Below are 142559 nucleotides of genomic sequence, written 5' to 3' on the forward strand. Positions count from 1 at the left end.
GTGTGCCCTGGATGGATGCTGGACGCATAGGTAAGCACGGCGGTCTGTGGGTTTCCAGTATAGGGTGGTGTTTATGTGACCATTAGCACTGTAGTGTCCAGGAAGTGGATCTCTTGTGTGGACTGGTCCAGGATTAAAGTTGACCGTGTATCCCGTTTTTCCAGGGATGGTCCCTTACTTAAGCTGTCTCACTGGTGTCCTGACTTTTTTAAGAAAATGCCCCATATTTTGTGTGGCTCCTGTTCCCCAGCACCTGGTGTCTCAAGGCAGCAGCCCCCACTGCTGGTGAGCTCTGCCATGGGGCAGCCTCTTCAGTCCCTGATGCCCCCCTGCTGGGAGGTTGCGGAGCCCCCATCCTCCACGCCCCCTCAGCAGGGTGCTGTGGAACCCCCATCCCTAAAGCCTCGTTGAGGACCCCTGACATGTAACAGCAGCCCTGCCCCCATCCCTGCAGTCTGGTGTCCCATATTTGCCATAAGGCAATGTGGTCACCCTATCCAGGCTGAGGTTGATGGTGGGGTGGAAACTGCTGAAATCATGGTGGAACTCTTCAAGAGCCTCCTTCCCATGGGTCCAGGAGATGAAGACATCATCAGTGTTCTGTGATGGAGCATGAGTAGAGGAGGGGCCGAGAGCTGATTAAGCATTGTCCCAGGTCATCCATAAAAACGTTGGCAAACTGTGCGGCCATGCGGGTGCCCGGAGCAGTGCCACTGGTTCGAAAGTATAAATTGTCCTCAAATCTGAAATAGTTGTGAGTGAGGACAAAGTCACAAAGCTCTGCCACCTGTTGTACCTTGGCTTCATCAGGGATACTGTTCCTAACAGCTGGAAATCCGTCTTCATGTGGGTATTGATGTAAAGAGCCTCTACATCCATGGTGGCCAGGATGGTGTTTTCAGGAAGGTCATCAATGTATGGAAGTTGGTGGTGTCTTGACGACAGCTGTGAGTGCTGGCGGCATAGGGTCTGATTAGAGTCTCCACATATCCAGACAATCCTGTGGTGATGGTGCCCGAGATGATGGGGCGTCTGGGATTCCCAGGTTTATGGATCTTGGGTAGTAGATAGAACAAACCTGGTTTGGGTTTGAGGGGTGTGTCTGGGTAGACTTTTTTCCTTTGTTTTTATAGGGAGGGTCTTGAGCAGAGGCTGCAGTTTCTTTGTGCACTCCTCAGTGGGCTCCTGGGACAGAGGCCTGTAGAATGTGGTACTGGAGCGTTGCCTGGCAGCCTCCTTTCGGCAGTCTGTCCTATTCATGATGACAACAGCTCCTCCTTTGCCAGCCTCTTGGAAGACAATGTCAGAGTTGTCTCTGATGGTGTTGCGTTCTGCACGGGTGAGGTTGTGGGGCAGTTTCTGCCCGTGCACATCAGCAGAAGCACTCGCTGTGTAGGTCCAGTCTGTCATTTCGACCGGCAGGGGGAGTCCACGCAGAATTTGTCTTGTTCCGTAGGTGGGAGGCTGACTGTGGGCCAGTGCGCTGTTCAGTGCTGTGTTGGAAGTATTCCTTGAGCTGGGAATGGCAAACGTAGGCGTCCAGATCTCTGCAGAACTGTATCCAGTTGGTGGGGGCAGCGGGGCAAGAAGAGAGTCCTGGGACAGGACTGAATGTGTAGTTGGCTAGATTGACAGTATTGCTGAGGGATTTAAGGGTACCACGACTGTGGCCCCAGTTGACAAGAAGGGGTTTAGATAGTCTCTCTCTGAGCAAGTGGGCTACGTGCCACTACGTGGGACAGTGAACCACACCAAGGGGTGTGGGTTACACTTGCACCACCGCAGCTTGTACAAGACTTTCCTTCATCTTTGGGTCCCACCCTCACGTTGGAAAGTCAGCCCTGTAACGAGCAGCATTCAGAGCATGGCCTCTGGCAAAAGACCTCCCGGACGCCCCCAGCTGCACTACAAAGATGTTTGCAAGAGGGACCTCAGGGAGGCAGACATCGAGCCGGACAGCTGGGAGGAGCTGGCAGATGGAGGCAGGAGCTGTACAAGGGCCTTCAGAAGGGCGAGATGAGGATCAGACAGCTAGCAGAGGAGAAGCGAGCGCACAGAAAGCACAGCAAGGACCTGCCAGACACCCATTACATATGTAACAGATGCAGCAAGGACTGTCACTCTCGTGTGGGTCTTCACAGTCACAGCCGACACTGCAAATGAGGACACCAAATGGAACTACATAGGGCGCGATCCATAGTCTACATAGACTGAAGGATGCTACTACTAGACTGGAGGTGGGAGGGGACATCAGGACTCCTGGGTTCTGTTCCCATCTTAAGGGAAGTGGGCAGTGAGGGGTTCCAGTGGATGGCATTGGAAGGTAGGATTCCTGGGTTCTGTTCCCAGCTCTGGCAGAGGAGTGGGCACAGGTGCAAACTCTGTGGGTGCTCTAGGGCTGGCACCCAATGGCAGCCACCTCCCCACCCAGCAGTGCTTCCACCTCCCTCCCACGGCAGTCAGGAGTTCCCCACAATGGGGTGGGGGGCTTGACAGGAAAGTGGCATTTTCTGGAAGGTGCCAATTCCCAGGTCAGGTGCTAATGGCACAAGGACGGGTCTGATGCTGCCCCCAGAGGGGACACCAGGGACTGAACTGGGGACCTCCAGTTCCAGAAGCGAATGCTGCAGGGGGATGAACTAACGAGCAAAGCCACAGCACCTGCCTGCTGCCAGGGGCTCTGTGAGCTCCTGGCTAATGTCCACGTTCTTCGCCAGCAGGTACCAATGCGCTGGGGAGATGCCATGAACTCAGAGAAGATGAGGGTCGGAAGAGACCTCAGGAGATCATCGAGTCCAACCCCTTCTCCCCCACCTGCATCATCCCCGCCAGGGCTATGTCAAGCCGGCACTTAGAGACCTCCAGGGACGTAAACTCCTCTCCCCCAAGTGCTTCGGAATGGATTCCTTGAGAACCTGCACCATGATTTTCCCAGAGAGTGAGGTGAAGCTGACAGGTCTGTAGTGCCCCGGATCCTCCTGCCTTCTAAAGATGGGCACCACATTTGTTTTTTAATAATTGTCTGGGACCTTCCCCGATCACCAGGAGTTTTCACAGATAATGACCAATGGCTCTGCAATCACATAACCCTTGGCAACCTTGGCCACATTAGATCTAGCCCCTTGGACAGTGCATGTCTAGCTTGTGTAGTCCTTTACCTGTTCTTTCCCCCAGGGGCTGCTCAGCTCACTCCTGGCCATTCATCCTCTAGCATGCTGCTTGCTGGCCATTGAATGGGCCTCTTCTATCTCCAGCTGCCTGGGTCTGTGACTGAACTGGAGATGTGGGGTGGAAAGGCATTCCAAACAGCACAGAGGTGCTTGTTGGAGCACAGCTCTTCCACTGTTGCATACTTGGTTCAGCTTCTAATTAAAGATAAGGGAAGGGGTAGTGATTGCAGAAATATCTGTAATTATTCCTGTTTCACACGGAGAGATAGTCCAGCTTCAGCTAATAGGAACACGAAATCTGAGCTAGATAGCTGTGAAATACGAGCGGGCTCGAGAGGAAGCAGGAGCCAGCTGCTGAGAATGCAATATAGCCACAGCTGTTTACCCAGGCGCAAGGTGAATTGCCTTAATGCTATTAAAAGAGGATCAGAGCAAGCAGTTTACATAACAGAAAATTAAATAAGGCTGCTGTGGCCATAAAGGAATAGGATTAATTTAGTCGGTGTTATGCTAATGAAAGCAACAAATTTAAACCGTATGTAATAAAAACATTGGGTTTACTTTTTAATTAATCAATAAATCTCCCAAAAAAAACCCTCTTCCAAAAAAGCAACATGTGAAGCTCCAGAGTCAGGGGAGATGATGAGCTCCAGCTGACAAGTGCCGGCGTTTGGAAGTGGGACAGGTGGTCTCTGGGCAGGCCTGGAGCTGGGCGGGCTGGTTAGTAGCATCACAGAGTTTAAGTGCAGGAAGGGCTATGAGGTTAATGAGCCTGAGTTCCTGTGTAGCACAGGCCCTGTGTCGCGTGACTGGGGTTTTATACTGGGTTTGGAAGCCATTTTTTGTGTGTCCATTGTATCTCTTGGCTCCAAATATCGGTCTCGGGGTGACTGTGTGAGGTGTCTAGTGAAAGCTGAAGTCGCTCTGAATCTATGTAGCAGAGAGTTTGTCTGTATCTTCAGAAACAACGAGAAGTCCTATGGCACCTTTAGGCTAACAGACGTTTTGGAGCATGAGCTTTCGTGGGCGAAGACCCACTTCATCAGCTGCATGAGTGGGGGGTTCAAAGGAGGATTTGAAGAGGGAGTCTCAGTCAAGGGGAGGGCCAGAGCTGACCAGGTCTATTCAGTCAGGGTCGATGTGGCCCATTATCAAAAGTCCATGTGGAGTTGTGCACATGGAGAGGAGAAATCAGATCTATGTTTGCTACTTACACGCCTGTGCCATGTCTGCAGGCAAAGTTATAGACTGTAGCTCTGCAGCTGTGTTAGAAAATGTCTGTGTGCTGAGCTTCGCAACAGGAGGTGTGAGCTCAGCCCCAGCCAGGATGAATGGACTATACACAAGTGCTCAGACCGGGTGTGAAGTCAGCAGACAAACGAGGTAAAACTACCAGAAGCGCTTAGGAATTCTGTTACAAACAGAGCACACGCAGAGAACCGCTGTGTCCAGAACCTGGCGACGGCCGCAGAAGAGCGGGCAGGGAGAAGAGATGGACCGTTGCAGCTGTCATAAGGAAAAGGAACTGGGTGCGCAGCTGCGAGGTGATCGGGGCCGAAAATGGAGAGTTTAGCAGATGCCGTCAACATCCCCAGCTGGCTCCTCAGAAAGGAAAATCAGCCCCGGCAGCGCGATCCATCGCGGGCGCAGAACGAGAGGAGGTGACGCAAGTGCTCTAGGCCGCCTGGCGCCAGGCGCTGCAGCTCCGGGACGGGCAGACGAGCACGTTGCGAGGCACGAGGGCCGTGTGATCGGGCGACCAGTCTGAGGCAGAGACAGCTAAGAGGCGTTCCCCGGCACTCGGAAAGCACATCCCCTATGGGCTCTGGGGGGGGGGGGGAACAGCCACAGAGCCCAGCCACGCCCTGATCCACCCCCTATGGGCTCTGGGGGGCCAGGAATAGCCACAGAGCCCAGCCACGCCCTGATCCACCCCCTATGGGCTCTGGGGGACCAGGAATAGCCACAGAGCCCTGTGCCCTGATCCAGCCTCAGTTCTTGGGGCTGCGAGCAGGGGGATGCCGAACCCCGACACGGGCTGGGGAGCTCTCCTGGGTTATTCCCAGCCCCTTTGCTCTCTGGAGGCCAGAGGTAAGCGTGGCCCATGTGGAAGTTACGTCCCGAGCACTGCACAGGAACCTGCCTAGTGGCTGTGTTGACTGGTGAGGGGCGGCGAAGCCACCCCCTGTCTCCCAGCAGCGAGGGCGGGTGCTGCGGAGCCCATGTGGTCCGTGCCGGGCTCAGGAGGGAATTGGTCCCAGCCATGTCCGGAAATAAAAAAAAAAAAGAAAAAGCGAAATAAGTAAGTAAAGGAAATTGAAATTCCATTTACAACGGCCCTGGGAAGTGACCCTGCAGTGTTGGGTGGGGGAGAGCCCTTGAACGACTGGAGACACCCAGCCAGCGAGGCCCCCAGCCCAGGCACCAGGCAATGGCAGATGCATGAAGGGGTACTGCAGGAAGATTTCCCTGGCCAGCAAGTGCCAATGCAGGGCCTCCACCTGGGGCTGGACCCTTCACACATGGGGGCTGGGGGGAGCTTTCAGCACATGCACAGAGCTGGCTGGCTGGCAGGGCAGGGCAGGGCTCAGCCAGGCCTTAGAGCCATAGATTTGTACTGTGCCCAGCGAATGGGCAGCTGAGCTGGGCTGGAGTGGCACCACGGCTATAGAAACCCGTCCCCTTCATGCGTTCACTGTGGGAAATTCAGGTCTCAGGACCTAAGCTGGGCCCTCCAGCAGCCACAAAGCACCTGCTCTGAAGGCTTGCGCTGGAGTCCTCTTCCCAGAAGAAAAAAAATCCCCCAGCCCCGGAAACAATTTGTCTGCCTGGATTTGTGCATTTTACCAGATGCCACAGGCGGGGCGGGGCGGGACGTGGGCGGGGCAGGGTGCTTGGCGCTGCTTTCCCTCTGCCCCGCCCTTTCTCATGGCTGGCAGCGCCAGTTCTGCTGATCTGCAGCTGGGCCTCCCCCACCCCCGTTTAAGGAAAATAAATTCTCTTTTAAAACAAAAAAGCAATCAAGTAGCACTTTAAAGACTAACAAAATAATTTATTAGGTGAGCTTTCGTGTCCCACGAAAGCTCACCTAATAAATTATTTTGTTAGTCTTTAAAGTGCTACTTGACAGCTTTTTTGTTTTGATAGTATATAGACTAGCATGGCTCCCTCTGTTACAAATCCTCTTTTGTTTTAAGACTTGTGGCCTGTTTAAAAGCACAAACCCCAACCCCAAAGAAAGGAGCCCCCAAGTACCAGGCAAAAATGCCTCTCCCCTGGCAAAGTCGAATGGACTCTGGAAGAATGAAAGGGCTGGGTCAGGGGTGTGGGCCTACGAAAGGGCAAGGAACAGGGAAGCCGAGCAGAAAGGAGGTGGGAAGCAGCCTGGAAAGGAAGGAGGCTTCTGTGCTGGGTGGAGGAGGGGTGTCAAACTAGGGAGAAGACAAAGAAACAGCAAAAAAGATGAACATAATAACACCCAAGGTCCATCTAGCCCAGTATCCGGTCTCCTTACAGTGACCAGTGCCAGGTGCCGCAGAGGGAATGAACACCATAAGGCAATTACCAGGTGATCCACCCCGTCACCCAGTTTCTAACAAACACAGGCCAGGGACACCATTCCTGCCCAGCCTGGCTCAGAGCCATTGGTAGATCTATACTCCATGATTTTATCCAGCTCTTTTTAGAACCCTTTTAAAATCTTGGCTTTCACAACATCCCCCGGCAGAGAGTTCCACAGGTTGACTGTGCATTGTGTGAAGAAATAAATCCTTTTGTTTGTCTTAAACCTTCTGTCTATTGGTTTCATTTGGTCGCCCCTAGTTCTTGTGTTATGGAAATGTGCAGACAACATTTCCTTATTGCCTTTCTCCACATCAGGCATGATTTTATAGACCCCTGCCCCACGTCGTCTCTTCTTCAAGAGGAAGAGTCCCAGGCTTATTAATTTCTCCTCCTATGGCAGCAGCTCCAGCCCCCGGAATAATTTCTGTTGCTGTTTTCTGAACCTTTTCTAATCCCACTGCATCCCTTTCGAGATGAGCGACCACACCTGCGCGCAGCGTTCCAGCCGTGTGTGGACCAGGGAGTTATAAATAGGAAATACGATTCGTCTGCCTTATTATGTAATCCGTCCGTAATGATTCCCAGCAGCCTGTTCCCTTCTGACTGATGCTGCACATTGCGTGAGTGTTTTCAGAGAACTCTCCACAAAGACTCCAAGATCTCTCCCTCTTGAGTGGCAACAGCCAGTTCAGCCCCCATCAGTGACTACCTATCGCTGGGAGGATGTTTTCCCATGGGCATTACTTTGCATTTAGCAACACTGAATTTCATCTGCTGGTTTGTTGCTCAGTTACCCAGTTTTGTGAGCTCCTTTGGAAGTTCTCCACCGGCTGCTGCGGACGGAAGCCTCATCTTGAGCAATTTTGTGTCATCATCTGCAAGTTTTGCCACCTCACGGATTCCCCTTTTCTCCAGATCATTTGTCAATAGCGTGACAAATCCCTCGTCAGTTCCTTAGGGGTTCTGCACTTCTGGGTGGCCCCTTGTGTGCCTCAGAGACTCATGGAGGCCCCTTTGTTGCCCTGGGTCTTCCAGAAGACAAGGGTCTCCCTTTACCGAGTCATTTTCATCAGAGGCCACTCCTGACTGGAGGATTAGTTTGCCCCTCTCCACCAGACTTGAGTTGCTCTGGTTTTGCCCCAGTTGAGTAGCACTCAGGGGAACAAAAAAGCAGTCAAGCAGCACTTTAAAGACTAACAAAATAATTTATTAGGTGAGCTTTTGTGACACAGCCCCACTTCTTCAGACCATCGCCAGACCAGAACAGACTCAATATTTAAAGCACAGGGAACCAAAAACAGTAATCAAAGCTGACAAATCAGAAAAAAATTACCAAGGTGAGCAAATCAGAGAGCAGAGGGGCGGGGGTGGGAGGAGTCAAGAATTAGATTAAGCCAAGTATGCTAAAGAGCCCCTATAATGTCCCAGAAAATTTGTATCCCGGTTCAAACCACGTGTTAATGTGTCAAATTTGAATATGAATTCGACCTGGTTGAGGGACTGGGTTGCACCTTCAGCAAGTTTGCGGATGACACAAAACTAGGGGGAGAGGTAGATACGTTGGCGGGCAGAGAGAGAATCCAGAGGGACCTGGATAAATTGGAGGACTGGGCCGAAAGAAATCTGATGCAGTTCAATGAGGAGAAGTGTAGAGTCCTGCACCTGGGGCGGAAGAATCCCAAACATTGTTACAGGCTGGAGACCGACTGGCTCAGCAGCAGTACGATGGAAAGGGACCTAGGGGTTATGGTGGATGAAAGGCTGGATGTAAGTAAACAGTGTGCCCTTGTAGCCAAGATAGCTAACGGCATAGTGGGGTGCATTAGGAGGAGCATTTCGAGCAGATCTAGAGAAGTAGTTATTCCTCTTTATTTGGCACTGGTGAGGCCACATCTGGAATATTGTGTCCAGTTTTGGGCCCCCCAGGATAAAAAGGATGTGGATTTGCTGGAGCAGGTTCAGCAAAGGGCAACAAAAATGATGAAGGGTCTGGAGCACAAGACCTATGAGGATAGGCTGAGGGATTTGGGCTTGTTTAGTTTACAGAAGAGAAGACTGAGGGGTGATTTAATAGCAGCCTTCAACTTCCTGAAGGGGAGCTCTAAAAAGGAGGGTGAGAAACTGTTCTCAGTGGTGTCAGGTAGCAGAACAAGGAGCAATGGTCAGAAGTTGAAGAGGGAGAGGTGTAGGTTAGATATTAGGAAAAACTACTTTCCCAGGCGGGTGGTGAAGCACTGGAATCGTTGCCTAGAGAGGTGGTGGATTCTCCATCCCTTGAGGTTTTTAAGTCCTCACTGGACAAGGTCCTGTCTGGGATGACTTAGTAGGGGTTGATCCTACTTGAAGCAGGGGGCTGGACTAGATGACCTCCTGAGGTCCCTTCCAGCCCTGTGATTCTGTGACCCCCCCCCAGTCCCTCTGCTCTCTGATTTGCTCAACTTGATCATTTTTTTCTGATTTGTGAACTTTGATTTCCATTTTTGGTTCTCTGTGCCTTAAATATTGAGTCTGTTCTGGTCTGGCGATGATCTGAAGAAGTGGGTCTGTCCCACGAAAGCTCATCACCTAATAAATGATTATGTTAGTCTTTAAAGTGCTACTTGACTGCTTTTTTGTTTTGATAGTACATAGACTAGCACAGCTCCCTCTCTGTTACTACTCCAGGGGAAGGGTGGGTGGGAGGAGGAGTCCAGTCCCACCTACTGCCCTGGACTCTGGCCCAGGGGCCCTAGGGAAGGAGGGAGCTGGTGGGGCTTTTGTTCCTGCCCCACGGTAAGGACCTTTTCCTGGGCCTCTTCACCCACCACTTCCCTCTGGTATCTCCCCCCCCCACCCCATACCTTGTTGCTGGTGTCACTCAGCTCCACTCTGTTGTGTCCCATTCTGCTTTTCTCTACAGCCTCCAGTCTCCTTCTCTCTGGGCATCACTGCCTGCTCCTGCTGCCCGGGGGAGCCTTTTATAGGGAGCCTGGAGGCCTTAACTGGTCGCAGGTGCTTGATTGCACCCTGGTGCTGGCTGACTCCTGACAAGCCCCAACTGCCTATCCAGCCTGCAGGACTGGACCTCTGTGAACTAAGGGGGAACACAAAGGAGGTTCATCCAACACCCAAAATGTTCCCCCTCCATCAGGCCCTTGCCAGCTGCAGTCTGTGATCTGGCACAGTAGGTTGAATAGGATTGGGCCCAGCAGAGACCCTTGGGGGACACCACTAGTTTCCTCTCTCCATTCAGAAAACTGACCATTTATTCCTACCCTCTGTTTCCTGTCTTTTAGCCAATTACCAAATCCATGAGAGGAGCTGCCCACTTATCCCAGAACAGCTCACTTAGGAGCCTTTGGTGAGGGACCTCGTCAAAGACTTCCTGGAACTCTAAGTGCACTATGGCCACTGGATCCCCCGCATCCACAGGCCCTGCGGAGAGCTCAAGTAGAGCGAGCCGACACAATTTCTCTTTTCAAAAACCCTGTTGACTCTTCCCTGTTAAATTATATTCCATGTGTCTGACAGTTCTGTTCTGTACAATTTTTTCAGTATTGAAAATTGCCAGGATCACCTTTGAAACCCTTTTAAAAGACTTGGCATTGCATTAGCTACCCTCCAGTCACTGGGTACAGAACTGATTTAAAGGCTAGGTTACAAACCACTGTTAACTATTCCTCAATTTCAAAGCTGAGTTCCTTCAGAACTCTTGGCTGAATGCCACCTGGTCCTGGTGGCATAGTACTGTGTAGCTTATTAACCTGCTCAAAACCTCCCCTAACAACACCTCAGTCTCAGACACCTTAACAGAATGGCTCGGGATTGGGGATCTCCCTCACGCCTTCAGCCATGAAGACTGATGCAAAGAGTTCATTTAGTTTATCCACAAAGGCCTGATTGTCCTTGAGTGCTCTGTTAGCAATCTTGCTTGCCCAGCGCTCCACTGGCTGTTTAGCAGGCTTCCTGCTTCTGACGCATTTAAAAAGTGGCTATTACATTAGGCCTTTGGCTAGCTATGCTTCAAATCCTTTTTTTTTTACACTTCATTTGCAGGAGTTTATGCTCCTTTCTATTTTCCTCAGTAGGATTTAAGTCCACTTTTTAAATGATGCCTTTTTGCCTCTCACTGCTTCTTTTACTTTGTTGCTTAGCCTTGGGGGCACTTTTTTGGTTCTCGTACTATGTTTCTAATTTGGGAAGCGCGCTTAAGCTGAGCCTCTGTTACGGTGTCTTTGAAAAGTTTCCATGCAGCTTGCAGAGATTTCACTTTTTGGAAATGTGCCTTTTAATTTTTTTAACTAACCTCCTCGTTTTTGTGTCACTCCTCTTTCTGAAATTAAATGCCACGGTGTTGGGCTACCGTCTTTTCCCCACCACAGGGATGTTAAATCTAATTATATTATGGTCATTATTACCAGGAGGTCCAGCTATATTCATCTCTTTGACCAGATCCTGTGCACCATTAAGGATTAAATCAAGAATTGCCTCTCGTCTCATGAGTCCCACAACCAGCTGCTCCAAGAAGCAGCTGTTTAAAATGTCTGCATCCTGTCCTGAGGTGACATGTATCCACACAAGGTGGGGATAGTTGAAATTCCCCATTGTTATTAATGTTTTAATTTTATAGCCTCTCTAATCTCCCTGAGAATTTCAGTCACTATCACTAGTCTGGACTGCAGGTTGGTAATATATCCCCACTGCTAAATTTTTATTATTAGAACTTGGAATTGCTACCCCCAGAGAGTCTATGGTACTATTTGGTTCATTTTTTACTTCATTTGATTCTAAGCTTTTACAACGGAGGGGTTGTACCTGGGATACGTACTGTGCACGTAACTTATTTACACCTGTGTATAAAGGTTCACGTCACCAAGCTTGCATCGGTCAGCCTGGGGAACACAGTGGGGCACTCCCACCCTCTGGAAGCGTGTTGCAGCCGTCGTCAGCCCACACACACGTGTTAGTGTAAAACTGCTGGCGTCCAAGTGGGGACACCCAAGCCGCGTCTACACGTGCACGCTACTTCGAAGTAGCGGCACTAACTTTGAAATAGCGCCCGTCACGGCTACACGCGTCGGGCGCTATTTCGAAGTTGAAATCGACGTTAGGCGGTGAGATGTCGAAGCCGCTAACCCCATGAGGGGATGGGCATAGCGCCCTACTTCGACGTTCAACGTCGAAGTAGGGCACGTGTAGCCAATCCGCGTCCCGCAACATCGAAAGAGCGGGGTCCGCCATGGTGGCCATCAGCTGAGGGGTTGAGAGATGCTCTCTCTCCAGCCCGTGCGGGGCTCTATGGTCACCGTGGGCAGCAGCCCTTAGCCCAGGGCTTCTGGCTGCTGCTGCGGCAGCTGGGCTGCGTCTACACGTGCACGCTACTTCGAAGTAGCGGCAGTAACTTCGAAATAGCGCCCGTCACGTCTACACGTGTTGGGCGCTATTTCGAAGTTGAAATCGACGTTAGGCGGCGAGACGTCGAAGTCGCTAACCCCATGAGTGGATGGGAATAGCGCCCTACTTCGACGTTCAACATCGAAGTAGGGACGTGTAGACGATCCGCGTCCCGCAACATCAAGGCTACGTCTACACGTGCACCCAACTTCGAAATAGCTTATTTCGATGTTGCGACATCGAAATAGGCCATTTCGATGAATAACGTCTACACGTCCTCCAGGGCCGGCAACGTCGATGTTCAACTTCGACGTTGCTTAGCCCAACATCGAAATAGGCGCAGCGAGGGAACGTCTACACGCCAAAGTAGCACACATCGAAATAAGGGAGCCAGGCACAGCTGCAGACAGGGTCACGGGGCGGACTCAACAGCAAGTCGCTCCCTTAAAGGGCCCCTCCCAGACACACTTTCATTAAACAGTGCAAGATACACAGAGCCAACAACTAGTTGCAGACCCTGTATATGCAGCACGGACCCCCAGCTGCAGCAGCAGCAGCCAGAAGCCCTGGGCTAGTGGCTGCTGCCCACGGTGACCACAGAGCCCCGCAAGGGCTGGAGAGAGAGTATCTCTCAACCCCCCAGCTGATGGCCGCCATGGAGGACCCTGCTATTTCGATGTTGCGGGACGCGGATCGTCTACACGTCCCTACTTCGATGTTGAACGTCGAAGTAGGGCGCTATTCCCATCCGCTCATGGGGTTAGCGACTTCGACGTCTCGCCGCCTAACGTCGAAGTTAACTTCGAAATAGCGCCCGACGCGTGTAGACGCGACGGGCGCTATTTCGAAGTTGGTGCCGCTACTTCGAAGTAGCGTGCACGTGTAGACGCAGCTCAAAATAGCGGGGTCCTCCATGGCGGCCATCAGCTGGGGGGTTGAGAGATACTCTCTCTCCAGCCCTTGTGGGGCTCTGTGGTCACCGTGGGCAGCAGCCCTTAGCCCAGGGCTTCTGGCTGCTGCTGCTGCAGCTGGGGGTCCGTGCTGCATATACAGGGTCTGCAACTAGTTGTTGGCTCTGTGTATCTTGCACTGTTTAATGAAAGTGTGTCTGGGAGGGGCCCTTTAAGGGAGCGGCTTGCTGTTGAGTCCGCCCCGTGACCCTGTCTGCAGCTGTGCCTGGCTCCCTTATTTCGATGTGTGCTACTTTGGCGTGTAGACGTTCCCTCGCTGTGCCTATTTCGATGTTGGGCTGAGCAACGTCGAAGTTGAACATCGACGTTGCCAGCCCTGGAGGACGTGTAGACGTTATTCATCGAAATAAGCTATTTCGATGTCGCTATATCGAAATAAGCTATTTCGATGTCGCGTGCACGTGTAGACGCAGCCCCAGAGGCCTACAGCCCACGTGTCAACGGCAATGACCCTGGCTCCTGTTCCTTTGTACCTTGCTTGATTTGTGGTGCTTGGGGGTTCCCGGACGGGTGCTGCATTGGCTAACTGCTGAAGCCGACGCAGCAGCCCGCAGGGAGCACACGCCGTCGGAAGTTACTGACGCAGCCTGGAGCAGACAAGACGTCCGAACACCCTGGCAATGACATCCCGCCTACAGTGGCCAGTGTGTTGGTCACCACGGCTCCAGGCAGCCGGGACTGAAGCACTCACCCCCAGTGCTGGAGGCCCTGCCTCTGCCCTGCTCCACCCTCTGCCCCGCTCCCCTCCCAGCCTGGCTGGGGATTACCTGGGGCAGGGTGTGGTGCCAGACGTCTCTCCTCGGCCTCCCCCCCCCCGCATTCACCACACGGAACAAGCATCAGGCTGCCTCATTCCTCTGCGCCTCCCGGCCTGCAGAGCCCCACTTCTCCACAGGTGTCTAGGGGCAGAAGCCACACCTTGAGGGGCTCAGCAGGTTGGGGGGGCTGTGATGGGGCAGAGCAGGCTGCTGCTCATCCTACTGGTGTGGAGAGGGTGGGGCAGAGGAGGGGAGGGGAGGGGACCCCCTGTTGCTGCTGCCACCACCTGCCCTCTATGCCACACCCTGCCCCAGGTAATCCTCTTCCCTCCCGTCCATAGGAGAGCTGGGGTGGCCTCTGCAGGGCCCCCAAAAGTGGGGAACCTGGGGCAGCTGCCCCACCTCAGCCTATGGATGGGATGGTTCTGGCTCCAGGGGCTTTCCCTTTTATTCTCTCAATTCACACTCATTTGATTTAAATGCTGCCCGTACTATGCCTCATGTCCCCAGCAAGCTTTACCCCTCACGTGCATCCTCCCGCCTCAGCCCTGACCCCATTCTCCGGGGGACCCCTGGAGCACGCCCCCAGCCTGTGAAATGGGGCTTTGCTCTCCTCGTCTCTTTAACCTGCAAGCTCTTTGCAGTGAGCACAGCCTCTCCCTCTGTGCTCATGCACGTGCCCAGCACCACGGGGCCCTGGACTCTGCAGCTGAGCGCTGGCTCCACTCCAACCGCAGCCAGCGCCCCTCGCTCTGGGGCAATGCGCAAGCAGCTGCCCTGCAGCAGGAAATGTGGCACGACTGGTTCACTTCACTGAAGTGCGAGGTTTCAACCCCCAGCACTCGTTAATGTAATTAGTGAGAACACTGGGTCCCACTGTTGTCCATAGAAGCGTTCAGACCCTCGCTGAGACCTACAGCTTGGCAAGATTCAGGGCCTGGCTGGACAACGAGGAAGATCGACCGTGGCTGGCAGAGACGTGAGAAATTGAACTATCTGGGATCGACAGGCGACCCCGGTACTCAGCATTGCCAGGAGTGAGGGAGCTGGGTGGGAGAGTTCTCTGCTCAACCTCCCTCTGTGCAGACGGCCAGATGAGTTGATTGTAGATAAGTTGATTCTAGCTACGCAATCCCTGGAGCTAGACCTGTGTATCTACGGTTGACTTACCTGCCTAGTGTAGACCTGCCCAGAACCATCTGGTGACACCGAGTTTCCCAAGGCAGTTACACCTTGTGTGGAGCCAAAGCATTTCCTTTAATCTGGTTTGGATTGGCCACCTTCCGGCTTCAGAGACCGTCCCCTGACGCCAGTGTGAGGAGAAACGCTCCTGCTGCCCTTTCTCCAGACCCCTCCGTACTTCACATGGACAGTTGTACACCCATTCCTGTACATGCCTGTCCCTCAATCTAGATATCTGCCAGCCTGTGCAGAGACCCACCAGTCTCCCGAGGCACCATCCCCAGACAGGCACAGGCATGTGCACCAGGGACTGCTGTATGCAGAAAGGCCCACAAGGGTCACTTCCCACCTGTATCTCTAGCTGCGGTGGGGCCCGGGGCTGTGTGTGATGCTGAGACGCAGGGCAGCAAACCCCTCTTTGTGGCTGTGTGTGCGGAGGATTCTGGCACTGCTGGGCTGGAGATAACCATTATCGCAGTGCTGCAGGTGCACACAGGAGCGTTATCACCGCGCCGAGGAGGCTCCAGGTTGTCTTTAATTTATGTTTCAAGCACCTTCTGCTTGCCTGAGCCTGGGCGCCTCTCCCCGAGGTGAAACACGCACGGGGACTACATTGACTGGGGCTGTAATGGGTTTTGCATTAGCAGCTGAATGCTGGCGCTGCAAAGGGCAGACAAAGCCACTTAAAGGCTCCGTATAAACCATTCTGGGAGGGGTCTTTCGCCCCCTGCCCCTGCAGCCTCCCGTCCACTGGCCTGTGCGTGCTGCAGAAACGCCGTCTCTCTGTAGCTGGGAAGGGGCCTCTGCCACTGAGGTCTCAGACACCCACCTCCCACAGTTAGGGACCAACGCTCACAGACCTGCAGATCAGCTGCTGCGTAGCCCGGGGGGAACTGTGCATCCGCTGGAGCGTGTAAAGAGCTGGTCTCACCTGCGCTGCTGCTTGGAGCCCTGTTCAGGTCAGAGACACAGCACCTTGCGCAAGAGGCCCTCCTCCGTGGGGCCCACACCAGTGGGCATGGTCTGCGCACGACGCTGCTGTGGGGGAAAGCTGGGCCAAGGGGTCCAGGCGGCGGCAGGGGCTTCGCTCCCTTCTGGGGCATCTGAAGCTGTATATGTTAATTTTGCATGTGTGAAAGAGGTTGATTGATGACCATGCTGTGTGCCTGGCCCCAGCCTGTCTCTGCCCACTCACTCCCCCAGCACCGCCCCCGCAGCCAGCTGCTTCGTGTCCCAGGGCCCTACTGCACGACCAGCGTGATGGGAAGTGGCCTCAGTGCAAACGAGAAGGAAGGGCCTAGAAAGGGCATTTCTGAGCCCCAAAGGTGGAGGCGGGAGGAACCTACAGCGGCAGGAGGAGGCCTGAGCAGCTGCCGCAAAACAACACTTCCAGAAAGAAGTTACAGGACTTAAAGGCAGCGATGACGGGCAGCTACACGACCCCATCTGCACTGTACGGGGCTGAGCAGAGCCACGGCGAGAAGACTGGCTAGTGGGTGGCAGCTCGGGCTATAAAAGACACACGGGTGACTCCTGCCTGCTCTCTTTAATCCCCGTCAGCGCCCTGGATGTGGCAGAGGTGAGTCTCGTGCGAACATGGCTCTGCTCAGCCCAGCACAAGGCAGATGCAGGAGCTTCCAGAGAGGGAGGAATGAAGCCCAAAGGCGCATGCAGCAGGAGAGGCGGCGGACAGGAACTCTCAATTCCCGCCAGGGCTGAGGGGGCTGGAGGCGTTTGCTGAAGGCTCTGTGCTCCCTTTGCCTCTGCGGCGGGTGGTGCTGGCACTCCTCTGCCCAGCCCTGTGGCGTGGCACGACAGACGGCACGGCTTGTTCTGCAGCCGCCCTGCCGGAGTGCAGAGCCATGGAGACGGGCTTTGTTAATGGCTGGCCCCTACCTCCGGGTGCTCAGAAGTAATTCTCCAGCTGGGAGCCGCGAGCTCACTGAGTGCTGTCTGCAGACACCGGGGCAATGGGAGGGTAAAAGGAGGGGTATTGTCAGGCACCTGAAGCAAGATGCCGTAGGGAGGAGCTGCTGGAGGGGGAGCCATACAACGCGCTCGGGGAGGGGGTGCCGGGGTCTGCATCTTCTTCCAAAGTCAGACGAGCTTTGCCGCACTCCAGAAAGACACGCACAGGGGTGACTGGTGCCTGCAAGGGATGGGCTGCAGGAAGGACCACCCAGGCGACGTCTGCACTGGACATAGAAGTCAACCACTAATACACAAGTTTAGCTACGCCGATTGTGTAGCAAAAATTGATTTATCCGCTGTCGACTTCCCCGTCTGTCCACACGGTGCAAGGTCAGTGGGAGCGTTTCTCCTATCAGCCTTCCTTATTCCTCCCCTCTCATGAGGAGTACGGGGGTTGACGTCGACCCCTGGGAGTGTCATTTAGTGCGTGTGCGAAATGAAACCCCGGAAGAACAACCCTCGGGGGGTCGATCTTCCACAGTAGAGTGGCCCTGGGGCCAGATGGACAAGGGAGCCTAAAGGGACAGAGGGGGATGGTGTCAGGTGCTGCACATGTAACACACACCTTTGTGTGGTTCTCTGTCCCATCCAGTGGTACCTAGACCATGTCACAGAGAAAGAATAAGTGTCCTCTGTGCCTAAGTTGAGAGCCACCTGGCCTTCAGCTCAAGCTGTAGAGGTACTTGCACTAAGCACCAGAGGTCCCAGGTTCAATTCTGCCCACATACACAGTGGCTATCGCTACACACCGAAAATGGGCTGAGTCTAGCCTGTCTGAGCTGTCTTGAAGGCATCTAGCAATGGCAGCAATAGCAGCTGGAGGTAGCACAAGTTAGCTAGCAGAGTTCATAGCTAAGGTCCGTGCTGAAGTTGCACAATCCATGCTGTGGCCCAGGTTGCTTGTTACCTGTGCTAGTTTAGCGCCTGCTGGGTCATCAACCCAGTGTGACAAGGTCTGCCTTGGCAGGTGCACTAAATACACCAAGGAAGGGTCCTCATTTCCATTTTACTGCTGGGAAATGGAGGTCCTGAGGGAAGCAGTGACTTACCCAAGACCATTCAGAACATCAGTGGCACAGACAGGAACTGAGCTCTGCTCTGCTGGGTCCCAGCCCAGTTCTGTCACCTGTTTAACCTTGACAGCAACATGGACTGACACATTCTAGAAATACAGGATGATTCCTAACACTCTGGAGATTGTTCTGGCACTGCGAGGCACCATTAGCATAACCGTCACTTTAATTATGTATCAATTATTTACAAAACTTCCTCTTTGTTCCCTTGTGAGAGCTCAGCTCGTTGTCCTCGTTTTGTTGGTGAACGTGCTTAAAACCAATCTGACCAAGCAAGGGCTGATCAGCTGAGTGTTAGAGCCACCTGCTGCCACCTGGAGCGAGGTGCCAACATCCCTGAGCTGCAGTGGCCCCTGAGCTGCCTCCACCAAAGGAGCAGAGCAGGCAGAAAAACACATTAAAAATAAAATGAACCAAGCGAATCAAGCAAGTTTGCCCTCAGGGAGACGAAGGGAATGCTCCTGCAAATGGCAGTAAACCAGTATTTGGTTATTTTTGTTGCTGGGTGTGTTGCTTGGTGCGAGGCGCTGGGCAAACACAGGACAAAAAGATGCTCCCCTATTCTCAAAACCCTAACATTGGTTGCCAACTTTCCGGTTGTGCAAAGAAGAGCCAGATGTCACAATGAGCCAAAAATCGAGCTGATCCCATTTGGAAGCAAAGCCAGAACACACTAGTCCCTCAAAGAACTCGAATGCTCGGTCAGTGTTTCTCAACCTAGTTTATAGAGTACCCTTTTCAAAAAAATTACAAATCCCCCCGGACTGCTTTCCTGTTCCCTGTGGGCGTGGACACCTCCAGTTGAGAAACATGTCCTAAGGCAGGCGCTGGCAACCAAAATAGCAAGAAAAGCCTGTTCTCCACTTCAGGAAAACTTCAATAATTCAAGAGCCACACTTCATGTGAACACGAGATGGCCCTTAATAAATAATGCCAGACCAGACTTTTGTAACTCCAGTTTTAAGAACAGTGCAGAGCAGGGCACCCGGATCTGTGGCCCAGGCCAGTGCTCAGGGCGGATGGGTACGGAGATTGCCGGGACCCGCTCAGGGCCGGGTGCACAGGTCTGTAGCCCAGGCTGTGTTCGGGATGGAGCCACCAGAGGGTAAGGCCCCATGGCTCCAGTGGATGGCTGATGTGCTGGTTCCTGGGCTTTAAGGAGGGCAACTCCCACCCCACAGTTCATCGCAGGAGGCACAGGCCCATCTACTCCTGTGTCTGACCCTCAGAGCAGCAGCAGGATGTGCTATGGGTCAGCTGGGATCCTGGCCACAACACACTGGGCTGTGCTCAGGCATTGCTGTGGCCAGACCAGGGCAGTGTCACGTCCGCGCTCCCCTCAGGCTGTGCCTGCTTCTGCGCAGAGTTGTTCCTGTCATCTGTGTAGGTGGCCTGGGGCAGCGTTGCCAACTCCTCCAGCTTCTGTCTGGCATCTGCCTTGGATGGCTTTGCCCAGTCCTCAGCTCCCCAGGGGCTGGGCTGGCCGCAGTCTCCCAGCCACGGGGGGGCGTGTCTGGCCACCATGAAGTCTCAAGACCTCCTTGTCCACCTCCTCCTGGCTCTCGCCAAAGCCGCGATCTATCACACCTGGAGCAGGATGGTGGACGAGGGCCACGCTGCCATGTGGGGCCTCCTTCTGTTCCTCCCTTATCTCAGAGTTCTCCCGGGCAGCATGCGCTGCCTCCTGAGCCAGCTTCGAGGAGCAGCGGGCGCTGTCTGGGGTTCGCTGCTGGGTGTCCCCATCTGGTTCCCGCATTTTACACCTGTGACCCTCACCGCCCGGCCCTCGTTTTTTTTTTATTTGTCCCAAGTGTTCAATTGAGTCTGGGTCCAGTAGCCCCTCCCACTAGGCTGGGGGAGGGGCCTTGGTGGCTAGGGTTAGCCTCACCACCACCACCACTCAAACAGTGCCCCACCACAGACACTGGTGCGACTTAAAAAGAAAAACAAATCTGATAAAAATTGCACACGGAAACACACACCAAAAAAAACCCCAAAACCAACCACCTACAGCCAAGCTGAGCGTCAGACCTGTCTGTCCCACCCACTGACTGCCGGTGGGAGGTGTGAGTGCGGCCTAGCTCCACCTACCAGGGCTCAGTGACTCCACCCCCTTCTGGGTCCACGGTTGGTTAGCCCACTTCTTTATGCAGACCAAGATTTCCTCACTGGTGGCTTGTGCTCTGCTCGTACTCTCGTTGTCTCTGCCTCGCACGTACATTGCATGGCAGGGGACTGCGCTCCAGTCCCATCCCCCATCCCAGGTAAGGAGCAGACTGAATGTGCTCATGAGTCGTGAAGCCTTCCCTGCTTGTCCACTCAGCGTACGTCTGTGCCACAGACAGGACTTGTGCCAGCACAGCTCCTTAGTGCAGACACAGGTCACTCTGGGGTAAGGGCACCACCTCCCTGCACAGAAGCACTGGCCAACAAGGGGAGCTGTTGACATACCAGTCGAGACCCAGCTTTTTACACGGTGACAGATGCAGCAATGCAGAGCTATTAGGAGGAGCATTTCCAGCAGATCTAGAAAAGTTGTTATTCCCGTCTGTTCAGCACTGGTGAGGCCACATCTGGAGCACTGCGTCCAGTTCCGGGCCTCTACCCCCAGTATAGAAAGGGCATGGACACATTGGAGCGGGTTCAGCAGAGGGCAATGAAAACGATTAAGGGGCTGGAGCACATGACCTATGAGAAGAGGCTGAGGAATTTGGGCTTATTTAGTTTGCAGAAGAGAAGACTGAGGGGCGATTTGACAGCAGCCTCCAACTTCCTGAAGGGGTCCTCTATGGAGAGTGGAGAGAGGCTGTTCTCAGTGGCGACAGAAGGCAGAACAAGGAGCAATGGTCTGAAGTTACAGAGCAGGAGCTATAGGTTGGATATTAGGAACAATTATTCCCCAGGAGGGCGGTGAAGCACTGGAACGCATTACTGAGAGAGATGGTGGAATCTCCTTCCCTAGAGGTTTGTAATTCCTGGCTTGATATAGTCGTGCCTGTGATGATTTAGTTGGGGTTGATCCTGCTTGAAGCAGGGAGCTAGACTAGATGACCTCCTGAGGTCTCTTCCAGCCCTAGGATTCTATGATTATTTGATTCTGTGGCTATGTCTACACTAGCACAGTACGTCGAAGTAGCCTATTTTGAAGTAAGGACATCGAAATAGGCTACTTCGACATGTATCGTCTACATGTCCTCCACGGCTGGTGCTGTCCATGTTCCATGTCGAAGTAGCGATGGGGAACATCGAAAGGACCGCCCCGGAAGGAAATGTGGAGCGTCCACACACACAAGTGCTCCCCATCGAAATAAGGGGCCAGCAAAGCCCCAAGCCGCTCCCTTAAAGGGCCCCTTCCAGACACACTCAGCCTGCACAGCACGAGATCCACAGAGCCGACAAATAGTTGCAGACCCTGTGCATGCAGCATGGACCCCCAGCTGCAGCAGCAGCATCCAGAAGCCCTGGGCTAAGGGCTGCTGCATGCAGTGATCACAGAGCCCCACAGGGGCTGGACAGAGCGTCTCTCAACCCCTCAGCTGATGGCCACCATGGAGGACCCCGCTATTTCGATGTTGCAGGACGCGGATTGTCTACACACGCCCTACTTCGACGTTGAATAGCATTGGATGGGAATAGCGATTTCGATGTCTCACTGCCTAACGTTGATTTCAACGTCGAAATAGCACATGGCGCATGTAGATGCGATGCGTGCTATTTCGACGTTGTGCTGGCTACTTCGAAGTAGCTGGCTAGTGTAGACACACCTTGGCTACGTCTACACGTGCAGCCAACATCGAAATAGTCTATTTCGATGAATAACGTCTACACGTCCTCCAGGGCCGGCAACGTCGATGTTCAACTTCGACGTTGCTCAGCCCAACATCGAAATAGGCGCAGCGAGGGAACGTCTACACGTCAAAGTAGCACACATCGAAATAGGGATGCCAGGCACAGCTGCAGACAGGGTCACAGGGCGGACTCAACAGCCAGCCGCTCCCTTAAAGGGCCCCCTCCCAGACACAGTTGCACTAAACAACACAAGATACACAGAGCTGACAACTGGTTGCAGACCCTGTGCCTGCAGCATAGATCCCCAGCTGCCGCAGAAGCAGCCAGAAGCCCTGGGCTAAGGGCTGCTGCCCACGGTGACCATAGAGCCCCGCAGGGGCTGGAGAGAGAGCATCTCTCAACCCCCCAGCTGATGGCCGCCATGGAGGACCCAGCAATTTCAACGTTGCGGGACGTGGATCGTCTACACGGTCCCTACTTCGACGTTGAACGTCGAAGTAGGGCGCTATTCCGATCCCCTCATGAGGTTAGTGACTTCGACGTCTCGCCGCCTAACGTCGAAGTTAACTTCGAAATAGCGCCCGACTCGTGTAGCCGCGACGGGCGCTATTTCGAAGTTGGTGCCGCTACTTCGAAGTAGCGTGCACGTGTAGACGCAGCTCTTATGTGTGATTTCATGAATCACTTCTTTAGCAAGCTGCAGATGGGATCAAGGGACCTGGAACACTCCACATCCTCTTGCAGTCTCTGCAATGACACATCTTCCAAGCGAGCTATTCATGAACATGGCTAGGTCATATGGTTTGGGAAATGAGAATTTCTAAAGAAAAAATACCTGCAAAGTTCTTTTCCCAATTTTCCTTTGCACCAGTGAATTGCCCTGACTGTGATCCCTGGGGTTGAGAGAGCTGGACTGAATTTCCTCCTCTGTGATCACAGACCTCTTATTTCCCAAAGTGCCCTAGGCTGAACTATGCTAGGAAGTTATAGCCATGCAGGGATGTCCAGCAGTACCAGTGTAATAATAGGGTCATTGCAAGAAACTGGCATATGCTAGACAAAGCTTTATGGACTTTACAGCCTTAAGTTGCAGTTTCAAAAGTTACAAAAACTCCTGTGGCACCTTATAGACTAACAGGTATTTTGGAGCATTAGCTTTCATGGGCAAAGACCTGCTTCATTAGAGGCATAAGCAGGGGGTTCCAGAGGAACCCGCCCTGCATACATCTGACGAAGCGGATCTTTGCCCACAAAAGCTTATGCTCCAAAATATCTGTTAGTCTGTAAGTTGCCACAGGACTTCTTGTTGTTTTTGAAGATACAGACTAACTCAGCTACCCCTCAGACAGTGACTCCTAAGTCCCATTGACCCATTTAGACCCCTATGTGCCCAATGTAACATTTCAAAATCGACTCCTTAGGTCCTTTCAGAAATTGTTGTGTTCTTCAGTCTCCTCCTAGCAACCCGGGACAAAGCACTGACATGTGCATTGATGATGGGGAGGTGTTCTCATATGACAGTAAAAAGGGTCACGGAAAGTCCCTGAGGCCAAATCTTCTCTACAGACTTTTGCTGACCAAGCTACATTGGTCAGGATCTGGTGAGTGAGTTGAGTTTTGCTTTTTTTTGTAAATTTTTTTTTTTTGGTTTGAAACAGGACCAATTTTTTCCCCAGTAAATAAAGATAAAAATCCAGTTTATCTTGAACCAAAATCTATTTTGGTTGACAATGATCATTAAATAAAAAATAATTCTAAGCATGTTTTTCCATCCAATTTTTTTCATTTTGATTTGTCTGGTTTTGGGTAGTTCTCATCCTTTTGTGCGTGTGGATTTTAAAATTGGGCAAATCTGAAAGCAAAAGGCCATTTCAAAGAGAAAAATCATAATGAAATGGTTTGACTTTTTCCAAATTCATTTCTTCAGGCTCCTTTTAGCTGAAACAATTTATCAGATTTGACCTAAGTTCACAGTTTCAGAGTCCCTGAAAACCAAATTTTTCAGAAAAATATCTCCTTGCTGAAAAACGTTTTGTCCAGCTTGGGTGAGGAGGTGGGATTTGTGACCAATCAGAGCTGTGCCAGTAACACCCCCAAATAGATGCTGTGACAGAGTCAGTTCAGAGGGATGCAGGACAGTAGTGGAAGGGAAATATATCAGCCCCAGATTAAATAGGTCCCTGTTCCTAGGGTGAACTGAGGGTGAAGTAATGGGAACCTGCCAAAATCAATCAGAGTAACCAAGCTAATTAAAGCACCTGGAGCCAATTAGCAGATTTCCAGACGCAAGTGAGTCAGGCTAATCAGAACACCTGGGACCAGTTAAGAACCAGCTGAAACTGGTTAAAAAGGGCTCCTCTTCTGTTGGCTCAGGGTGCGCAAGTAGCTGAGGAGGGAAGGAGCTGTGGAGGATCTGGGAGAAGTAAGCAGGTGCCAGAGAAAAGAACCTGTGGGTAAGGAAGCTGCTGGGAGGGGCCGTGGGGAAGTGGCCCAGGGAAAAGTAGCTATCATGCAATTGTTGTTGGAGACGTTTGCAGGCTGCTGCTTACACAGGAGCCCTGGGCTGGAACCCGGAGAAGAGGGTTGCACCCACCACCCTCTCCCCATTACAACCTGGGAACAGGACTAGTTTTGGCAAAGGGTTTGTTCTGCTCTTTACCACTTGGAGTTTGGTCCCCTCTTCCTGCCAGGCTGGCCAATGATAAGAGCAGCTCAACAAACAATGAACTGGTGCCCTAGAGAAAGTGCTCCAGCTGAGGGCTGCTGTGAGCCTCTCAGGCAAACCATCCACCTGAAAGTTCGGGACCCCCCAAGACTGAGGAGGAGCTTGACACTGGCTACCATGTGCATGAGCTAATCTCGGTGGCAGTAGTCCCTCACTCGGGGGGCAGTGAGGCTTTGCCAGGATGTGCTGTGTCCATAGGAGCCGTGCTTTGCCATTACAGCACCCTGCTGTAGCTGCAACAGCAGAGCCCATTGGACAGACTCCCGGGGGCAAGGTGGGAGCAGTGCATGCTGCTATCTCTGCACGACAGACTGCTTCACAGCTGCTCCACAGCAGCTCTGAGAGGCGTGAGCTTGTCAAGAAAAGCAGCTCAGGCTTTGCTCTGAAACAAATCACGAGGAATATTATTCAACTTATCTTTAATAACTCATCAAGTCCAATGTTCCCAGTTAAATTGCTCTACACCTCATCAGCCCGGCTCCCGAGGAAATGACAAAGTGCGTGGTATTAAACAAGCACAAACCCAATTGCTGGGGCAGACAGTGATCCTGCCAGCGTGGCGGCAGGGAGAGCAGAGTAAACATTGATTTTTGTGTATGAATGAAAGGGATCTGAAAAGAATCAGTCAGCTGTACAAGCCCCAGCCCCAGTAGAGGTAATGTTCCTCCAAACCAAAACATTCCCCACGCACAATAAATAGCTTTCTGCAGCTACCATAACCACATGTGCCTTGCTGTTCACAGGCCTAATATTTCAACTTACTGCTGTGGCTGCATGCAGCTGCTCTCCATCGAACAGGGAACCACATGGGGCTCGGGAAGGGAAATGCTACATAACGATGGGGCAGGATGGGGAACAGCCTCTTCACCTGCCCTCTGGTGAAAACCTGACACCAGGCGGCAAGGCTAAGGAGACATTTAGAAACATCCACGCAAGAGCTGCATTCGGACCACAGGAATTCGGGCAGCAGAAACCCTGGTCTTTAAAGAAAGATGGAGGCAGACAGAAGGGTTTTAAACTAGAGAACTTTACTGGGGAAGAGAAGGGAAAAAGAAAGAGAGACTTTACACTGACCTTATAACAATCTCTACCACCGCTGCTCAGACACAGAGCAACAGAGCTCAGGGCCCCGTTGTGCCAGGCGCTGCTCAGACACAGGGCAACTGACATCGGGGCCCTGTTGGGTCGAATGCTGCCCAGACACGGAACAATGGAGATCAGGCCCCCATCACACCAGATGCTACCCTGGCACAGGAGAATCGAGATCAGGGCCCCGTTATGCCAGGTGCCGCCCCAACATATAGCAACTGAGATCAGGGCCCTGTCGCGCCAAGTGCTTCCCAGACACAGAGCAGCAGAGATCTGGGCCCAGTCGCTTCAGGCACAGACAGACACAGGACAGCCAAGATCAGGGCCCCATTGCACCAGGCATAGCTCAGACGTGGGAAACCGGAAATCAGGATCCTGTCGCGCAGACGCTGTCCAGACACAGGTCAGCGGAGATCAGGGCTCCATCACGTCAGGTGCTGCCCTGACATTGGATGTCCCAGATCAGGGCCCCATTGTGCCAGGCGCTTCCCTGACGCAGGAGAATTGAGACCAAGGCTGCCCTGCAACACGGCCGCTCTATGCACGCTGATCATTCTGTGCATTACAAGGGTGTCAAGGGTCCCACCTCAGGACTGAAGCCTCACTGGCTCGGGCGCTGGATATACACACAACGAAAGGGACGTGTTCGCCCTCAAAGGCGTACGATGGACGTGAGTGAGGAAGGACAGCAGGGAGAGGAGGACACAGGAGGGGTGAGGATTAACTGGGACAGGAAGGGCTGGGGGGGGCAGGCAGTGGCAGCAGTGGGGGGTCGTCTCCCCGCCCCTCGCCATCCCTGCACGCACCATATGCTGCAAGCGGCCCCTGCTCTGCGCTGCTGCAGCCTCCCGACCCACTGAGTCCCACTTCTCCGAGGCAGCGGGTGCCAGGCTGTGCTCCCAGATGGGGCTCTGCAGGCTGGGAGTGGAGCTGAGCAGGGGCCGCTTACCCCATGTGGTGAGTGTGGGGGTGGGGGGGTCTGACGGGAGGCAACCCCCTGCTATGCCCTGCCCCAGGTAATCCCCAGCCAGACTGGTCAGGGCGGGAGGCGGGGTTAGGGTAGGGGTGGATTGGGGAGGGGGGTTCGTCCTGTGGCGTGGGGAGCTGCTGGGAGCCTCGTACCTGGGCATGGGCAGGGACAGCCCTGGTTCTTCCCCCGGGTGGCCTTTGGGGAGACTGTGCCAGTGCCCCCACGTACCGAGGGTGGGGCCCTGCTAACAGCCACTGGTGGACCTGTCCTCCCTGAATTTCATCAGCTGCAGCCAGTCACCAGGCTCTGCACCAGCCTGATTATTTTGGTGCTTCAATAGGGTCTTGGCTGCTGAGCCCAAAGCCTCACAGAGCTGCCAAAGAAGAGAACTCACTGACTGGGGCATCTGCCTGGAAAACAAACAGGCCAGAATTTCAGCCTGAGGGGATGCGGTTAAGGGAGGGATTAAGCCAATCCCGGGGGCAGCCTAGGTGCTGGAGATGGGGTGCAGAAGGGGGCTGCTGTCCCCTGTGCTGTGAAGTGGTTCCCATCCTGCCTTGGCTCTCAGCACCTCCGGGGGGCTTAGCACCTCTGCCTGTTGTGGGGTGTCCAGAGCCATCCCCAGCAGCAGCTGCTGACTGCCTTTGGCTGTGGCCCAGCAGGGCGGCCGATGTCCTGCCTTGCTCCTTCATGGTCAGGTAGGCAGCTCCTGGCTCTAAAGAGGCTGGAGAGAGGCTGTTCTCAGTGGTGACGGATGGCAGAACAAGGAGCAATGGTCTGGAGTTACAGAGGGGGAGGAGTAGGTTGGATATTAGGACAAACTATTTCCCCAGGCGGGTGGTGAAGCACTGGGATGTGTTGCCTAGAGAGGTGATGAAATCTCCATCCCTAGAGGTTTTTAAGTCCTGGCTTGACAAAGCCCTGCCTGGAAGGATTTAGTGGGGGTTGATCCTGCTTTAGGCAGGGGGCTGGACTAGATGACCCCCTGAGGTCCCTTCCAGCCTGAGGTCCCTACGATTCTATGACCGGGGAAGGACTGGGCCCCAGCTGGGAGGGGTTGCAGTCAGTGAAAGGAGCTCAGCTGAGCACGGGGGTGGGTGTAAGTCGGTGCATTACACTCAGGTTGTGAGTTCTGTTCCAGCTGGTGCCAGAATCTGCCTTGCTCTAGGTGATCTCTGAGGCTCACTGCTATCCTACCTTGTGTCCTTCATGACATTACTTCTGTCCCTTAGTGTAAGGAAGCACTGCCCGTGTGTGTGTGTGTCTGCGAGTCTCTCTGGCCACACACAGGAAGAGGGCCAATTTCAGAAGCTTGTATGGCACAGATCTCTGTACGGCACTGAAGGGATTTATTGGGATGTTGGGCTGGGCAGCTGAGTGCTGGGGACAGGTCTCTCCTGCGACTGGTTTCAGGTAGGGGCACAGCTTTGAGGCCTGTCCTGACCCCAGTGTGGTGCTGCAGCTGGTGAGTGCATCCAGCTCAACAAGACAGGGCTGCAGGGCGCTGGGCTGTCAGGGGTCAGGCTTGCGGGGGGTCTTGGCACATTGGGGTACAGTCCCTCGGTGGCCTTGACCTGGCACACTTCGTATGCAGCATCTGTCAGGGTGCCACTTGCTGGAGATCTCCTTTTTAAATAAACGAGCAAATATCTACCTTGATCACTATGTTTGGTTCTCTGTGCTTCATATATTGAGTCTGTTCTGGTCTGGCTGTGACCTGAAGAAGTGGCTCTGTCCCACGAAAGCTCATCACCTAATAAATTATTTTGTTAGCCTTTAAAGTGCTACTGGACTGCTCTTCTGTTCCGAAAGCAAGTATCTGGCAATGCCCAATTCTGCCAGGTCGTAGGTCCCCCATCCGGGAACCCTGAAACCCCTTGTCTTGTCTATTTAGATTGGAAGCTCTTTGGGGTGGACACAGCCTGTTTCTTTCTGTCCAGGCAGCAGCTGGCACACTGGGGACCCATGCGAGACCATATTGTAATTCTGCTGCGTATTACAGAAGCTTTGTGTGTCTGTCTGTCCATCTACCTGTAAGTCTGTCTGTTCAAGAACTGCTCCTAAATGATACGCACTAAGACCACCACACTCGGTATGCAGCTTCCTCTGATCATAACGTAAAGAAAGGTCAGGGTGTGGCTGTGCCAGGAAAATCAGGTGTGCCTGGAATTCGATGGTTTTTCATCAAATGGAAAGGGAGGAGTCAGTTACATTGCAGAATGACCACAGGAGGGCAGCAAGGAAACAGAGATGGGGACTGGGCTAGCTATAACGCCACTAGGCCAGCAAGGGCGGTGCTGGAGAAAGGGACAGCTGTCTACTGTATATTTCAGAGAGTTTGTCTGTCTGTCCCCCAGCTGCAGGACATGCACCCCTCCCCCAGCTGTGCCTGCTTCAGCTGTAGTGTCCATAGAGAGGTACTTCTCACCTGCCCCCAGGCTGCTGAGGAGAGATGGGCTGGGGTTGTCCTCTCTCCCTGGGGCAGCAGCACACTGAACCCTCATCCCCAGCCCAATTCCAGAAAATTATTTACATGAAAAAAAAAAAGCTATTGGAATTAAGAGTTAAGGACCCTGCAACGCTGGGTGAATCTTCTAGTGTATTAATAACAGTGGTTAAAGCAAGCTCCCGAACACACTGCACCAGGCTCTGTGGTGCTTCAGCTGCTGTGTTGGTCAGAGCAGCTCAGGGCAGTGGAATTCTCTGTGTGAGAAACTGTTTTTTTTTCCTTCACAAATTGCTCTGAGACTAGACAGTAGGATCATCCCCGCAAAGGGCGTCTGAGGAATTACATGCTGTGATCAGTATTTCAAACCAAAGGCCTGGAACTGCTTAACTCTTATCAACAGCTAATCACCTTCTGGGGGATTGTTTTTATTTTAATTTTATTTTAAATCAACCAAATTAAATTCGACGATTGAATGGGGCTATTGCGCTGTGCACGGTGGTTATCCTCTTAAAGGCTTAGTGTAGGGATGCGTGGGCCAATTAAGTCGAGCGGCATGTGGCACAGACATAAGAATGTAAGTTCTGATCCAGCCTGACAGCCCTTATGGTCTGTCTAGCCCAGGATCAGAGCTTCAGGGGAAATGTACAAAGCAGGCCCACCTTGTCTTCCCCTCCTGCCTTCTGGCAGTTAGATGCTTAGGGTTGCTTCCAGAATGGGGTTATGTCCCTGAGCTTCTTGGCTTACAGACATTGGTAGCCCCACCCTCCTCAAACTTATCTAGTTCTGTTTTTGCATCCAGCACCAACATGGACCATCTAGACCAGCTGTGATGTGCTTCAGCTGTTCCTAGACAGTGTGTACAAGATGTGGGGCTTCTTATGGACTTCATTACAGAAGTTACCTAAAGTTCGAAAACTTGCACACAAGAGTTTTAAAAGAGCTGGCTGAGTACCTACTTCATAATTAATGTTGCTTTTCAGTAAATCGTAGAGCACTGGGGAAGTTCCTGAACACTGGAAAAAAGCTAATGTTGTACCAATTTCTTGAGAGGGTAAAGGTGATGACTTAGATAATTATGGGCCTGCTAGTCTGACATGGATCTCCAGCAAGAAAAGGGGCACATATGACACAGGAACAACACCCATGCTATTTTAAGACCAACACACCCAGGTCATTAACAGGGGGATTGAACTTGCGACCTCAGGGGCTAAAGCCCTGTGCTCCACCCCATGAGCTAAACGTCCACTTGTGCCTGGCTAAGGGTCTAGAGTACAGCCTACCCTCTCCCTAGTCAGTGCACTCACTGCCTCTGGGTTACACTATTAAGTACGGGGCTGTAACGTGGGTTAATGCAAACCAATGAGGGTTCATGGAAAATAGATCCTGTCAAGCTAACTTTTTAAAAATGAAATGACAAGTTTTGCTGACAAAGGTAATGGCTTTGCTACAGCATCTTTAGCTTTGTGTAAGGTGTTGACTGGATACTGTAAGACATTTTGATTTAAAACCAAACCCTAGAATGGCATAAAGCTAACACAAGACACATTGCATGCGTGGTCTCAGACAGCAAGCGTAAAGCGAGATGCCTCCTCAGCCAGGGTTGTTTCCAGTGGGACCTTGCAGAGAGTCATTCTTGGCCTCATGCTAGTTAAAGGTTTTATCAATGATTTGGAAAAAAAGCCCCATAAAATGATCATGGATAAAGTTTGCAGATGACCCACAAACTGGGGGTATGGGAAATAATGCAGGGTCACTGCTTCTGAGCAGTCTGGAGCGCTTGCTACACGAGGCACAAGAAAACAAGACATGATTTATTATGGTGGACCATAAAGGACCAGGTGAAGAGAAAGTCTGACTCAGTTACAGACTGTTCTGGGAAGCAGAGACTCTGACAAAGATTCAGGTATGGTGATGGCTAATCAGCTGTGCTCCCCGCATGACACTGGGGCCAAGGCATTAATGCCATCCTGGGTGCACAAATGGTGGCAGACCTGTCCCAGGCGATGGACCCCAGGTTCTATCTTTCATTTTATCGAACAGAAGATCAAAGAACAACTTGATTATAGACAAGCTAATCATCTGCCCGGGACCAAATCACTCCCAAAGGGCTGGTCAGCCCAGCCGAGGCAGACGGCTGGCTGTGGAAGGTCGTGATTCAGGTGGTAAACATGACACACACTTCCAATGGAGAGAGTCATTAACCCCTGAAGCAATTTCATCCCTGCTATGGCTGAAGGAAGCTCTTGTGAGCAGCTGGTCTAACCTCCCATTGGCCCAGGCCAGAGCCCTGCCCCATATCCTCCCCAGGGTCATTCGGAGTCTCTGCCATGGACCATTTGGACATCAGGGTTGGATTCTTTTGGAGCTTTGCTTGAGGAGATGTCTAGGGACAGAACCGCCTCTGTTGTACAGCAGGTCAGACAGCTCATGGCCTGCGAAGCTATTAATCTGAAGTGCTTTGCATGGCTATGTCCAGGCTTGTTCTGTTAGCATCTTGATGCTGGTATGAGTGCATCATTAACCACCAGGCTGTTGCAGAAATTCAGCCACCACGTTGAGGTGCAGACACAGGGCTCCTGCAGCAGTCACATCAGAGTCAAATGCAGCGGTAAAATAAGCTCCCTATTCCAACTGCAGGCAGGAGCTACTAACCCTCTCGGGGTCACCTGACCTGGGTTGCCCTGGAGTGACGGCTCTGGATTCACAGAATGGGGGTTTTCATGGGCTTTTTGGTGAGGCCAGATGGTTAGTGACCAGTGCTGGCTAGGTCCCCTCCCAGCCGTAACAGGGATGACTTGGTGCCAGCTGACTGAGACAGGCCTGGGCTTCGGGAACCTGAGCGCAGTTCAACTGCTCCATCCCTCGCTGCGCCTGGCCTGTGTTGGCACCCACCTCGGAGGATGGCCAGTTACTCCCACTGGAGCTGTCGCTGTGGCAGGGGGAAGGGACGCCAGGGGGCCACCCTGCCTTCATGCACACTCAGTGCGCTACGCACCATGGCAGCTACTGGTGAATGTTTGCAGGGTATGGACAGACCAGAGCTGGGGCTGTGTGATGGGGGACGGGTGAGTCAGGCTGCTTGTGTATGAGACAGGCAGAGCAGCTCCCAGCGGCTGGAGATGACAACGGGGGCTGTAACCGCAGCTGGCAGGTGACACCTCTGCCCTGAACACAGAGCAGGGAGGAGCCCAGCTGGGTTTGAATCGGAGGCGGCAGAGAGCTGGAAGGCAGCCAGCCTGGCTGGGGGGAAGCTACACCCCAGAGGGGCCCCCCTCAGGCTCCTCTCCCCAGGACGGGTTGGAGTGACTGTCTCTGCCGGCTGCACTGACACCTCTGTGCTGAGCTGGGCCTCTGTCGCCTGATAAACTTCCTGTTCTACCTGCTGAGTGAGAGTCACTCCTGCCTGCGGCCGGGGTGTAGAGCTTGGGGACCCGAGAACCCCATGACAGACTGGCAATTATCTTCCAGGGCAGACCTGTCCACATGCAGTGCCCTGCTCAGAGCGCGTGTTACTGAATGACTGTCCATGGGTGAGACAGGGGCTGGAAGGCTTTTGTCACAATCCCTGCAGACTGGGGCAGGGGTGGGCTGTCCTTCCAGAGGCCTGGCTGGGACTGAGGGACCAGCCAAGCTCGGAAGACATCTCCTTACCAGGAAGAGTCTTTGCTCTGGTCACTCTTCCCATGGAGGCTCTGAAATACCTTGTCGGCCCGGAGACAGTCAGGTGCATAATTCATCGTGGGGCCCTGGCAGCCGCTCGGTGCATGGTTCCCTCCCAAGGCTGCCTTGTTAGCACATGTCTAACGAGGAGGAGGCAACACAAATGGGCAAATCAGTCTCATTTGTAACGGCTCAGTGAGGAGCCGCAGATGGGAGGAGAGAGATGACACACGGTATCTGTGAAAATCAGGCTGACCTTTACCCACGCCACTGCTGCCTGCGTCTGTCTCGCTCCCCCTTTGGTTTTGTTCTGTTTCATTTAAATTCATGTTCTCGGGGATTTTGACACATAAAAAAGAACAGAAATGTCTGAGCAGCTGCCTAGACATGCAAGGCTTTTAAAAGTCTCTGGCACCTTTGTGTTTAGCTTCCGAAGGATGAAATTCACCCCTGTGCAAAGGCTGCTCACAAGATGAGCTGCAGGGTGGAGGGTGAGATTTGGCTGAACAAACAAGTTGCACAAGCTGAATTTAGCTTGATTTTTTGTTCTTTAAAATGATTTAAACAGATGCAACTCCCCCTATGGGCACTTAGGATTGAAACATGGGATTATATCAGTTTAACTGGAACCTGTACAGAAGCCAAATTCAAAGTGGTGAAAACCAAATCAAAGCTGCATCAGTGTAAAATAAAGCTTTAGTTAGCCTACCCACCTTCCAGTGCAGGCCCTGTCTGGGTCATTCCGTGTCCCCAGCCCCCTGTGCCTGACAGCCTGGCCTGGCAATCTGTCTCTGAAGGGGTGATGGAGAGGGGCAGACCGAAGTCCGGGCAGGTGTCCCGATGCCTGTTGCAGTGAAAGAGGAAACAGGAACTGGGCAGGCAAAACACCTCTGGAAATCTGAGTGTAACGTGGTCTTCACCTTAACCTCTGGCCATCCCCAAAACCATTCAGACCCAAGTGTGGAATGCTGGAGCCTGATGGAGCTGCGCCCCGACTTTCCAGCATGCCTGGCAACTGCAGCTACCCTTTGCATCCATGTGATTCCCCACTGCTGCCAGCTCCTGTGAGAGCTGAAGCTGTTCTGTGAAGCTGCAGCTGCTACCACCCCCTGGCGAGGGGAGACTGACTTTGGGGGTGCTTGAAGACGAAGACGCGCATTTCTAACACGTGTGACTTCCAGCGGCTGCTGCTGCAGAAGGGGAGAGAGGACCCGCTGGACAAATAAAAACCCAACTTACTCTCATCATTCTCCTGCTTGAAGCCTGTCTTGTGTCTCGGCTGGGGCCTGACCCAAGGGCTTCGCGCATGTGAGGTTGGCAAGCCTGAGTTCTGTGGGCACTTCCCATTGTGGGAGCATCAGCCCAGCTCTGTCTGAAGTCTGAAGTGTGGCTTTAGGAAGGGCTTCCCTGAGCAGGTGCCCAGGATTGAAAAAGTTTGCCTTGATGAATCTGCACATGGTGTGGGCAGGTGCAGAAGCAGCGGGGTTGGTGTGACTGAGGCATTTCTCTTTCTCCCTCTCTTTGGCTTCATGGTTTGACGTAAGAGAAGGGCAATTGGAGAGGTGGTCATCAAGTCCAGCCCCTTGCCCACAGCAGGACCTTCTCCAACTACATCACCCCAGCCAGGGCTTTGTCAAGCTGGGACTCAAAAACTTCTAGGGATGGAGATTCCGCCACCTCTCTAGGTAACACATTCCAGTGCTTCACCGTTCTCCTGGGGAAATAGTTTTTCCTAATATCCAACCTACTCCTCTCCCTCTGTAACTTCAGACCATTGCTCCTTGTTCTGCCATCCATCACCACTGAGAACAGTCTGTCTCCATCCTTTCTAGAGCCCCCTTCAGGAAGTTGACGGCTGCTGTCAAATCGCCCCTCAGTCTTCTCTTCTGCAAATTAAATAAGCCCAAATCCCTCAGCCTCGCCTCCTAGGTCACGTGCTCCAGCCCCCTAATCATTTTCAGTGCCCTCTGCTGGATTCTCTCCATTGGCTATGCTTCCTGCCCTTGATGCTAGCCCCGCAACTAAAGGCACTAAGAAGTTCTGTCTGCTGATACAAGTGGCGAGAGCTTAACCCTCGGGGCTCAGAACAGTTTTACATTTGGTTCCAGGGCTGTGGGGGGTGAGTGGGAGTTTATCATCAATGCTGGGAGTCCATCTCAGCATTTCAAATGTCTGATGAGGCACTTGGGTGAGCCTCCAGGCTAGACCACCCTGTTTCAGGTAAGCTTAAACGTGGGGTGCAGTGTGTGGGTGGGTGTGAGAGGTTCATCCAGAAAAGCTGGCAGCTAGCCCTCGCCAGATCCCTTGTTTATATTGTGGTGGGAGCTGACAATGCAAACTTCTCATCTTTTCTCCCCAAACACTGATCTGTGCACAGTGCCTAAGGTTTCCTGGCAGTACTTTTGATTCAGGGAGCGAGGAAAAAACCTCTACATTTGTAGAGTATCTCGCTCAGACCTAAATAGGCATGCATGACTTGGTTAGAAATTTCGAATTCAGAGAGTTATGCCCACGTACAGAGCCCACTCACCTCTGCCAAAAAGGCATTGTTAACTGAGCCTTTCTATTTCTTGCAGCTGGGCCAGCAGACAGGACTGAGGCGACTCCACTGAAATGTTAATTTCACAGCATGGCATCTGCACCGTTTATGACACTTAACACTAATAACCGTGGGGAAACCTGAGCTGAAATGCTGAGCCATGGAAGTCATGCCAATGCGCCAGAGGCTGAGGCCCAAAGCTCCTTTTCTTCTTCTTCTTCTTCTTCTTTTTATGTCTCAAAAGTATTTCTCCTGGGTAGATAATTGCATTCTGCTGGCCTCAGTTCCTCCCAAGCTTCAACAGAACAATCTGAGTCCTACGCTCTTCCTGCACCCCAGAAATGCACCTCCTCTGAGATTTGCCACAGGTCAACGCCTTCATTCCAAGGTGGGAAGGGACCTGCGGTATAAGCCAGGCTAGAGAATTTCATCCCATGATTGCTGCAGCCAGCCCAGGAGCTTAGACTTGAACTACAAGCTTTTCTTGATGCCTGTCTTTCTTTCGCTGAGCACAGCTGGAGCAGTGCCCTGGTCCCTTGCCACTGTCCTCCCTGCACCTTCCTCCATCTCTAGCCTCCCACTGCCAAAGGTCAACTCATATTGAGACACTCCTGCAAGCTACTGAGCACCCTCGAGCCCTGATCCAGAAAAGCACATCTGCACACGTTGTATTTACAGCACATGTCCACGTGCTTTGCAAGACCCAGCCCTGGGTGCTAAAGGGCTGTTACGGGGTGGACTAAGCCCCGATACCCCCTACCAGAGAGCAGAGTCCTTGTCCCACCCCATCCCAGTGAGAGGAGCAGAAAAGGGGGCCTCCAGGAAGGATAGAGTGGCTGTCTCTGAGGCAGCCAATCAGGACCCTGCAGGGCCAGTACAAAAGAAGCTGCTGGGCTAAGTCCTGGCAGTTCCTCTCAGGAGCTTGATCCTGGCAGGCACCAGTGTTTCCCAAATGGTGTTCTGTGGTACCCTGGGGTCCCGAGAAGCGAAAATAAGGATTCCAGGAGAAAATTCCTCTGCAGCTCCCTGGCGTGCAGCCACTGAAACAGTGGAATAAATTTAACTGGTTTAACAGCCAGCAGGGTGGTGGGAGGGATCGGGCATTAAACCAACTGAATTTAGTTCCATTATTTCAGCAGTGACAGGGCCACAGAGGTCCCCTCACTCACCCTGCTACCTGAGCAGCCACACCCCTCCAGTGGGCATGGCTCAGCTCACTCCCACCGGGGAACACCTCCACGCCAGCCTTCCTTCCGATCCAGCCAGCGCCACGGATGGGTTAGTCCTGGTGACCAGTTTGGGGCTGAGGCAGGTTAGTCCTGAGGACTCGGGGGCGGTTTGGGGCTGAGAGAGGTTAACCCTGGGGATTATTCCTCTTTATACGGATTTGGGGAGGCCCCATCTGGAGGACTGTGTCCAGTTCTGGGCCCCCATTTATAGGAAGGATGTGGACACACTGGAGAGGGTCCAGTGGAGGGCGACCAAAATAATTAGGGGGCTGCAGCATATGACGTATGAAGAAAGGTTGGGGGAATTGGGACTGTTTAGTCTGCAAAAGAGGAGACTGAGGGGGGAGTTTCTAACAGCCTTCAACTTACTGAAGGGAGGTTACAAAGAGGCTGGAGAGAGGCTGTTCACAGCGGTCACGGAGGGCAGAACATGGAACAATGGTCTCAAGTTGCGGTTGGGAAGGTCCAGGTTGAACATTAGGAAAAACTTTTTCACTCGGAGGGGGGTGAAGCATTGGAATGGTCTCCCCAGGGAAGTGGTGGAGTCTCCATCCCTGGGGGTGTTTACGTCTCGGCTTGACAAAGCCCTGGCGGGGCTGATCTGATGGGTTTGGTCCTGCCTAGGGCAGGGGGCTGGACTCCATGGCTTTTTTAGGTCTCTTCCAGCTCTATTGTTCTATGATTCTACGGTGGCCGAGTTTGGGGGCTGAGGGCTGCAGTGGGAGAAGCCTGGGGATGGGGGGTGGATTTGGGGGCTGATGGGGGCTCTGGGAATGGGGCTCTGTGAAATTGTTTCCAGTTTGAAAGGGTTCTGTAGCCAATGAAAATCGGGAAGCTCCTCCCTGTACGCTCTGGGAGACCATCAGCGTTTTGGACAGCTCCGAGCGCGAGCTGAACTTAGACTTGGAAGACTGCCAGAAGCTGAAGGCAAGAACTGACAGCACTGTGGACAGGGCTCGACAGATCTTAGCCTCAGAGCCTTGGAGCTGCTCAGGCAAAGACATTGCATGGTACCCCTTGCTCACAGGTGGGGGGCCCCATTACAGGGTCACAGGGCTTACACCTTCAGCGCTTCTGCTACAGCACAGCGACTGGTCCTGAAGTCAAATCCTAGTTTAAACAGCCTGTGCCTTTCCCTGAGGCCCTCTGAAGAGAGGGAAAGGCTCTTGCTGGTGTTGGTGGGATGAGTGATCGGTGGGGGGAATAATGGGATAATGGGTATTGGCTCACTGGCCGCCCTGAACAATGGGAAAGGTTTTGCTGAGACCTGACCACGTGTCAATTTTCAGATTTTTAAAACCAAACAGTAAATCCCCAAATTAGAGGTTGTTTCAAATCCCAGCACTTTAGAAGTGTCGGTCTGAAGGGCTGGGGCTTTTTGTGCTGTGGCTGAAGCAGAGCAGAGATGTGTCCAGGAATTAGCACACTGAGGTCTTTGCTGGGGACATCAACTCATCCAGAGATTTGCCTAGTTTTACAACAGGCTACATAAAACAACTAGTAAACTCAGTGCAAGCTAAAAGTTCATTCAGACAACGACTTGTTTCTGCTGCTTCCTGTGCCTTACACTGAAATGTCAGTACAATAGTGCTATTCCAGTTCATCTATTTGCGAATAAGAGAGTTTTTAGTAGTCGTCTGCTGTGATACTTGCGCATGTTTTTTGAAGTGAGTTGTTTTTAAGTGAGTTGTAACTAGCTGGGATGCAAAATAAATTTGACTCCTGAAAATGGTACAGTAACCTGGAAAGGTTGAATGGAGCTTGTTCCAATGCTGCAGATGACCTTAGGACCATGTTTCTCACCTGGTGACACACATACCCTTAGGGGACACGGGAGAAACCTGGGGATACCTATAATTGTTTTTGAAAAAGGGGTACATTTTAAAAACAGGTTGAGAAACACTGCTGTAGTGCCGCTGCGAGGGGAAAAAAGTTTCAGTTAAAAAAACAGAGCCTGCTGTGTTTGCTAGCATGCCAGGCATGACCCTGGGCATGCTGTGTTCAGCTGCACCTCAAAGGGCTGGTTCCGTGTGCCTGTTTGCCAGCCACACCCAGGAGTGGGTGAAGTTGGCAGGGGTACATCACAGCTGCAACCAGAGGGTGTGTGTCTGGGCCAGGTCAGTTGGGGTTTGTCTGAATGACCTCCAGGTGCACCAGGAGTCGGCCAGGACTGACAGCTCCTGCTTTGCTTCCTCTGTTCTCCTTGGGCGTCCCCTCAGGAGAGTCCAGAGCTCAGTGCCACGTGACTCATTTCAGGGCCTGAGGAATCACAAGCATGGACAGGGCCTTGGCCTGGGGCGGGAAAAGCAGCAGACATGGCTGCATGTGGGGGTGCAGGTGAGAGGTAATGGTCACATTGCTTACTGTGCTACTGGAGGGCGCAGTCTACCCCTAGGGTGTGGAGGGGAGGGACAGCCTGGAGGGGGGTCTCCTGTCTGGCCTCTGGCTGCATTCTGAGGGGTGTGGCTCTTGTGTAAAGACGTGGCTGCGCTGTGGAGAGTGCAGCTGTGCTTGGGGGTGCCTTGCGAGGTGCATGGCTTCTGGCCACTGCCTCATTCACATGCCACCTCCATGGCTCTTCACTAGAGCCCAGAAGGAAGGTTAGTCAGAGCCCCTGAGAGGCCAGGAGAGGAGAGCTGGCAGTGCTTGGTGGGGTCACTCCCTGGAGCTGTCCCAGCATGGCAGCATCATGGAAAACCTGCCTCCACAGGCCCCTACTTGTGCTCCGGGGAGGGCGTGGGAACTGGATGAGAAGGCGACTTGCGGCCATTTGGAAGCAGCTGCGCATTCAGGCTGCAATGGACTTGCCTGGGGCACTGGTGCTCGGCTTACGCCTGAATAAACAAGCCTGGAAGCTGAAAGCTCAGGCTGATCCCGAGCTCCCAGATCCCCAGAGGAATGGGCTGAACTTTAGAAATAAAATCTTCCAGCCGGGGGGGGGTGGGGGGTGAGAGGAAGGAACTTCGCTGGATCCCTGGTTCTCGGGCTGGCGAGAGAATCTACCGCACGGGAGCCACGTATTAAATCGGTTAATCCATTTTTATTCCGCCCTCTCTTGGTCCCCTCCGGCACACACCACAATACCACTATAAAGGGGATTATCCATTCCACCATGTGTTCCAATTATCTGCTGGCTTGTTACAGCCGACTCAGAGGAAGAGGAAATAATGCAAAAGACGGGGTGGGAGGCCGAATCTGAATTGTCTCCAAACCAGAGCGCCAGTGTCCCACATCCGTCCCCCCGGGCTTGGGCCAGATGCGACCTGGTGTGACATTACTGGATTTTAAAATGACCATGAGAAACATCATTGTAACCACTGTCGTAGGTTTGCACCAAATCTTGAGCCAAGTGAAGTGGCCAATGAATCTGTTTATGCCACCTATACGTTGTATCGTTTTTATATGTGGCATTATCAGATTGGCCTTGAAATGTTAGTTTCTGGGAGGTCCCAATAGCACGGTGGCAGCCTAGTGTAAAAGGGTTCCCATCCAGGTAAAGCAGTAATTGATTTCAATCCATATCTCAGGAACTCAGCTGTGGATGTGCAGTCTGGGAGACTGCGTGACGAGGTGACTGGCCCATGTGATTCTCCATTCCAAACGTGCTCCCAGACGGGGAGGAACAATGGATTTTCCTCCGCATGGGCAAGTGTATAAAGAAGATCCTCAGATTCCTCCATTTTGCCTTCAGTTGACCATCTTCAGCCCAGCTCATCACTTCAGGAACATCTATGACATGAACTGAGCCTGGAAGGATTGCTGACCCATCCTAACAAAGAATAAATTCCAGAGACTTTTAAGGTAGCAGCCGAGTCCATCTGCTGCAGCCTGCACCAAGTACTTTGTGATTGGTGTACGTGCAAGATGGTTTTAACAATATTATTCTCAGCCTATTCTTTCCTTTTTCTTTTCACTAAACCTTTAGACTTTAGATTTGAAAGGGTTGGCCCAGTGTGCTGGTTTGGATACGATCTAAGTATATATTGATCTGGGAATGTGGCTGTTCTTTTGGGACTGGAAGAACCTCTGTGCATTTGCTGAGCTTGGCTTACATAACCTCACAACTGTGTGAGGAGGGGACTGGTTGTGGCACAAGGGAAGCTGGAGTCTCTAAGGGAATTGCTTGTGTGACGTCTTGCTGGCCAGAGTGGCAACAGAAGTGTTCTTTGTGGTTGATTTGGTGCCTTATATAGGTGGATCCAGAGCCTAGGGCTGCACGTGGCCCTGTTTTAAGCAATTTGACCAGATTTGGTTCTCTCAGCTGTACCCAGAGATATTACACCTGGTAACAGCCACTAAAGGGCTGGTGGTAGCCACCTGCCTCAGCCTCTGCATTCTCCTCGTGGGCAGGCCCCGGGGCAGTGTGCACCCCAGCTTGTGCTATCTGGCCCACACATTTCACTAGTTCATGTGCTCTTCCAATTAACAGATGTTCCCTGTAGGCTTTTCTCCATCCCCCTTGCACACCCATTTAGACACAGACTCCTTCAGGACCGGGGGCCCTCCTTGCACCTGGCGTAGCTCCACAGTCGAATGGCCTGACCAAGCGCTAGGGCTTCTGTGGTGGCAATGCCTGCCATGAGCTCAGAGCCTTGTGAACACCTGAGAAGGGGGCTACCAGCCTCACACCACTGGCAGGTTAAGGAGAGAAATCCACAGAACTTGGGACACTGGAGTTACTGGAGCCAGCCTGACTTATTCTGGCCGGTGCTCTGGGAGAGGGGCTGACTGGGGCTGGAGGATGAAATGGGCAGCTTTTCAGTGCTTCATTTGTAATGAGAGGTGCTGGGGTTTAAGCAAGTTGTACTGTTGTACCTGACCTGCCAGGCCCTGAGGCGGTGCGGCCCTGACTTCACCCACCAGGCCCGGGGCCAGGGGGGGTCCTGACCTGACCTGCAAGGCCCAGAGGTGCCAGGACTCTGCTCTGGGCCTGGAAAGCCCTAGCACAAATCAAACACTGCATCGGTTCCTACTGCTGGGAGGGATGTGTTCCCTTGGGATCTGCTCGGTGACGGCAGACAGGGTAACCAGGCCCTGGGGTTGGGCAGATGTTTTGATGGACTGTGTGGGTGAGACTTGGCTTGGACACAAGGTGTTGGGCTCAGTGCAGAATGATTGCATGGAACAACCCGTGTGACAGAGACCTGGGCTGGGTCTACTCTTACCTTAAATATCAACAGCTGCTATGCAATTTTCGGTAGGCCAGTTGTGTACCAAAAGTCGATTTTGCAGCCATCAATGTTCGTCCCTGGCCTCCCTGCAGAATGCTGATGGGAGCATACCTCCTGTCACCAGTCCTTAATCCTTGCGGCTTGCAAGGGGTTCTGGGGTCGACACTGATGCACATGCAAATGTAAGTGTTGACCTTCCATGGCAAGTCTGAGCTAAGAGCAGGTCCACACCAGCAGGCAGTAATGGGAGAGAGATAGCTCGGTTGTTTGAGCATTGGCCTGCCAAACCCACTGTTGTGCGCTCAGTCCTTGAGGGCCCTTTTAGGGATCTGGGGCAAATGAGAGGAAGGAGAAAAAGCTGGTGCTTGGTCCTGCCAAGAGGGCAGGGGACTGGACTCAATGACCTGCTGAGGTCTCTTCTAGCTCTATGGGATGCATATCTCAATATATAAAATAAAAACTCACTGGTACTGTTCCCTTAGAGAGGGGTGTGCTGCATTCTCACGCTAGCAGAAACTCTAGTGCAAACCGTTATACCACCAGGACAGTGCTTTTGCCAGGATAACTAATTTTTTCCAGGGAACAGTTATAAACAATCCTGGCAAAAGTGTTTCCACTTGGAGGTTTTGCTGGTATCAGCCCAGCTGCACTGGGAAGCCTTTTCTATCAATGACTTGGTCTCAGATGACCTTTGTTTTCTTTTCTTGTCTTGAAAGGCACGAACTTCTGCCCTTTTCTTGTTCCAAGTCTCCTAGTGAAGAGTTTCAGTGGCGGGTGTTTGCTTCTGGGAGGGGTTGAATCAGTAGCCAAAACACTTTGCCATAGTTCTGAACAGAAACGCTCTTATTTCCAATGCAGGTGCATGCAGAATTCAAACGGAGGGTGTTGGAGCAGGAGGGGACAAAGTCAGGCTGAGTTCTGACGTTGCAGTGTGATCTGCCCTGTGCCCCACACACCTCTCCGCCCCACAGCGATGCCCCTGGCTGCGCACGAATGAATAAGTGAATGCATCAATCTGGTTTTCTCCAAAGGTTGATAGGGGGTATTCCAAGCCAGGCAGTCAGTACAGAGCAGCAATCATCCCACTGTGTGCTCAGAGGTCGTAGGTCCAGGGAGTTGCTTTGCTCTGGCCGGAGCGGGACAGTCAAGGGAAAGTGGCAGGGGAGAGGAATGCTGCTAATTAGCGGATGGAAAGCTGTCATCCTGGCGATCAGCTGCTGCATCCAAGGTTATTTGGGAGCACTGGGAGTGATTAAAGTGGGAGAAAATCAAATGTGTGTAAAAATCAGGTCAGCCTTCACGGGCGGGTAAACAAGGGAGGCTGCTTTTATTCCTCTGGTGTTTGCAGGCTGGAGAGGGAGGTGGCACGTTACTTACTGCAATAATGAGCAAAAGGCATCATCATACCCTGTTCCCAGTTTGGATTTAGGGACTGCTCTAAGACAGGTGGTGGATTCTCCATCCCTGGAGGTTTTTAAGTCTTGGCTTGACAAGGTCCTGGCTGGGATGACTTAGTTGGGGTTGATCCTCCTTGAAGCAGGGGGCTGGACTAGGTGACCTCCTGAGATCCCTTCCAGCCTGTGATTCTGTGATTCTGTCTGGAAAGCCTCCACTAGTGTCTGCCTGGGGAGCCCAGCCCAGTTAGCCCCACGTGGAACTAAAGAGCAGAGCAGAAGACAGGTTTGATGCATGTTCCCACTACAAAGTTGGTGACAGGGTCCCTGTGGGATGCTCTGGCCCCCGCCTCGGCCATGCCTGTGGCTCTTGGTGCAGTGGCCATGCCCGCATGTTCTCCCTCTCTTCTGGTGGCCAAGAGCAAGGTGAGCAAAGGGTCTTCCCGCTGATGCTGGGCTTCTCAGGACAAATGTTTTGGTGGCACTGGAGTGTGGCCACCAACCCTTACTGGTGAGGACTCTCTCACTTTTTCCTCAAATACTTAATTAGGCAGAGGAAGACACATATACACGGCCAATCACTGCAATGTGTTTATCGCTTGCTAGTTAGTCTGCAGTGGAAAGTGATGTTAGCAAAGAGGCAAATATCGCTTACTCAGCCCCAGCAAGCCTGGTGAAATAATTAGGCTCTGGATGGGCTGGAGGGTCGGGGTGGAAGCAGGGGCTAGAGGCAATACTGGGGGGGCCAGCACCTGAAGTCCTGCACCCAAAGCCCCATGGCTGTGGGATGCGGATGGAACCCAAAGCCTTGGTAGCTGGCACTCTGGGCTGGACTCTGGAACCCCCCAGCCGCGGCCTGCTTGCCTCGCCTCCACTTGATACCAGCTGCCAGCAGTGAGGTCGTGTATCCAGGAGCAGCAGGGAGGGGAGAGGTCCCTGCTTTTGCCCCCTCCCCCGCCAGCCCCATCGCCACCCCGGAGCTGTGGCCACAAGAAAAGCCCCTGGTGGCTGCGTGTGCGAGCCAGGCCCCTCGGGGAGGGCGTCATTCCTGCTGCTCACGCCGGCCAGAGCAGCACAGAGGGACCTGACTGGCAGCAAGAGGCAGGACTCAGGCCACAGTCTGTGAGCAAGGCCCCAGCAGGCTCTGAAAACAGGGCTGTCTAGCTCGGGGTCTTGTCACCACAGGCCGGGGCACTGGGCTGGCGTAAGTCGGTTTTCACATTGGCTCAGCCGCAGCCAGGCAAAGCTCCGGGGCGTGGTCTGAGCCTGGCTTAGCTGCACCATTTTCCCAGGTGACTTAATTAAGTTGAAACAAGCCACTCGTAAGCTGAAACTGGGGTGTGCACACGGGCTTTGCATTGGTTTAACTGGAGTGCTTGACACTGGCGCCTGCCGCTAAACTGGGGCCATTTCCCTGTGCAGCCGAGGGCTCGGCTTAAAGGCAGGTGCTGTGATTGTTTTGCCAGCACCTTGTCCCCGGGACGTTCCTGTCGCTGGTCAGGTGGTGAGTGCAAGCAGCCAGACCCCCTTGTGTCCTCGTCCCGACAAACCCCGGGGGGGGGGGAGCAATTTTGAACAGGAGTCGGAAGTACTTGGCAGTCCACGAGGGCTGCTTGGGGCATGGAGGCGGATGGACTCAGCCTCTGTTCGCAAAGCTCTGCATACTCAGCCCATCAAGCCTCCTTGTCCCCTAGAGTGAAGGGAGGGTTCTGCCCCATAAGTAGAGGCAGGGGGACGTTTTCTGAGCTGCTCATCGCCAACATGCCACAGTCACTTCTCTGCCTCTGCACCTCTCGCCCTTTGTTCTGCGTTTCTGTTTGTTGCGGCCTCGCTAAGCACATCAGCCTCTAATGAAAACCAGTTTCAGGTTGGTTAGGCGCAGGCCTGGGGCAGGAGGGTGATGGGGACGTGGGAGGGGGCCCTGTGTGTGGTGCAGAAGAGGGATGAGTTAGTTGCAAGGTGGAGGGCAGGCCTTTCCCAGGCAGTGGGGCTCCAGGGCGCCGTTCCGTTCTGCTTCCTGTGACAATTCTCCATTCGCCTGCATTCCTTCTTCCGAGTCTGATCAAGTCAAACATTTCTTACTCGCAATCCCCTTGCCAATTAATTCCGATCACTCTCTGTTGGTAACCTGTCCTCTCCCTTAGCTACCACTCCCCTGATCTTTCTCCCATGCACACCTGACTGCCTTCTCTAGCAGCTGCTCCCATGGCAAAGGACTGGCTCTCTGGTGTCCTGGAGTGTGTATGTGTCACACTGAGCAACACCCGCTGGCACAAAGGGGTGAACTAATTTTTAAAAGGCAGATTTCGTACAATGTTTTTTACAATGCCTCAGTTCCCTGGAAAAATGGCCCAGGTCCCGACTTCCCTGCAGCCGCCGGCATGGCGCGCCATCTGGCTGTGCACGGGGGGTGCCGTGCTGACCCTGGACAGCTGAGTCTGGCTCCCAGGGGACTAGTGGGTAGTTCTGAGGCTCTTGTGGTGCATTCTGGAGGGTCGCGGGGAGCAGCTCCCCACCTCCCACAACTGCAGAATGGCTGATTCCAGCTGGCTTGTTTTTCCAAAGCACATTACACCCCACGTGCAGGACAGAGTGTTGGAAAACCCTGCACCGTGGCAGGGCTAGAGCAGGTAATGCACATCTGGGACAGTTTGGCCCAGGTGTTCTAAAGACCCAGTCCCAACAAAATGCCCCACCTCTAGGATAGAAGTGACCCACGAGTGGCAAGAGCCGATCTTGGAGGCACGGAGGAGTTCAGTTAATTGGTTGCCATTCACATTTGTGCAGGCCCCTCCTCCCTCCCCACACCCCTTCTGAGTAGCCTCAGCAACTCATTGAATTGTAGGGCTGGAAGAGAACTCAGGTCACTGAGTTCAGCCTCCTGCCTAAAGCAGGGCCAACCCCAACCGAACCCTCACAGCCAGGGCTTTGTCAGGCTGGGACTTACAAACCTCTAGGGATGGAGATTCTACCACTTCTCTAGGCAACGCATCCCAGTGCTTCACCTCCCTCCTGAGGAAAGAGGTTTTTTTCATATCCAACCTACACCTCCCGCTCTAACTTCAGACCATTGCTTCTTGTTCTGCCAGCTGTCACCACTGAACGGCCTCTCTCCATCCGCCTAAGAGCCCCTTCAGGTAGTTGAAGGCTGCTATCAAACCCCACCTTGCTCTTCTCTTCTGTAGATTAAATAACCCCAAATCCCTCAACATCTCCTCATAAGTCACATGCTCCAGCCCTCTGATAACTTTTGGTGCCCTCAGCTGGATTCACTCCAATGCATCCACATCCTTTCTGCAACAGGGGACCCAGAATTGGACTTAGTATTCCAGATGAGGATACAGGAGAATAATCACGTCCCTAGATCTGCTGGCAATGCTCCTACTAATGCAGCCCAGTATGCCGCTAACCTTCTCGGCTACAAGGGCACACGGTTGACTCATTTCCAGCTTCAGATCCACTGTAACGACCAGGTCCTTTTCTGCAGAACTGCTGCTTAGCCGGTAAGTCCACAACATGTAGCAGTGTTTAGGATTCTTCCGTCCCGAGTTCAGGACTCTGCACTTGTCCTTTTTGACCCTCATCAGATTTCTTTTGGCCCAATCCTCCCATTTATTTAGGTCACTCTGGACCCTATCCCTACTTTCCAACATATCTAACTGTCCCCCTGGCCTTAGTGTCATCCATGAACTAGCTGACGGTACAATCCAGGCCAATAATGAAGATACTGAACAAAACCAGCCCTAGAACCAGCCCCTGGGGTCTCTGCTTGATGCCGACCACCAGGCAGCCACCGAGCCATTGATCACAATCTGAGCCCAATGATCTAACCAGCTTTCTATCCACCTCACAGTCCATTTAGCCAGTCCATACTACTTTAACTTGCTGGCAAGAATACTGTGAGAGACTGTATCAAAGGCTTTGTGAAAGTCCAGGCCGAGCACATCATTTCACATTCGCATTACGGGAGACTTAGGAGCTCACTCCATTGGCTTACAAGGGACTTCCTGGGTCACTGAGTCTAGTCCCCTGCGAGCAAGGGGTGCTGCCCCGAAGCCACGGTTAGAGAGCCTGCTCTGGGCCCTGCCTTTGCTGCCCTGCCTGAGGCTCCCCAGCCCAGCATAAGACAGCCCGAAGAAATCAAACTTTTACTCCTGTTATTCAGTTCCCACCCACTGCTCAGCTCAGCATCTCTCTCCCCTTATCTGGGCTGGGCCACAGGCATTCCCAGACCATTTCCCAGGCAGTGTTCAGTGGAGTGTATCTCATGGTCTGTACAAGAGCTATGCTTGATGGAGCTCACTACTGAGAGAGAGAGAGAGGAGTTTCGTCTGTTTCTGATCCTCTCGCAACTAAAGTACACTGCAGACCTCTCACAAGCTCTTTCCCTCCAGCGCAGCTCCTCCCTCTAGCAGTACCAGGCACGCCTTGCTCGTGCATAGCGCTGGCTTTCTGTAAGGCCCGTGACCCTGCAGACGCAGGCATCGTGCGTGCTTTCAGAGCACCCTGCCTTGATGTCTGTGTGCTCCGCAACACCATGGAGACCTCTCCCTTCCTGTTGATGTACTCAGTGGCAAGGTGGGCTGGTGCCAAAATCAGAATGTGTGCCATCGTTTGCACTCCAGCCCCACTTGGGAAATACCCTGGCCACAAACCAGCCACTAGGTCACGCATGTTGCCCAGAGGCTCGGTTCCCCATGGCACAATGTGATTTATTGCCCTGCGTGCTTGAGGCAGTGCACTCCAGCGATATGTGTAGGTGGGTACAGCCTCTGAACAGTGCCAGGCTGGTGCCCAGGGCTGCCAACAGCTGCCCCCATGACTTCCACATAGGGAGTTAGGGGGTCTATGAACTTTGGAAAATCCCAATCGGTGGCTGCCAGCCTCTTTAGGCCCCAGAATGCCTATGGCCCCCTGCGGTTAGAGAAGCAGACTTATACTCCATCAGGAACTGATGGGCAGGGTCCCCTGGGAGGCTAATATTGAGGGAACGGAGTCAGGAGAGCTGGAGCAGTTTTAAAGAAGCCTTATTGAAGTGCAGCAACACCCCCGTCCCCCATGCAGAAAGAACGGCAACGATGGCAAGTGACCAGCCTGGCTTAGCAGAGAAATCTTCGGTGAGCTGCAGCACAACAAGAAGGCTTACACAGGGCGAGAATGTGGACAGATGACTGAGGAGCACTAATAAAACATTGCTGGAGCAGGCAGGGCTGCAATCAGGAAGGCCAAAACAAAACTGGAATGGTAGCCAGCGAGGGATGTGAAGGGTAAAAAGAAGGGTTTCTACAGGTATGTTAGCAAGCAGACGTGGGGTAGGGAGGGTGTGGGACACTTACTGAATGAGGGAGGCAACCGGGTGACTGATGATGTGGGAAAAGCTGAAGTAGTCAATGCTTTTTTGTCTGGGTCTTCAAAGACAAGGATGGCTTCCGGACTGCACCGGGCAGCAGAGTACAGTGAGGAGGTGGACAGCCACTCAGTGGTGAAAGAGCAGGTTAAGGACTATTTAGAAAAGCTGGACACGTACAAGCCCAAGGGACAGATCTAATGCATCTGAGGTTGCTGTGGGAGTTGGTTGATGTTATTGCAGAGCCATTGGCCATACCTCTGAAAACTGGCGGCAATCAGCAAAGATCCTGGATGATGGGGGGAAAAGACAAATCTAGCACCCATCTTCTAAAAAGGAGAATTTGGGGAACTACAGACCGGTCAGCCTCACCTCAGTCCCTGGAAAAATCATAGAGCAAGCGCTCGAGGAATCCATTCTGAAGTATTTGGAGGCGAGGAAGATGATCGGAAACAGTCAACATGGATTCACCAAGGGCAAGTCATATCTGACTGCCAGAGCTAACTGGCTCTGCAGATCTGGGGGAAGTGGTGGATGTGATAAAACTTGATTTCAGCCATCTGCTGTGGCCTCCAAAACACGCTTGCCAGAAAGACAAGAAATATGGCTTCGACTACCAGGTGGATAGAAAGTCTGATATGTTAGGAGGTGCAACAGGTAGTGATAAATGGCTTGATGTCCCTTCCTGGACCCAGAGATTGACCCAGGCTTCCTGTGAACGTCCCCACTTCCCCCTCCAGTTGTTAGGCATTCCCTGTCTGCCAGCCTGGCCCTTTGCATCTCTCTGCCCCCTTGCAACATGAACCATGATGAGGAAGTGTAGACAGAACCCAGCCAGCGTAAAGTAACAGACCCAAAGCCCATGCAGCTCCCTGATGGAAGTGGAGATGTGTGAAGAGAAGCCAGAATCTCTGTTTTTGCTGCAGCAACAAAGGGAACAGGTGCACACAAAAGGAATTCTTTGTGCATGAAGGGGATATGTGTTCCTTCTCAGGGGACCAGGTGCTAGGGCACAGGTCCCAGCTCTGACATCAAAACTCCTGGCTGAATGGAGAACCCCGTCTGCCCCCAGTGTGCAGGGGAAGTGTCTCATGCACTGGCTTTGGGAGGAAGGAGAAGCCAGGGTAGTTGGGGGAGGTTTGTACATTGGGGTTACAGTAAGTGGCAGAGGTTGCAGTAGGATCAGAACCCACATTAACTCAGGAGATGCCCCCCACACCAAAGCAGGGGATCAAACCCAGTAATCCTGGTGCCCAGCCCCCCCCTCGCTCTAACCACTAGCCCCCACCACCCTCCCTTGTATTATTCAAGGATGGCCCTGAGCTGCAGTGCAACACTGAAGGAGACTCGTCCATTTCAGACAAGCAGTCCTGCATGCCCCCTGCAGAGGTAATGCCTCTCTGGGGAGTGCAGAGCAAGTTGCCAAATAACGCCTGCAGATCCGGGTGGGCCGGGGAGGTAATGGCCCCTCCTGGGGACATTGTTGCAGAGCGGCCTCTGGGTGCTGCTTGAGAATTCCCGCCCAGAGCCCTGGCCTACACGCCCGCCTGGCAGCCTGAGCAGCACACGAGCTTCCCGCTGCACCACTCTGCTGCGGGCACGTTTGCACTACGTGAATAACGTCTCTTCGACTGCACTAAAGTCACCGCTTGCCCAGCGATGCTCCCTGGGGGCAGCCCAGGCTCCGCTCTGCCTTCCCTTCTGGGGCGCTGCACAAATAACTCTGCCAGATCTGCAAGGCTGGGCTCCTCCAGCAGGGCCTGGCCTCCGGCTTCACGCTCGCTCTACCCTGGCAAGTGCGTCACAAAGCCTGTGTTCTTCAGCGGGGATGAAATCTCCCCCCGCTCCCCCCAAAGGCCAAGTGCCGGTGTGCATGGAGCTATGGGGCCAGGGCGGCTCCCCTGCCCGCAAAGCCTTGTAGGGGTGGAAGATTTTTGTCTGTCAAAGTGTTGGTGCCAGTGGCAAGGGGTGTGGGGATTCCAGGAGGGCACCAGTCCTGTGCTGCTACCCCCCCATCCCCCCCGTCCTGCCCATGCCGCGCCCCCGCCCCCCCCCCGGAGCAGCGCAGCTTGAGAGCAGCTCTCGGTCACTCCGCTCTTGGGGGACGGTGAGTGCGGGAGGGCGGCATGCGACCCCCCCCCCCCCTTACATTGACTCGGGCTGACATGCAGCGTTCACACGGCGCTCCTGGGATGTGTGGCTAGAAGCTGTGCAGCGGGGGCGTACTGTGGTCCGCCCTTTATTTAGTGTAGCTCACTGGGATGCCCAGCGCAAGCTCCCCGAAGACCCCGTGTCCCAGCCCTGGCGCGCAGGAGGTCGCTGGAGATGTCAGAGCAGGTTAGGTGAACCGCTGCAGGGATGGCCTGGCTGGCACTGGGCCCTTCTGGGCACCCTGGCTCAGTGGCAGCGGGTGGCCAGCGAGACACAGATCCGGCTCTCTGATTCATCCGCCTGCCACGTCTCCGCAACCTGCCTCCTCCCACTGCTCCTGCCCCATCTGCCACGCCCAGCGCAGGGCACTGAATGGGTCACGGTAGCAGTCACCTGCCTCGCTGCTGTGGCAGCCCCTCTGCCATACACTCCTCAAGTGGCGCCCTGTGGATGTGGCCTCCGAGCAGAGCAGCAGAGGCCAGGCCCCACTGCTGCAGGAGGGGGAGCAGTAGCACAGATGGAGGGGGGAGATGCCTGCGCATCACTTGGTAATTTGATTCCCATTTCGTGCATGACACGGCACCTTCCCCAGCCCGCCTGACAGCTCAGCTGTCTCCAAGATGGCTGTTTGCACAGTTGGAGGCAGGGGACTGTGGGGGGAGGCAGTCGTCACCAGCAGGGAGCCAGGAAGGCGAGACAGGAGCATCTTTAAAAAATAAACCTAATCTTCGGAGAGCAGCGCAGCGCTGCCGGGGCTAACCTCTGGCGAGCAAGCACTCAGCTGTGCGGCTGCCTGGGAAGGGGACTGCTGCTGTGTCAGTCCTCCCCCGGCCAAGCTACCCCTCTGGCGTGTGCTCAGGGCAGCAACAACCTTCTGTAACCCTTCTGTTAACGCCAGATGCCTGCCAGAAGGGCCGGGTTCAACTCTTGTGGGGTTTTCCTGTCAAGGATACAATCAACCGGCTCAAACCCCCGCCCAGTGGCCCGGGACAATTTCACCCCCATGCTGGGTGCCTGTTAGGCAGTTCCCCCCGCCCCTCGCAAGCACAGAGTCTGAGATAGAAATGGCTTGTTTAATGACCATAACCTACCCCGAGGTTACGGTGCCAGACGCAGTGTATCTAAGCAAAGAAGAGACAAACCCCCTTCACCCAGATCCCATCCCCACATGCAGTAGAACCCAGTCTCTTGCTGGGGTTCTTGGCCCTTTACCCCACTCACAGTTACAGGATGTACCTTCTGCAGTGCAGTCCCAAACCCAAAGCCTGCAGATACATCACCAGGGCAGTACTAGCTGTCCACTTGTCTGCAGCCTCCCCTTGCTGCCACCAGCCACCCACCATCATCTGCCACCGCTCCTACCAGCCACCCGCTGGTCACCATCATTCCCTGCCGCTCCTACCAGCCACCCACCGTAGTCCACCGCTGCTCTTACTGGTTGCCTGTTGGTCACCGTCGTTGCTCCCAACCCCACTGCTTGGGGTTGCCCTAAAGCAGAACCCTGTGATTTCAGCTCTGCTTGGCCACAGCTGTCACTCTGTGGCTACGTCTACACGTACAGCCAACATCGAAATAGGCTATTTCGATGAATAACGTCTACACGTCCTCCAGGGCCGGCAACGTCGATGTTCAACTTCGATGTTGCTCAGCCCAACATCGAAATAGGCGCAGCGAGGGAACGTCTACACGTCAAAGTAGCACACATCGAAATAGGGATGCCAGGCACAGCTGCAGACAGGGTCACAGGGCGGACTCAACAGCAAGCCGCTCCCTTAAAGGGCCCCTCCCAGACACAGTTGCACTAAACAACACAAGATCCACAGAGCTGACAACTGGTTGCAGACCCTGTGCCTGCAGCATAGATCCCCAGCTGCCGCAGAAGCAGCCAGAAGCCCTGGGCTAAGGGCTGCTGCCCACGGTGACCATAGAGCCCCGCAGGGGCTGGAGAGAGAGCATCTCTCAACCCCCCAGCTGATGGCCGCCATGGAGGACCCAGCAATTTCGACGTTGTGGGACGCGGATCGTCTACACAGTCCCTACTTCGACGTTGAACGTCGAAGTAGGGCGCTATTCCTATCTCCTCATGAGGTTAGCGACTTCGACGTCTCGCCGCCTAACATCGAAGTTAACTTCGAAATAGCGCCCGACGCGTGTAGACGCGACGGGCGCTATTTCGAAGTTGGTGCCGCTACTTCAAAGTAGCATGCACGTGTAGACACAGCCGTAGACGCAGCTTGTGATTGCAGCTCTTGATATTTCTCATATGGGGTTTCACAAACACCCTAGTACCCAGCTCTGACTTTCAACAGGTGGGGTGGGTTAGTCAAGCCAGACTTATAGCTAGATGGCCAAGGCATAAGCAGGGCCATGGCACGCAACAAACTGCTCAACAAATACCCCACCCCTCCTCTCTTACAATGCTTTAAACCAGAGAGCCCTGTGTAATCAATGTCTTATCAGCTACGGCGACTGCCCTGTCCCCCACAACAACCCAGAGCATTGGTGAGATCTCACAACTCCCGCATTAAGTGTCAGCTTAAATTGTGATTTTACAACTACATGTTTACAATAGACCATATCTCATGGCTTACTTGCTACCCATTAGGCTTTGACTGAGAGGTATCACACATGCACACCTTTGCATGCTCATGCAAATGATCTCTGGGAGACACATTCCTCCCAGCCTCAGTATCACACCTGCCGCCCTTTGCATTCTCATGCAGATGACCTCTGGGATACACATTCCTCCCAGCCTTCAGCAGCACTGCGTTCCTTCTGCCACATTCCCTACACTTCCACACCCCATAGCAGGAGTGAGGATCCCAGGACTTTTCCACCAAGCCACGGACCTCTGCCGGTTGAGCTACCGGGTAACCCTGGTAAGTGGCAACAGTGGTAGGTTGTTATCCTCCAGGGGCAGATTTTCAGAAGGACTCAGGGAACTGAATGCAGAACCTCTGTGCCCAGCCACTAGAGGGGAACAGCCCGTGTGGCCTCGCATCGTCAGTCCCTTTCATGACACTTTACCCCTCAGGCAAGACTTAAGAGGACCCCAGGCAGGAATCTAAGTGGCACTCAGGCCTTGTGCTGGCCCCTCTGCCGAGAGATGACTTTGTACTCTTGGCCTCATGGCCTGATCCTCCACTGCTGGGCTCCCCGGTCAGCCATCGCCACCACAGAACCAGGAGTACCAGTGTAACCAAGTCAGTTGGGTGGTGCTGGAGGCTCCCCTAGCGCTGGTGGGCAGGGCTGCACAAGCTGCAGGGCCCAGGGAACTGGGCCTCGCGTATGGCGGGTGAGGGCATCCTCTGACTGACAGACACACCAAAACACACGTTGATCCCTCCAAACTCCCGCAACAGACACACGTCAGAGCCACGCTGGTTCCTCCAGCCTGAGCTGCACAGACTCCGGGTAATGAATCTGGTGAGTCCCCTGCACTGCTGCAGGGACCCTGGCGGCTCCCTCTTTCTGGAGAGCGCAATGACAGCAGCGCTCCCCACCTCGCACCCTGCCCAGATGCTCAGAAATGCATCTCCCCACGTTGCTAACGGGTGGGGGCGGGGAAGGAGGACAAGGGAGCTTCTGGGCTTTTAAATGCACAGAGTTTTGCTCTCTGCACTTTGGGATCAGCTTGTTCTTAGGCACTGGGATAACTGTGGGCTTAGCCCCATTCCCCCTTCTCTGGGTGACACTCACCTCTCTGCAGAGGTTCTCCTGTAGAGGGCCAGGCCTGGGGTTTCCCTAAAGGAGCTGGACACCTCACTCCTGTAGGCTGCTCCGAAAATACCAGACCAGGACGTTGCAAGAAGTCAGCAAAGTTTTAATGGGAAGGAAGAAGCAGAGTTTCCCCCAGAGAGGTGCTGTCAGCTGTCGGCTGTCGTGCATGCAAATCTCTCTTCGTGCCATCGGGGTAGATTGCCCCAGGCCCCATCAGTGATGTGCCCTTCAGACACCTGAGCTCTCAGCAGATTCCTCAAGCTTGGAAAGCCAAAGCGCTAGGAAATCCTGCGAAAGTCACAGGGCAGGGCCACGCTACCCAGGTGTGTTGACAAAACTCATGTTGACACCTGAGAGTTGACCGAACAAACCTCGCCAGAAGGTTGTCACACTTGCTGCCTGTCAGCAGCTCGTGTCTACACTGGGGGCGCCATCACTGACCGCGTGAGCAGTGCATTGTGGGTATGTATCCCTCAGTGCGGCGTTTTGGGAAGGCCGAGCTGATCCCTGCGCATCTTGGGGTTCCGTCCGAGTTCTCCCACGGCCTCCTCAGCTGCAGGGAACAGCAGCACAAGTAGCTCTGGGAGCTCCCCTTGCTGAGGGGTGTCAGAGCAGCACAGCAGCCTGCCCCTTCCCCTGCAGCAGCCATCCGCCTGCGTGGTGTTTCTAGTGCCGGGCAGAGCAGGAGCACCCCAATGCTTCACTCTCTGCTTGTTCCCCACACAGAGCAGCTCACTCCGCTCACTGTCAAATACGTCCTGGTGCTTCAAAGGGGAGGGGCGCAGGCCTGCAGGGCAGCAGAGATCAAACACTGAGCAGAGCTGGCAGTGCAGGGCATTGTGGGATACTGGCGGAACCCAGGTCTGTCCACAAAACAAAGAGCAGCGTCTACGCTGGCTCGTTGTGGACAATACAGAGAGGGGAAAGGCAAAAGTCTCTGGAGCAGTGGGAGTCTGTGGTGCCAGAGCTGGGTGTTGCTCTGGACAAAAGCCCCACTGCAGAGTTTACGCTTGGACTGTTTGGTCTCCCCGGGGCAGTTTTTGGTGACAGCCTGGCAGTGGGGACTAACCCACAGCCCTCGTTAGCAGGGGCTGGGCTGGGAGAGCGAGCAGGACTTTGCCACCTCAGGTGGCTGCAGTGGAACTCCTCGGGATTGTCTGAGAGTGGGGTGGGGTTGAGCGAACAGCTGTGGATGTACCTGTGGTTGCAGGACAACCATTCGCCTTCTGGGCATTAGAGGCCTTGTCCCCATGCTCTGCTGTGTCTGGGTGCCTCTTCCTCGGGGCAGGGCCTGGCATGGACACAAGGGGTCTGAGAACAGCAGCAGGAAAGAAAAGTAGCACGGGGCTGCTGGGCCTTTCTGTGCATCTCCCCCCACTTATCGGCGCCTTGGGAGGGGAGGGCGGTGTGCAAGATTCGTGGCACGACTTGTGCACATCCAGCGTCTAGGGGTCTGTTCCTGTAGGGATAACTCCTCGGGGAGGGGGGGTGGACAGGGGGCAGCGCTGGGAGCCAGTGGTGCCACTCTGGCACTTAAGGCAGTTGAGGGTTTGGAGCTGTCAGAATCCCAGGTGCAAGATATGCAAGCGGGGGCGAAGGGGGCGTCCCTGAGAGGTAGCTGGGAAGGGTGGGGCTTTGGCTGGGGCCTGTGTAAATGCAGCTTCCACCTGCTCAGTTTACATATTCATCAGCTGGAGCCGTGTCAAAGGGATCGGCTTCTGCTGGCATCGGGCACAAACCACCATAGCACCGATGGCAGGGGCAGAGCAGTATGGTTATCAGTGCAGTAATTACTGTGGGAATACAGAGAAGCAGGAGTGTGCTTCACCTGTCCCAAACGACAAGGCCACCCTCAGCTGAAAGAGCCCCCTTTAAACCAGGTGCTGAAATGTCAGAGGCCAGAGAAAAGGAAGAGGGAGGGATAAGTGTCGTAGTTAGACTCATAAAATCCCAGGGCTGGAAGGGACCTCAGGAGATCATCAAATCCAGCCCCCTACCTAAAGCAGGATCAACCCCAACTAAATCATCCCCGCCAGGGCTTTGTCAAGCCAGGACTTAAACACCTCTAGGGATGGAGATTCCACCACCTCTCTCAGTAACACATCCCAGTGCTTCACCACCCTCCTGGGGAAACAGTTTTTCCTGATATCCAACCTACTCCTCTCCCTCTGTAACTTCAGACCATTGCTCCTTGTTCTGCCATCCGTCACCACTGAGAACAGCCTCTCTCCATCTGCTTTAGAGCCTCCCCTTCAGGAAGTTGAAGGCTGCTATCAAATTGCCCCTCAGTCTTCTCTTCTGTAGACTAAATAAGCCCAAATCCCAGTGCTCCAGCCCCCTAATAATTTTTGTCACCCTCCACTGAATTCCCTCCAATGCCTCCACATCCTTTCTGTAATGGGGAACCCAGCACTAGATGCAATACTCCAGGTCTGTCCTCACCAGTGCTGAGTAGAGGGGAATAATAACTTCTCTAGCGCTCCTGGAAGTGTTCCTCCAAGCCACCTGCTTACTAGCAGGTAGTATCCTTGAACTGGCTTAACTTGCTGCCCTTCTTCAAGAAGCAAGGTAGCGAGGTTTGATTTGGAGACTTTGCTATGTGAAAGGCATCTCTCTCTGCACGAGAACGGACGGCAACCTCTTCAAACTGTCGAGGCTTAGAGCAAAGACCAGGGTGCTTATGAAGCGTCTAAGGGAGTTCCTTTTTGCTGACGATGCAGCTATTGCTGCTCACACTCAGCAGGAACTGCAGTCACTCATAATTCGCTTTGCGGATGCATGTATGGAATTTGGCCTCACAATCAGCTTAAAGAAGACCCAGGTAATGGGCCAAAATGTGGGTAACGAGCCATCTATCAGCGTGCTAGACTACGAACTGGAAGTCGTCCATGAGTCCGTGTACCTCGGCTTGAAGATCTCGGACAACTTGTCACTTGATAGCGAGATCAACAAGCGCATTGGAAAAGCCGCCACAACGTTCTCCAGGCTGACGAAGAGAGTATGGGCTGAAAATAAGCTCACTGTACACACCAAGGTGCAGGGCTACACAGCCTGTGTTTTGAGCACACTACTGTACGCCAGTGAAACATGGACTTTACGCTCAAAACAAGAGCAGCGGCTCAACACATTCCACATGCGCTGCCTTAGCCGCACACTCGGTGTCTCGTGGCAGGACAAGGTCCCCGATAGCGCAGTGCTTGAGAGGGCACCGCCTCCATGGTCACCCCTCTCAAACAGCGGCGTATGCGCTGGCTGGGCCACGTCTCACGCATGACGGATGGGCAAATACCGAAGGGCCTCCTCTTCGGCGAACTGGCGTCCGGAAAGAGGCCGAAAGAGCGACCTAAATTGCGCTACAAGGACACATGCAAGTGTGACCTCAGCGCTCGCTCTATCAGTGTGAACACCTGGCATTCGCTCGCCTCAGACAGGCACGCCTGGAAACAGGGAGTGAGGAAGCTCTTGCTATGTATGAAACTACCTTGGTGAAGGAAGCGGAAGACAGAAGAGCCCTCAGGAAGATCCGTGCCCGTGATACCAGAGCGACATCTGCCTAGTGCTGCTCACAGTGCGGAAAGGACTGCCACGCCCGCATTGGATTGCAAAGCCACAGAAGACGCTGCTCGAATCAGTCCAACTGGGGCGCAAACCCACGATCCCTCGGGATCGAAGGATGCCTACTGCTATGTGAAAAGCTCAGTTGCAGCTGGACTCCTCCCGGAAGGACTGTGTTCTCACCCAGCTGGCAAGAAGCTGAAAGTGACTCAGTGACAGATGTGCAGAGGTTACAGCAGAGGCAGGTGGCTGCAGAAGGTGACTGACAGCCAGCTGGTGACCGAGGGGCTGGAGAGGTGCAACAGGTGGCAGTGGAGAACTGTGACGAGCAGCCAGCAGGGCAGCTGATGGGGAGGTGCGGGAGGAAGGAGCTGTGAGTAGGCAGCCAGAGGGAGCAGCGTGCAGGTGGCTAGCAGGCACCAGCAAGCAGCAGAGGGAGGCAAACTGCAGGCAGGAGGTAAACTCTGCAGCTGCCCCTCTGGACTCTGGGTCTGCACTGACCAAGGGCGGCTGCTGTGAGTGGGGCGCGGAGAAGGGCTGGGCACGGGAAGGGGACCTTCAGGTCGCTGGACTTGAGACCTGAGAGGAGAACACAGCCCAGCCTGCCCGGGGATGAACCGTGCTTGCGGTGTGTTCCCAAACCAGTGCCCAGTTACTTCCCTCCCTTTTATTAACCCTTTCTTGGCTCCACTCAGACTCCGGGCTTGCGAGGGCAGGCGTCCCGCGGTGGGTATGAATTTTCCTGGCTACTGAGTGGGCTTGAATGGCAGATCTCGATGCTGAACCCAGGCCTGGCTGCTGCTGGTTCCAGCTGGCAGAAGGGTTACAGCTGCTGGGGGTGGGGCACTCACAGCCATGGATGCTACTGACCTGGAAGGATAAAGTGAGCGGCCGCAGGAATGGCTTTGCCAATTGACTCTGGCTGCCAAGTCCCTGCTTCCGAATTGGTTTCTGATTGCTTGTTTCTTCTGTGAGAGCTGTGCTGGCCAAGGCTGGCCCCTGGCATTCAGCCAATGGGATCTCTGTGCTTTGGAGCATTGCAGCTATTCAACATTAACAACCGGCCGGAGGCTGGGTGCGCAAAGGAACCATCGGGTAGGGCAGAGCACGAGCAAAACCCTAACCCTTCCCTTGCTCAGCTGTTCCCGCGCCGTCCTCTGCCCCCGACAAGTCCAGGAGAGGGCTCTGCACCTCGGCCATGTGACCAGCCGTGTCTGTCCAGGCTGGGACGCTGCAAAAGGGAGTCAGGGACACTGCCCTTCCCACCTCCTGGCACACACATCGCAGGCAAAGAACAGTACGGGTGCTGGCGTTTCGGATTCTGCCCCTGCCAACGGGAGGCATCCTGCTCACACCTGGGCCCCAGCTGGGTACGCCAAACGCTGCCAAATGCTCCCTGCAAGTGACTCAGCGTGGCGGGGAGCCCGGCTCTGTTATCGCCCAGGCTAAGGACCCAGCTGATTTTGGTTGACATGGATCTTGAAGCATGAGAACTACCAATGGCCAGACTGGGTCAGACCAAAGGCCCAGCTAGCCCAGGGTCCTGTCTGCCAACAGTGGCCAATGCGCCAGAGGGGATGAGCAGAGCAGGCCCTCACCGAGTGACCCTGCTCCGTCCCCCACCGCCAGCCCTGCCAAACACCACCCCTGCCCAGCCTGGCTAACCGCCACGGGTGGGTCTGCCCTCACACACTCCTCTAGCTCTTGTTTGGACCTCGTTTTGGCCTTGGCCAGGTCTGCCTGCATGATGGTTGGGTGGCATCAGGACTCATCCGTACCTCGCAGCCTGCAGACAGGGAGCCGCCCGCCTGGCTTGAGCACAGCAGGGAGCCCTGGGCTTTGTGGCGGCGGTGGGCAAGCTGCAGCCCCCGGATGCCTCCCTCCCACATGTGCCTCTCACACCCTGGGGCCCTACTCCTCCCCTCCCAGCTGTTCCTGGCATTCCAGCTCCGGGCGGGGCGGGGCGGGACACTGCCCCGTCTCCAGCAGTGCCAACAGCCCTTCCTCCCAGGCCAATAACCTCCTTGCATGGCTGGAATTCCATTTGCAAGGAAGTGCAGCTCCTTGGCCGCTGCTCCTCTGGCCCTGCGCTGGGCTGGTTGCTGTGTGTCCCGGACTGCGCTTGCTGTAGGCTGGCTGCTCTGGCGGACGTCGGGCACTGCGACTTGGCCCTGGTCCCTTGTGCACCGGTGTGACTGGGAGGTGATCTCTCTGTCTGGGCTGCAAACCAAGGCAGCTGGGAGCTGCCACTTGCGGGGAACAGCTGAGAACGGGCCAGGCCGGCCCTCCGGATGCCAAACCAATGGAGCCTAAGCCAGCTGCCCCTGTTCCAGCAAGGCATCACGCTGCTGCTGCAGGAGCGAGACAGCTGCAGAGGGTGCCAAGGTACAGCTGGTGCAGGGCTCCTGTTACACGCAGGGACAATGTTCTGCTGCTCAGAGTGCAACAGGCATCTGGCTTAGTGCCTGTCTCAGGCAGTCCTTGGTGCCTGGACTATGTTCCAACTCAGGGAAGTGAATTCTCCCTCCTATGGCCCCTCCGCTGGAGCTTCAGCTATGGCGACAGGTGGATATGTGGGAGCGTTGGGATAAGATCCAGGGAGACCTAAACAAATTGGAGGACTGGGCCAAAAGAAACCTGGTTCAACAAGGACCAATAAGGAAATGAGGTTCAACAAGGAGAAGTTCAGAGTCTTGTACTTGGGACAAAAGAATCCCAAGCGCTGTTACAGGCTGGGGACCGACTGGGTATGAGTCAACCATGTGCCCTTGTAGCCAATCAGGCTAACGGTGTATTGGGGGGCATTAGGAGAAGCATTTCCAGCAGATCTAGAGAAGTTATTATTCCCCTCTACTCGGCCCTGGCGAGGCCCCATCTGGAGTGTTGCATCCAGTTCTTGGGGCCCCCCAGTATAGAAAGGACGTGGATACATTGGAGAGGGTCCAGCAGAGGGCAATGAAAATGAATAGGAGGCTGGAGAACATGACCTACGGGGAAAGGCTGAAGGATTTTGGCTACTTAGTCTGCAGAAGAGAAGAGTGAGGGGCGATTTGACAGCAGCCTTCAACTTCCTGAAGGGGGCTCTAAAGAGGCTGGAGAGAGACTGTTCTCAGTGGTGACAGATGGCAGAACAAGGTCTCTGTTGCAGAGGGGGAGGTGTGGGTGGGATACTAGAAAGAACGATTTCCCCAGGTGGGTGGTGAAGCCCTGAAACGCGTTATCTAGAGAGGTGGTGAAATCTCCATCCCTCGAGGCTTGTAAGTTCTGGCTTGACAAAGCCCTGGCTGGGATGACCTAGTTGGGTTGATCCTGCTTTAGGCAGGGGGGCTGGACTCGATGGCCTCCTGAGGTCTCTTCCGACCCTGGGATTCTGTGATCTGGAACCGGCACTGATTAGCCACCCTCAGCCCCACCAGCAATGATGCTGCATGACTGTCCTGCAGGAAACTGCCGAAAGGGGGACGAGAGCTTTAACCATTCACCCTCCCTGCCCTGTCAGCAACTGGCTTCCCTGGGCACAGGCCCAGCATGCCTGACACAGGGCGTAACTCCGTCTTGCTCTCTCTCTTCTGACCCGCTGCCAGGCAGTGACAGCTTGTTCCCGCTGAGCCAGCAGAGGCTGTGCAGGTGACCTGGGGAGGCAGAGCAGGAGCTGTCATTGCATGCTGCCTTCTCTGCTACCTGCCCGGCATCTCACACAGCTGCCTGCCCCAGGGCCTTGTGCTCGCTAGTGGAGTGCAGTTACCCGCCAGGTCAGACTCTCCGCTCAGCCCTGGTCAGCCTTCCCCAGGCTTCGGCCAGTGGGGACAGGTCAGTGCGGATGCTCAGCCGTGGGACCCGTAGCCTGTTCTCAGCTGGCCCCAGGGAAGGCTGCTGGCTGCCCTGGAGAGGTGAGTGCTCTGTGCAGCGTGCTGGAAGGAGCCAGGCAGACGCTGGCAGTGGCTGCTGCTTGCAGCTCTCTGTAGCTAGAGCTCTGAGCATGCAGGGCTGCTGTGTCCACCGCTTCACTGCTGCTGGCACCCACGTGGGCTTGTCTCTAGCTGGGTCAGCGCCAGCGAGGGCATGCCCACGCTCACACCCCTGCTGTCACACCGACGGTCCCTTTCCCACCGGGCCTGTGATACGGGGAGAGCTCACCGGCTCGCCTTTGTCCACAAAGCGGGCAGATTGTGAGCATCGGGGCAGGAATTGTCTCTCCCTCCATGTCAGATAGCACCAGCACCACAGGCTACAGCAGGACAGGCCTAGAGCAGGACAACCAATGCCAAGACCTGAGTCACTGGCGAATGTTCTGTGAAAAGGGCTGTTAGGGCCAGGGCTGCAGGGAGCGAACGAGACACTTTCTGTCCTGCTCCTGCTCTGTCCGTAAACCAAGGACAGAGGAGACATGTGAAAGCAGCACAGAGAGGCCTGCCTGAGCTTGCAGAGAGCCTGGAACAATAGCTGTGTGTGGACGGGGGAGGGGGATATACTTGGTGGTCCATCATGTCCGACGATGACGTCATGAGCTTGCACAGGCTCATCGGTTGTGCAGTCGCATGTGGCTGAGGGGTCCAAGCTTTGAACGGCCTGGGCGTTCGCAGTGGGGGCAAGGGGATTGTCCTGGCTGTGTCGGCATGGCTGCTGCTCTTGCTTTTCTCCTCTCATGAGCATCAATCAGGCACACGCGTCCCTGCTCTTAGTTGTCATACGCGTGCCAGATGAGAGCACGCCAGCCTGTTCAGTCTTCTGCTTTGGCTTTAATCCAGCATGAGCAACATTGGCCTTCATGCAGTCTTTATACCCTTGTGAGGCCAACCTTGATTCCTTTTGCCCTGGGAGAGTTCACCGTAGAGGAGTTGCTCAGGGATTCTTGACTCCTCCGTTCGTATGATGTGCCCTGTCCAGTGAAGCTGGGCTATCAGAATCATGGGTTCAGTGCTTGTGGTTCCTGCTCTGTCAAGGACTTCCAGGTTCATGACTCCGTCCTGCCATCGAATGTGCAGTATTGACCTCAGGCTGCGTGTGTGGAAGCCTCCAGCAGTTTCACATGTTTTCTGTACAAGGTCCAGGTTTCACAGCCATACAGGAGACTGGTCAGGACAACAGCCTGGTACACTTTCAGTTTAGTGGACTGTCGGATATTGTGCTGATTCAACCCTTGCGCTCTCAGATGTCCTAGTGCCCGGCTGGTCTGGCAGATCCTGGCATTGATTTCTTTGTCCAGGGAGACATCGTTGGCTACCACACTGCTGAGGTACTTGAACTCCTCTACTGTTTTTAACTCTGTTCCTTCAATAGAGATTGAAGCGGGGAGAACAGCAGATCCTGGAACAGGCTGAAAAAGCACCTTGGCCTTTCCTAGGCTGATGGTCAAACCAAAGAGGCGAGTGGCATCAGCAAACTTGTCGATGACAAGCTGGAGATCGGATTCCTTGTGTGCCATAAGTGCCCAGTCACCAGCAAAAAGGACTTCAAGCATGAGCCTCTCAAGCATCCTGGTTTTAGCAGTCAGACGACGAAGGTCGAAAAGTGACCCATCGAGCCTGTACTTTATGCAGACTCCACGGTCCAGGTCCCTAACTGTGTGGCTGAAGATGCACATGAAAACAAGGTTGAATAGTAGTGGGGCCAGCACGCACCCTTGCTTTATGCCATTGGATATCTCAAATGGAACTGAGGACTCGCCATTCGAAAAAACAAAGCCAGTCATGTCATTGTGGAACAGGCGTATGAGGTTAACAAATTTTCTTGGGCAGCTGAATTTTGACAGGATAATCCACGGGGCTTCTCTGTTGACGGTGTAAAATGTCTTGGTCAGGTCTATAGAGACGGTGTATAGTTCCAAGTTCTGCTCTGTGCACTTTTCCTGGACCTGACAAACAGCAAAGATCATGTCAATGGTGCTGCGGCCTGGGCAGAAACCATACTGTGCCTCTGGTAGGTTCTCCTCTGAGACGCTGGAGATCAGACGGTTGAGGATAACTCAAGCCAAGATCTTCACAGCAGTAGAGAGAAAGAAGATGCCCTGGTAATTTCCACAGTCAGCTTTGTTGCTCTTGTTCTTGAAGAATGAGACGATTGTGGCATCCCTAAAGGCTTTGGGCATCTCGTCTTCTTCTCAGATGCTGGTCAAAATGCTGTGAAGGGCTTCAAGTGACACTGGTCCTGCTGCTTTGAAAATTTCAGAGGGGATACCCTCCACCCCAGGGACTTTGCCAGAGCTGGTCTGGCTGATTGCCTTTTTGACCTCATCCATTGTAGGGGGCAGGTTAGGACTGTCTATCATGAGTTTCTGAGGGATCTAGTCTAGGGCCACGTGGTCGACAGTGGAGGGCCTGTTAAGAAGGTTACTGAAGAGCTCTCTCCATGTATTGTTGATGCTGTCCTTCTCCCTCAGGAGGGTCATGCCATCTGCAGACAGGAGAGATGTAGTACTTGGCTTTGAATGTCCATATGCAGCTTTGATAGCACTGAAGAACATCTTGGAGTTCTTGGTGTCAGCGTAGTGTTGGACTTCAGCAGCTTTTCCCTCCCACCACTCATCTTGCATTTTGCGAAGTGCCGTCTGTGTCTGACTCTGAAGGTGCTTGAAACAGCCATGTTTGGAGACTGACGACTGATAGTTTTGCCATACCATAAACGTGTTCCGTTTTTCCTCCAAGATCTTCATGATGGTGTCGTCATTTTCATCAAACCAATCTTGGTGAACTCTCTTTTTCAGTCCTAGTGTCGACTTGGCTGACTCCATCACCAGGGTTTTAAACTGGTCCCACTTTTGTGTTGGGTCTCCAGTCAGAGGTCCATGGGACATCAGCACATCCTCAAGGTGGGCTGCGAATTGCTCACGATGACCAATATGTTGTAACTTCCCAATGTTGAAGGCGGGTCTGACAACCTTGGGCTTCTTGTGGTGCAGTGGTGTGATGTGTAGCACAAGGACAGACCTGACGAGTTTGCGATCAGTACAGCACTCAGCTCCCTACATGACCCTGGTGATCTTAACATCATGAATGTCTCACCTGTGACTGATGACATCGTCAGTCAGGTGCCACTGTTTTGATTTTGGGTGCATCCATGTGGTCTTGTATTTATCAGCCTCCCTGAAAAGAGTGTGGGAATTGTCAGGTCATTTTTTGCACACAAACTCAGCAGAAGAAGGCCACTGGCATTCATGTTGCCAATGCCATGATGCCCCAATACCCCTTTCCAGTTCCTGCAGTCCTTGACAACTGCGGCGCTGAAGTCACCCAACAGGAGACGCTTGTCACTAGGAGGAGTTGCTTTCACAAGATGGTCAAGGTCCTCATAGCAACTCTCTTTGCTTCATCACTGCTGGTCAAAGTGGGGGCATAAGCACTGATGACTGTAAGGTGATGAGAGGGGTTGAGGGGGAAGTGGAGCTTGATCAAACACTCACTGATGCAAGTTGGTAGGTCAAGAAGCTGGCGCAGAAGTGACGTCTTGATGGCAAGTCCCACTCTGTGGATTCTCTTTGTTTTCTGCTCTGCCTTTCCAGAAGAAGATGTTACCTCCTTTCAGTGTGCAGTCTTGCTCAGGGAGGCTATGCCAATGTTGTAGCGGGTCAGTTCTCTGTCTGCGAGGGCCATGCTTGTCTCAGGACTCAGCATTCTCCCTGTCCAAGAGGGCGCGAACATTCCACACTCCAAATATCATTTCTTTTCACTGTTTTTTGACCACTGTGAGGGTAAAACTGCCAGCTGTGGCATGCTGGCCAGTTTGGTTGGGACCAGCAATTTCTGGGACACCTTTTCTAGCCCCCTCCCTTATTTGAGGGTGATCAGTGCTGCTCCTGAAAAGGCCTGCTCAGTCTCCTGGGAAGCTGCCAAACTCCTGTGTTGTCCTGGGGTCAGAGTCGAGCAACCAAAGTCCACAGGCCACCTATGTGCAGTTTTGAAACTATGATTCCCACTGGTCAGCTCCACCTGTCGCTGTGCTCGTCCCCCATTGCCTCAGGACTTGGAAGTAAACCGATGATGTAAACCAGTGGTTCCCAACCTTTTCCATGTGGGGACCCATTCTGACAATTTGCGAAGGCTCGGTGACCCACGGCAATTCAAAAATGGGGAGGGGAGCAGGGCCATAACTAGCTAATTTTGCACCTGAGTTAAGGATATAAAATCACAGCCGCTCATGGTTATATATCCATAGTAGTTATTTCACAGAAAAAGGGAAAATACATTAATAGTAATAATAATAATAATAATAATAATAATAAAATAACAATGCTGCATTTATTATAGTTAATTATTATTTTGTTATTATAGTTGATCTGAGTTGTGGTGCGGGAAAGACCCTCATCCCCAAACCGCTCCCCTCTGCTCCCCTAGCTTAAACCCCACACTCAGAGGCTGGAGGTGCTGGGGAGAGTCACACTCAGGCTGGGGGTTGGGGGTCTGGGGGGTCACATTTAGAGCCTGAGAGGAGTCATGCTCAGGCTGACGGGCTGGAAGAGTCACTCAGAGGCTGAAGGAAGTCACACTCAGGGGCTGGAGGGGCTGGGGAGTCACACTCGGGATGGGGGAGTCACACTTGGGGCTGGGGGGAGAGACAACAAAAAATGAAAACTGTCAAATCAGCTACATAGAACAGAAGGGGGTAAAATAACTTACTGCAAGAGTCTGTTAAGTGGCTGGCCTGGGATGGCTGCAGATATCGAAGGGGGAGAAGCTGTCTGTGTAATGCGTCATTGCTTCCTTATTGATGGAGAGAGCTGCTGGATGTGGCAGTGTGAAGGAGCTGCAAATGGCTCTGTTAAGAGTCACCTGCAGCTCTGAGCTGCTCGCAGCCCTTAACAAACCTACTGTTTGGGTCCCGACCCATAGGTTGGGAATCCCTGATGTAGACTAATAAAGTAGACTGATTTGAGAGAGGAGACTGTGCAAAGAACCTGTGTGGGAGAGTGTTTAAAGTGGAAAAGCCGTTGCACAGGGGCAGTTCCACTCTCTCGGCCTCAGAAGGCTGGTTCCAGCGGTACGAGAAATTGTCACGGCTGGAGACTTCCTAGGCTGCAGTGGATGGCCTTGCCATCTCCAGTGCCTTCTCATGCCCTCGCTCTCCACAGAGTGTTGCAGAGCCGCCTTCCTGGTCATTGGATCTCGCTGTTGATCTCATCTGCCCAGTTTGTTGGAGCCAACTTTGCACGCTGGGGTAGGTAAGTTCCTATCTCACAGCAGGTTTCAGACTTGTCAGGTACCCTCACCTGGTTTAGCCCACCTGTCAAAGTGGTTTATTGGGGTGTGGCCGTTGTGCATGCTACAGCTTCTTGGAGCCACAAGTGAGAGCTGAGTGCCAGGTGGGGACCAGAGGTGCATGAACTGCCCCCAAAGAGATATGACAAATCTCCCCTGCCAGAGGTGCTACCCCTCCCTGGATACCCCACACACCCCTGTTGAGGGGGGATATGCCCACAGCGTAAATGATGAAGAACATTTCTGCCAAAAGTGGAATGTAAGAGCAGGACTCACAGTCCTTCTTCAAACACCATTTTCAATCAAAATCTTTCCCAGCCGACATCCACGAGCCCTGTGGGCAGATTGCTACGGTTCTGCATGACACGCTTGCATGGAGCAGGATGGGACACTGTGAAGTCCAGCTCTACAGAAAGCTTCAGGAGTGCAAAAGGAACCCTCTGAATCCCAGGATTTCTGGGCCTTGCTGAGCTGCCAACAGCAGGCTCCAAAATCCTATCTCTTTGTACAGTTCTGTGGCTTTGGCACGACCTGTGTTAATGGAATCAAAGAGATGCATAAAACCAGCGTGTAATGTGGGTTACTGCTGGTAGCTGGGGAGCCTGGGCTGGCAAGGCACTTCAGTCATATCACTAGAACATTTAGGCCAGTTTTAGAGTGCTGAGCAAACCACAAGCGGGAACATCAGAGGGAGCTGGAGTATGGGGAGAGTAGGAGGCGGGATTAGAATGGAACTTGTGTGGCCTTAATTTGCACGAGAGACCACCCCAGGGTCACACTGATACGTATTTTATTAAACACCACTGTTGGATTAAAGGAAAAGGGGAATGTGCTTTCAAGCACACTCCCATGCACACGCATGTCCACATCCTCCTGCACTCACACACTTACACAGGTGAACTCACGCAGGTGGAGAGTTGCACAGGGACAGTGGAGGAAGCCAAGGCAGGGCAGATCTGGTGTGTCTGGCTGCAGTCATGAATGAGGGTGAATGAGCTGCTTGTATGACCCCTTTCTCAGCTTGTGCTCTCTTGTCAGTGTAGTGCCACCCATCCTGGGGAGATGGGGAGGGGCCCACGGCAGTGCCACCCATCCTGGGGAGATGGGGAGGGGTCCAGGGCAGTGCCACCCATCCTGGGGAGATGGGGAGGGGCCCAGGGCAGTGCCACCCATCCTGGGGAGATGGGGAGGGGCCCAGGGCAGTGCCACCCATCCTGGGGAGATGGGGAGGGGCCCACGGCAGTGCCATCCATCCTGGGGAGATGGGGAGGGGTCCAGGGTCAGGGCCTCCTTCTGCTTCTTCACATGGGCAAGACTAACTTATTGCCATCACGTCTCTGCAGAAGAACTCCTATAGCTTTGCACCCTTCTAGTTATGTGTTTCAGTCCATAGCTCCTGTCCCACTGCCCTGTGATGCTGTATGGCCATGAGTCATCATCACTGTCCCAGGATGTTGTACAACCATGAGTCACCAGCTAACAGCAGGTGGGACTTTGCTCTTCTCTTGATGGGGCCTTGTTCTCTTTCTTGGGTGGGTTCTTTTGCAGGGCTCAGCTCCTATTCACTGGTCATCAAGGAGCTGCTGGCAGCTGGTCATCCAGACAGGTTGGCTTCAGGGTCTGATTCAATTGAACACACATACAGTCACACATTCCTCACTCACACAAATGACAGCTCACTTTAGAGAAAGCAATTCCTTTCACAAAGGAAGACCCAGGATTTCTTACAGACTTATTGTATCTATAAACAATTCCTTACTAACGTAATACTTAATATAGACCTAGCAGCTGCTACAGAACAAAACTTATGAAACAAAATATAACTATATAGAACAAAGCTAAATTTATAAAACAAAGCCACTGTTACAAAGCTACCTGCTGAATGAGACTCAGATCTGACTACCAATGGGATGCAGGGTCTGGTGACCCCATACTCCATGACAGGGAGGATAAGGGCTAGTGCTGGGATAACGAAATAACAGAGGCCTTAATCAAACCTAATTTTTTAGGATAAGTGAAAATAAGTCTGACATCCCCACTCATGCCCACTGCAGAATAAGCACAAAACAGGCTTATTGTAGACTCAAGGCTCACGTGACAGCGAGAGCTAAGGGATATCAGCAGACCTGGGACAAGGACACTGAGGCTGGGACAGCAGTGGGGTCTGCTGTTGGTACAGTCCTGGTATTTACTTATTTGTGAGATTTATAGTTGCTATTGTTAAGTATCAACATTTTTTCTGTAGTTCTTCTTAGAAGCATCTTTCCACTGCTTCCACTTTCTGAAATACTTTGATAGTCAGTGAAATAGCATCATAGACATGTAAGCTATGTCTACACGTGAATGCTACATCGAAATAGCGACATCAAAATAAGCTATTTCGATGACTAACGTCTACACGTCCTCCAGGGCTGGTGCCGTCGACATTCAGCGTCGACATTGGGCAGCACTACATCGAAGTAGGCGCTGCAGGGGAGCGTCTACACACCAAAGTGGCCCACATCGAAATAAGGGTGCCAGGAACAGCTGCAGACAGGGTCACAGGGCGGACTCAACAGCCAGCTGCTCCCTTAAAGGGCCCCTCCCAGACACACTTGCACTAAACAGCACAAGATCCACAGAGCCGACAACTGGTTGCAGACCCTGTGCATGCAGCATGGATCCCCAGCTGCAGCAGCAGCAGCCAGAAGCCCTGGGCTAAGGGCTGCTGCATACGGTGACGATAGAGCCCCGCAGGGGCTGGAGAGAGCGTCTCTCAACCCCTCAGCTGATGGCCACCATGGCAGACCCCGCTATTTCGATGTTGCGGGACGTGGATTGGCTACACGTGCCCTACTTCGACGTTCAACGTCGAAGTAGGGCGCTCTTCCCATCTCCTCATGAGGATAGCGACTTCGATGTCTCGCCGCCTTATGTCGATTTCAACTTCGAAATAGTGCCCGCCACGTGTGGACGTGGCGGGCGCTATTTCGAAGTTGGCGCAGCTACTTTGAAGTAGCCGGCATGTGTAGACGCGGCTGTAAAGTAGCATCACTGGTAGCTAAGTGAGCACCTATTGAAAGGAATGGACAATTCACATCTCTGGGCTATTGTCTCAGGCTCTTTGCAGACTCTGGCAAGTGTTCTGCATAAGTTATTCTCAGGGCAATTTCCTCCCTCCCAGAGTTATTGTTCCAGGCTCTCTGCAAGCTTATAAGACTGGCTGGCCACACTAGGTCTGACCAATGGTCCGTTCACTCAGTGTCCTCTCTTCCGACTGTGGTCAGTGCCAGGTGCTCCAGAAGGAATAAACAGAACAGATGACCTATCCCGTCGCACAGCCCCAGCTTCTGGTAATTAGAGGCAAGGGATACGTCAGAGCATGATTGTGCATCCCTTCCCGTTCTGGTACTGAAGGCCCCGTCCTCCAGGGGTTCATCTAACTCTTTGAAAAAGCCTGTTATACTCTTGGCCTTCACAACGTTCTCCGGTAAGGAGCTCCACAGGCCGACAGTGAATTGTGGGAGGAAACGCTTCCTTTGGCTTGTTTTAAACCTCCTGCCTATTAATTTCATAAGGTGACCCCTTGTTCTTGTGTTATGAGAAGGAGTAAATAGCACTTCCTCATTTACTTTCTCCACACCAGCCAGGATACTATAGACCTCGATCACATTTCTCCCTCCTCCATTTAGTCATCTCTTTCCCAAGCAGAAAAACCCCCATCTTATTAATTTCTTCTCACACAGAAGCTGTTCCAGACCCCGAAGTCATTTTTGTTGCTTTTTTCGGAACCTTTTCCAGTTCCAATGTATCTTTTTTGAGATGCAGCAGATCTGCACTTGGTAGGCAAGAAGCGGGTGTGCCACGGATTTATGCAGAGGAATGTGGTATTTTCTGTCTTGTGTTCTGTCCCATTCTTAGTGATTCCCAACATGCTGGTCTCGTTTTTGACGGCTGCTGCACATTGAGTGGATGTTTTCAGAGGAATCACCACAGTGACTCCTAGATCTCCTTTTTGAGTGGGACCAGGTTATTCTGGTTCCGTCATTTTGAGTGTACAGCTGGGGTTGTGTTTGACAACGCGTGTTAGTTTCTATTTATCAACACTGAATTTAATCTTCCATTTGGCTGCCCAGTCACCCAGGTTCGTGAGATCCCTTCGTAACTCTTCACAGTCTGCTTTGGACTTCTTGAGTGATTTTGTACCACCAGCAAATGTGGTCATCTCACTGCTTACCCACTTTTCCAGATCATTGATGAGTATGTTGGATAGGAGTGGTCCCAGTGGAGACCCCAGGGGAACACCCCTGGTTACCTCTCCCCATTCGGAACACTGATCATTTATACCTATCCTTTGTTTCCTGTCTTTTAACCAGTTACCGACCCATGAGAGGACCTGCCCTCTTCCCCCATGGCAGCTGACTTTGCTTAAAGCAGCCTTTGGTGAGAGACTCCTCAGCAGGTGTCTCTGGGATGCCCTCACTCACATCATATTCTGACAGTTTTCTCTGCAGCTGGAACAGCCAGGGACTGGGTTTTAATGAAAGCTAATATTCTGATCAACACTCCTGAGGTCTGTCCGTCACGCCTGCCACGCCAGGGGATCGTCCGTGTGCTTTGGGAAGTACAGTCGTAGAGAAATTCCAGAGCATGTTTCTAAACTACATTCCTGACAGTGGCTGTTGCCACACAGCTGTGTTTTTACACATTTCATTATTAGCTGCCACTACGCTCTTTTTTGCATGAAATTAAAGCAGCTGCTGCTCAGTGGTGTGTGAGCAAGGCAAGCCCTCGGGTTGGTGAGTCCTCACTGGTGATCGATTTCCAGTGACTTCTCTTGTTTTGGCTCTTGCAAACATTCACAGGTTGTTTCACCTAATAAAAAATGTACTTTTTCCATCTGGGTCAGAGCACTGGTCTGAAGGGAATGTCTGATGGCTTCCTCCAGTTACCCCAGCCCTGCTGGCAGAGGGGCCCGAGCCTGTGTCCCAGCTGGGATTCAGTTAAGCTGTTCATGGTCCTTATCTGGGCCTTGTCACCATTACCGGATTTAGCCTGGCAACACTGCTGCCCCATTGAGACTGGCAATCCCTCATGTTCCGTCTGCACTACAGTGAGGCCAAGGCATTTAGGTGCCTGACTTCCACTGGTGACAAAGGGAGGTTGCGGCAGAGTTAGGAGTCAAATCCATGTGTGCTTATGTGCAGGCACACTGGACCGCTAGTCTGAACTGGGTGAGGTGGGGTGGGAGACTGGGACTCAGGAGATCTGAGCTCAGTGCCTGCCTGACTCTTTGGGGGGCCTTGGCTTCATCTCTGTGGGTTTCAGTTCCCCATCTGTAAAATGGGGTTATAACCCTTCCTTTGCCAACACAGAGTGCAGCCCCTTTGGGGCAAAGACTGTCTCTCTTGGCGTATCTGTGCAGCACCAAACACAAGGGGCTCCCATCTCAACCGGGGCCTGCTGGCTCCACTGCACTTACACAGCACACAGAGCTGCACACGAGACCAAGCAGGGCAATCCACCCTCATTACAGAGCGAGACAGCAGAGCTCCAAGCTTCAGGATCTCGAAATCAGATTAATCCACTTTCCTTCCTCTCCCGTGTTTTCCGCTTTGACCTGGCAAGACGTTATTCTTCTGTGGATTGTGCATAATGACTTACAAGACATGGCTGGAAAGCAATTTAGGGAGAAAAGCGTAATAACTGTCTGTCTGATTTTATCCCATCTTTATGAGAGCCGATAACCTTGAATAAACAATGTACTCAATTACCTCTTGGTACGTGCGTGCTCAGAAAGAAAGGAATATGTCTGCTTCGAACGGGCACGCCATGTCCTAGATGCTGGATTGTGTGGAAGTAAACAAGGCACTCAACCCAAAGCCCTCAGGAAAAAGGGGATCTTAGAGCACTGGAGAAAAAAAGAGTTGCCATAAATAAACACAGCTGTAAAATCCACCAAGTTCTGGGCTCCCGCTGGGAGCCAGGGGGCGCTGCCTGTGGGGAGGAATAATACACCCGATTGCAGAGGAGTGAGGCTCACGGGCAAGCAGAGCTGTTTTACCACGTGTGGGCGGTGGGTTTGCAGTGATTCAGGGGCTGGGGGAGCGCGAGAGTCTCGGCTGGAAGCTGCGAAGTCACCAGACAGAGTTTCCATGGGTAGCAGCTTCCCTCTGAGAGGCTCATGGGGGGCGAGTGCAGGTGCCAGGTGCTGCACGGTTGCAGAGTGCGAGACTGTCCCTGCTGCTCTGCGCTCACCCCGCACCCCAAATTCTGACTGAGGGCTAAGGGGGACGAGGCGGGAGGCCTGGCCTGGAAGATGGCTTTCAGCTGGCTTGGTGCCTGTTCCCAGGTCTGCTATGCTAGAGCCTCTCTGTGTGACCATTCCCCTGACCTCCCATTCCTCAGACAGCCCCTCTCTGGCACAGGAGGGGCAGGAAGTGTAAAGGGGTTCAGGGGTTCCCAGGCTCTGCACCCCATCCCAGGCAGGAGTGACACTCACTCAGCAGGAGAACAGCGGGTTCATTAGCCAACAGGACACAGCATCGTACAGAGGAATCAGTGCAGCCGGCAGAGACAGCCAGTCCCATCCATGCTGGGGAGAGGAGGCCCCGAGGGGCCCCCGGAGCCGAGGCCTTCCCCCTCCTTTGTCTCTCTCTCTCTCCCAGCCCAGACTACCTGCTTCCAACTCCCAGTTCCAGTTCAAACCCCTCAGGCTCCACCTCCCCCTCTGTCTGCAGCACAGAGGTGTCACCTGCTCTCCAGGTTACCCCCAGCAGGAGCCCCCCCCCCGTGAGCCCCCCCACGTATCCCCCACTCCATCACAGGTGGGCTCTCACCTGGCAGCTGTAGGGGCAGAAGCTGCCTCTCAGGGAGCGGCGCGTGGCGCAGCGGCTGGCCCAGTGGGGCGGCTGTGGGTGGGCTGCTGTGGTGTGCAGGGGTGTCGGGTGCTGGGCAGAGCTGGCAGCTCAGGGGTGGAGGATGTGGCAGTCCCGCACTCTGGGGCCAGGGCTGCGCTCAGAGGTCGGGTCCAAGCAGTGGTCTTGCTCGGGGTGAGTGTGCGCATTGACTTCCCCGTCAGCTGGGGGGGGGCTCGACACCCTGCCCCCACTGCCTGGCCTCATGCACACCTGCCTCCTCCAAGCCCTGCCCCTGCACCACTTCTGCCCTGCCCCATTCTGAAGAACCCAAGCCCCGACCTCCTGCCATGAGCGCGCCCCGGCCCCACACCAGCCTGCCCTGTGGGAGCTCCCCAGATGCTGCAGATCCGGGGGAGTTCATCGGGGGGCACCAGCAGCAGAGAGGCGCGGTGGGGGCTCCAGCCCTGCAGCAGGTGCCTTTGGCCCTGAGGGATGCAACACGCCAGCCTCACCTCCGCCGCAGCGCGTGCTGGGCTGCCCCACTTCATGCACCAGCCTCGTGCTGTGGGTTAATCGCGCCGGCGGAGAAGCCCTGTCCGGAGCACTCGGAATGCAGACAAGCCCTGTGCCCAGCGTGGCTGGGAGCAGCTGGAGACAGGAAGTTGGATCACTGCTGTACTGACCTCCAAACTGGGAGTGGGAGGATGGGGGGGCTTCATCCTGCACCAGACCCTGAAATGCCAGTGCTCATAGGACCCTTCTGGAGGCATCAGACAGACTGGGTGGGGAGAGCCCAGCAAGAGAGGTCACAGAGCTACCAAAAACTTGTCCATATCTGGGAGAAAACCCACCAGATTTCAGGGGAAAGTCCAGCCAGGGGTTTGCTCTCCTGTGCCCACTTCAGGACATGCGGGGCCAGAATTCACTATGGGGCAAACCCAGCACCCACCAGTCTCACTGACTTCTGGGTGAGCTTGGGGTCCTCAGAACCTAGGAAACCTGGGCTGTGGGATTGCCACCAGTGGCAGCCTTTGCCCATGGTCTTTACACCCCTTTGATCACAGGTGCAACAGGCTGCTCCAGAATGAATGAGCAGATGCTCCCTTTGCATTTTCACACTGCTCGCTGGTGAGGGGATTTGTACGAACAGCTGTTTGCCTGTGGCGAGCCAGCAGATACAGGAATGAAAATCAAGTATTGGAGGGGTAGCCATGTTAGTCTGGATCTGTAACAGCAACAAAGGTCCTGTGGCACCTTATAGACTAACAGAAAAGTTTTGAGCGTGAGCACAGACTCACTTCATCAGATGCTGGTCTTGGAAATCTGCAGGGCCAGGTATAAATAAGCCAGAGCAAGGGTGGGGATAACAAGGTTAGCTCAGTCAGCAAGGGTGAGGCTTACTACCAGCAGTTGATTTGGAGGTGTGAACACCAAGGGAGGGGAAGCTGCTTTTGTATTTAGCCAGCCATTCGCAGTCTTTGTTGAAGCCAGAGCTGAGGGTGTCGAATTTGCAGATGAATTGTAGCTCAGAAATGTCTCTTTGGAGTCTGGTCCTGAAATTTCTCTGCTGTAGGATAGCTACTTTTATGTCTGCTACTGTGTGGCCTGGGAGATTGAAACGCTCTCCTACGGGTTTTTGTATATTGCCATTTCTGATATCTGATTTGTGTGCGTTTATTCTTTTACGTAGAGACTGTCCAGTTTGTCCGATGTATGTAGCAGAGGGGCATTGCTGGCACATGATGGCATAAATTATATTGGTAGATGTGCAGCTGAATGAACCCACGATGGTGTGGCTGATCTGGTTAGATCCTGTAATGGTGTTGCTGGTGTAGATATGTGGGCAGAGATGGCAACGAGGTTTGTTGCATGGATGGGTCCCTGAGTTAGTGACTGTGGTGCGGTGGATAGTTGCTGGTTAGGATTTGCTTCAGGTTGGAATGAAATTTCAGGAATGAAAATGGAGCCTGGCCTTGGACAGCACCTCGTGTTGCGATGATATTGTGATGGAGTGGGGGGGGTGCATGTGTGAGACTCAGGCTGGATGTGTGAGACAAGCAGAGCAGCTCCCAGTGGCTAAGGATGAGCCTGGGGCTATAACCTAGGCTGGCAGGTAACACCTCTGCCCTGAACAAAGAGGAGGGAGGAGCCAAGCTGAGTTTGAATCGGAGGCGGCAGTTAGCAGCTGGAGGGGAGAGGGAGCTGGAAGGCAGCCAGCCGGGGAGGGGCAAGCTACACCCCAGAGGGGCACCTCTCAGCTCCTCTCCCCAGGACGGGTTGGAATGACTGTCTCTGACTGCTGCACTGACTCTTCTGTGAGAAACCGGACGTCTGTCACCTAATAAATGTCCTATTCTACCTGCTGAGTGAGAGTCACTCCTGCCTGCAGATGGGGTGCAGTGCACAGGGACCCCTGAACCCCATCACACTGGTGTCAGAAGTGGGATGCACTGCACCTACGGATGAGCTCCAGCGGTGGCTGACTTAGTGCAGGAGGAGGAAAAAGCCTCACAAGAGCTGGAGGGGCCAGAGGTGGAACAGAGAGATTCCTGCAGCTGCTACTCGTGAGTGGATACCCCGGGAGACACGGGGGAGATGGATTATACCCGACTCCTGAAGGCAGAGCTAGCGGGGCTGTGCAGAGAGAGGGGCCTGACCGTTGGGAAGGCGACCAAGGCCCAGCTGATTGCCCAGCTGGAAGAGAATGACTGATCCAGGGGGCCAGAGCCTGTCCCAGCTGGAAGTGGCCAGTCACCCCTTGGAAGCGTTTCGGATTCTCAGACAGGAGCCGGGGCTCGACGCCATCAGACAGACGCGGTGCTCGCCAGGTCGCGCTAGCTAGCGGTGGTCCATCGTGGGCGGAGTCCCCCACCGCACAGCTGCGACGGCTGAAGCTCAAGGTGCGATTAAAGGAACTGGAAGTCCAGGAATGGCAGAGAGAACATGAGCACCAGGAACGGGAAAGAGGGCGTGAGCATGAGCGCCAGCTACAAGAGAGACAGCGAGAGGAGAGAGAGCGAGAGCGGGAGCATGAGCAGGCCATGGCAGAGGCGAGACACCAAGAGGCCCCAGCTGCGGTAGGAGGGGAGAGGGCCAGGCGGCTCGGAGCGGCCAGTCACTTGGAGACGCGTGTGCTGGCCCAGTGTCAGGACCCAGGGGACATGGACGAGTTCCTTCCCGTCTTTGAGTGAGCCTGCGAGTTGCACGAGGTTTCCCCAGCTGAATGGCTCTGACACGTCACCCCCTTGCTGGGCCAGAAGGCCGCAGCGGTGCTCAGGCACCTGGAGGGGCTGCAGCCTGGGGACTATGAACAGGTCAAACAGGCCCTGCTGCATAAGTTCAGGCTGACTCCGGAGATGTACAAGAAGAAGTTCCAGGAGGCGCAGAAGAAGCCAGAGGGAACCTATGTAGATGCGGCCTCCCGCCTGAGGAAATACTACCAAAAGTGGGCGTTCGGGATGGGAGTCCAGTCTGTAAAGGACCTGGTCAAGCTGACAGTCCTGGAGCGATTCTATGAGATGTGCTCACCTGACCTGAGGGTGTGGCTCGTGGACCAGATGCCCGGGGACCCACACAGTGCAGGGAAGATGCACTGCTGTCCATTTTCAGCAGAGTAGGGTTCCCCAAGGAGGTCCTCACGGATCAGGGGTCCAGCTTCATATCGGCCGTGCTGCAAAGCTCGTGGGACAAGTGTGGGGTCTGGCACACCTGGGCCACAGCCTACCACACGCAGACCAATGGGCTGGTGGAGAGGTTCAATGGGACTCTAAAGCAGATGCTGAGAACCTTCATGAATCAATACCCCCACAACTGGGGCAAGTACTTACCCCACCTGCTGGTTGCATACAGGGAGGTGCCCCAGGTATCCACGGGTTTCTCCCCGTTTGAGCTGCTGTACGGAAGGAGGGTACGGGGACCCATGGACTTGCTCAGAGAAGAGTGGGAGGGGACGGCCTCTCCTGAAGGGGAGTCAGTGGTACAGTATGTACTGACCTTCCGGGAAAAACTCACCGAGCTCATGGGCCTGGCCAGGGAGAACCTCTCCAGGACCCAAAGGAAGCAAAAGGTCTGGGATGACCGTAACACCCAGGCCCGAGCCTATGCCACCGGGGGCCAAGTGATGGTTCTCGTACCTGTGCAGCAGAACAAGCTGCAAGCAGCCTGGGATGGGCCCCTTCAAGGTCGTCAAACAGCTAAATGAGGTGAACTATGTAGTAGGACTGTCGAACCGGGCCCACAGCCACCGGGTCTTTCATGTGAACATGATGAAACCTTACTGGGACAGGCAGAACTTGGTGCTGGCCATGTGCAGGCACTGGGAGGGGCAGGGGGAGGATCCCTTGGTGGATCTGCTCAAAGGGACTGGAGCCAGCTCCTTGCTGGAGTCTATTCCCCTCTCTGACCAGCTGACCCCTGCCCAGCAGACGGAGATCAAGGAGGTGCTGCATTCACACCAACAGCTGTTCTCTGACAGACCTGGACGCACTGACCTGGTTGTCCACCGAATAGAGACAGGCACCCACGCCCCTATCAAGTGTGTGCCATTCAGAGCCACAGGGCAGGCGGCTCAGGACATAGAGCGGGAGGTTGAAGACATGCTGGCTGTGGGGGTGATCCAACCCTCCTCCAGCCCCTGGGCCTCTCCCATGGTGTTAGTCCCTAAAAAAGATGGGTCTGTCCGGTTTTGTGTGGACTATCGCAAGCTTAACGCCATCACTGTATTGGACGCCTACCCCATGCCCAGGCCTGACGACCTCTTAGACAAGCTGGGGGAAGCCTGATACCTCACCACCATAGACCTCACCAAGGGGTACTGGCAAGTGCCATTAGACGAAGATGCCCGGCTGAAGTCGGCTTTCATCACCCCTGTGGGGCTCTACGAGTTCCTGGTCCTGCCCTTCCGCCTCAAGGGGGCACCCGCTACCTTCCAGCGTCTGGTGGACCAGCTACTGAAAGGGATGGAGAGCTTTGCCCTGGCTTACATGGACGACATTTGCATCTTCAGCCAGACGTGGGAGGACCATGTGTCCCAAGTCAAGCAGGTGCTGGACCGACTCCAGAAGGCCGGGCTGACTATCAAGGCAGGGAAGTGCAAGGTGGGGATGGCTGAGGTGACCTACCTGGGCCACAAGGGGCAGCTGCTGCTTAAAGCCAGAGCCAGCTAAAGTGGAGGCTGTCAGAGATTGGCCCACACCCCAGACTAAGAAGCAGGTCCAGGCCTTCACGGGGATGGCAGGGTACTACCGGAGGTTTGTGCCCCACTTTAGCTCCATCGCAGCCCCCCTCACGGAGCTGTGTAAGAAGGAAAAGCCTGACAAGGTGGTCTGGACCGAGCAGTGCCAAGAGGCCCTCTGCGCGCTGAAGGAGGCTCTGGTCAGGGCCCCAGTGCTGGCAAATCCAGACTTCAACAAGCCCTTCATGGTGTTCACTGATGCCTACGACGTGGGGCTGTGCACTTTGCTAATGCAGGTGAATGACAAGGGGGAGAAACATCTTGTCAGGTACCTGAGCAAGAAGCTGCTGCCCCGGGAGTAGAACTCCGCAGCCATAGAGAAGGAATGTCTGGCCATGGTGTGGGCCCTGGTGAAGCTGCAGCCGTAGGTGTTTGGATGGCGTTTCACCGTGTACACCGATCATTCACCCCTGACATGGCTGCATCACATGAAAGGGGCCAACGCCAAGCTCCTGCGGTGGAGTCTGCTCCTGCAGGACTACGACATGGAGGTGGTCCACGTCAAGGGGAACAACAACAACATAGCCGATGCCCTGTCACGCAGGGAGGGCCCCGAACTTCCCCAGGTCACTGGCTGAGTGACCCTGCTCAGTTCGGTCTGGAAGGTGGGGAGAGATGTGGTGGAGTCGGGGGAGGGCATGTGTGAGACTCAGGCTGGATGTGTGAGACAAGCAGAGCAGCTCCCAGTGGCTAAGGATGACCCTGGGGCTATAACCCAGGCTGGCAGGTAACACCTCTGCCCTGAACAAAGAGGAGGGAGGAGCCGAGCTGCGTTTGAATCAGAGGCAGCAGTTAAAAGCTGGAGGGGAGAGGGAGCTGGAAGGCAGCCAGCTGGGCGAGGGGGAAGCTACACCCCAGAGGGGCACCCCTTGGGCTCCTCTCCCCAGGACGGGTTGGAATGACTGTCTCTGATTGCTGCACTGACTCTTCTGTGAGAAACTGGACCTCTGTTGCCTAATAAACTTCCTGTTCTACCTGCTGAGTGCGAGTCACTCCTGCCTGCGGAGGGGGTGCAGTGCACGGGGATCCCTGAACACCATCACAGATATCACTGTTATATTGCTGTGGTTCTGTATCATCTTTGCAGCCTGACTTCTTCCTGGGGACTCGCCGTCCTCCAGAGCTCCCATACCCACTGGGGAAAGGGACCTGGAGTTAATTTTGCAGCATATTGTCTGGATATTTTTAAAACCGCATCAGTGGTGGGCTGGGGGGTGGGGCTGCATCTCAGTGGCCCACGTGGCGATTAATGAGCACGCCTGACCTCAGGCAGTGACATACCTGGGATAATTGCACTCCCTGCACAGTGTGGCCAGTAGAGGGCAATTCCTCGATAGAGAAACGCTGCAGAACAGACCTGGATTCTTTTTCAAGGTTGTTTTCAATGGAAATAGGTCTTAAAAAGAAACAACAAACAAATCCCCTCCTGAAAAATACGGCCGGCATTAGGGAACCATTGCATTCTTCACAGAAATTCGTTTTTTTTTTTAAATAAAAAGTAATCAAAATTGTTTTTTTTTCCCCAAATCTGCGTTTTTTACAAACCAAACCAAACATGAGAGCGAAGGAATTTGGCAACATACTGGCCTGGAAAATACCAGGTCTCTTTTTCTTGTGGAGACTTCAGTACAACTTCAAAGCTCTGACGTTTTTAGCCAAGCTTGTTTTCCCGCCAGCTCTACTGCAGAACAAGTGGAAACGCTGGGGTGATGGGGTGGGGGGGGGCCATTCTAGGCCACCCCCTGCCTGGTGCTAGGGTGACATTAGGACATTAGTTACATTTTTGATCCCTGGCGTGTGGGCCTGATGGCATCGTGCCAGGAGACATGAGCACGCAGCAGGGCAGCAGCACAAGCCAGGTTGCAGGGTCTCCTGAGCCCCAGTGTTAAGGGCAGCGGGGTGAGGTTGCCTGTGTCTGGTGCAGCGGAAGAGGAGGCATTCCCAGGCACCCCGTTCCAGGTACAGCAGGGTCAGCTCTCGGCTGCAGCGCCTCCTGCTGGCCATGCTGGGAATTAGCTGCGTTCGTCAGCATGGCGCCCTCTGTGGGTGGGGTCTTGCCCATTGTCCGCCCCCACCTCTGCTGTCCACCATCTATAGCTGGTCCTGTGCCACTCCCTGGACCACACTGTCTGCTTCAGGACACTGCCCTCCAGCAGCACCCGCCAGGCTGTCCTCCCCCTGCTGGGGGTATCAGCAGCCCCCAGCTCGTACATCTGCCGGCACAGCCCCCTTCCCCGGGGGCGGCAAGGTCACGCCTGGTGGTGGCAAGGTTCCGTGCAGGAGGGAGGAGGGACCCAGGTCCACACGCTGCCCTGAGTCCTGACCCAGAGACCCTCAGGAGGCATCTTGTCCTGCCCTCGTCTCCCTTCGACTGCTCACGCTCCCTGCACCACTTCCTCATGACCCTTGCACCCTCTCAGGCTTGTGCCAAGGCTGCAGTCTGGCTCCTCCCTGCCCTGCCACCCTGACTAGCCCTGTGTGATGGAGTCGGGGGGAGTGCATGTGTGAGACTCAGGCTGGATGTGTGAGACAAGCAGAGCAGCTCCCAGAGGCTCAGGATGACCCTGGGGCTATAACCTAGGCTGGCAGGTAACACCTCAGCCCTGAACAAAGAGGAGGGTGGAGCCGAGCGGGTTTTGAATCGAGGGCGGCAGTTAGCGGCTAGGGGGAGAGGGAGCTGGAAGGCAGCTGATGATGTGCAGACCTATTCTGGGTCCCGTGGGTGCGCGTGGGGTTTGATACAGCAGGAGGAGTCGGGTGGCCTGGGGCCGACCACCCCACCGCTATAACAGCTTTATATAGTGTAGCAGCATTATGTGATTCAGTGTATCTACTTTAAAACCTGGGTTTCCACAGTATTATGAGTACCAGGAACAATAACACTCAGATTGTGAACACCACAATGCCCTGTGGCTGTTCTAAGTCCCAATAGTTCTCTATACAGCCCCAGCTAGTCCAGCTAATGGTATTTACCAATAGTGATTGATTCATTTATTCGTAACTTTAATTACTTAACACTTGTCTTATAGATATATTTTTATTTGGCATAGGCTAAACACTAAGTTACATGTAGCTGTATATAATTACATGTGACTTACCAATAACATCCAATGCTCCCACATCTCACCAACAACTACATTACAGCGGCTCTTCAAGTCAGAGATACGGCTTGGTTGGGATCTTTCGTGGTGGTGACGTCCGGGTGATCAGGCCGGGGTCTGCTGTCTGGACTGGAAGTTGCTGGCCTCCGCCTGGTGTCCAGGAGCCCACACCCCTGTCCCTGCTAAATCACCTTTTATACTGTTTCTTACTTGGGGGTTCAATACCTGGCCAGTTAGAGCGTTTGTTACCTAATTTGGACTTTCTATCCTCCTGGCCTGTCAGAACATGTTACAAGATTTCCTGTGTCCTCGGTCATTTTCCGAACCTCCCCCCCGGAACCCTCTGATGTTGCACAACCGAGATGTTCTCTCTGGGGGGCTTCCAGCTGCTTGCCCCAGCTGTTCTCTTTGGGGACTTACTATCTGCTTGTCAGGATGTTCTCTTTGGGGACTCTCCAACTACTTGTCAACTTTCTGATTTCTTTCTCCTGGCCTGGCTTCAGACCTTCCCCCGTTGTATGATAGTGTTCCAAGATGGAGTGTATGGTCATTCTGCCTTGCGAGTGAGGCCCGGCTACCAGGTGCTCGTGCTCCCACAGCAGCCAGCTTGAGGAGGGGGAAAGCTACACCCCAGAGGGGCACCCCTTGGGCTCCTCTCCCCAGGACGGGTTGGAATGACTGTCTCTGACTGCTGTACTGATGCTTCTGTGAGAAACTGGGCATCTGTCGACTAATAAACCTCCTGTTGTACCTGCTGAGTGAGAGTCACTCCTGCCAGCGGACGGGGTACAGTGCATGGGGACCCCTGAACCTCATCACACTGGGGTTAGAAGTGGGATGCACTGCACCCACAGATGACCTCCCAGCAGTGGCTGACTGAGCGCAGGAGAAGGAAGGGGCCTCACAAGAGCCAGAGGTGGAACAGAGCAATTCCTGCAGCTGCTGCTGGTGAGTGGATACCCCAGGAGACAGTGGGGAGATGGATTATACCCGACTCCTGAAGGCAGAGCTAGTGGGGCTGTGCAGAGAGAGGGACCTGACCATGGGGAAAGCGACCAAGGCTCAGCTGATTGCCCAGCTGGAAGAGAATGACCGATCCGGGGGGCCAGAGCCTGTCCCGGCAGGAAATGGCCGGTCACCCTCGGGAAGTGTTTCGGATTCTCCGACAGGAGCGGGGACTCGACGCCGTCAGACAGACACGGTGCTCACCAGGTTGCGCTCAGCTAGCGGTGGTCCATCGCGGGCAGAGTCCCCCGCCACAGAGCTGCGACGGCTGGAGCTCGAGGTGAGATGAAAGGAACTGGAAGCCCAGGAACGGCAGAGGGAACACGAGCTCCAGGAACGGGAAAGAGAGCGTGAGCACGAGCGCCAGCTACAAGAGAGACAGCGGGAGGAGAGAGAGTGAGAGCGGGAGCATGAGCAGGCCATGGCGGAGGCGAGACGCCAAGAGGCCCCAGCTGCGGTAAGCGGGGAGAGGGCCAGACGGCTCGGGGTGGCCAGTCACTTGGAGACGCGTGTGCTGGCCCAGTGTCAGGACCCAGGGGACATGGACGAGTTCCTTACCGCCTTTGAGCGAGCCTGTGAGTTGCACGAGGTTCCCCCAGCCGAATGGCTGCGACACCTCACCCCCTTGCTGGGCCAGAAGGCCGCAGCGGTGCTCAGCCACCTGGAGGGGCTGCAGCCTGGGGACTATGAAGAGGTCAAACAGGCCCTGCTGCACAAGTTCAGGCTGACTCCGGAGATGTACAAGAAGAGGTTCCAGGAGGCGCAGAAGAGGCCAGAGGAAACCTATGTAGATGCGGCCTCCCGCCTGAGGCAATACGACCGGAAGTGGGTGTTTGGGATGGGAGTCCAGTCTGTAAAGGACCTGGTCGAGCTGGCGGTCCTGGAGCGATTCTATGAGATGTGCTCACCTGACCTGAGGGTGTGGCTCGTGGACCGGAGGCCTGGGGATTCACACAATGCAGGGAAACTGGCAGATAACTTCACAAACAGCCAGGCCATGTTTGAAAGTGAGCCCCACAAAGAGAGGGGGTCCCAGAGAGAGAGGGAGTCCTGGAAAGAGAGGGAGTCCTGGAGAGACCGAGAATCTCAGAGAGACCAGTTCCTGACTGTATGACAGAGGGGACCACCTCTTGGGTGAGCCCAAGATAGAGGGGCTGGCCACCCACCCCGCAGAGAGCCAAGCAGAGCCTGGAGAGAGCAGCCGGCCTGAGGGACACAACAAGACCCAGGCTGTTATCGCTGTGGGCGAAAGGGGCATAGAGCAGCCCAGTGCCCCAAGCTCCCAGACAGGTTGAGCAGGCCGGGGGGTCATGGAGTCAACTGGGTGGAGTCCCAGAAGCCAGAGGGGCTGGCGGCCAAGCGGGTGGTGCTCACAGTGGGTACTCGGATTGGGCCGAGTCCGCCCGACAGACCAGCTCCTCAGGGGGACCAAATGCTCAGAGGTCAGTTTACACAGGGGGGCGGCAATGCCTCTGCAGAGCGAGTGTCTCACACCCCTCGAGACAGACGGGAGAAAGGTCACGGGGCTCTGGGACACAGGCCCTGAGGTGATGCTGGCCCGACCCGGGGTGGTGGCACCAGGTCGCATGATACCCAATTCCCACCTGACTGTAACAAGAATTGACAAGACCCCTTTCAAGGTGCCCATGGTGAGGGTGCACCTGAAATGGGGGAAGAAGGAAGGCCCCAAGGAGGTGGGTGTGCACAGCCATTTGCTGGCGGATGTACTGATGGGGGGTGACCTGGAGAACTGGCCAGGTGAACGCCCTCGTGCCCTGGTCTTGACCCGTAGCCAAAGAAAACGAGGGGTGCGTTCCCCAGATTCGGGGGTACAGGCCCAGCCAAAGCCACAGAAGCCACAGGGGCCAATCCTAAGAGAAAGGGGGCCCCCAAAAACCAGATCTCACAGGCCAGTGGTGCTGGAGCCAGGCAGGGAAGAGGAAGTAGCATCCGCCCCTGCCCCGGCCAAAGAGTTCCAGGCAGAGCAGCAGAGAGACCCCTCCTTGCAGAAGCTGAGGGAACTGGCCAGTCTCAGCCCAGCCCCACAGCTGGGGGAGGGCTGCAGGGAGAGATTCCTGTGGGAAAAGGGATTCCTGTACCAGGAATGAGTTCCCAGACGCAAAGCGGAGCCATGGAAGGTCCAGAGGCAACTGGTGGTTCCCCAAAAGTACCGGCGCAGGTTGCTGTACCTAGCCCATGATATCCCGCTCGCAGGACACCAGGGGATCCACCGCAGCAGTGAAAGGTTGTTACAGAATTTTTTTTGGCCTGGGATCTTTGCAGTGGTCCGTCTGTATTGCCTGTCCTGCAATCCCTGCCAGAGGGTGGGGAAGGCCCGGGACAAGGGGAAAGCTGCCCTGAGGCCACTGCCCATCATAGAGGAGCCTTTCCAGAAAGTGGCTATGGACATAGTGGGACCCTTCAGCAAGGCAACACGTTCAGGGAAGAGATATATTTTGGTGGTGGTAGATTTTGCCACGCGATACCCAGAAGCAGTGGCCTTGACCTCTGTCGACGCTGACACCGTGGCGGATGCACTGCTGTCCATTTTCAGCAGAGTGGGGTTCCCAAAGGAGGTGATCACAGATCAGGGGTCCAATTTCATGTCGGCCCTACTGCAAAGCTTGTGGGACAAGTGTGGGGTCCCGCACACCTGGGCCACAGCTGACCACCCGCAGACCAATGGGCTGGTGGAGAGGTTCAATGGGACTCTAAAGCAGATGCTGAAAAACTGCATGAATCAATACCCCCACAACTGGGACAAGTACTTACCCCACCTGCTGTTTGCATACAGGGAGGTGCCCCAGGAATCCACGGGGTTCTCCCCGTTTGAGCTGCTGTACGGAAGGAGGGTACGGGGACCCTTGGACTTGCTCAGAGAAGAGTGGGAGGGGACGGCCTCTCCTGAAGGGGAGTCAGTGGTACAGTATGTACTGACCTTCCGGGAAAAACTCACTGAGCTCATGGGCCTGGCCAGGGAGAACCTCTCCATGGCCCAAAGGAAGCAAAAGGTCTGGTATGACCGTAACGCCCGGGCCCGAGCCTATGCCACCGGGGATCAAGTGATGGTCCTTGTACCTGTGCGGTGGAACAAGCTGCAAGCGGCCTGGGATGGGCCCTTCAAGGTCGTCAAACAGCTGAATGAGGTGAACTACGTGGTGGAACTGACGAACCGGGCCCACAGCCACCGGGTCTATCATGTGAACATGATGAAACCTTACTGGGACAGACAGAACTTGGTGCTGGCCGTGTGCAGGCACTGGGAGGGGCAGGGGGATGATCCCTTGGTGGATTTGCTCACAGGGACTGGAGCCGGCTTCTTGCTGGAGTCTATTCCCCTCTCAGACCAGCTGACCCCTGCCCAGCAGACGGAGATCAAGGAGGTGCTGCATTCGCATCAACAGCTGTTCTCGGACAGACCCGGACGCACTGACCTGGCTGTCCACCGAATAGAGACAGGCACCCACGCCCCTATCAAGTGTGTGCCATTCAGAGCCACAGGGAGGACGGCTCAGGACATAGAGCAGGAGGTTGAAGACATGCTGGCTCTGGGGGTGATCCAACCCTCCTCCAGCCCCTGGGCCTCTCCTGTGGTGTTAGTCCCTAAAAAAGATGGTTCTGTTCGGTTTTGGCAAGCTTAATGCCATCACTGTATTGGATGCCTACCCCATGCCCAGGCCTGATGACCTTTTAGACAAGCTGGGGGAAGCCCGTTACCTCACCACCATAGACCTCACCAAGGGGTACTGGCAAGTGCCATTCGACGAAGATGCCCGGCTGAAGTCGGCTTTCATCACCCCTGTGGGGCTCTGCGAGTTCCTGGTCCTGCCCTTCGGCTTCAAGGGGGCACCCGCTACCTTCCAGCGTCTGGTGGACCAGCTACTGAAAGGGATGGAGAGCTTTGCCCTGGCTTACATGGATGACATTTGCATCTTCAGCCAGACGTGGGAGGACCATGTGTCCCAGGTCAAGCAGGTGCTGGACTGACTTCAGAAGGCCGGGCTGACTATCAAGGAAGGGAAGTGCAAGGTGGGGATGGCTGAGGTGACCTAGCTGGGCCACAAGGTGGGCAGCGGCAGCTTAAAGCCAGAGCCAGCTAAAGTGGAGGCTGTCAGAGACTGACAAATACCCCAGACTAAGAAACAGGTCCAGGCCTTCATTGGGATGGCGGGGTACTACCGGAGGTTTGTGCCCCACTTTAGCTCCATCGCAGCCCCCCTCACGGAGCTGTGTAAAAAGGGAAAGCCTGACAAGGTGGTCTGGACCGAGCAGTGCCAAGAGGCCCTCTGCGCGCTGAAGGAGGCTCTGGTCAGGGCCCCAGTGCTGGCAAATCCAGACTTCAACAAGCCCTTCCTGGTGTTCACTGATGCCTCAGACGTGGGGCTGGGGGTGGTGCTAATGCAGGTGAATGACAAAGGGGAGAAACACCCCATTGTGTACCTGAGTAAGAAGCTGCTGCCCCGGGAGCAGAACTACGCAGCCATAGAGAAGGAATGTCTGGCCATGGTGTGGGCGCTGGGGAAGCTGCAGCCGTACCTGTTTGGACGGCGTTTCACCGTGTACACCGATCACTCACCCCTGACCTGGCTGCATCACATGAAAGGGGCCAACACCAAGCTCCTGCAGTGGAGCTGCTCCTGCAGGACTACGACATGGAGGTGGTCCACGTCAAGGGGAACAACAACACCATAGCCGATGCCCTGTCACGCAGGGAGGGCCCCGAACTTCCCCAGGTCACTGGCTAAGTGACCCCGCTCAGTTCGGTCTGGAAGGTGGGGAGAGATGTGGTGGAGTGGCGGGGGTGCATGTGTGAGACTCAGGCTGGATGTGTGACAGACAAGCAGAGCAGCTCCCAGTGGCTAAGGATGACCCTGGGGCTATAACCCAGGCTGGCAGGTAACACCTCTGCCCTGAACAAAGAGGAGGGAGGAGCCGAGCTGATTTTGAATCGGGGGTTGGGCGGCAGTTAGAGGCTGGAAGGTGGGGGAGAGGGAGCTGGAAGGCAGCCAGCCTGAGGAGGGGGGAAGCTACACCCCAGAGGGGCACCCCTCAGGGTCTTCCCCCCAGGACGGGTTGGAAGGACTGTCTCTGGCTGCTGTACTGTCGCTTCTGTGAGAAACCGGGCATCTGTTGCCTAATAAACCGCCTGTTGTACGTGCTGAGTGAGAGTCACTCCTGCCAGCGGACGGGGTGCAGTGCAGGGGGACCCCTGAACCCCATGACTCCCAGCTCTATCTCAGGGTCTGTCTTTCCTACGATGGGGACCCACCCGGCAGGGACTGATCCACCGGGTGTCGATCGAGTGCAATGACCTGATTTCCGAACATTCTCCCATTGATGGCAGTACATGAGTGTAACCTGGGATAAAACAGGAGTGACTCCATCCAAGCCACTCTGGTTACACGTGTATAAACAGGAAGTGACTCCAACCAAGCCCACCCAGTTACACATGTATAAATCTAGAGGGAATCCATCCGAACCCCTCTGGTTATACTTGTGTAATTTGGGAGTGACTCTATCCAAGCCCCGCCGGTTACACTCATGTACATCTGGAGTGACTCCATCCACGCCGGTCTGGTTACATGTATGTATATAGGGAGTGACTCCATCCAAGCTTCTGAAGAAGTGGGTCTGTCCCGTGAAAGCTCATCACCTAATAAATTTTGTTAGTCTTTAAAGTGCTACATGACAGCTGGTTTGTTTTGATAGAATACAGACTAACATGGCAACCTCTGTTACTACTTTACAGTTGTGTAAATCTGGAGTGATTCCATCCAAGCCCCTTCGTTACATGTGTGTAAATTGAGTGACTCTATCCAAGCACCTCTGGCTACACTTGTGCAAACACGGAATGTCTCTGTGCAACCATCTCTGGTTACACATGAGTAAATCTGGAGGGAGTCTGTCCAAGCATCTCTGGTTACATCTGGTACACTTGTGTAAATCTGAAGTGACTCCACCTAAGTCTGTCTGGTTAAATGTGTAAATGTGGAGTGGCACCATCCAAGTCCCTCTGGTTACACCTGTATAAATCGGGAGGGACTCTAGCTAAGCCCCCTCGTTGCACCTGTGTAACTCTGGAGTGACACCATCCAAGTCCCTCTGGTTAACATGTGTAACCCTGGAGTGACTCTGTTCAAGCTCATCCGGTTACACTTGTGTAAATCTGAAATGATTCCATTCAAGTCTGTCTGGTTAAATGTGTAAAAATATGGAGTGACACCACCCAAGCCCCTCTGGTTACATGTGTGTAACTCTGGAGTGACTGCACCCAAGCCCCTGGTTTGGGAGGAAACGAGGGAGACCCAGGGTGGGTGGGTGTTTGAATAAGGGCCTGAGGAGTCACCTCAGCACAGCCTCTGCATTTCCTGTTGGCAGGCAGTCGGGGCCCTGAGCCACACACTTTGTCTCAGGCTTGTTATTCAGTGACAGTGTCTCCGCCTGGGGGGAAAATATGGCCTGACAAACCACCAAGCACACCCATGTTGCTGCTGGGGAGGGAGCAGGGGCGTCTCCTGTCAGGGTTGAGGATCCTGCCTTGCACCGAGCTGGCCATTCTTGGAAGCAGAGCATCCTGCAGGACAGGGTGCATGTCCTGGCCCGGAATATCCCAGGTGGGATAATTGCCAAGAAACCAAACCCAGCCCCCCAGAGGCAGAAGCTGCTTGGCCAAGGAGCTGTGTCAGCTGGCAGGGGGAGGCACAGGGAAGAAGTCGAAAGGGGCCTGCAAATGAGACTGCTCAGGAGGGAGTTCCATGTCCCAGGAAGGGTTATTACAGGCTGGGGTCACTAGTCTGGCAAAGAGTAGCTGAAATGCCTCCCACCTGCAGAACTGTGGCAAGCACAGAAGCTGCAGAACTGGCTCAGGCAGCCACAGGCTGGTTAGTGTTAATAATATGACGGTGGAGACCAGGGCTCTTCTTGGGCCCAGGCTACGTGTACCAGTCTCTGCGGCTGATTGGGGTTCCCATTAGCTGTAGCTGTGTGTACTGTCTCTGTGCCTGAGACTGGGGATCCCATTGGCTGGAGCTGCGTGTACCAGTCTCTGTGGCTGAGATCTGTTGGGTCCAGGCTGCACGTACCAATCTCTGTGCCTGAGACTGGGGATCCCATTGGCTGGAGCTGTGTCCACCAGTCTCTGTGGCTGAGATTGTGTTGGGTCCAGGCTACGTGTACCAGTCTCTGCGCCTGAGACTGGGGATCCCATTGGCTGGAGCCGCGTGTACCAGTCTCTGTGGCTGAGCTCAGGGTTCCTACTGGCTGGAGCCGCGTGTACCAGTCTCTGCGGCGATCAGAAACACAGGATCCAGAGGTCTGCTCGCCGCAAGCCCTTGCTTCCCTGCAGCAGGCGGTGCCGTGCGTGGATCAGAGCATGACACCTGCCTACTGAGCTGTTTCATTGTCACTGACTGTTGCCTAGTTCACCCCATCAGCTCAGCAGGCTGATGAGCAACGGGGCTAGCGAACGCCTTGTGATGGCCTCCCTTCTGGCGCAGTCCCTCATCCCTTGCCATGGCGAGGGGCGCGGGGCCGCCGTGATGCACCCAGCAACATATAGGGCCTAGCACAGCAGGGCCTGTTGCACCACCCGGGGTGAGGTGCTACCGCAATACACCTAATAGCCATGGAAATGTACAGAGCCTGGCACAACCAATCCAGCTCCAGCAGAAGAGATGAGGTGCTACCGTAATACATCTAATAGCTACAGAAATGTACAATATCGGGGTCTGGCTCCATGACAAGCAAGGAGCTGGCGTAATACAGCCAACAGCCATAGCATTGCAGAGCACCTGGCACAACAGGGGCCTGCTCTGTGATGGGGGGCAAGGAGTTACCATAATGTGTCTACTAGCAAGAGAAATGTACAGCTCCTGGCACTACAGGGGCCTGCTCCACCCTGAGAATTCCCAAGTGGTACAGAAGAACAAACAATAACAGTCCCTCCAGTTTAACTAATTTGGGGTCAGTCCCAGTTCAGGGTAGTTCACTCTTTTGCAAATCACTTTAAATCACATTCATAATTATCAGATTAAATGAAACATCTGTAAGAGTTAAATGAGGTCGTGTGTGTTGCATTGGGGGCATCACTAAAGTACTTTCAGCCCAGCTTAGTTAACCTGGCATGACTTTTCCCACAAAGACCAGGCCTTTGGGGACCCAGCTTGCAGAGAGGGGGTCCTTTGTAGGCGGGTGAAATGCAAATGAGCTGAGTGAGGGGTGACCGTCCGTCCCTGGCACAGGCTCACCTAGGGCGGGAAAGGGCAGCAGTTCTGGTCCGTAACCAGCGAGCCCTTGGTCACACCCTGCAGGCTGGCACTCGTGGGCGGCCGGTGAAGGCACAGCTGAGGAAGGCAAACCCCAGCCCCGCCCCTTCCGCCCTGAGGCTCTGCCCCTGCAGTAACTCCTGCCCTTCACTGAGCCAAGCACTGCCCAGTCCCAGCCTGATCCCTCCTGGCCACCTGGAGGGCCGGGGCTGCCGTGCCCTGGCTCCAGCCCTCCCTGGCAGTGGGGAGTGCAGGCGATTTTGGGGGGGCTGTGCCTTCCCTTGCCTGCATTACCCACTGCCCAGGCTGCCACTTGTGGCAGTTCTACGTGGCATCCTTTAAAGTCCCACGCAGCGGGGCTGAGTCTCTCCTGAGACACGTTCTCCTGCTGCCTGGTCCAGCCTGTCCCCAGGAGCACTGGGTCCCAGCGGGGCAGCCGTCTTAGTCTGGAGCTGCACACGCAACCAACAAGCCGTCCTGTAGCACCTTAAAGCCGAGCACTTTATTTATTCGGTGCTGAGCGTCCGTGGGCCTGTGCTGCTTAGGGAAGGTAAAGAGGCGTCTCTCGCTCTCTCTCCTCTGATTTCTGGCCCCAGGTGGAAGCAGCAAACCTCAGGCCCAAGGCAGTCTCTGCAACGCCTCTTCTTCCCGGCACTTCTGCCCACCGTTCTCTGCATAATTACCCTGTGCAGGGGACATGTTTGTTATCTCCCAGTTATGAGACGAAGCATTAACTAGACTGGCTCCTGCTGTGCTCCTAAGTGGAGCAGATTTTCCCAGGTACAATAATGCAGCTGCCTGGCTCGGCACATGCCAGCAGGTAACGTCCTAACAAGACAGTGAATTACAATTAAGAGATCCTGGCCAGGTGGATGAGGGACTGGCAAGGAGGGGGTTAAACAGGCTTCTCCAGAGCACGGCATAATGCCTGACTTTGAAGTTAACTTGGGAAGAGGCAGATGCCTGCCAGGAAAGAGAAACCTCCTGCCAAATGCCAGGGACCGCGTGGCCACCTCTCCCTCGGCAGCTGCCTCTCCGCATTAGCTGGAGCCAGTCCTGCCGTTCAGATAACTCCCTTCCCCAGACAACGCGTGAAACAGTTTCACACCCTCCTCATTCCCCCCTGCGCGGCCGAGAAGTGCGCCCCTCCCCCGGCAGTGCCTTTCGGCAGAGGGTGCTGGGAGATGCAGTGAGGCGTCTCTCCGCACCCCTCATGGGAGCAGGCCGGTTACACGCCAGGGCTTGCAGTGGCTGCACAAGGGGACGGTGCAGGCTGAGTGCCAGGCGGTGGGAGCAGAGCTCAGTTTGCTGCCGCCTCCCCCCAGCTCTGCACCCGGCCTGCCTGGTGCAAAAACGTGCAAATCGTGTGTCCTGCGCAGTTCGGTCTCGCGTGCCCTCTCCTGGGGGAGAACTGTGGGCAGTGAGCACGGCTTGGGTGCTGCTCTGGAGATGAGGGCAGAGGAGCGGGAGCGAAGGCAGCGAGGGTGGTGGTGGCCCTGGGCCTTGGGACACTTCACTCCAGTGCGAGCCTGGCACTGGGGCAGACAGCCCCGTCTGCTGCACGCTCCCTTGCGAGAGAGGAGCAAAGGCGTCAGCCGCACAGCTGGCCCAGGCCTCTGAGCACTGGCAGAGAAGGACAGCGCTCCTGGCGGGCTGCCCTGCGGGGGCCCAGGGAAATGAGGAGGAGGGGCCCGATGCGCTGGTGGGAGCTGTGCAGCTGGGAGAGCCCCTGCTGTGCTCTGCGCCCGCTGGCAGGTCTGGGCTGGTGGCTAATGTGAGGCCAAAGCGAAACAGCGTGTGCAGCTGGGCAGCCCCGGGCTGGAGGACACAGCCGGCTGAGGGGCGGGAGGAGGCCAGGCAGCTCCGGCAGTGGTCCCGAGCATGCTCAGCACAAGCCAGGCAGGGAACTGGCTGGGGGGAGGAGGTAGGGCTGTGAGCGTGCATGGCCCCCGCCTGGCAAGGGAGTAACAGACAAGGGAGTGCCCAGGGGCAGGAGCAACCCCAATCCCGCCCGGAGACGTCCAGCCACAACAGCAAGTGCCACACCCAGCAGCCCCCTGGGGCGGGAGCAACTGCTCCCCGCTTGGAGACCTCCCGGCAGAATGGGCGCTACTGCATCCAGCAGCCCCCAGGAGCAACTCTGACCCCAGCTAGAGACCTCCAGCTGCAACAGGTGCCCCTGCACCCAGCAAGGGCGGGAGCAACTTGGAGACCTCCAACTGCAACAGGCAGTACCACATCCAGCAGCCCCCAGGGGCAGGAGCAAGTCCAACTGCACACGGAGACCTCCAAGCACAAACAGCCAGTACTGCAGCCATCTGCCCCAGAGCCAGCAGCAACTCCAACCACACCCAGAGACTTCCAGCTGCAACAGCCAGCACTGCAGCTGGGGACCAAGGCCTGAGCCCCACGAGGAGCTCCAGTCAGCGGGCCAAAGCGGAAGCTCAGCAGCTCAAGTCTCAGGCAAGGAACCTGCAGCACACACTGAAGCCCTCAGGTTTTTGCCCTGGGCAGTGGGGCTTAGGCTTCAGCCCTGGGTGCCAGCAAGTCTCAGCCAGCCCTGGTGAAAGTGGGGCCGATCCACCATTTGAAAACGGCTGCAGCAGAAGGGTGCATGTTGCCAGGGCTGACCCCTCTAGCTACTGCTCACTTGCTGCCCCATCTCAAGGACCAGGTCCTGTTTATGCCCTACTGCATCCCTCCCATGTGTCCTCCACTCACAGAGGTGCCTGTCTGAGCACCGAGGCTGAGCTCCTGCATCACATGGGCCTTGTCATTTCCTCCAGTTACTCTGTACTGTGGCTGGTGGCTGGCTGTAGTGTTCTCCCAGAACGGTCCCTGGGCTGGGTGTGGAGACGTACGCACCAGGAATCCCCTCTCCTCCTGGAAGTGGGTTCGTGGGGTTCATCTCCTTTGCTAATCTCTCATTCCCCCCAAACTCTTTTGAAAGGTTGACCCTGAAGTAAAGTGAAAGTCTCTGCTTTCCGACAGTGCGACAGGTTGGCCGAGACTCCCAGGAGACCGATAATTGCAACACATCAGCTTTGATGGAAGCTGAGAGGATACGGATTTGCTGGTCATCAGGGAATAGATTTTAAAGGCATTTTCATGAGATCTGTATCTAGAGACATCTCCAGGTCCCCTCTCCTCAGTCCTGGCAAGTGGGTTTGTTGTTTGGAAGAGAATCTTCATTTGGCCTCATGCACATGGCATTATACCTGCACTAAACAGGCGTCATGGGCCATTAGCCTTGTTTTGCATCTTGTGCTCTGTCAATTCTGCTTCAAACCGGTGCCATGAGCACACAGGCAGTTGGAAGGGCGGAGCAATTACATGTCTCTGTTAGCGGCGACAGGACAGCAAAGGGCATACTGCCCACAGTACTGGTATCGTCTCCCCTGGAGCCTCTGCATTAGGCCAGACTTCAGCACAGTGTCATTAGCCAGGTCTGAGCCTGGAACTTGCCATGCTGAAAGCCTGGTCTGCTCTCGTTTGTGTTAGGCCAGGGCGCAGCAATGCAAAAGCAAGAAGAGCCATTCTTTTCAAATTTAGGAGAAAGGTCAATAATTCAAGAGCTGCAACGCACGAGAACACGCGACGGTCCTTAATAAAGAACAGCAAACCAGAGTTTTGGTAACCCCTGTTTAAGAACAGCGCACACACTGATTTGTAATGAGATACGTGGTTACTACAGGATGTTCACAAACTTTTCACATATTCTATTTCCTCACACTTTATATGTGCATGTTTGTACCTCTGTCTTCCTGACTCTCACTCCCAATCAGGCCAAGTAGACTTTTCTGTTTTCTTTCCTAAAATGCATGTTGCCCTTCACAGCAGGAACGCCGCAAGCTCCCTCTTCCTTTTCAAAATCAAGACTTCATTAGCAACACAATGAAAACACAGGTAGAGCATCATATCCCAGAATGCACTTCACAGATTAAAGGCAGCATTAGCCAACCTTTTGAGATCACATATCGTTTGCTATTTAGATACCAGTTGTTCATTGTTGGGCTTTTAGATGTTCACCATTTATCGAAATAATCAGGAAAGTGTTTTTTTACTTTGCAATTATACACGTCTCCCCAGCTCTCCCCAGCCAGTCCAGGGCTGTGCGCATCCCCCCCAGATCTCCCCAGCCAGGCCAGGGCCTTGCATAACACCCCCAGCTCTCCCCAGCCAGGCCAGGGCCTTGCACGCCCCTTGCAGCTCTCTCCAGCCAGGCTGGGGCCCTGAGTGTCTCCAGAGCTCTCCCCAGCCAGGCTAGGGCCAAGCGCGCCCCCTCAGCTCTCCCCAGCCAGGCTAGGGCCCTGTGCGTCCCCTGAGCTCTCCCCGGCCAGGCCAGGGCCCTGCACATCCCCCCAGCTCTCCCCGGCCAGGCCAGGGCCCTGCGCGTCCCCCCAGCTCTTCCTGGCCAGGCCAGGGCCCTGCATGTCCCCCCAGCTCTCCCCGGCCAGGCCAGGGCCCTGCATGTCTCCCTCAGCTCTCCCCAGCCAGGCTAGGGCCCTGTGCGTCCCCTGAGCTCTCCCTGGCCAGGCCAGGGCCCTGCACATCCCCCCAGCTCTCCCCAGCCAGGCCAGGGCCGTGCACGTTCCCCCAGCTCTCCCCGGCCAGCCCAGGGCCGTGCACGTTCCCCCAGCTCTCCCCGGCCAGGCCAGGGCCCTGCACGTTCCCCCAGCTCTTCCCAGACAGGCCAGGGCCGTGCATATCCCCCCAGCTCTCCCCAGCCAGGCCAGGGCCATGCACGTTCCCCCAGCTCTCCCCTGCCAGGCCAGGGCCGTGCACGTTCCCCCAGCTCTTCCCAGCCAGGCCAGGGCCGTGCACGTTCCCCCAGCTCTCCCCGGCCAGGCCAGGGCCCTGCACGTCCCCCCAGCTCTTCCCAGCCAGGCCAGGGCCGTGCACGTTCCCCCAGCTCTTCCCAGCCAGGCCAGGGCCGTGCACGTTCCCCCAGCTCTTCCCAGCCAGGCCAGGGCCCTGCACATCCCCCCAACTCTCCCCGGCCAGGCCAGGGCCCTGCGCGTCCCCCCAGCTCTTCCCGGCCAGGCCAGGGCCCTGCATGTCCCCCCAGCTCTCCCCGGCCAGGCCAGGGCCCTGCATGTCTCCCTCAGCTCTCCCCAGCCAGGCTAGGGCCCTGTGCGTCCCCTGAGCTCTCCCTGGCCAGGCCAGGGCCCTGCACATCCCCCCAGCTCTCCCCAGCCAGGCCAGGGCCGTGCACATTCCCCCAGCTCTCCCCGGCCAGCCCAGGGCCGTGCACGTTCCCCCAGCTCTCCCCGACCAGGCCAGGGCCCTGCACGTTCCCCCAGCTCTTCCCAGCCAGGCCAGGGCCGTGCATATCCCCCGAGCTCTCCCCAGCCAGGCCAGGGCCATGCACGTTCCCCCAGCTCTCCCCTGCCAGGCCAGGGCCGTGCACGTTCCCCCAGCTCTTCCCAGCCAGGCCAGGGCCGTGCACGTTCCCCCAGCTCTCCCCGGCCAGGCCAGGGCCCTGCACGTCCCCCCAGCTCTTCCCAGCCAGGCCAGGGCCGTGCACGTTCCCCCAGCTCTTCCCAGCCAGACCAGGGCCGTGCACGTTCCCCCAGCTCTCCCCAGCCAGGCCAGGGCCCTGCACGTCCCCCCAGCTCTTCCCAGCCAGGCCAGGGCCGTGCACGTTCCCCCAGCTCTTCCCAGCCAGGCCAGGGCCGTGCACGTTCCCCCAGCTCTTCCCAGCCAGGCCAGGGCCGTGCACGTTCCCCCAGCTCTCCCCGGCCAGGCCAGGGCTGTGCATGTTCCCCCAGCTCTCCCCAGCCAGGCCATGGCCGTACACATCCCCCCAGCTCTTCCCAGCCAGGCCAGGGCCACACACATCCCTCCCAGTGAAGCCAGGGCTGTGCGCCTCTCCCCCGCCCCCGTGGCTCTTTTTGAAGGGCTCTTTTCCTTTTCCTGCGGGAATTTTGCCCTGGTGAAAGGGGGCAGCTTGAGAGGCTGAGGGGCTGATTTCCCAGCCAGCTGCTCGGGCTGCTTCCCCGCCCACTCACACGCTGCAGGCGGGAGGTGTGACTGGAGCACACACAGACACACCCAAGGCCAAGCTAACCTGAGTACCAGCAGCAACTCAGGCTGGTCTGCGGTTGGTTTTGGGGTGGGGGGGGGGCTGTCACGTGACTGGATTTTTATATTGGGTCTGGAAGCCATTTTAATACCCAGTGTGGCTATGGGCCCCAAATGTTGTGATGGGGAGGGTGGGCTGTGTGAGGTGTCTAATGAAAGCTAATGATGCCCCAAATCTGTGTGTGCTACTTGTGTGTCTGTGTCATGTTTGTGGGTAAAGTTACAGCGTTTAGCTCTGCAGCTGGGTTAGAAAATGTTTCACTGCTGAGCTTCACAATAGGGGGTGTGAACTCAGCCCCAGCCAGGATGTTGGGCTGAACAAGAAGGTGGAAACCAGGTGCTCAGACACCAAATCCACATCCCAGATGCTTGGGACTTGTCAGTGGAATGCAGCCCACTGGTCAGGTGACCTGGACGGAGCAAAGGAGTTGAAATCGGATACCCAGCATCCTCCCACTTGCCACTCGCATGGCCCCACAGCATGCAGACATTTTTATGGCGACTTAGAACCATGATTCCTCAGCTCTTATCCCTTGTGGCCCCTCCTTTACTTATGCTACGTCGCTGACAGCTTTATCATTTGGCCGCACAGTAAAGAGACTCCGGAAGAATTCCACAGAGATTAACAACCTGCATCCTACCATCAAGCTCAACCTGGACTATTCCACATGAGAAATACATTTTGTGGATACCACGGTACAAATCACTGATGGCCACATCGACAGCACTGTCTACAGGAAACCCACTGACTGCTACACTTACCTACATGCCTCCTGCTTCCATCCAGCACACACCATGCAATCCATCGTCTATAGCCAAGCCCTTGGATACAATCACATCTGCTGTGATCCTACTGACATAGACTGAAAACTACAAGACCTCTACCAAACACTTATAAAACTGAACTATCCACCGGGCCAGACGAATACTGAGACCAGCTACTTCAAGTTACGCCCCAGAAGATTAATAAGAGAACATCACTTGTCATTACCTATGCCCCCAACTCACACCCCTGCAACACAGCATGAAAAACCTACAACCTATTCTAGATCATGATGCTACATTCCAGAGGGCCTTAGGTGACACTCCTGTTCTCTCCTATTGACAGCCTATGTGGAGGCTTATCTCAGTGATTAGTGCATTAGCCTGATAAACCTAGGGCTGTGGGCTCAATCTTTGAGGAGGCCATTAGGGACTGGGGCAAATAGATACCAGGGATGGTGCTTGGTCCTGCCAAGAGGGCAGGGGACTGGACTAGATGACCTCCTGAGGTCCCTTCCAGCTCTAGGAGATGTGTATCTCCAATTTTTTTTTTTTTGTAAATATAAATCTCCTAACCTAAGAAAGATTCTCACCAGCAATCACAGGCTACACCACAGTAATACTAATGCTGGAACTTTTCCTTGCAACAAACCCCACTGCCAACTTTGTCCACATATGTATTCTGGGGATACCATTACTGGACCTAACCATGTTAGTTACATGATCAAAGGCACATTCTCATGCACTTTGAGCAACATTATACATGCCATTAGGTGCCAACAATGCCCTGCCACTATGTACATTGGATAGACTGGGCAAAACCTTTGCCAAAGAATAAATGGACACAGAGCAGACATCAAGAAACTCAATATACATAAGCCGGTCAGTGAACACTTCATTGGAATGGGCTATTCTGTTAAAGACCTGGGAATTTGTGTCCTGGAGCAAAAAGAATTTAAAAACAGATTAGAGTGAGAAATTTGTGAGAAATTCAACACATTAGCACCCGGTATGAACAGAGACATCAGTTACCTGATGCGTTACAAAGTCTGCTTCCCTTCCTTTGATGCTTGTAATTATCTCAGGCAGGACAGTTAATGCCCCCTGCCCCTCATCCCCCTGTGTCAGTTTTTATAAATGTCAGTCTGTACTGGAAATGAGATTGAGCTGATGAAGTGGGTCTGTCCCAAGAAAGCTCATCACCAAACAAATCATTTTCTTAGTCTTTAAAGTCTGCTGTTTTGTTTTGTTGAAGCACAGATGAACATGGCCACCTCTCTGTAATTAATGGATGTAAAGTATCGTCTTAGCAATTCTTCTTTCTAACCTTTCTTTTGTATTAACAAACCCTTAGCTATTTAGATCTAAAGGATTTGGGCATGCATGTTGTTTTCGGGAAGATCCAAGTCTATATTGACCAGGGTCTGGGGCTGGGCCCTTTGGGGTCTGGAAGAATCTGTGTGGTGTTGGTGAAACAGGCTTAAGAGCTTCTCACCTGCATTGGGGGTTGCTGGGCTGGGCTGGTGCAGCAGTTGCAAAGCCAGTGGGTTTGTTCGTGTGGCTGCTGGCTGGCCAGTGGGCTTGCAGAGGTGCTGTGGGGGTGGTTGGATTTGCCGTAGTGAGAAGAAATCCCAGATTTGGATTGATTTCTCTAGCTGTGCCCAGAAGCCCCGTCCGATTCCAGGGGCCATTGTGCAGTTTTCATTTCCCAGCTCGGTCTGGGCTCTGAGGCTGCTGCACTGGAGCCCTGCCCTGGCAGAGCTTCTGCCCCCGCCATGCCCGTGTAGCTGGGTGGGGGTCCTGGGGTGGTGGGTTTTGGAGCCCTCCCTCCGGCGGCAGGGGCCCAGTGCTGCCTTCCCTGTGGGGCTATGAAGCCCCTGTCACATGCTGCCCTAGGGCCACCAGCCTCGGCCCTACTTCCCCTGCGGATACAACTTCCATGGCAGCGGTGGTTCGGGAGCCCGTCCCTCGGGGTGACAGCCCATGTCAGCCGCACTGCCCCAGCCCCACGTTCTCGGCTCCCTACGGCAGCATCTCCCCAGCTGCGGTCCAGCAGCGTCCACCACACCACCTGCAGCAGTATGAGTCCCTGCCAGGGGGCTACCAGAGACACTACCAAGGATCGCCCAGGACATCTGCTCCATTTGGTGCAGTGCATGGCAGAGAGAAAAGAGTGTCTGAGGATCGGGAAAACTAATACAGACCTTCAATGCTTGAGGACCCCTGGGCTGGCCTAGAGCCAGTGCCTGTTACAGACAAACCAGCAAAACAGCAGTGAGCAAACAACATATACTGGTAAAGAAGGGAGTTATTTCAGTTGACATTTCTAATAGCTAAATAACTTCGTCTGTCAGGAAGCCTTTGGGACACTTGGCTTTACACAAAACGAACAGGAATCAAGACCCCTAGCTAAGGCTTTTATTTGAACAGACATCCACCCTGTATCTGACTTCTTGTTTACTGGATTGGTATTGTTCAGTCTGGGAAGGAAGAGTAGCTGATGGGAACATACACTTCCAGAAGTGCCTGTCAGCTTTGAAGAACAAAGAGTTCTTCAGTCACCAGCAAAACAGGTTTCCATATAATTACCTTCTCTGTGCCCAACTGGTACCCAGAGGTGATTTTTGTTTGCTGGGTTCCCCCCCGCAATTATTGAAATACATGGCAAGGCACATCTCATAGAGCTGGAAGGGACCTCAGGAAGTTAACGAGTCCAGTCCCCTGCCCTTTTGGCAGGACCAAGTATCATCCCTTCCTTTTTTATTCTATTTGCACAAGGTCCCTAAATGGCCCCTCAAGAGGCTAGGCTCACAGCCCTGGGGTTAGCAGGCTAGTACTCAAACCATTGAGCTACCCCTGTAGGGAAACACAGAAATCAAAAACCTTTGTACATCCTGGTTTTGTAACGTAAAACAACTACTTTAGGACTTTTTTGTTAAGGTGTTACTTGTCCACAGTAATCAGTGACATTAGTTGTGTTTTGTAAATAAGTTTGTATGCTGCAGTTAAACTTTGATTTTGTGCACCATTTTCTGTTAATTCTCATGTAAAGTAAGTGAAAAGTGACATTCAGCCCTCTCCGTGTTTGGAAATTCTAGTTTGTTACACCAGTTCTTGAGTGATGAGAGAGCCCTAACCATGAAAAAAATGAAAACAACAACAACAAACACAAAACAAACACTTGGGCAGTGGCCACCTGGCTAGGTGCACTCGAGTTGGCTGTCAGCAATCTCAGGCCGAGCACCTCGGGCCCAGCTGCACGAATTGACACCTGCTTCCCTTGGCAGAACTGAGGGTCTCGGCCTGTCCAGCTCCTTCTGGGCAGCAGGAAAACGTCTCCTCCAGCTGCCGGAGAAAACAAGCCGGCAACAAGTGTTCAGCTGCGGCCAAGGCTGGGGGAGAGATTTGCTAATGCGCCATGTGACAACTGGCGAAGGCAGTAGAAGAGGCAAAGTCGGAGCGAGAGTCCCCGGACTCCTGGGTCTGAGCAGGCCTAGGACCTAGGCAGGCTTAGAGCAAGAGGCACGTGGAGTCCAGACTCCTGGGTTCTCGTGGCTCTGTGCGACGAGTCCGAGAGGAGTGGCACGTGTATGCTCGAGCGGGCGAGTGATGGTGATGCACACACAAGGGGGAGCTTGTGTGTGTGTGTTGGTGTCAAAGCCCAGGCCTGAGCTGTGTCTACAGCACAGCAAAGAGGAGGAATCAGAACTGCACTACGTGTTAATAGGACCAAACCAGCCCTCCGTGTTGAGCAGTTCTGTGACAGCCGGTAGTGGAGAGAAGCAGCGCGGTGCGTCACAGGCCAGGGGGTTCTCCGCAGAAGGGGAGAGGAGTGATCGATGGACCCGTGCAAGGTAGATGGAAAAGGCCTCAGGCGAGCGGTGATTTAACAGAAGGGCTAATGAGGCGGGAACCTGCCGCACGGGGCCCAGCAGATGAAGACAAGGTGCTCAGCGATGTCTGGAGGCAAAAACCTTGTGTGTACTCACAGTGCTTTACAAATCAGACCTCTGACTTCACAGACGGAGCTGAGACCCCCCAGCCAGAGCGAGGGACTGGCTGGAGCCCTGCTCTCGCCCCTAGATGCAGTCCTCTGCCAGGGCTGGAGCAGAACTTCCCTGCTTCAGAAGCCAGATACCAAGTCTTCTCCACTGTAACCACTAGCCCCCACTCCCCTCCCGAGCGGGGAGAAGAGCCCAGGAGCCCGGGCTCCCCTGTGACTGTGAGGTGAGAGCAGCCCAGCCCTGCAGAAGTGCTTCCCAGTGCAGCGCAAGGCAAGCAGCAATGTTTGCCCAGCTGTGCTGGGGCAGGTCGAGCCCGTCAGCGCTCAGCAGTGGGAGCCTGCAGCGGTGCCCAGGTGCTGGAAGGTGCCATGCTGGGTTTGCGCGGCTGACCCCCTCCCTCTGGTTGCACGCTGGAGATTAACTGCAGGCCATGTGGTGATTGGCAACCCCAGGTCCTTCCTGGCTACCTCTGCAGCGCAGCTGGCGGAGGCTCGGCTGGCCGGACAGGCTGCTGCTAGCACCAAGCAGAGCAGTGTGGACGCTGCGGCTTGGGCTCCCAAACCCAGGCGGCTTGGAGCAGCCACGGCCATGCTGGTGTTTGTGCTGCTGTAGCCTGAGCCCTGCTAGTGGGAGTCTGTGGGTGCCAGATGCGACATTCCCACCAGTGGCAGGGCCAGGGAGCCTTGTTCCCCAGCAGTATGGGGTGCCTGTTTAACGCAAACTGGTTTGGAAAGGCTTCATTGAACCAATGCAACCCCCTGTGCGGAGGCTCTGATTTCAGCTTACGTTCAACCTGTCGCCCCCCAGGGAAATTCAGCTTCCCCTCAAGTACACGTCTCCACGCCGCCCATGCAGAGGTTCTGTTTTCCACACCGGCCAACATTTCAAACCCGCTGTGCAGCTGCCCTGATCTTTGCAGTGGTGCCAGCGGTGGCACAGGGGCTTCAGCGCGGCCCCCTGCAGTGAGCGCCATGCTCCAAAACAGCCTTGTGGAAGTGCCAGCACACTCACTCACATACGGGGGGATCCCCTCCCCTCCACTGCAGGACTGGGACAAAAGAAATCTGATGCAGTTCAATAAGGAGAAGTGCAGAGTCCTGTACTTGGGAGGGAAGAATCCTAAGAACTGTTACAGGCTGGGGGCCAACTGGCTAAGTAGCCGTGCAGCAGAAAAGGACCTGGGGATTACAGCGGATGAGAGGCTGGATATGAGTCACCAGTGTGTCCTTGTAGCCAAGAAGGCTAAGGGCATATTGGGGGGCATTAGGAGAAGCATTTCCAGCAGATCTAGAGAAGTTATTACTCCCCTCTGCTCGGCACTGGTGAGGCCTCATCTAGAGTATTGCATCCAGTTCTGGGCCTCCCAGTAAAAAGGATGTGGAGTCTTCTGGCAACGCGTCCCGCAGCTCAGACAGGGGCCCAGCCGTGGGTCAGGGCTGTCCCCCACCTGCAGCAGTGAGCTGGTGCTCACAGAATGACCTGCCACCCTGGGGCAGTGAGGAGGTGGAAGGGCTGGAGCGCGAGTCCAAGTTCTCTGCTTCTGGGGGGACAAGGGGGCAGCACCGTGACTCATGACCCCGGCAAGCCGGCTTGAGACCCAGTGCCCTAGGCCCAGCCGCCTGGCGTAGAGCCAGAAGTCTTGCCTCTCAGTGGCTGCAGGACCCCACCAGTGCGATGCAGGCGTTGGCTGGAGCCCGGGCTCGGGGACTCCTGTGAGCATCCAGACTCGAGGTGCAGCCTGAACACGTCCCCCACAACAGAGCCCAGCAGCTGGTCTGGGCCAGGCCCCAGATCTTTGCCGCCATGTAGCCTACGAACCACAATGCTGCTGCTGTTGGACTAGCTCAGCAGCTGCCGGCGCCCAGCGGCAGGTGAGTGAGGGCTCACTCCCGCACCCCTCTCACGCTGCGAAACCGCCTGCGAGGGAAAAGCACCAGCCTTGTTACAGAAGACGGACCCTGGGCAGGGCTCTTCCTGCTGTCTGCCCAGGCACGTCCGTGCAAAGCTCTGAGCGATGCCAGGCTCTGGAGACCTGCGCAGACGGCGTCAGGCCTGGACCTCTCCAGCCACACCCAGCTCCCCTTTCCCAGCCAGCGAGTGGGGGGCAAGTTCTAATCATGCCTAGTAACAGCCAGTGTCACAGGGCGGGGGGTCTCCAGGCCCTGCTCCCCCCACAGGCAGACGGACTCTCCCTGGACAGGAGAACAGGGGGTTACGGGGCGAGAGGGACCCAGCATAGAACAGACTTGTCAGCACAGGGATCAGAGGTGTCAGTACAATCCAGCTGGGGGAGAGGGGCCCAGAGGGGTCCCTGAGCTGGGCCCTGAACCCTTCCTCTCTCTGCAGCCAGCCCAGACCGACCACCTCCCAACTGCCCAGCTCCAACTCAGACCAGCCAGGCCCCTGTGCCCACCTTGGCCTGCTTCCTGGGAGGAAAGGGCTCCCCTGGGTGCCTGGGTAACAAAGACCATGGAGGACGAGCGAGATCAAGCAGGTACCAGAGGGCAGAGCTGTGGTAAGGAGCTTGCTGGGGATCTCTTTGGGGAAGTGGCCCAGGGAATCATTGCTGTCGAGAAGCTGAGACTTGAGACATTGCAGGTGGAGGGCCCTTGGTCTGGAGTCCAGAGTAAAGGATGGGACTGGACTCCCTTATTCTCCCCTCCCTGATCCAGCACAAGTGAAGGACTGATCTCTGGAGGGGTTTGTCCTGCCCAAATCACTTGGAGGGGCAGCAGAGACCATGGAGGTTGGTCTCTTTTTCCCCATGCTGGCCAGTGATCAGAGTAACTCACCAAACTGCAAGCTGGTGTCTAGACCAGGGCTGCTGGGAGTTTGTCTGAGGCAAATAACCCTCCAAAAAGCACAAGACCCACCACATTTGAGGAGGAGCTTTGTCACGCGGGGTTTGGAAGGGTTGGGTTTTTTACTGGTGTCTGAGGCTGTACATTGTGTGATGGGGGAACGTTCTTTTGTGATCAGTGCAGAGCACAGCACACCGGTCTCGATCTGCTCGGGGATTCTTGCTGCGACCGCAGAAGAATAATAAAGGTTTTGCACCAGCCATGTTATTTTACTCTTTCGTGTGCGTTTCTCCTCTCACGGGGAAGGGCGGAACACGGGGAGGTCAGAGCTCAGCTGCACCAATTGCTCTAGACCAGGGGCTGGCACCAATATAGCAAGAAGAGCCATTTTTTTTCCAATTTGGTAAAAAAACCTCAATAATTGAAGAGCTGCAATGCATGCGAATACGAGATGGCCCTTAATAAATAACATCAAACCAGACTTGCTGTAGCCCCTATTTAAGAACAGCGTGCACACTGACTTGTAACGTGGTACATGTTTGCTGCAGATATCAGAGAGGTCGCCGTGTTCGTCTGTATCTTCGAGAACAACAAGAAGTCCTGTGGCACCTTATAGACTAACAGTTATTTTGGAGCACGAGCTTTCGTGGGTAAAGACCCACTTTGTCAGACACAGGACATTCACAGACTTTACGTGTGTGTTTGTACCCCCGTCTTTCTGACTCTCACTCCCGAACCTTCTCTCTCTGGAGGATGCTGGGGGAGTTAGGAACATTTCGAGATCACGCACCCTTTGCTGTTTAGATCTGAGTTGTTCATTTTTGGGATTTTAGTCATTTGCCATTTCTTTGCTTTTCAATTATTGCATTGGGAGCCACCAAGAAGTCCTTATAGAGCTGCTTGCGGCTCCAACACTGCAGGTTGCCGAGCCCTGCTCCAGGCCACAAGTTTCTGTCTTCCCCACTGACGTCCCTCAGGTAGTGAAATATCTTAGGTCAATTTCCATCACTGCTGCAAGGAGATCTTCTAAATAACATCAGCAATGCCCCTTCCCTGCAGCCTGTTTACCAGGCAGGAGCTGGGATTGCACTCTCCAGATCTAGGTCTAAGTTACTTTTATTAAAATTCTGCCACATGCGAGATTTATTTACTCAGCTATTGTAGCGTCTCAGGTTTGAAAAGCAGCCCGCAGGGAAGAGAACTGCTCCAGATATTTTTATTTCTCCGCATATCTCAAGCAATTGTTGACAATGGGAGCAGGATGCTTCCCTAAGCCAACATCAAATACAGATTTGGTACGCAGACATGTGTGGGACTGAACCTCATAATTACCTTGTCATCATCTCTGCCCCCTGCTTTCCCAGGAATGCTTCGGTCTGCTCCTTAATTTGTGTATCTCCTGCTACCAGAACTTGGAATGAAATTCACTGTGTGCAAAGAGCTGGCCTACAGAATCCCTTAACTCCCACTGAAGCCGTGCACAGAGGGTCTTTGCTCTGGGCTGGATTTCACCTGTGGGGGGCAATAATCTCAGAGGAGGAAATGCCGGGCACACTCTCTAGATGCAATTCCCTGGGCGCGGCCCTGCCCGTCTCGCTTTACCTCGTCAGGAAGTTAGTGGCTTCTTGCATTTCTTGTGGAAGTTCTTTCACAGGGCTATTTTTATCTTGCTTGACTGAGCTGGTGCACAGCTGACAAAGCCCCTGGGAGTAATTTTATCTAAGACTTTGTCAGCATCAGGCAAGCCCAGGGCTCCCCAGGAACTGCCTTGGAGATGCTGACCCGGCAGGGAGGAGCCAGGCAGTAAGATGGCCATTGGGATGGGGAGAAAGGACAAGGCTTTCATGGCACTGGGAGCAGCTAACAGGGAAGGGAGTTTGCCTCTGGGCAAAGCATCCTTGAGGAGCTTGGGTGAGTGTGGGATTTGGGGGGTTGTGTGGTGAGCTGGTGGGTGAATGTCTGTCTGTCTGTGCAGCTATGTTACTCAGAGGCATCTCGGAGGAATGTACGAGGGTATGAAGAAGGCATTAGGACCCACCCAGAACAAGATGGCACCTCTGAAATCCACATCTGGTGAAGTCATTGCTGACAAAGCCAAACAGATGGAGCACTGGGTTGAGCACTACTCCGAGCTGTACTCACGCGAGAACGTTGTGGTTGACGCAGCCCTCGATGCCTTCGAGCTCCTACCAGTAGTGGACGAACTGGATCAAGAACCGACTGTGGATGAACTGAAGAGAGCCATCAACAGCATTGCAGCAGGAAAGGCCCCTGGCCAGGATGGTACCACCAGAGGTAATCAAATGTGCCGCGGACACACTCCTGGAACCCCTACATGAGCTACTGTGCCTGTGCTGGAAAGAGGGTGAGGTTCCACAGGATATGCGTGGCGCTAACATTGTAATGTCGTATAAGAACAAAGGAGACAGAAGCGACTGCAACAACTACCGTGGAATCTCCCTCCTAAGCGTCACTGGTAAACTGTTTGCTCGCGTCATCCTTGGCAGACTCCAGAAGATTGCTGAGAGGGTGTACCCCGAATCGCAGTGCAGCTTCTGCGCAGAGAGGTCTACTGTTGACATGGTCTTCTCTCTAAGGCAGCTGCAGGAGAAGTGCAGGGAGCAGAGAAAGCCACTCTACATAGCCTTCATCGACCTGACCAAGGCCTTTGACTTGGTCAGCAGGGATGGTCTGTTCAAACTGCTCCACAAGATAGGCCGTCCTCCACGGTTACTCAAGATGATCCAGTCGTTCCACGAAGACATGAGAGGAACCATCCAATATGACGGCGCATTATCGGATGCTTTCAGAATCAGGAGCGGCGTCAAACAAGGATGCGTGCTTGCTCCAACATTGTTCGGGATCTTCTTCGCACTCCTCCTGAAGCATGCCTTTGGATCTTCAACAGAGGGCATCTTGCTGCACACAAGATCTGATGGGAAACTGTTTAACCTTGCAAGGCTGAAAGCTAAGTCTAAGGTGCGGGAAGTCCTCATCAGAGACATGCTGTTCGCAGACGATGCTGCTGTAGTGTCTCACACAGAAGACCAGCTTCAAAAACTGCTGGATCGGTTCTCCAAAGCGTGCAAGGACTTTGGGCTTACCATCAGCCTAAAGAAGATGAACGTACTCAGTCAGGATGTTGCTGAATCCCCATCAACCAGCATTGACAACTATACGTTAGAGGTCGTCCACGAGTTCGTTTACCTCGGGTCCACCATCATCGACACCCTGTTGTTGGACACTGAGCTAAATAGGAGGATCGGAAAAGCGGCCACAACTCTGTCCAGGCTCAGCAAGAGAGTGTGGAATAACAACAAGCTGTACACTCACACCAAAATGCAAGTCTACAGAGCCTGCATCCTCAGCACCCTCCTTTATGGCAGCGAGACTTGGACCCTGTATGCCCCCCAGGAAAAGAGGCTGAACGTCTTCCACTTGCGCTGCCTCAGGCGCATCCTTGGAATATCATGGAAGGACAGAGTGACCAACACCGCCATCCTTGAGCAAGCTGGAATCCCAAATGTGCACACCCTCCTCAGGCAGCATCGGCTCCGCTGGCTTGGCCACGTCCACAGGATGAACGATGGAAGGATTCCAAAAGACATCCTGTATGGTGAGCTAGCCTCTGGCAAAAGACCTCCCGGACGCCCCCAGTTGCGCTACAAAGATGTCTGCAAGAGAGACCTCAGAGAGGTAGACATGGAGCTGGACAACTGGGAAGAACTATCAGATGACCGCAGCAGATGGAGGCAGGGGTTACACAAGGGCCTTCAGAAGGGCGAGATGAGTATCAGACAGCTAGCAGAGGAGAAGCGAGCGCACAGAAAGCACACTAAGGACTTGCCAGACACCCACCACATCTGCAAGAGATGCAGCAAGGACTGTCACTCTCATGTGGGTCTTCATAGTCACAGTAGATGCTGTAAATGAAGTCCTCAATTTAAACTATAAAGGGCGCGATCCATAGTCTACGTAGACTGAAGGATGCCTACTTCATGGCACTGAGTCAAGGGGGCTTGCTCCCCTTAGCTCTCCATTTGCACCTTGACACAGCGCCTGGACACCCTGCTCTGGCCAGGACAGCCCCTTTCCAAGGCCCTGTCCCACTTGTTCTGCCTTTTAGGACAAAACTGGGCATTTGTCCTGTCTCCCTCAGCCAGCATTGGCTGGCCAGAGCCAACAGGATCCAAGCCTAGTTAGTGAGAAAAGTGGGGTGGGAGCCCAAGGGAGGCTTAGAGAAAGGGTGTGTGTGGGGAATGGCGGTGCCCTGTTCTGGAGGGGGCTAAGGAGAGCTGTCCTGCCCTGTGCATGGGGGACTTGGCCAGCCGGTGGCCCAGACATGGAGGGAGGGCGGCAGAGGCCCTGCAAATGGGGGTGGGTGGCAAGAGGTGGGAGGGACTGGCCCTGGGTGCCAGTTGCAAGGGGGAGCTCAGGCTGGCTTGGGGTGGGTGGGAGGCAAAGAGGGCTCCAGCAGCCCCACACATGGGTCCTGTTTGTCCAAGGGGAAGATATGGCACCCCCAGGCTCAGCAAAGCCTCTGGCAGCGAGGAGGATTCCTGTGAGACAATGCGTGGGCGCAGCGCGGTTCCGTGGAGAAGCCTGGGGCTCGTCCTCGGAGGAGGAGGCAGGAAATGGGATTGTGGGGTGGCGGGGAAATGCCTGGAGGGCTGGAGTGGCAAAAGCAGACAGGCGCTCAGCACCATTGGCCCTAATTACTGAACCTCTGATGCAGGGCTGCCCAGAAGCACAGCAGGGCGCATGGTTGCATAGAGCACCCTAAAATCTGAGGCACCCAATGGGATGCCTGGGGACGGCCCTTGTCACCGGCTGCAGGTCGCCCTGGCCCAGTCCCACCCACCAGCTGCCCTCTTGGGCACCAGCAGCAGGGTGGCCTTCTCCTGCCCATGTACGCCTGCCCACCAGGCAGTGCTGAGCACAGGGCTCCCTCCAGTCCCACAGGGGGGAAGCCTCAGCCTTGGCGGCTCCGCTTCGTGCCAGCCCCAGGGAAGCCATGAGGCCAGCAGAAGCTGCAAAGCAGGGGCAGCTCTCAGCACCCTGCCATGCTGAAATAAGATCCAGTTTAATTGGTTTAAATCAATTACATTGAGTCCTCTGTCAGCGCAGCAGGGTGCTGGGAGCAGGAAGAGAGCGGCACTGGAAGGAGGCACAAACGGCTCTTTTAAAAATGGCAGCACCAGGAAAAAGGTGCTGGAAAGCTGTTCTGTGGCATCCCAGCAGAAAAAGAGCCCTGGGGGAACACACTGAAGTGGGGCTTCTATTATGGTATCTTTGAAAAGTTTCCATGCAGCTGGCAGGGATTTCACTTTTGGCCCTGCGCCTTTTAATTTCTGTTTAACTAACCTCCTCATTTCTGTGCCGTTCCCCTTTCTGAAATTCAAAGTTGAGGTGTTTTCCCCACCACAGGAATGTTACATTTTATTACATCGTGGTCACTAGTTCCAAGCGGTCCAGTTAGGTCTAAGCACTCCACTTAGGACTAAATCAAGAATTGCATTTCCCCATGTGTGTTCCAAGAAGCAGTCAGTTAAGGTACAGTAGAGCCCCAAGATACGCAGGGGTTGCGTTCCTTGAAACCCCTGCATAACTCAACTTTTGCACTAGTCGAGGGAGATGGGAACCAAGCAGCTGCCTGGTTCTTGGGTACCCTGGGCTTGCAGGAGCTGAGAAGCTGGCTCCCAGCCTGGTTTCCTGGCTCCCAGAATGGCAGGGAAGGGGAACCAGGCAGCAGCCTACTTCCCATCTCCCTGCTGCTTGCGGGAACTGGGAAACTGAGCAGCACGTGTGGTCAGGTTTCCAAGTTCCACCAGCACAGGGGAGTCAGGAACCAGGCTGCCATCTGGTTCCCGTCTCCCTGCCACTAGCAGGACCCAGGAAACTGACAAGCCACGTGCCAGTCAGTTTCCCAGGTCCTGCAAGAGGGGAGGGGAGGTCGGGAACCAAGGGGCATCTTGGCTCCCTGCTGCTGCTTACCTCCCCTCCCCCCACCTCACACACTGGGGTCCCACACGTACCTCCCCTCCCCCCACCTCACACACTGGGGTCCCACACTTACCTCCCCTCCCCCCACCTCACACACTGGGGTCCTGCACTTACCTTCCCTCCCCCCACGCCTCTCACACTGGGGTCCCACACTTACTTCCCCTCCCCCCATGCCTCTCACACTGGGGGTCCCGCACTTACCTCCCCTCCTCCCACGCCTCTCACACTGGGGGTCCCTCACTTACCTCCCCTCCCCCCACACCTCGCACACTAGGGTCCCGCACTTACCTCCCCTCCCCCCACCTCGCACACTGGGATCCTTCACTTACCTCCCCTCCCCCCACGCCTCTCACACTGGAGTCCCACACTTACCTCCCCTCCCCCCACCTCACACATTGGGGTCCCGCACTTACCTCCCCTCTCCCCACGCCTCTCACACTGGGGTCCCGCACTTACCTCCCCTCCCCCCACGCCTTGCACACTGGGGTCCCACACTTACCTCCCCTCTCCCCACGCCTCGCACACTGGGGTCCCACACTTACCTCCCCTCTCCCCACGCCTCTCACACTGGGGTCCCGCACTTACCTTCCCTCCCCCCACGCCTCTCACACTGGGGTCCCGCACTTACCTCCCCTCCCCCCACGCCTTGCACACTGGGGTCCCACACTTACCTCCCCTCTCCCCACGCCTCTCACACTGGGGTCCCGCACTTACCTTCCCTCCCCCCATGCCTCGCACACTGGGGTCCCGCACTTACCTCCCCTCCCGCCGTTACACCTGGCATGCTGCCCATTTGCTGACCTGCAGGAGCAGTGAGACCCGGGCAGCAGATTCCCAGGCTCCGGAGGTGCTGGGAGGGTGGCTGGGGAGGTAAGTTTGGGGCCCCCCCGCACGTGAGAGCCGTGGAGGGAGGAGCCATGAGACACGTAGAGCACCCCGAGGGCCACGTGCACCCTGGCGCTGCAGGCTGCCCACCGCTGACGCAGGGAAGTGTGGAACCGAGAGCTCCCATCCGCGCGGGGTCTCAGCTCCCTTCACAGACAGCCCTGCCCAGAACGGGGCCAGGAACAGCTGGGCGCAGGGCTCCGAGCCCCAGTTACTGCAGCCCTGCCCTGCCCTGCCCAGAACGGGGAGGGGTCTGCAGCAAGGGCAGGGCTGTCCTGGGGAGCGTGCAGGCCACGGAGCAGGTGTGTGCATCAGAAAAGTGTGCGAGGGAGTGTGCACAGGCACAGATGTCTCTGTGACCGATGAGTGTGTCGGGGGCAGGTAGTCAGCAGACCTGGCAGCCCCTCCGTCAAGCCACGTTCCCCTCCATCTTCCTGGCGTAACCAGGCACCAGCTCTCACCCTGGCATGGCACCGCGGCTCTGGGAGTGGTGGGACTGCCCCGCAGGCGCGGTCCCAGTGCCGTCACACTGCCATGCCCCAGGCGGTAGGTCGCCCTGCCCGCTTCCTCTCCTCCTCCTGCCGGGGTCTGCGGCTGGGCGGCAGCGAGCTCTGGGGGAAGTACAGGTTCAACCCGCGCTGCAGCGTCCGCAGGAGCCCAGTGGTTTCCAGCAACCCCGCAGGGTGAACGTCTGCACAGCCAGCCAGGGAGCTGCGGGGGGGATGGGGGGTACAGGGCCAGGGAGAGGCGGGGGGATTGTAGGGCTAGAAGCTGCAGGGGGATGCGGGGGGGTGGCAGGGCCGGGAGCTGCAGGTTGCATCTCCTGCACTTGCTGGACTCCCCTTCAGTGGCAGGCTGCGAGGAAGTGAGAGGCCGAGCTGGCCCCAGAGACAAACCTGCCCTCGCAGCTCGCGGCTAGAATGACTGAGCAGCTTTAGTTCCTGGCTCCCTGCCTGGGAGAGGGGACGAGTTTCACCTGGCAAATCTGTTCTTCTGATGGGTCCCTGCGTGGCAGGGCCCTGGTTCCCCTGCAGAGAGAGGCGCCAGGGCCCTTCTTATCCACTGCAAGCAAAGCAGCATCAATGAGCCTCTCCCGGATTTCTTCTCTCTGATCCCAATCAAGCTGCAGAGGGAATCATAAATCCACAGGGTGGGGGTGACCCTGGCTGCAGACTCCACTCCTGGGCTGGAAAGTCCCTCATTAGATTGCTGCCTCCCCGGCAGGGCTCGGGTGCAGCCAGAGGCCCCCGCCGCTGCCCGACTGCTATCTCCACGTGGGTCTCACGTGTGACCATTTTCTCAAGTAGCGCCAGGAGCCAGCTGCGGCCTGGGCTGGGCTGGGCTGGCACCGGGCACAGGAGCCTGGCTTGGCTGTCAGAGGAGCCGCCCTGTACACCAGAGCCAACTCTACGGAGCCGCACTGTGCTGCTGGTCACTGCTGCCTGGGCGCAGGTTGGATTGGCCACACAGTGCCATTTAGATGCCAGGGATCTGCTGGGGCCCGGCGCGCTGAGGCAGCAGACCGAGGTGGAAGAGGAACCCGGTGAGGTTGGTGGCTCGGCTGTGAATAAGCTGCCCCTGTTTTGTGGCAGGAGGGCCAGGCCAGAGCACCCCTTTGGGGGGAGAAAGGCAGCCCAAAGGGCGGGAAAGGCCCGTGAAATAGATGCCGAAGCCAGCAGGGCAATCAGTAGCAGCTGGGAGGGACCTGGCTCTGTGGATCAGGGCCAGCTGACTCCCCTGCCGGCTTGATGAAGGCCTTTAGAAGCCTCCCCAGGTGCCCTATGCAGGAGGAGGGAGCAGGAGGGCAGGAGCTGAGAGGAAGAAGAGGCTGGAGGAGAAACAGAGAATAAGAAGAGCACAAGAGGGAGGGAGGTGGACGGCCGGACGGCCGGACGGACCCCGGCTCAAGAATAGCGGGGAAGGACCCCCAGGAGGAGGGGCCGGGCTCCCTGCCCCAGAGGCACTTAGCAAAACCCCAGCCCTTGTGGGGAAGGAGCACGAGAGTGAACCTGGCTGGGCCTGCGTAAGAGGGGCCCTTGCCACAGTGTGTGTGCTTGGGCAGCCGCAATGCCAGGGAGGAGAGCTCCTCCCGCGGGTGCCTGGTGCTGTGGGGGACAGGTTCAAGGGGGGTGTCCTGCATTAAACTCTTTCATAGCCGGCAGCCCAGGCCGGGAGGTTGATGGATATTAAAATATCCTGGTTAATAGAGAGCAGGTGGGGGACCCCCAGTGAACCCCCCAGAAAGTTCAGCCCCGCTCCCAGCACTGAGTCCCACCCAGCCTCTGCCCCACTGCCTTGGTGGTGGGGATGGTGTGCAGCTGCCTGCGGGGCTCGGCTGTGGCCGCGTGGGGAGCTGCTGTGGGTGGCGGACACCAGGAGGGAGCGCAGAGGAGCCCACCGGCTGCACACACACGGCATGGAGGGACGCAGGGCGGGTGCTGGGCGTGCCGGCCCCCAAGTGGTGGGGTGTCGCTCGCGTGCTCGGCAGAGAAGGGAGGGGAAGCGGCATCATGGGTTGGGGTTTGTCGGAGTTACGCTCATTATTTGAGAGTTCAGATACCGGATAAAACAGAGCTGACTGTATGTTGGGCAGCCTCTGGGCACTGCTGAGAACCTACCCTGGGCAAATTGTTTCAGCCTGGGTCACTTACAGCCCAGACTGGGGCTTGCTTCTCAGTAAGGCAAACCAAACCAGTCCACAAAAGTACCTCTGCCAGCCCCTCTGGCCATCCCAAAGTTACACGAGCAAATCCCATAGGCTCTCCTGCTCCTAATGCCCAAACCAGCTACCCTTGTATGCAGGTGAGAGGTTGTTAAAGCTATTTCACCAAATCCATCCAGATTCTTCCGGCCCCCAAAGGGTCGAGCCACATTCTCAAGTCAATATGTACGTAGCTCTTACCCAGATAGCACGCTGGGCCAATCCTTTGGATCTAAAATCTTCAGGTTTATTAAGATAGAAAGAAAAAGAAAAGTGTGTGTGAGAAAAATTGTTACAGTGGTTAAATTACATCCATCAATCAAAGGTATTGGTGCAGGATGCAGCCAATGGTACAAGTGGCTGTCTTGAAAGTCTCTGAAAATACATCCCATGAGGGATGGGTCCTACCAGCCCACACAGGTGTAGTTCATGAGGACTGAAGGACAGACATGGCCACTGCCTGGGTCATCTTTATGGGAAGCTGTCTACCCCTAGGCACCTACGCGATGGAGGACCGTCCGATCAGGTTACCTGTTGGGCCTTTCTGCCTTTGGCCACCTCCCAGATGACACATCTCAAACTTTCGAGATGTGCATCGAAGTCTGAGTCTCTGTTTAGCCCATCTTCCTGGCTGGGAGGGGACGCTGCCTTTCACTGTGATCCTCAGCTCTAGAAAATGTCTAACACATCTATGGAGCCAATATCCATAACCTCACATACAAGCCTGGCACAGATGTACAAGTTGCACAAACAGAGTTAGCGAATCACCAGCTTTCCTTAGATACCTCACTTGGCCCACCTGGCACAAGATTTGGTGCAAACTTAATACAGTGATCACAGAAATAGCTTTTATATTTAATTTAAAAATCCAGTAAAGTCACAGAGGACCACCCAGAAGAGCAGGTGGGGCAGGTAGCAATTAAAACATTGGCAGGGTATAAGGAGGTGATGCATCTCTTAAGTCACCCTTGCTGCCCTGCCAACGTAAGTACTCTATCTCCTGTGAGCAGCAGTAGGTCTGTTGGCAGGAGAGCTCTCTCCCCGTGGCTTAGAGCATCTGCAGTAACAGTGCTGTGGCTGCATCGGTGTGTGTGTGTGTGTGAGTGTGTTTGTGTGTGTACCCATCAGCTGCATGTAGCCTCAGACAAATGGAAATGAGAGCTAAGGCCCTATGTTTTAACAGAGAGTGGGATTAACCACTAGAACAAGCTCCCAAGGGGCAGTGGTGGATTTCCATCTCTTTTCACCTCTTGAGCTCTTCAAATCAACACCGATACCTTTCTGGATCTGCTTCTGCAAAACACAAGTTAGTTGGCTCAGCATATTCCACACGGCCACGGACGGTCTCGGTCTGTGCAGAGCTCGGTACAGGGGGGACACGGACGGCCTCGGTCTGTGCAGAGCTCGGTACCGCGGGGACACGGACAGCCTCGGTCTGTGCAGAGCTCGGTACCGTGGGGACACGGACGGTCTCGGTCTGTGCAGAGCTCGGTACCGCGGGGACACGGACGGCCTCGGTCTGTGCAGAGCTCGGTACCGTGGGGACACGGACGGCCTCGGTCTGTGCAGAGCTCGGTACCGCGGGGACACGGACGGCCTCGGTCTGTGCAGAGCTCGGTACCGTGGGGACACGGACGGCCTCGGTCTGTGCAGAGGTCGGCACCGCGGGGACACGGACGGCCTCGGTCTGTGCAGAGCTCGGTACCGCGGGGACACGGACGGTCTCGGTCTGTGCAGAGCTCGGCACCGCGGGGACACGGACGGCCTCGGTCTGTGCAGAGCTCGGTACCGCGGGGACACGGACGGTCTCGGTCTGTGCAGAGCTCGGTACCGTGGGGACACGGACGGTCTCGGTCTGTGCAGAGCTCGGTACCGCGGGGACACGGACGGCCTCGGTCTGTGCAGAGCTCGGTACCGTGGGGACACGGACGGCCTCGGTCTGTGCAGAGCTCGGTACCGTGGGGACACGGACGGCCTCGGTCTGTGCAGAGCTCGGTACCGCGGGGACACGGACGGCCTCGGTCTGTGCAGAGCTCGGTACCGTGGGGACACGGACGGCCTCGGTCTGTGCAGAGGTCGGCACCGCGGGGACACGGACGGCCTCGGTCTGTGCAGAGCTCGGTACCGCGGGGACACGGACGGCCTCGGTCTGTGCAGAGCTCGGCACCGCGGGGACACGGACGGCCTCGGTCTGTGCAGAGCTCGGTACCGCGGGGACACGGACGGTCTCGGTCTGTGCAGAGCTCGGTACCGTGGGGACACGGACGGTCTCGGTCTGTGCAGAGCTCGGTACCGGGGGGACACGGACGGCCTCGGTCTGTGCAGAGGTCGGCAACGCGGGGACACGGACGGCCTCGGTCTGTGCAGAGCTCGGTACCGCGGGGACACGGACGGTCTCGGTCTGTGCAGAGCTCGGTACCGTGGGGACACGGACGGCCTCGGTCTGTGCAGAGCTCGGTACCGGGGGGACACGGACGGCCTCGGTCTGTGCAGAGGTCGGCAACGCGGGGACACGGACGGCCTCGGTCTGTGCAGAGCTCGGTACCGCGGGGACACGGACGGCCTCGGTCTGTGCAGAGCTCGGTACCGCGGGGACACGGACGGCCTCGGTCTGTGCAGAGCTCGGTACCGTGGGGACACGGACGGCCTCGGTCTGTGCAGAGGTCGGCACCGCGGGGACACGGACGGCCTCGGTCTGTGCAGAGCTCGGCACAGGGGGGACACGGACGGCCTCGGTCTGTGCAGAGCTCGGCACCGGGGGGACACGGACGGCCTCGGTCTGTGCAGAGCTCGGCACAGGGGGGACACGGACGGCCTCGGTCTGTGCAGAGCTCGGTACCGCGGGGACACGGACGGCCTCAGTCTGTGCAGAGCTCGGCACAGGGGGGACACGGACGGCCTCGGTCTGTGCAGAGCTCGGCACCGGGGGGACACGGACGGCCTCGGTCTGTGCAGAGCTCGGCACAGGGGGGACACGGACGGCCTCAGTCTGTGCAGAGCTCGGTACCGGGGGGACACGGACGGCCTCGGTCTGTGCAGAGCTCGGTACCGCGGGGACACGGACGGCCTCGGTCTGTGCAGAGCTCGGTACCGGGGGGACACGGACGGTCTCGGTCTGTGCAGAGCTCGGCACCGGGGGGACACGGACGGCCTCGGTCTGTGCAGAGCTCGGTACCGCGGGGACACGGACGGCCTCGGTCTGTGCAGAGCTCGGTACCGCGGGGACACGGACGGTCTCGGTCTGTGCAGAGCTCGGTACCGCGGGGACACGGACGGCCTCGGTCTGTGCAGAGCTCGGTACCGCGGGGACACGGACGGCCTCGGTCTGTGCAGAGCTCGGTACCGCGGGGACACGGACGGCCTCGGTCTGTGCAGAGCTCGGTACCGGGGGGACACGGACGGCCTCGGTCTGTGCAGAGCTCGGTACCGCGGGGACACGGACGGCCTCGGTCTGGGCAGAGCTCGGCACCGCGGAGACACGGACGGCCTTGGTCTGTGCAGAGCTCGGTACCGCGGGGACACGGACGGTCTCGGTCTGTGCAGAGCTCGGTACCGCGGGGACACGGACGGTCTCGGTCTGTGCAGAGCTCGGTACCGCGGGGACACGGACGGTCTCGGTCTGTGCAGAGCTCGGCACAGCAGGGACACAGACGGCCTCGGTCTGGGCAGAGCTCGGCACCGCGGGGGCCTCAGTCTTGGCTGGGATCTGGCTGGGCAGAGCCAAGTGGCCAGAGCACCACTCTGAGCTGAAATCTGCAGCAGTAAAAGACTGAGCCACTTGTCCTGAGCGTAGGAGGTGCTGGCAGATGCCATGAGCTGGAAGTGGGAGCGAATGTGATTATGTGTGAAGGAAGAAGGGAGAGGGCCCAACGAGTGGTGGAGGAGCCAGTTCTCGGTGGTTCTAGCCCCAGCTCTGGGACTAGCAGCAGGGTCTAGTGGTTAGAGAGGAGAAGGGGCTGAAACCAGCTTCTCCATCTGTGTTGTAGTGGGAGATACGTCAGTGTCCGTGTGTGTCTCACAGAGGGTGGGGGGCTCCTGCTGCGGGTAACTGAGGCCACCAGGTGACACCTCTGTGCTGCAGACAAAGGAGGAGGTGGAGCCTGAGGGGTTTGAATTGGAACTGGGAGTTGGCAGCAGTGAGTCTGGGCTGAGGGAGAGACAAAGGAGGGGGCCAGGTCCCGGTTCAGTGGGGCCCCTCAGGGCCTCCTCTCCCCAGCATGGATGGGACTGGCTGTCTCTGCCGGCTGCACTGACTCCTCTGTACGACGCTGTGTCCTGTCGGCCAATAAACCCGCCGTTCTCCTGCTGAGTGAGAGTCACTCCTGCCTATGGACAGGGTGCAGAGCCTGGGGACCCCTGAACCCCATCACAGCAGCGTACCCAGAAGATTGTGCATCAGCTCAAGAGCTGTCTCTCCTGCCACCAGAAGTTGGTCCGACACAAGAGATGACCTCACCCCCCCTTGTTCTTCTCTTGTCCTGGGGCCAACGCGGCTACAGCCCCATAACTAATTCCTGAAATGCCGGCCAGCTGCAGGGAATTACAGGCGGTTGGTAGAGACCTCACGTGCCACTTTCTGTCGCACTGTTAAGTAGCCGTCGTCCAGGGGACGCTGGAAACGCCTCAGGATGCTGAGTCACAGCTCACAGCGCTTCCTGATTTGTGCATTGTCAGGGCTCTCTGGGTGGGGACCAAGGTTTTCTCAGTCTCTGTCTCTCCCGACTCTGGAGCTTCTGGCCACCAAGTGCTCGTAGGTTTTTTCTTAGCATCTGACACTGAATCCCGGCCCAGCCGGCAGGAAGAGCAGCGTCTGCCCTCCTGGCCTGGGGAGTTTCTCACAGTGTCAGGGAAACACTGTCGGCAATCAAAGGCCATTAAGGAGCAAGCTGGTGGCAGGAACACTCGTTGATCCCTCTGGCTGTTCCAAGCTGAGCCTGAGGGTTGCTCAGCACACCTGGCTCTGAATGGGCAAGTGGCAGATTTCCGTCCGAACTCGAACTGAGTGTCAGACACAAACAAGCTCGTCCTGCATGGGGGGGGCTGCTCGTTGGAGTGGACTAGGGGTCCGGGAGCCTGGACTCCTGGGTGCTGCTCATGGCTCGGGGAGTGGGGCGCAGTGGTGAAAGCAGGGAGGGGGCTGACAGGGAGCCAGCATGTCTGGGTTTTGGTCGTGGTGGGAGGGGAATGGTCCCTGGCACCTAGAGGAGCTGGACTCTGGGGTTTGGTTCCCAGCTCTGCCCTGGAGCAGGGGCCAGCGAGCAGCGAGGGTGCAGGGACTCAGCGGTCCTGGGGCTGTTCTCAGCTCTGGAGGAGGACGGAGGTTTAACGCGGGAGCAGGAGCCCTTCGGCTGAAAGTCACTTTGGAAGTGCAGCGTGTGATTGAGTTGCCCAGGTATAAATAGCGGCACTATCGATTCTGTTGCTATTTGGGGTGGCCCCAGCCTGGCAAAACTGTTCGAAGAGCATCAGTGAAATGAAGGGTTTGCACTGCTATAATGGCCTCATCCAAGGCAGCCATCCCGCTGCACTGTTTGCCTTCGCATTCCCTGGCTGTGCTCTGCCATGATCTCTGCAAGGGATGTCTGTGTCATTGGGCAGGGGTTCCCCAGGCCCTGCTCCCCTGCAGGCAGACGGACTCTCCCTGGGCAGGAGAACAGGGGGTTACGGGGCGACATGGACCCAGTGTAGGACAGACTTGTCAGCACAGGGACCAGAAGCATCAGTGCAATCCAGCTGGGGGAGAGGGGCCCAGAGGGTTCCCTGAGCCAGGCCCTGGCCCCTTCCTCCCTCTGCAGCCAGCCCAGACTGACCACCTCCCAACTGCCCAGCTCCAACTCAGACCGGCCAGGCCCCTGCACCCGCCTTGGCCTGTTTCTCGGGGAAGAAAGGGCTCACCTGGGTGCCTAGGTTAAAAAGGCCATTCAGGGCCATTGCCTACTTGTGAGAAGTCCTCACACCAAAACATTCATCACCACTATGCACTGATGCTGTGCCTAGGGAAACTGAGGCACTACCTGGAGTTATTGCAGGACAGTAGGAAACACATACAGTCTAGCCAGTTGAATAAAATCATCACACACACCATTGTGTCACCGTTTAATAAAGAAAAGAAATACATAAAATATAAAACCAGGTTCCCATGCAGCTCAAGTACTCACTTTGTCTCACTTGTTTACCAAGGACTGTGCAACCAGCTTGCGACTCCAAATAGGACCCCAAAACAGCTAGGTGGTAAGTGGAGCAGTGCAGTGGCCCAGCTCCTGATCCTTACAGGTCTCCCTGCCATGTCCCCAGTGATTCTTAAGTTCATTCTGTATAGATTCTTACATCACACTCATCACCGTGATGTTGGTCTCTCACCAACCATGCCCTCTGCTTTGCCTCCTGTCTCTGACTCATTCCCAGATCTAATTTATTCTCTAATTGCAAACAGTGCAATAGTCTCTTAATGAAAATGCCCAGCAAAGTCAGTGGGATGAAGTTGCGATAAACACACAAAACAATTCAATTCCCCTTTTCCTCTCTGGTGAGATGACAAACAAGATTTGATGGAGGCAGCCACCCCCCCTTGGGAAGGGAGAAACTGTGCGTGTGCGTCTGCATACTCAGAATGATTTAACACAGCGGCACCTTCCCAGACTGACTCCTCAGATTTAGCCACGGCCAAAGGCTTGCGCAGATCTAACGTTACACTGATCTAATCTCTGGACCCAATTTAGTGCCAGAGTGTGGCTGGAATAATCCACTTCCCTGTCTAAATAAATAATGGAGCCTGAGCATTGGCGGGTGTTTGGGAGGAAGAAATAACAAAGAAAATCCGGTCCGAGAAAGAAGGCGAGGCACAAGTCAAGCACTTGGGTCAGGCGACAGTCTGAGCAGACGGGTTTCATTCTTTTGGCCTGAGAGATTATGTGCACAGTTTCAGAGTCCTTCTGCCCTGTTAGCAGAGTCCTCGTTACATGGTACACGAGAATCAGGTTGGTGTGAGTTTCAACAGGGGTGAAAGGAGAATCCGTTCTGGGAAGGGGATGGGTTACAGGTCAGCGCTCAGTGACCGTACTGTAGACAGACTCACATAGGACTCATATTGCAACTGAGCAACAGACCTGCCACAAAACATTTAAACACGTGCCCCGCCGGGAGTGTGTCAGAGCTGGTGGGACTCTAAGGGAAGGCGGATGAATTTCTTTGCCCAGCCATGTCACCTGCCCCATGGGCGGGGACAGTCTCACACTGTGGGTTTGTCTGTACAGCAAAAGGTGTCCACAGATGAGCCAGACCCCGTTTGGTTGCAGGCAGCAATAGCAGAGCAGCACAAGCAGCGCTCCCTGGAAGCGGAGAGCTGGCCGGCTGCCAGGGGAGAGGCAGGGGCCACCCAGCTGGTTAGCAGAGCCCCCAGTCGGCCGCCTGGGGTTCAATGGGTGCTGCACATCGCACGCGCCTCAGTGCACAGGACCAGATGTGTCCCGCCCTGGGTGGAGATGACGAGAAGGTCCCTGAGCACAAGCCTGGCTCAGTGCCTGGAGATGGGCTGCCAGCCCGCCCGGAAGTGGCCCTCGCTGCTCTGGCTTCGCTGCCATTGGCACCTACACCAGCTTGTGCTCAGCCTGTCGCCAAACCCGCTGCAGCTGCCCAGCGCCTGCGCCGCGGGGACCAGGACTTGGCGACTCCTGGCGGGATCTGAACCCAGTCACAACAGTGGAATCAAGAGGGCAGACAAGACCGGGTTGCTCCTCTCCAGCCCCTCCCACCCCAGGCCTGGCAAGCCCCCGTCCTGCACTGCCACCTCCCCCAGGCAGGGCCGGGCTCTTGGAGGGTTGCTGTAATTTGGCAGGGGCAAGGCAGGCTGTCCCAGAGCTCAGCCATCAGCATCTCTCCGCAAGTGTCCGCTCCACCTCTGCAGCAACCCAGGTGATCTGACCCTCCCCTCCCCCTGTCCTGCAGCACGCTTCCCGCAGCACTTTTCACCCCAGCAGCTACTCCCCAGAGCTGGCATCTTTGTGGCAGCCCTGTCCCATGGCAGGCTGGCAGGGAGGGGAACGGGACAGCAGCAGGTAGCAGAAGCTAAGCTCTAGCATGGTCCCCCCGACCCACCACAGCCCCAGAGAGGCCAGGGTTGCTGGGACCGAGGCAGCGGGCAGTTTAAGCCTGTTCCTCCCCGCCGTCGTTGCTGGTCAGTGAGTGGGGGGAGGAGGGAATGGGGAGATCTGCAGCACAGTTACAGAATTATGGGCCTCCACCAATCTACACATTTTTAAGGCCGGAAGGAGCTGCTGGGAGCAGCTGTTCTGACCTGCTGTAGTTCACAGGCCAGAAAACGCCTCTTGGTGAGTCCTGATGAAGCACAAATAGCTGCCCCTGGTGCAGAGCAGCAGCACGCTGCACCTGGGGTGTTACGCTGACTGGTGGGACGTGGAGTAACAGGCGCTGGGCACCCAGCTCCTGGAGAACAGGCAATGGGGCTCAGGTACTTTCCTGTGCGATGCTGGAGCCCAGGAAGTGAATGTCTCAGGAAAGCCTGGTTCCCACCTCCCTCCCACCTTGGGCAGGCTACACCTCTGCGAAAGGTGCGTGCTCTCAGTTGTGGTCGGCGTCCTTTCGGCACATGGCGTGGGCCCATGAGAAGCAGCTGCTGCAGCGTTACGTAAATACTGCACCCTACAAATGCCCCAAGCAGCCCTCGAGACAGCAACTCAAAGCCAGGATTCAGCCTGAGATTCTGACAGGTTAGGGCCACAAGGCACCGTAAGAGCACGCAGTCTGCCCTCCAGCATGGCACAGACCACAGCATGTCACCAGCCACTCCTGCAAGAAGCCCAGGAGCTGCTCTTCAGGAAGGGCTCCAGGCTTCATGTGAAGTCTGTAACATTGCTGAACTTTACGAGGAACATGCAAAACATTATTGCAACCACTGTCCTAAGTTTGCACCAAGTCTCGTGCCAAGTGGCCCAAGTGAGGCGTCTAATGAAAGCCTGGGATTCACTGACTCTGTTCATGCTGCCCAGACGTTGGTATCACTTTTACATGTGGAGTTATCAGTATTTGCCCTGGGCTTGTATTTGAAATTTTAGTTTCTGGGAGACCACAGTGGGAGGTGCGGCAGCCCACGTGGAAGGGTCCTAGTCAAGTGAGGCCAGACTTGACAGAGAAAGGTCCATATCAGACTCCAGTCCGCAGCTGAGGAGTTTGGCTTTGGATGTGTAACTGAACAGAGTCAACGGCTGATTGCCTGAAAAGGATGTGGACAGGTGATTGTGCCCAAGTGACCGGCTCCATTTTGAACATGCCTCCACACAGGTAGGACAATGAACTTCCCTCCACTTGGCAAGGGGATAAAGGTGGTCCTGAGGTTCTTCCATCTTGGTCTTCAATCCAGCTCATCCCTTCAGGAGCATCCCTGCTATGAACTGAGCCTGGGCTGATTGCTGAACCATCCTAACAAAGAATGTACCCACAGAGTCATAGAATCATAGAACCCTAGGGCTGGAAGGGACCTCAGGAGGTGTTTGAGTCCAGCCCCCTGCCTAAAGCAGGATCAACCACCACGAAATCATCCCAGGCAGGGCTTTGTCAAGATGGGACTTAAAAATCTCTAGGGATGGAGATTCCACCACCTCTCTAGGCAACGCATTCCAGTGCTTCACCACCCTCCTGGGGAAATAGTTTTTCCTAATACCCAACTTACACCTCCCCCATTGTAACTTCAGACCATTGCTCCTTGTTCTGCCGTCTGTTACTACTGAGAGTAAAAGACAGCTGCAGAGACTTTTATGGTAGCACCAGTTCCACCACTGCTGCAAGGCTGCACCAAGGACTTTGTGATTGATGTATGTAATTGGTTTGCTTTAACAATTTTACTCTCACCCTATTCTTTCTTTCTTTCTTTCTTTCTTTCTTTCTTTCCTTCTTTTCTATTAAACCTTTAGATGTTAGATTCTAAAGGATTGGCCCAGCGTGCTGCTTTGGGTAAGATCTGACATATGCACTGACCTGGGAATGTGGCTGGTCCTTTGGGACTGGAAGAACCTGTATGGATTGGTGAGATTGGTTGTCATAACTCCTCATTAGTGTAAGGAGGGGACTGGCTGTGGCTCAGGAGAACTGGAGTGTGCAAGTGAATTGCTTGTGTGAGTTCTGGCTGGCCAGTGTGGTGACAGAAGTGCTCTGTGTCAGGGGTTTGGTGTGGTATAGTGGAGGACCCCCCGCCTGGGCTGAAAGTAGCCTTGTTTTAAGCACTTTGCCCAGGTTTGGTTCCTCTGATATTACAAAGACACCTGGCGGAAAAGCCACTGCTTCCTTTGGGAGTTTGTTCCGGGAATTAATCACATTCCCTTAAGGCCTTGTGCCTTGTTTCTAACTCGACTTTGTCTTGCTCTAGTTGTGCCTGTCTTTGTGAGGTTCGAGAGCCACCCCAAGCTGATGTGCCTGCGGGATTGGCCAGATGTATTTAAGAGCGAAATGCTGGAGGGAGATACGTGGAGTGGGAAGTATTACTGCACAGACCCAGGTCTCCCCTAGGAAAATTACACCTCAAGGAAATCTCACCCAATCTATCCAACTGCAGGGTGAGGGCTGTGTTCACAACAGTCACAGTGTAGACAACATGTCAGGGGAAATGACAGCACCAGGGCACAGGCACAGACTCTGTTCACAGCAGTACACTTAAAACTGCCACTACCTGTATTTTTCTCCCCATCTGTCTTTGTGTGTGGAATGTGCAAGAGAATGAGTGAGCTGTGTAAGTGATGTGACTGCTGTGTGCATGCGTGATATGCGCGTGGTGTGTGACTAAGGGACATCTGTGTTCTATGTATGCAATACCTATATATGTGACGTGTGGGTCTGTAATAGTGTGTGCAGACACAAAAGTTCAAATGGCTTTGTGTGTGTACATGTGTACACACACACCCTCCCCTAATTAAAAAGAGCTTTTTAGGAGACCAACAGAACAAGGTTTCTCTCTGCTGCAGTGGGAGCCTGGACGGAACAGCTGGGCATTTCCCGGTGCAGGTTGAACGTCTCTAATCCTGAACTCTCTAATGTAGCAACATTCACGGTCCAGCATGATTTTAGTTAGCCAGGCGACCGCTTGTCGTGGGTGGGGCCAGGTTTCCTGCAGTCCCATACAGTTTGTTTCCAGCCACCAGTCTTGACTCTCATTGTTCTGTGCTGTCATTTAGCTGTAATTTGCCCCTAATTGCCTTCTAAGAGCCCAGTCAGCCGTGGAAATGCTGGTGATGCTGCCAGGCAATATCGATCTCCTTTGGTCCAGCAAACTCTCTTGTTCGGCATCAGTCAGGTCCCGAGAGTTCTGGACAAGAGAGTTTCAAGCTGTGCCAGGAAGCTGCTGTTTGACTGAATTTCATAAATTTGCTCCCTTCATCCCAAGACCTTCAGACAGGCAGAGTCAATAATAATTATTAATCATCCTCTTCATCTCCTGCCCCCAGAAACCTCTGGTGCCCTTGGAAAGGGCGTCCAAGATGTGCTGCAGAAGCTTCATGAGCCTGCACAGTGGCTGCAGTTCTCAGCCAGCACTGGGGCTCTCTGGTGGCCACAAGCAGGTTTCAGAGGTTCCCCTGCCGGTAGTAGATTTGCTGGGGTTCAGGGTAGAAAGCTGATGCCAACCTGAGCTGAAGCCGAAGCCTGAGCCACTTAGCTTCATGGGGCCCCGTATAGCAAGCAGCCACAGACAACTGTCCTGCTTGCTGGCCACAGCTTCTGTATGCAAAGAATCAGTTGCGCTGGTGCAGGTTCCTAAGGCAGGTTGCATGAGGGGGGTGAGGTAGTGGGGGGTGGATATGTGTGAGCAACAGGCTGAGCAGCTCCCACTGGCTGGGGATGACCCGCTGCGGTCTGCAACCTGTCCTGGACACAGAGCAGGGAGGAGCCTGGCTCGGTTTGAATGAGAGGCGGAAGTTGGAACGAGGTCGGGGGCTGGAGAGAAGCAGAAGCAGGTAGGTTCTCCAGGCCTGGGGTCCCCCTGGGGGTCTCCCTCTCTCCAACATGGGTCAGACAGACCCTTCTGGTTGCTGTGCTGACAAGTCTGAACTGCGCTGCATCTCTGTTGCCTAATGAACGTTCTCTCCCCTCTGCTGTGTGGAAGTCACTCCTGGCTGCGGGGGGTGGGGTACAGGGCTTGGGGACCTCTGAACCCCATCACAGGGGGTCAAAGAGAAGGCCGAGCACCCTAACACTGAGGCCCTGCTCTGCCTTTCCTTGGCATTTTTCTAGCCAAACCTCAGCCAATGCCCCACCTTAGAATCCAGCCCAGTTCCCCTTTTGAACACCACTTCGCACTTGTAATTGATCTGTCTCTCTGCTTGTGGCCCAATAATTCACGCAGTTTGCTTGTTTGTATCAAAGAAAATAATTTCTTTCTTTCCTTTAGCTTCAGCTCCTGCCTTGTGAAATATGACATTGCTCTCTCTGCCACCCCAAATTTATAGCCTCCTCGCAGGGCTGCCAAGCCTGGCTGTTCTGTGACTTCTGAAGATGAATTAGAAACAGGCTTGGACTTAAAGCTCACTGGCCAATTTAACTTTCTTTGTGTTTCACTTTTAACTGGAGTTGGGGGAAGGCCATTTGCAGGTCTCCCCACCCCAATGGCCCAGCATCGGCTTTCTAGCTTAGAAAAGAGGAGACTAAGGGGTATACGATAGAGGTCTATAAAATTATGAGTGGTGTGGAGAAAGTGAACAAAGAAAAAATATTTACTTGTTCTCATAATATAAGAACTAGAGGACACCACATGAAATTAATGGGCAGCAGGTTTAAAACTAATAAAAGGAAATTTTTTGTCACACAGCACACAGTCAAAATGTGGAACTCCTTGCCAGAGGAGGCTGTGAAGGTTAGGTCTATAATAGGGTTTAAAAAAGAGCTGGACAAATTCGTGGAGGTTAGGTCCATTAGCCAGGATGGGTAAAGAAAGGTGTCCCTAGCCTCAGTTTGTCAGAGGCTGGAGATGGATGGCAGGAGAGAGATCATTACCTGTTCAGTTCCTCCCACTAGGGTTCCTGGGATTGGCCGCTGTCGGCAGACAGGTTACTGGGCTAGATGGACCTTTATTCTGACTCAGTGTGGCCGTTCTTATGTTCTTAAGCAGATGTCTCTATTGCTCAGCAACACCAGAGAACACACGACCAACAGCAACAAGGACATAGGCAGAGGTCACAAGGTCATGGGCCGCTTTTGGCTTCGGTGCCCTAACCCCCACCCTCCAATAAGGAGATCTGAAGGGCTGTTTGAGGGTCTGGAAGATCGCTCCCTGTCTCTAGTGCTTTTAAACAAAATCTGCCAGTTTTCCCACTGGTTTCTCCCCTTTTATCATCAGTGGATGACCATTACCACCAATGAATGGGCCTTGGAGGTCATCAGACCTGGCTACCCCACCTTCCTATGTTCCCTGCCCACTTCCCACCCCTGTCCCTTTTCAGGGACCCCTCTCGCCAATAACTGCTATTTCAAGAGGCAGCCTCTCTTCTCCACTGGGGGCTGTGGAACCTGTCACCCACCAATATGTCGGGAAAGGGCTTTACTGGCACTACTTTTTAAAACCCAGAAAGAACAGAGCATGGAGACCAATTTGTGATCTCAGACACTTGAACAAGTTCATGAAAAATCAAAGGCTTATTTTCATGTCACTACACACCCAGCTCACAGACGTTTTCTAAGAGTCATGATCATTACCACCCATTACTGATGTAGTGTTCTGCCCTTCGGACTTTCAGTAGCCCCCAGGGTCTTTTCCAAACTCCTTGTGTGGTAGCCACACACCTCAGGGAACCTTTCTTTACCTGGACGGTGGCCTGCTCAAAGCATTCACCTACACAGAAGCTGTCCATGCCGCCATGACTACATGGCCACCCAGGAGAAGTCTGCAGGGATGGCTTGCTATGGTGTACAAGCCGCACACACATGATGTGACAGTACAACTCATGATTCCTCCCAAAGTGAAAGACTCACTTACCTGGTGGAAAAGTTCATGTAACTTCTGCTGCAGAATCCCTTTCATTCAAGATCCACCCGCACACGTCATGACCACCAGCGCCTCCCGGATGTCATGGGGAGGGCACCTAGACATATGGGACAGAGTGTTCGATCTACCGTCCAGCAGAATCTGCACAGAAACCTACTGGGACACTTGCCCCGTTTCCTTCCCCCCATTGTGGGCACTATGGTCTCGGCAATGAAACAATCTGCTTGTTCTGGAGAAACAGACAGGATGGGGCTCACTCCCGCTCCCTCTGTGCTGAGGCCAAGTGTGGAACTGGTGTATCTGATACAATACTGGTCCCCTGAATACCAGAGCAGACAAACTCAGCAGACCATTTCCACACATCACAAATGGGATTTCTCACAACTGCTGCTCTTACCCCATCTGCTTGCTCTCTCGCACACGTCTGTGAAACTCTCCTTTCTCTTGGCTACAACCTTCACCAGGTGTGCTGGTCTTTTCTACACCATTTTTTTCAAGGATAAAGTTACCCTTAGACTCCATCCTAAGTTTCTCCCTAAGGTTTTCACTTCCTTTCACATTAATCAACCTAGACATCTCCCAAACGTAAAATCAACCACTGGGGGTCATCTGACCATGGACTTCATCGCTACAGCCGCCAAGACAAAATGTAAAGCCTTTTGCTCCAGAGCGGGTCTTAGTAAACAGCCAATAAGTGATGCTCTTCTCCTTGCCTGGTGCCCATACTAGCCCTACGCCTTCCCACCAATTCCACAGCTATACAAGCTTGTTCCCAAGATCTGACTCAATCGAGAAACGACAACCTTAGTAACTTTCACACTTCCACTCGGACAAACCGCTCACCGCGGTGGGGAGTTGTCTGCTGCAGGCCTGTGCCACATAAGGTTTGAATGATGCAACCTACTGTGGTTCTGCAGGAGGGAGTTGGAGTGTAGCAGCAGCTCTAATGTGGCCACCACTGAACAGTCCAGAAGCTGCTGAAGCAATGCTGACCTGGCCATGCTGGGCTATCAAGATAATCTTCACCTTGTCCCTCTTGATCTTTCAGAGGACCCTGTGGACTGAGGGTGTCAGTGGGAAAGTGGTCAGGAATGTCTCCCCCACCTCCCCACCCCAAGAGCAGATAGGCCTCAGCAGAGCCTGTACCAAGCCTCTGGACTGAGCAAAGTTGCAGGCATTTCCTGTTCCGCTGGAGGCAGACAGGTGAAGATGGGGAGCCCGCCAGTTTTGGAGGGAGGTGCTGACAACCTAGAAGACCACCTGTGGTGAGAGGAGACCAACCTGCTGAGATCTGCCAGCACGTTCCCGGCTCCTGGAAAATGCGATGCCTCAAGATGAACAAGTTGTGTATGCAGAAGTCCTATGACCAAAGCGCTCCCAGACCGGGGGCTGAGGAGCCAGCTGTGCCTTGCTTGTTGACGTTGAATGTTGCAGCTGCATTCTCCATCAACATCTGCATGGCTCTGCCCAGCAGCTAGGGAAGGAGCATCTGGCAGGCCAAGTCTGGTGCCCCAAATTCCTGTATGTTTGTGCGAATGGGTAAATCCTCCTGGCACCTGTGTGCTCAGACCACCAAGGTGGGCTCCCCAGCCCAGGCCTGAAGCGCCTGTGACCAATGTCATCAAGAGGTACAAGGTTGTGAAGAGGGCCCCGTTCATCACTGTCCACAGTTCTGTTCACCAAGTCAGCAATGTCAGAACGTGTGGGGAATTGTGAGAACCAACCGAGTCCAACCACCCTTGGGACGTTTGCTATCGTAAGAGACATTCCAGCAACCAGAACTGGCAGTTAGAAGGAACTAAGAGGGTGTCGGGCTGGTGGTGCCTTTCAACCAATGCGTAAGCACAGCTCCAGGTGGCACTAGGCCTTACAGCAAAAATCTCATGCATACAAAAAGATGTGGCATAAAAGGGTTAGTTGCCAGGACTGCACTGTAGTGTGATGCAGCCATGACTGACATCTGCAGGGCACCCCCACAAAGGGCCAATAAAACCTTGTACATGCCTCATGTGGAGTCAGCACGCACAAGTGCTCCAAGGACTGAAGTTCTGATCTTATGACGTGACTCCAGCTCTGGGCAGCTCGGGCCTTTGGGTTCCGCGGGTCCAGCAGAGGGCAACGAAAATGAGGAGGGGCTGGAGCCCATGACCTATGAGGACAGGCTGAGGGATTTGGGGTTATTTAATTTGCAGAAGGGAAGAGTGAGGGGTGATTTGATAGCAGCTTCCAACTTCCTGAAAGGGGCTCTAAAGAGGATGGAGACAGACTGTTTTCAATGGTGTCAGATGGCAGAACAAGGAGCAATGGTCTGAAGTTACAGAGGGGGAGGTGTAGGTTGGATATTAGGAAAAACTATTTCCCCAGGAGGGTGGTGAAGCACTGGAATGCGTTGCCTAGAGGGGTGATGAAATCTCCATCCATAGAGGCTTTTAAGTCCCAGCTTGACAAAGCCCTGGCTGGGATGATTTAGTTGGGGTTGATCCTGCTTTAGGCAGGGGGCTGGACTAGATGACCTCCTGAGGTCCCTTCCAGCCCTAGGATTCTATGATTCTAGGGTTAATCTGGCACCAGGGAGGCCACGCTCAAGGTTTTATTGGCCCTTTTAGGGGGTATCCTGCAGATATCATTCTTAGGTGCATCACACTGCCGTGCAGCTTCAGCAGTTACACCTTTCATAGCACAACCTTTTGTATTCATGTGTGTACAAAAGAAAGTGTGGAAAAAAAATCTGTAAACAAGAGGTTCTGTGGAGAACGTGAGCCTTCCAGCATCCTTGTGCTCTCTCGGGCCACACCTGACTCTCCAGCTGCTGGGCTTTACAAAGCCTCACAATGAGTCATGTTTCAGGGAGAGCATCCCAAGGCTTTTCCCCCACCGTTTATTCTTTTCATGAATCTATGTACCCACAAAAGCTGCTCTGCTTCCATTCAGCGTCAGAGTCCCAGCCCAGGCTCCCCGTTTGTGCTCACACAGCTGCTTTGCTCATCTCTAGGCTAGGGTGGCATTTTCTCTTTTTATGAAGAGAAAAAGAAAAGCAGTTGTGTGTTCCCTCCCCCCGCCCCGCCCTTTGGAAACATGGAAAAATCAACTAAAAGAAACAGTGAAAGGGAATAAAAAAGTCTAACACCCCCGACTCGAGGTGAGGCAAAGCGCGAGATGCCTCGGATTGTCATGGTAACAAGGCTGTAGCTGTGCACGGTTACCCAAGCTTTTGTTGGGATTCTTTGTCATTTGAAATTTATATGTCTTGGTAAAGGCCAGATGCCAATGTTTGATGCACACCTGGAAAAGCAAATCCAGCCCCGCCAGCGGAACTTGTGCACAGCAGCGTCTTGTCAAGCGCCAGAAGGCAGCCCTGTGAACTAGTTTGCAGCAGGAAGGCTCGTTTTGTTCAAGGGCTGGCCTGGGAAGCTGGGTTCAATTCCTATTCCATTTGCAAAAGTCACCAGCTTTCGCTGGCCTCTCCTGCCCACACCTGTTTGCCTGGGAGGCAAATACAGTGAATTATCTTCCCATTGTCTGCCTGGCCTGGGAGCTCTCAGAAGCAGCTCCTCTCCCTGTGTCTGGCACAGTGTGGAGCAGCAGGGCACAGCTGTGAAAAATCAAAATTGTTCCTGACATGGTGTCACAGAGTGGGGGTGTCCCTGGGCCCTGCCCGACCCACAGGCAGATGGACTCTCCCTTGGCAGGAGAACAGGGGGTTACGGGGCGACAGGGACCCAGTGTAGAACGGACTTGTCAGCACAGGAAGCAGAAGCCTCAGTACAATCCAGCTTGGGGACAGGGGCCCAGAGGGTCCCTGACCTGGGGCGCTGGTCCCCTTCCTCCCTCTGCAGCCAGACGAGACTGTCCCACTCCACAGCCCACTTCTAATTCAGACCAGCCAGGCCCCTCTTCCTGCCTTTGTCTGGTTTCCCCAGCAGGAAAAGGTGTCACCTGGTTGCCTAGGTTACAAAGGCCACTGTGTGTGTGTGACGTCATCACACCAAAACTCCCATCACCAACAATGCTTAGGTGCCGTGCCTAGGGAAACTGAGGTACACCCCCGAGTTTCTACAGGACCGTAGGAAACACATGTGACCTGGCCGGGGGAATAAAATCCCACAATCCCAACTTTGTCACATCTGGAAATTTCAAAACTTCACTTCCTAAATGTGAAACTATTTTGTTTTAGTTCAACATTAGCCTGTAGTGCCTCATGGAACTTGTAGCCTGAGCATCTCACACCTCCATTGTCCTGCATGGGTCAGGCTCCCCGATGGCCTGCATCTCCCATGATACACGGTGGTCACATGACCTCCTCCCCATGGGGAGCCATGTTATTTCAACTGCAGTGCATGATGGCAGATGCAGTCACCAGAGGGGCCCAACCCATACAGAGCAGTGGAGGTGTGAGATACTGAGGCTATAAGTCCCGTAAGGCGCTGCAGGTTCATGTTGCAGTAAAACAAGATATTTTCACACTTTAGAACTGAAATCAGGTACCTAAGGCCCCCAGCCTGATGGGCTATTAGGTACCCAGAGTAAGACTCACACAGTGCATTGGTGTAGCTCAGGGAACACAGATTAATGTTGAACTGTCTCACCTAGAGCTATGTTAATTTTCCTGATTGAAAGATCAAAAAAATTCAGCAAAAATCAAACTGTTTCACTGGCAAATGTGGATTTCACTCAAAGTGCATTTTCCATTTTTAAAAAATGTAGCTGGAAAATCCCTAAACTGCCCTGGGAAAAGGTTCTTGTCTGGGCCAGCGGTCTGACTGGCGGCTCATACCTCATTGCCAAGTTTATAATTCAACATAATTGTAACACACGTTCTGGAGGCTGTGGGGCTTTTCGGGCTCTGTCGTCTCTTTGGAGTTGAGCTGCAGCAATTAGCCACTTTCTGCCAGAGAGACAGCAATGAACTTCTGAACCATAATTAGCATTTGTTCCCAGGGAGACAGATCAGATTCTGTCAAGCATCGTTCCCAGGCTCTGCCCCATGACAGCGAGCGCGAGCTTTGACGGTTTCCTTTGCGGCCTTGGCAAATTCCCTCCATTTTACCTAGGGTGAAGATGTAACCCACACACCTCTGTGTAGTTAACTGTCATATGCAGTGGTCCCTAGACCACTTCACAGGGAAAGTATAAGTGTCCTGTACAGCCTAGGCTGAGAGCCAGCTGGCCCTTAGCTCAAGCTGTAGCAGCACCTGCACCAAGGTCCCAGGTTTGAGTCTGTCTGTAGGCAGTTACAAAGACACCACAGGGGTTTTCTCTTTGGCTGAAAGCTGAAATCCAGATTTGCTTTGCTCAGCGTTGCAATCCTGCACCCACATCTGACCATCTGGAATTCTATGCTTCCTGCTCTACCTGGTGCGTCACGCAGGGCTTGTCCTGCTCTGGCCAGCTGAGCAGAGCGCGGGGGAGCTCACCAGTGGACGCTGCTGAGGAGTGGGGCAGAGAGAGGAGGTTTATGCACACTGAGTGGGTGATCTGGTGCTCCTGGCTGATGGTCCGGAGACCATGTAAGACTATAGGCCAGCATCGGGCCTCAAGAATACATGGCTGAGTTCCAACTTAAGCATGAGCAACCACCTCAGACTACACGGCCAAAGGCATCAGCTCACCGGAAAGTAGAGTTGTTTGTAGGGACCAGGGCAGTACCAGTGTGACCTTACTGACCGGGTGAGCTGACGTAGCAGAAATAGGGTTAACTGGGCATGACGTGCAGGGCTTAGCTCTAAACCAGCCATTTTTGTCTTCATGTAAAGGCAAGAACCAGCAAGAACATCACAGTCAGAACTTTTCCCCTTATCTTTTTAGAGAGACACCAAGATGGGGGAGGGGTGGGAAATCTCTTGACTGGCTTCTGCTGCGAGTTTGTTGGCTTAAATTGCAGCAAGAGATGTTTAGGCTGGACATTAAAAAAACCTTCCTAATTTGTCAGGGTGGTTCAGCACTGGAATAAACTGCCTAGGGAGGTTGTGGACTGGCCATCATTGGAGATACTTAAGAGCAGATTAGATAGACTGCTGTCAGGAATGGCCTAGATGGAGCTTGGTCCTGCCATTAGGGCAGGGGGCTGGACTCAATGACCTCTTGAAGTCCTTTCCAGTTCTAGCGTTCTGTGATTCTGTGTTCGCCAATCTTATAAGTGTATTGCAAATAAAACAGACTGTTTGTATGTAAGGAATGTGATGGCAAGACGTCAATCTTGCTGAAGGAATTTGAAGACTGTGTTCCTTAGAGATGTAAATGGACAGACTTATTTGGATGTATATATGCAAATATAAATGGGGTGTAGCTTGACTGAAGATCTTCAGGCCATCAGTGACACCTGAAAGACCGCTGTCATCAATGAGGAACTGAAGCGGCTCCAAGATGATATTGCTGCACTGCAAGAGACGCGACTTGCAGATTCGGGATCTCTAAAGGAAAAGGACTACACCTTTTTCTGGCAGGGTAAAGCCCAAGAAGAACCCAGAGAGCATGGTGTTGGCTTTGCTGTCAGAAACACCCTTCTACAAATGGTGGATTTAGTCATGGGCGGATCAGAAAGACTTCTTCGGATCACGCTTCAAACTTGCGCCGGTCCCGTCCACCTGATCAGCGCTTATGCCCCAACCCTGTACGCCACACCAGAAGTAAAAGACAAGTTCTACGACGTGCTTAGTGCTGCTGTAGCACAAATACCTGCTCGTGAACAACTGTACATCTTGGGTGACTTCAATGCAAGAGTTGGAGCTGATTGGGCCTCATGGCCTTCCTGCTTAGGACACTTCGGTGTGGGAAAAATGAATGACAATGGACAGCATCTCCTTGAACTGTGCACGTACCACAATCTGTGCATCACAAACACATTCTTCCGAACGAAGCCACAGCACAGAGTGTCGTGGAGACACCCACGCTCGAAGCACTGGCATCAACTAGACGTGGTCATCACTAGGCGTAATAACCTCAAAAACGCCCTTCTGACACTCAGCTATCATAGTGCTGACTGTGATACAGATCACTCGCTGGTTTGCTCCAAGCTCAAGCTGAGACCCAAGAAGCTGCACCGCTCTAAACCTGCTGGAAGGCCCCGCATTGACGCCAGAAAGACGGCAAACTCGGAGAAAGCTGAAAAGTTCAGAGAGACCCTCCAGGCGAACCTGCGCAGCGGCCCTTGGGGCGCCGATGCGACATCCAAATGGCAACATCTGAGGGATACTGTTTACAACACGGCCTTGTCGGTGTTTGGAAGAAGAGCTAGAAACACGAACGACTGGTTCGAAGCTAACTCTGATGAGATGATTCCAGTCATTGAAAAGAAGCGCGCTGCACTCCTGGAGTACAAACACTCACCGAGCCAGAGTACCCAGCAAGCACTTAGAGAGGCCAGAAGAACAGTACAGCAGACAGCCAGGCGCTGTGCCAACAACCACTGGCTCCAGCTGTGCAGCAGCATCCAGACCTGTGCCGACTTTGGTAATCTCAGGGGAATGTACGAGGGCATCAAGAAGGCATTAGGACCCACCCAGAACAAGATGGCACCTCTGAAATCCAAATCTGGTGAAGTCATTGCTGACAAAGCCAAACAGATGGAGAACTGGGTTGAGCACTACTCCGAGCTGTACTCACGCGAGAACGTTGTGGTTGGCGCAGCCCTCGATGCCTTCGAGCTCCTACCAGTAATGGACGAACTGGATCAAGAACTGACTGTGGATGAACTGAAGAGAGCCATCAACAGCATTACAGCAGGAAAGGCCCCTGGCCAGGATGGTATACCACCAGAGGTAATCAAGTGTGCCGCGGACACCCTCCTGGAACCCCTGCATGAGCTACTGTGCCTGTGCTGGAAAGAGGGTGAGGTTCCACAGGATATGTGTGACGCTAACGTTGTAACGTATAAGAACAAAGGAGACAGAAGCGACTGCAACAACTACCGTGGAATCTCCCTCCTAAGCATCACTGGTAAACTGTTCGCTCGCGTCATCCTTGGCAGACTCCAGAAGGTTGCTGAGAGGGTGTACCCCAAATCACAGTGCGGGTTCTGTGCAGAGAGGTCTACCGTTGACATGGTCTTCTCTCTAAGGCAGCTGCAGAAGAAGTGCAGGGAGCAGAGAAAGCCACTCTACATAGCCTTCATCGACTTGACCAAGGCTTTTGACTTGGTCAGCAGGGATGGTCTGTTCAAACTGCTCCACAAGATAGGCCGTCCTCCACGGTTACTCAAGATGATCCAGTCGTTCCACGAAGACATGAGAGGAACCATCCAATATGACGGCGCATTATCGGATGCTTTCAGAATCAGGAGCGGCGTCAAACAAGGATGCGTGCTTGCTCCGACATTGTTTGGGATCTTCTTCGCACTCCTCCTGAAGCATGCCTTTGGATCTTCAACAGAGGGCATCTTGCTGCACACAAGATCTGATGGGAAACTGTTTAACCTTGCAAGGCTGAAAGCTAAGTCTAAGGTGCGAGAAGTCCTCATCAGAGACATGCTGTTCGCAGATGATGCTGCTGTAGTGTCTCACACAGAAGACCAGCTTCAAAAACTGCTGGATCGGTTCTCCAAAGCGTGCAAGGACTTTGGGCTTACCATCAGCCTAAAGAAGACGAACGTACTCAGTCAGGATGTTGCTGAATCCCCATCAATCAGCATTGACAACTATACGTTAGAGGTTGTCCACGAGTTCATTTACCTCGGGTCCATCATCACTGACACCCTGTCGTTGGACAGTGAGCTAAATAGGAGGATCGGAAAAGCGGCCACAACTCTGTCCAGACTCAGCAAGAGAGTGTGGAATAACAACAAGCTGTACACTCACACCAAAATGCAAGTCTACAGAGCCTGCATCCTCAGCACCCTCCTTTATGGCAGCGAGACTTGGACCCTGTTTGCCCCCCAGGAAAAGAGGCTGAACGTCTTCCACTTGCGCTGCCTCAGGCGCATCCTTGGAATATCATGGAAGGACAGAGTGACCAACACCGCCGTCCTTGAGCAAGCTGGAATCCCAAATGTGCACACCCTCCTCAGGCAGCATCGGCTCCGCTGGCTTGGCCACGTCCACAGGATGAACGATGGAAGGATTCCAAAAGACATCCTGTATGGTGAGCTAGCCTCTGGCAAAAGACCCCCTGGACACCTCCAGTTGCGTTACAAAGATGTCTGCAAGAGAGAGACCTCAGAGAGGTAGACATGGAGCTGGACAACTGGGAAGAACTAGCAGACGACCGCAGCAGATGGAGGCAGGGGTTACACAAGGGCCTTCAGAAGGGCGAGATGAGTATCAGACAGCTAGCAGAGGAGAAGCGAGCGCACAGAAAGCACACTAAGGACTTGCCAGACACCCACCACATCTGCAAGAGATGCAGCAAGGACTGTCACTCTCGTGTGGGCCTTCATAGTCACAATAGATGCTGTAAATGAAGTCCTCAATTGAAACTTTAAAGGGCGCGATCCATAGTCTATGCAGACTGGAGGATGCCTACTACTGTGTATTTGTAAAGAGCTGCTTGTTTGCAGAAGGTGCTGGGAAGCAGGAAAAAGCAGTGGTGTTTCACCTGTTGTAAACAACATGCTGTGAAGTCACAAATTAAGCTATCACTCAGGTAGGAATTGTGGAATACCCCCAACGCATGAAATATTGTGGGGGGTACAGGGTGGTCAACATCGCTGGGTAAGATGTAGATCCCACAGGGCTCCCCCAGCAGAGCCCTGTAAAGTAGAAAAGGGGAGGAGATACTGGTTGAACCAGCTGGCTGGGAGCCTTTGAGCTGGGCAGCCATAAGTCTGTCAAAACAAGCCTGTCGTCATGGAGCACTCTGAAGACTAACTAATTTATTAGGTGATGAGCTTTTGGGGGACAGACCCACTTCAGATCGTAGCCTCACCGAAAGAGACTGTCTGTTCTGTTCTGTTCTGTTCTGTCCTCTTCTAGCTACGATCTGAAGAAGTGGGCCTGTCCCACGAAAGCTCATCACCAAACAAATTATTTTGTTATTCTTTAAAGTGCTACTTGACTGCTTTTTGTTTTGATAGTGTATAGACTAGCACAGCTTCCTCTCTGTTACATTACTGGTGTGTGTGTGCACACTTCTGGCAAGTGTGTGCACACAATGGGTGGGTGGGTGCGTGCATTCAGGGTGTGTATGTGTGCACACTATGAGTGGCTGTGTGCACACTACGAGTGGCTGTGTGCACACTACAGGCAGGTGTGTGCACACAATGAGCGGGTGCATGCACACAGGGTGGGTGTGTGCATACCATGGGCAGGTGTGTGCACACAATGGGTGGGTGGGTGCGTGCATACAGGGTGTGTATGTGTGCACACTACGAGTGGCTGTGTGCACACTACAGGCAGGTGTGTGCACACAATGAGCAGGTGCATGCACACAGGGTGGGTGTGTGCATACCATGGGCAGGTGTGTGCACACTATGGGCAGACACATGCTCTTTATGGGCAGGTGCAGGCAAATAGGGTGTGCGTGTGCACACTCCAGGCAGGTGTGTGCACACTGTGTGTGCACACAGTACGGGTGAGTGTGCGCACAATGCCGGCCAGTGCATACACACTGCTGGTGGGTGTGTGCACACTATGGGTAAGTGACAATGTGTTTTTGCCAAGGGCCAGTCCAAGAACAAGGCACACTCTTCACACAGCTTATTCGCACTCTGTGTTATGCACACAGCAGGACGCTCCATTGTCACAGCTAGACCAGAGGTCTCTGCAGTCAGCAAACACATTTGCACAGCTGTTCAGTGCCTGTGATCATTTGTGGCAGCTGTTTCTTAAACGGAGTGTCTATTAAGGAGCAAGGGTAGGAAATAAGAGAGTCTTGGGAAGGAAGAGTCACTCGGTCCTGGTCCTCCAGGAAACTTTTCCAAACAGGTTCTGCTGTCCCTTGGGAAGTGGAGCAGGAACGGTACAGGAGTCCATGGCCTTTGCTGGAGAAGGGGTTCTCCCAAAATTGGGCCAGTTCCTTGGGCCACTCTTTCCGCTGTTTGGCGGGTTCAAGGAGAGACCTGCGGAGATGGTTCATTTATACAAACACTGTAGTAGCCTCTGCTCTGTGGCTGCTGTCAAAGAACCCTGTGATGGGGCGCACCAACCCCACACTGTACAGGGGTGTGATGGGGCGTACCAACCCCGCACTGTACAGGGGTGTGGCAGGGTGTACCAACCCCACACTGTACAGGGGTGTGATGGGGCGTACCAACCCCGCACTGTACAGGGGTGTGGCAGGGTGTACCAACCCCTCACTATACAGGGGTGTGGCAGGGCATACCAACCCCACACTGTACAGGGGTGTGATGGGGCGTACCAACCCCGCACTGTACAGGGGTGTGGCAGGGCGTACCAACCCCGCACTATGCAGGGGTGTGATGGGGCATACCAACCCCGCACTGTACAGGGGTGTGGCAGGGCATACCACCCCCGCACTGTGCAGGGGTGTGACGGGGCGGCGGTGGCGGCCGCACGTGCAACCACCGCCACAGCCCCCGAGGGGCAGCAATGAGAGTGGTGGCAGCCCCGCCGGAGCAGCCGTCCGTGGAGGTGCAGCTGGAGGGGCGAGACCTGAGTGGAGTGGAGGCCGAGAGCGGGGTGGGAGGCAGCCCAGAGCAGGCGACCCGAGAAGGTAATACCGTGAGCTCAGCGTGTTGCGGGGAGGATCCCCACGGAGCTGGTGGCTGGGGGGGGGGTCACACACCCACCACCAACAGGGCCCTGGGCTGGAGCTTGGTGGGCAGGAGGGCCCAAGCTCCCCTACCCCCACCTCCCTGTGAGCCTGAGGCCGGGGGAACTTAGGCTGCTGCAGCTGAGATCTCGGACTAAGCTGCTGTGGACTGTGACTAGGCTGCAGGGGCCTGATTGGCCATGGAGCCCTGGGGGGGATTCTGGGACCCCTGGGGGCAAGGCGGAGCAGGAGACCCGCCGCAAACCCCTTGCTGTGCGGTACAGAATCTGTGCCAGTGAATATGCGGGTGGACGGTTTCGGAGATTTGTAACTCCAGTCTCTCTCCTGGCAGCATGCAGAGAAGCCGCCAGTTGCGTATTCAGCCCTTCCAGACCGCAGGGAGGACAAACTGTGTTTGTCACTAGGCAGGTTTGTTACTAGCTTGGTAATAAATATTGGGGCCAAATTTAGCCTTTGCATAAAGCTTGCGGGTGTAACTGCCCTCATGGCCCCCGGGTTACACACCTTCAGCTGTTGTAAATCAGGCAAGTGCCACGGAGATAAATGTCTCTAGGTGAACTTACGGCAGCTGACAACTTGGAAATTGTCTCAAGAGTAAAACATTCAACATACATGAAACTTACCTGTTTTCATGCTGCGTTACAGACTCAAAACGTGAACCAGCAGCTCGGAATGAATGGTCCCCAACCGCCAGAAGCTTTTCAAATGCCAGTGAGGGCCAGCCACCATGACAGCCGATTAAACCTGGCTGTGTTGCACAAGGCTGTGGTTGCACACATGCCTGTCAGGCTCTCTGCCTATTTGCCAGCCTCCGGGTGCACACCTGTGCATGCTAGCTCATGTGTTAGCATGCAAATTATGTGCACACGAGTTCATGAAGGTGTGTGTGCCGGCTTGTGTGTGCATACACATGTGCATAAGTATCAGTGCGTGGACACACCAACCTCACTGATACGTGTGCCCTTCTCTTGAGCTACATGCAATACTTTAGCAGTGTGTGTCACAGCGTGGCACTGCTGTGTGTCTCAGCCCAGATACCAGAGGGGCAGTGGTCTGGGTACCAGCAGCACAGGGGCTGAGACTACTGGTCTTGGACTTCCCCCTGTATTTGTCTCCTCCCTGCCCGCTGATGTTGTTCTGACTCACCAGCTGCAGTGTGGGAGAGTTACGTCTTAGCTACTCCTGGTGTGCTGCAGGAGTATTGAAGGTGATCAGCTGCCCCACCCCCTGGCTCCATCATCAGTAGCTGCAGAAATGGGCTAAAGATGCACTGATTCTGGGGCCAAGAGGCTTTCCCAGCTGCTTGAAGACACCAGCTTGTCAGTGCCACTTTAGGAGACATCCTTATAAGCCAAGGCCCTCTGAAGACCATTTTCAAGTGTGAGAGAGAAATTTTTAGGCAAACATTTATTTGGTGAAACTGATGTGTTTTGCCATCTCATGCTGATCTGTGTGGGCGGGAAAATATCCAGAAAATCTTGAAACATTTGTTTTATCATCATCGAACCAAAACACTTTGATTTTCTGGTTCCATTCAATTTGCTTCAAAAGTTACTACAAGCATGTTAAAATCAACACAAGCACATTAAAGCGCATCAGAGTAAAATGTGTTATTTCTCTGACTTTTCAACTACACTGAGACTTTTGGAAAAAAGTTGCTTCAACCAAAAATGAAATCTTGTTGAATATTTCAGACCAGCAAGAGAACTGAGCAATCAGTTATTTGCACAGTTCTGGTATCGCACGCCTTATGATGCTCAAGGGTGTTGGAGATGTTACCCTGGGTTATTAAGGGCCCCACTCATCTAATTTAAAGTCTTGGTGCCAACACTTTACAGCCCCAAAGTTGCAGGGTGAATTTGTTGAGTACATACACATACATATATACATGTGATGCAGATGTGGCCTTTCTGTCCTTGAGTGGCCATTCATGCCAGCCCTGAGTGGGGTTAAATTGCCACACTTGTGATTCACTAACACTTGAGAAGGTCATCAAGTTCGACTCCCTGCTCAAAGCAGGACCAACCACAACTAAGTCATCCCAGTCAGGACTTTGTCAAGCCAGGAGTTAAAGACCTTGAGGGATGGAGATTCCACCACCTCTCTCGGTAACACATTTCAGTCCTTCACTTTCCTCCTGGTGAAATAGTTTTTCCTCATATCCAATCTATATCTCCCCCTCTGTAACTTG

The 142559-nt window shown here is 54.5% G+C and overlaps 1 pseudogene; it reads left to right on the forward strand.

The window, feature by feature from the left end:
- Positions 1–26330: 26330 nt before the first annotated feature.
- On the forward strand, positions 26331–100650 carry LOC142025308 (M-phase-specific PLK1-interacting protein-like; annotated as a pseudogene).
- Positions 100651–142559: the final 41909 nt, after the last annotated feature.

The sequence above is a fragment of the Carettochelys insculpta genome, chromosome 22 (assembly GCF_033958435.1).
Source record: "Carettochelys insculpta isolate YL-2023 chromosome 22, ASM3395843v1, whole genome shotgun sequence".
NCBI lineage: Eukaryota > Metazoa > Chordata > Testudines > Carettochelyidae > Carettochelys > Carettochelys insculpta.